The sequence below is a fragment of the Oncorhynchus kisutch genome, linkage group LG17 (genome assembly GCF_002021735.2).
Source record: "Oncorhynchus kisutch isolate 150728-3 linkage group LG17, Okis_V2, whole genome shotgun sequence".
Taxonomy (NCBI): Eukaryota; Metazoa; Chordata; class Actinopteri; order Salmoniformes; family Salmonidae; genus Oncorhynchus; species Oncorhynchus kisutch.
In genome coordinates, this window is record NC_034190.2 from 70,474,023 (window position 1) to 70,586,541 (window position 112,519).

Consider the following 112,519-nt stretch of genomic DNA (forward strand, 5'->3'; position numbering starts at 1 on the left):
ACAGTACAGTGGAGTACAGTACAGTGGAGTACAGCACAGCACAGTACAGCACAGCACAGTGGAGTACAGTATAGTACAGCACAGTGGAGTACAGCACAGTGGAGTACAGTACAGTGGAGTACAGCACAGTGGAGTACAGTACAGTGGAGTACAGCACAGTACAGCACAGTGGAGTACAGTACAGTGGAGTACAGCACAGTACAGCACAGCACAGTGGAGTACAGTATAGTACAGCACAGTGGAGTACAGCACAGTGGAGTACAGTACAGTGGAGTACAGCACAGTGGAGTATAGTACAGTATATTACAGCACAGTATAGTACAGCACAGTATAGTACAGCACAGTATAGTACAGCACAGTGGAGTACAATACAGTGGAGTACAGTATAGTACAGTGGAGTACAGTACAGTACATCACAGTGAGTACAGTACCGTGGAGTACAGTACAGCATAGTACAGTATAGTACAGCACAGTGGAGTACAGTACAGTATAGTATAGTACAGTATAGTACAGCACAGTGGAGTACAGTACAGTATAGTATAGTACAGTATAGTACAGCACAGTGGAGTACAGCACAGTGGAGTACAGTACAGTGGAGTATAGTACAGTATAGTACAGCACAGTATAGTACCGCACAGTATAGTACAGCACAGTGGAGTACAGTACAGTGGAGTACAGTACAGTGGAGTACAGTACAGTGGAGTATAGTACAGCACAGTATAGTACAGCACAGTTGAGTATAGTACAGTGGAGTACAGTACAGTATAGTACAGCACAGTGGAGTACAGTATAGTACAGCACAGTGGAGTACAGCTCAGTGGAGTACAGCTCAGTGGAGTACAGTACAGTGGAGTACAGCACAGTACAGCACAGCACAGTGGAGTACAGTATAGTACAGCACAGTGGAGTACAGCACAGTGGAGTACAGTACAGTGGAGTACAGCACAGTGGAGTACAGTACAGTGGAGTACAGCAGAGCACAGTGGAGTACAGTATAGTACAGCACAGTGGAGTACAGCACAGTGGAGTACAGTACAGTGGAGTACAGCACAGTGGAGGACGGTACAGTATAGTACAGCACAGTGGAATACAATACAGTGGAGGACAGCACAGTGAAGTACAGCACAGTGGAATACAGTACAGTGGAGTACAGCACAGTACAGCACAGCACAGTGGAGTACAGTATAGTACAGCACAGTGGAGTACAGCACAGTGGAGTACAGTACAGTGGAGTACAGCACAGTGGAGTATAGTACAGTATATTACAGCACAGTATAGTACAGCACAGTATAGTACAGCACAGTATAGTACAGCACAGTGGAGTACAGTATAGTACAGCACAGTGGAGTACAGCTCAGTGGAGTACAGTACAGTGGAGTACAGTACAGTGGAGTACAGCACAGTACAGCACAGCACAGTGGAGTACAGTATAGTACAGCACAGTGGAGTACAGCACAGTGGAGTACAGTACAGTGGAGTACAGCACAGTGGAGTACAGTACAGTGGAGTACAGCAGAGCACAGTGGAGTACAGTATAGTACAGCACAGTGGAGTACAGCACAGTGGAGTACAGTACAGTGGAGTACAGTACAGTGGAGTACAGCACAGTGGAGTACAGCACAGTGGAGGACGGTACAGTATAGTACAGCACAGTGGAATACAGTACAGTGGAGGACAGCACAGTGGAGTACAGCACAGTGGAATACAGTATAGTACAGCACAGTGGAGTACAGTATAGTACAGCACAGCGGAGTACAGTATAGTACAGCACAGTGGAGTACAGCTCAGTGGAGTACAGTACAGTGGAGTACAGCACAGTACAGCACAGCACAGTGGAGTACAGTATAGTACAGCACAGTGGAGTACAGCACAGTGGAGTACAGTACAGTGGAGTACAGCACAGTGGAGTATAGTACAGTATATTACAGCACAGTATAGTACAGCACAGTATAGTACAGCACAGTATAGTACAGCACAGTGGAGTACAATACAGTGGAGTACAGTATAGTACAGTACAGTGGAGTACAGTACAGTACATCACAGTGAGTACAGTACCGTGGAGTACAGTACAGCATAGTACAGTATAGTACAGCACAGTGGAGTACAGTACAGTATAGTATAGTACAGTATAGTACAGCACAGTGGAGTACAGCACAGTGGAGTACAGTACAGTGGAGTATAGTACAGTATAGTACAGCACAGTATAGTACCGCACAGTATAGTACAGCACAGTGGAGTACAGTACAGTGGAGTACAGTACAGTGGAGTATAGTACAGCACAGTATAGTACAGCACAGTTGAGTACAGTACAGTGGAGTACAGTACAGTATAGTACAGCACAGTGGAGTACAGTATAGTACAGCACAGTGGAGTACAGCTCAGTGGAGTACAGTACAGTGGAGTACAGTACAGTGGAGTACAGCACAGTACAGCACAGCACAGTGGAGTACAGTATAGTACAGCACAGTGGAGTACAGCACAGTGGAGTACAGTACAGTGGAGTACAGTACAGTGGAGTACAGCACAGTGGAGTACAGTACAGTGGAGTACAGCAGAGCACAGTGGAGTACAGTATAGTACAGCACAGTGGAGTACAGCACAGTGGAGTACAGTACAGTGGAGTACAGTACAGTGGAGTACAGCACAGTGGAGTACAGCACAGTGGAGGACGGTACAGTATAGTACAGCACAGTGGAATACAGTACAGTATAGTACAGCACAGTGGAGTACAGCACAGTGGGGGAGTGCACAGTGGAGGACAGTACAGTATAGTACAGTACAGTATATTACAGCACAGTGGAGTACAGTACAGTGGAGTACAGTACATTGGAGTACAGCACAGTGAAGTACAGTACAGTATAGTACAGCACAGTGGAGTACAGTACAGTGGAGGACAGCACAGTATAGTACAGTACAGTATAGTACAGTACAGTATAGTCCACTGTGCTGTTCTCCACTGTGCTGTCCTATACTGTACTCCACTGTGCTGTCCTCCACTGTGCTGTCCTCCACTGTGCTATACTGAACGATAGTACAGTATAGTATTGTACAGTATAGTACAGCACAGTGGAGTACAGTACAGTATAGTACAGCACAGTGGAGTACAGTATAGTATAGTACAATATAGTGCAGTGGAGTACAGTACAGTACAGTATAGCACAGTGGAGGACAGCACAGTGGAGTACAGTATAGTACAGTAGAGTGGAGTACAGTACAGTATAGTACAGTACCGTTTAGTATAGCACAGTGGAGGACAGCACAGTGGAGGACAGTACAGTGGAGGACAGCACAGTGGAGTACAGTATAGGACAGCACAGTGGAGAACAGCACAGTGGAGGATGGTACAGTATAGTACAGCACAGTGGAATACAGTACAGTATAGTACAGCACAGTGGAGTACAGCACAGTGGAGGACGGTACAGTATAGGACATTACAGTGGAATACAGTACAGTATAGTACAGCACAGTGGAGTACAGCACAGTGGGGGAGGGCACAGTGGAGGACAGTACAGTATAGTACAGCACAGTATAGTACAGCACATTATAGTACAGTATAGTGTAGTACAGCACAGTATAGTACAACACAGTATAGTTCAGTATAGTATAGTACAGCACAGTATAGTACAACACAGTATAGTTCAGTATAGGACAGCACAGTGGAGTACAGTACAGTATAGGACAGCACAGTATAGTACAGCACAGTATAGTACAGTATAGGACAGCACAGTATAGTACAGCACAGTACAGTATAGTACAGCACAGTATAGTACAGTATAGGACAGCACAGTATAGTACAGCACAGTACAGTATAGGACAGCACAGTATAGTACAGCACAGTATAGTACAGTATAGGACAGCACAGTATAGTACAGCACAGTATAGTACAGCACAGTATAGGGCAGCACGGTATAGTACAGTATAGTACAGCACAGTATAGTACAGTATAGTACAGCACAGTATAGTGCAGTATAGGACAGCACAGTATACTACAGTATAGTACAGCACAGTATAGTACAGTATAGGACAGCACAGTATAGTGCAGCACAGTATAGGACAGCACAGTATAGTACAGCACAGTATAGTACAGCACAGTATAGGGCAGCACGGTATAGTACAGTATAGTACAGCACAGTATAGTACAGCACAGTATAGTACAGTATAGTACAGCACAGTATAGTGCAGTATAGGACAGCACAGTATACTACAGTATAGTACAGCACAGTATAGTACAGTATAGGACAGCACAGTATAGTACAGCACAGTATAGTACAGCACAGTATAGTACAGTATAGGACAGTACAGTATAGTACAGCACAGTATAGTACAGTATAGGATAGTACAGTATAGTACAGCACAGTATAGTACAGTATAGGACAGCACAGTATAGTACAGTATAGGACAGTTCTTACAGTAAATGTGTTTTTGTAAAAGTGTAAATTGTTAAAATGTGTCCTTGTGCATAGAGTTTTGTATTTGTTGAACTTTGAAATTAAAGGTTTTTGTTTGGCATATATTTTAAGTCTGAGCACAATTCTGTTACCGTAGAATTGCCCACATACAATTCTATATCCTTGTTTTATTACCGCTCATACAAACTGTTTTGGTCCTGGATACACTTGCATTATATTAAGTATTATATATGTACTAGTAAAATGTGACTAATATGTAGAAAATGAGGCTCAACTTTCCAGGAAAGCATTGTGGTATATAATATGTGCTTGTTGATAGTGAGTGTCGCTCCCTGTATGTGCCTCCAGGTACTATGCCGACATTAACCGTCTGCCAGCCATCAGTGACCAGGACATGAATGCCTACCTGGCAGAACAGGCCAGGCTCCACTCCACAGAGTTTAACATGCTCAGTGCTCTCAACGAGATCTACTCCTATGTCTCCAAATACAGTGAGGAGGTGAGTCCTGACACACACATATAGACACACACACACACACACACACACACACACACACACACACACACACACACACACACACACACACACACACACACACACACACACACACACACACACACACACACACACACACACACACACACACACACACACACACACACACACACACTGCAAGGATGGACATTCTAATAGGCTAGGCTACAATCCTATTAACCCACCTATTCACTCAAGGCTAGTTAAAGGTCATTCTTAACTCATTTAGAGTGTTTCTAGAACTTTCAGAAAGGCCACGTTTCTCTGATGTGATGTTATTCTTAAAAATAACCATACTCCCCACTCTACCACATCACATAACCCATCCTAAGTGCCATATGTCCCGGGCCAGTGAGCGCTGTAGCAGACCTGGCTGTGGGTGTATGATATGTGGAGGAGCGACAGGAACAGCAACTGTACAAGCAGCTCAGCATGCCGCCCCATCCCCTGAGTGGTGTGAAGGAACACAGCCATGTTCTCTCCCTCTCTCTGTGGCTCTCTGGAGCAGAATCAAGATGTGGCAGACCATTTGTCTCAGATCACAGGGAGAGTGAAGAGGGTGGTTGAGGGAAAGAGAGGGGAGAGTTAGAGAGACAGACAGAGAATGAGGGAGGGCAACGTGAGAAAGAAAGGGAGGAGAGAGAGAAAGATTTAGGAGGAGAGAGAGAATGATTAGGGGAGGAGGAGAGAGAGAGAGAGAGAGAGAGAGAGAGAGAGAGAATGATTAGGGGAGGAGGAGAGAGAGGGAGAGAGAGAGAGAGAGAAAGATTTAGGAGGAGAGAGAGAATGATTAGGGGAGGAGGAGAGAGAGAGAGAGAAGGATGGAATAGTGTGACAAAGAAGAGACGGAGAGAGGCGAAACAATGTGGAGAAAGAGAAGGAGAGAAGACAGAAAGAGAGAGGGGAGAGAGAGAAGGAGAGAAGACAGAAAGAGAGAGGGGAGAGAGAGAAGGAGAGAAGACAGAAAGAGAGAGGGGAGAGAGAGAAGGAGAGAGGGGAGAGAGAGGAGAGAGAAAGGTTTCTGTAATGGAGACGTTCCGGCTTTAATGTCAGCAGCTCCTCTGGGAGCCATTAGTCTGACCTTTATATTAGACCACATTCACAAGAATTAGGAGCCCACTCTCTCTTCTCTCTCACTTTCTTTTATTTTTTATCTTTCTCATTTCCACTCTCTCTTCTATCTCCTCTTTCCTCCCTGCCCTAAGAGCTTGAAGCTGCTGTAGCTAGAACTAGGGCTCACTTTAACTCTCTCTCTTTAAACCTCTCATAGACCACCTCTTTAAATCTCTCTCTTTAAACCTCTCATAGACCACCTCTTTAACTCTCTCTCTGTAAACCTCTCATAGACCACCTCTTTAACTCTCTCTCTTTAAACCTCTCATAGACCACCTCTTTAACTCTCTCTCTTTAAACCTCTCATAGACCACCTCTTTAACTCTCTCTCTTTAAACCTCTCATAGACCACCTCTTTAACTCTCTCTCTTTTAACCTCTCATAGACCACCTCTTTAACTCTCTCTCTTTAAACCTCTCATAGACCACCTCTTTAACTCTCTCTCTTTAAACCTCTCATAGACCACCTCTTTAACTCTCTCTCTGTAAACCTCTCATAGACCACCTCTTTAACTCTCTCTCTTTAAACCTCTCATAGACCACCTCTTTAACTCTCTCTCTTTAAACCTCTCATAGACCACCTCTTTAACTCTCTCTCTTTAAACCTCTCATAGACCACCTCTTTAACTCTCTCTCTTTAAACCTCTCATAGACCACCTCTTTAACTCTCTCTCTTTAAACATCTCATAGACCACCTCTTTAACTCTCTCTCTCTGTAAACCTCTCATAGACCACCTCTTTAACTCTCTCTCTTTAAACATCTCATAGAGGTTCCACCTCTTTTATTGCCACTCTCTATCCTGCACTTTCTTCTCTCTTTGTCTCTTCTTTTACCTCATGCTCCTTCCCCACTCTAACTTTCTTTCTTTCTCTCTCTCTCTCTCACTCACACACACACACACACACACACACACACACACACACACACACACACACACACACACACACACACACACACACACACACACACACACACACACTCACACACACACACACACACACACACACACACACACACACACACACACACACACACACACACACACACACACACTCACACACACACACACACACACACACACACACACACACACACACACACACACACACACACACACACACACACACACACACACACACACACACACACACACACCCTCTCTCTGTGTCTCCTCTCCCTGTCTCCTGAGTGCTTATGCCCTTATCTGTAGCTGTCGGGGTTGTTTGTTCCTTGCCTGACTCCTTGTACGGCCCCTCTATGAACGGGCTAGAGCAATACTAAATGGATTAGGGAGATGGTAGACAGAGGGCTGGAGCTGCACCTGCATACAGCACAGCAGATTAATAACAGAGTGGTATGAGGAGGAGAGGCTCCGCTGGGCTCTGCTCTGCCAGCCTCGAAGAGCACTTAGGCAGCTGAGAGCGAGACAACAGGCAGGGAATCTACTATGGAACAGATTGCTGGAGCTAGACTGCCAACAGACCCTAAGAGAAACTAGTCTTCATTAATGTCTCCACAGTGTGTTTAGCACAATGCCTACAATGCTTAGTTATGGCAACACGGTTTATTCCTGGGAGGCATATCAAGCTTTATCAGCCCTTATTCTTGTTCAATGAACCACTGTTCACATAGAATACATTTCTGTCATATAGAAAAAGGAGAGATTTGCTGCATTAGCATTGATCCATACCTTGGATCGATGTCACTGTGTGGCATGTGGCCCATACCTGTGATCTTATTGGGTAGTATTTTTCCTGTTTGAAACAAGCACATGAAAAAGCCTCGCCAGCCACCGCGATGTCACGTTGATGTACATACAGCATGTCATGACTGTGTGACACTGCAGACAGCAGAGAGGAGACCCTGTCGGATTCCCCTTTGAACAAGACTTGAGAAATGCCACATTTATGGAGAGAGAAAAGCATAAGATGAAACCGAGAAAGGGCATTACACAAGTTGGATTCATCGGTTTTGTGTTACCATCTCCAACAGAGACAATGTTATATTCATTAAATAAAAAGCACACATGATCCCACCCATCCAACAGACAGTGAAGTCTGGACCTTTTGCGTGCTGACTGGCACAGACCAGAGTCATAAACTCAGCGAAAAAAGAAACGTCCCTTTCAAAGATAATTCGTAAAAATCACAGACTCTAGGCAGGTCAGAATTATGAAAACTCAGTAAAGAGGCCTTTCTACTGACTCTGAAAAACACCAAAAGAAATATGCCCAGGTCCCTGCTCATCTGCGTGAACATGCCTTAAGCATGCTGCAAGGAGGCATGAGGACTGCAGATGTGGCCAGGGCAATAAATTGCAATGTCCGTACTGTGAGACGCCTAAGACAGCGCTACAAGGGGACAGGACGAACAGCTGATCGTCCTCACAGTGGCAGACCACGTGTAACAACATCTGCACAGGATCGGTACATCCGAACATCACACCTGTGGGACAGGAACAGGATGGCAACAACAACTGCCCGAGTTACACCAGGAACGCACAATCCCTCCATCAGTGCTCAGACTGTCCACAATAGCCTGAGAGAGGCTGGACTGAGGGCTTGTAGGCCTGTTGTAAGGCAGGTCCTCACCAGACATCACCGGCAACAACGTCGCCTATGGGCACAAACCCACCGTCACTGGACCAGACAGGACTGGCAAAAGTGCTCCTCACTGACGAGTCACGGTTTTGTCTCACCAGGTGTGATGGTTGGATTCACATTTATCATTGAAGGAACTTTTATGATTTTATGGTTAGTTACACCGAGGCCTGTACTCTGGAGTAGGATCGATTTGGAGGTGGAGGGTCCGTCTTGGTCTGGGGCGGTGTGTCACAGCATCATCGGATTGAGCTTGTTGTCATTGCAGGCTATCTCAACGCTGTGGATTACAGGGAAGACAACCTCCTCCCTCATGTGGTACCCTTCCTGCAGGCTCATCCTGACATGACCCTCCAGCATGACAATGCCACCAGCCATACTGCTCGATCTGTGCGTGATTTCCTGCAAAACAGGAATGTCAGTGTTCTGTCGTGGCCAACGATTGGAGAGTGGAGGGTGAGGGCTAGGGCTAGGGCCATTCCCCCCAGAAATGTCCGGGAACTTGTAGGTGCCTTGGTGGAAGAGTGGGGTAACATCTCACAACAAGAACTGGCAAATCTGGTGCAGTCCATGAGGGGGAGATGCACTGCAGTTTTTCATGCAGCTGGTGGCCACACCAGATACTGACTGTTAGATCAAATCAAATCAAATCAAATTTATTTATATAGCCCTTCGTACATCAGCTGATATCTCAAAGTGCTGTACAGAAACCCAGCCTAAAACCCCAAACAGCAAGCAATGCAGGTGGAGAAGCACGGTGGCTAGGAAAAACTCCCTAGAAAGGCCAATACCTAGGAAGAAACCTAGAGAGGAACCAGGCTATGTGGGGTGGCCAGTCCTCTTCTGGCTGTGCCGGGTGGAGATTATAACAGAACATGGTCAAGATGTTCAATGTTCATAAATGACCAGCATGGTCGAATAATAATAAGGCAGAACAGTTGAAACTAGAGCAGCAGCACAGTCAGGTGGAAGTTGAAACTGGAGCAGCAGCATGGCCAGGTAGACTGGGGACAGCGAGGAGTCATCATGTCAGGTAGTCCTGGGGCATGGTCCTAGGGCTCAGGTCAGTTGAAACTGGAACAGCAGCATGGCCAGGTGGACTGGGGACAGCAAGGAGTCATCATGTCAGGTAGTCCTGGGGCATGGTCCTAGGGCTCAGGTCCTCCGAGAGAAAGAAAGAAAGAGAGAAGGAGAGAATTAGAGAACGCACACTTAGATTCACACAGGACACCGAATAGGACAGGAGAAGTACTCCAGATATAACAAACTGACCCCAGCCCCCCGACACATAAACTACTGCAGCATAAATACTGGAGGCTGAGACAGGAGGGGTCAGGAGACACTGTGGCCCCATCCGAGGACACCCCCGGACAGGGCCAAACAGGAAGGATATAACCCCACCCACTTTGCCAAAGCACAGCCCCCACACCACTAGATACTGACTGTTACTTTTGATTTTGATTCCCCCCCCCCCCCCCCCTTTGTTCAGCGACACATTATTCCATTTCTGTTAGTCACATGTCTGTGGAACTTGTTCAGTTTTTGTCTCAGTTGTTTAATCTTGTTGTGTTCGTTCATACAAATATTTACACACGTTAAGTTTGCTGAAAATAAACACAGTTGACAGTGAGAGGACATTTATTGTTTTGCTGAGTGAATACTTTATTAATGTCATTCCTTACCATTCAGTCAACATTGGTTATGTTATACAGGTGTAATACCCACCAGCAATTGTCTATATGTTCTATTTGAAATTTTCTTGCAGACTATTTGCATATGAAGGGTCTTTGCAATTGAAGGAGTCCCTGCATGTGGCTTCCGGGTTAGAGTGACACTAAATCATGTTGTTGTCCTGTCTCTAACCCCTCCCAGATCACCATGGCCCTGGAGCAGGACGAGCAGGCTAAGAAACAACGTCTGGCCCACAAGGTGGAGCAGCTCATCTCAGCCATGTCCCTGGAGAGCTGAGACAGACCACGGGATTAGACGACTGAACCGACCCGGGATGTCCATCAGCCACCCAACAAACAGTCCCGATACTCACCGTGTGATGGACACCGAACCACCACGGACCTGGGACATTTTTACATCCACAAACAAAGAGTTTTGTTTTTGTCTTATTTTCTTCTCGTGCCATATTGCCACCACCTGGCCACCACCTCGGGAAACATGAATGGTCATGATGATGATGTAAGGTGGGACGACCACACCACACACCTCCATAAAGGCTACATGGCATATTTCTTTCCAAAGGATATTATTTTTGTGTTGTGTGTGTATAGCCCTGAAGGAGAGGTTTGTTGAGAGACAGAACAAACAGAGGGGAGATCTTATAGTCAGATACACTCTCTGTCTGCTCAACTCACAACAGAGACACTGAAAGAAGAAGGAGAAGAGAGATGGAGGATAAAGACTTCTCATGTTTGATTCCAGAGATATTGTTCCTGAGTTTTGCTTCCAAATGTTTATTTTTGTATGTGTACATTTTGATTTTATTGGTTGCGGTTGAGCCATCTTCCTCTTGATACATACATGGACATTGTTGTACTGTACAAAGTCAAAGGTTGTGTTATAACACATGTTATAGGGTGGTGTAGCCATCAGAAAGACATGGTGCTATGTCATGTCTTGTCCTGCTCTCTGTTCTCCTCAGACAGTATTACCATTCCTTATCAACATGATACTCGAGACCTAGTGGACAGAACCCAGCTCTGACTGTAACCCATCAGCCCTGTACAGAAACCAACCAAATGCATCCTCATCGTACGAGAGCGAACGGAACTCAGAACAGACGACCTCTGGAGGGGTCAAAGTTCAACCAGCATGCTTATCAACCCCAAACCCCTTTACCCTGTGTGATAAGAGAAAATAGACAAGTCCACAGAGTATGTTGGGTATAAGGACAAAACAACAACCAGCACCATACTGGTTTGTATAAGACCCTCCTCAGCAGTAACGTCATCTGTATGTACTGTAGGTTCTGTTTCATACATGTCAATGTATGTGAATGTACAAAAGCAGATGTGGGTTTTTCTTTTTCCTTTGGGTTTGTTTTCTAAACAAAATGGAGTTAGTTGAACAGAACTCTATAATGTCTAAATAGATGGCTAACTGAACATGTACTGAAAATTCATCCGTCCTAGTCCTTTGCCCCATTCACAATGTTTCACCTGTTACCAAATCTCTTATCCCGATCATAGGAGGGTGTGTACTATGCGGTCTGTATTGTAGGCGTCTTTGCCGTGCCCTTAACGTACAAATACCATAATATACTGGAGACTAGATTCTAGAGGCCTGCCAAGATGGGGACTGAGGCCGTCCGGCCGGGGGCAGCAATAGTGAAAATACTCCGTAATATAACCATTTTTTGTACCGCTTTTGGGAATCAGATCAAGTGTGTGTGTAAAACTTGCATGCATTGTATCACATGTCAGAAGAAGTGTTTTCAAGGTCTATCTTTGTTTTTTAAGTGCCAATGGATCAGGATAGCTGGAGATGGCCAGCAGCTAAATGTTAGCAGACGTTAGTTTTCTACCCAACCAGTACACCAACAACAATGTCTTTCTAAAAGATAGTAAGAAGAAGCCTGTGTGGGTCTAGTTTGAGTAAGTGCCAAAAGATCCTGTCGTTTACAAATGATTCACTGATGTGTCCAAATCGATGAATGCCTTACAGAGGGAGCCAGCCGCGCCTCAACTGAAGTCTGTAGAGAGGTGCTCATGTAACTGGAAGCTTGTGAACAGGCAGCAGGTACGAAGGAAGGTACTGTAGTAGGCTCAGGAGAGACACAACTCCGTATAATAGTTACTAGTAATAATTAAGAAGAAATATCTCAACCGCAAGCATGGACAAAAGAGGATATAAACGTCAGACATAATGCATGTTACATTACCAGGTAGATCTTTGGTAAGATTGGATTGTCCTGTACCAAACTTAACCCATTCATGAAAGGATATATAGACTGACTTCCAGTGAGGAATAAAAGAGAACCTTACATGTACCTGTCATAGCTGGATGACCACATACTGTAGATTCACTCTGCTGGATTAGTGACCACCACCATTCTGTTTTCTCCAGACTTTGATGTTTGCTCATTGTTTACATCAAGTACTTGAAACTAGGTAGTATTAAAGGTGTACAGTATAATTACATTATTTATGGATGGAGAAAATATAACATGGAAAGGTGCTTATTATTTTCTCTGCTGCCTTAGAACTCCAAATGAACCAACCATAAAACCATAAAAGTTCTCCTGATTCTTCTTCACCACTTCAACACTAATCTACAGCCTCTGGTGGCTCCATTTTGTTGAATTTGACACTGTCCTTTTGATAAGGTACCTGGGCTGCCACGGTGTGTGAAGAAGTGAAAAGGTGAAGAGGTTATGACCTGGTTCTGTACAGGAAGGTGGGCGGTGATTCAGTCATCTCGCCAGAGCTGTTTGAAGAGTAGAGCTCAGTCAGAAATGAGGGAGAGAAACACCTTCATTTTTGTTCTACTTTTTCTCCCCAATTGGTAGTTACAGTCTTGTCCCATCGCCTCCCGTACGGACTTGGGAGAGTCACCGGTCGAGAGCCATGCATCCTCCGAAACACAATCCGGCCAAGCCGGACTGCTTCTTGACACACTGCTCGGATAACCTGGAAGCCAATCACACCAATGTGTCGAAGGAAACACCGTACAACCGGCGACCGTGTCAGCATGCACTGCGCCCGGGCCGCCACAGGAGTTGCTAGTGCGCGATGGGACAAGGACATCCTGGCCAGCCAAACCCTCCCCTAACCCGGACGACGCATGAGGGTGCCATTTGTGTGCACCCTCATGGGTGTCCCGGACGTGGCCCGGCTGCGAGACAGCCCGGGATCGAACCCGGATCTGTAGTGATGCCTCAAGCACTACCGATGCAGTGCCTTAGACCGCTGCGCCACTCGGGAGGCCCTGAGAAACTCCTTTAGCTCTGGTTTCCTGCTTTGAAGCGCTTTGATCGGAGTGTAGTTGTGTGATCAGGAGAAAACACATCAAAACTGGTAAAGAGAAATGCAGTGAGACCACATGATTGGCATGGTATTAATATCTCCAGCCAAGGGGGGTGGATGGGTATAGGGAGAGGGGGGGGGGGTCTGTTGGCCCTCTGGTAAGCAGTAACTACTCCTGCTCAACACAAATACTGTGTCTATAGGTGCACTCTAAATATAGACACAGACACTCATGCTCAAATGTACCTTGTATATTGTTATGCTATATTCTCCATAGTAGTAACAGATTAAAGGCCCAAGGCAGACATTTTTATCTCAACATCAAATCATTCCTGGATAACAATTAAGCACCTTACTGTGATTGTTTTCAATCAAAATGGTCAAAAACAAAACAAAATAGCTTCTCATCAAGAGAAATTTCTCAAGCAAAACTCCATCCCACCAAAACAGGCTGAAATTACAGGCGGTCTTTTCAAACAGCTCTTACACTTAAAGGGTATTATCATATTTTTCACGATTTAACAGTATTATTCCACCTCATGTTTTTGACTGCACTGGGCCTTTAAAGGAAAAAGTGGGATTTGACTTGAACAAAGTTTGCTTTTCTCTTAAGGGATCTTTATTTAATGTTCTGTTTTTGATTTGTCTTTATTTTCATGAACTACCATTGCTTCACTGTTCTTAAAATTATAAATCTAACCTTGTCTTTTGGTCAGCATGCCATAACACCAATAGAAAATAAATTTCACACATCATATTATTCCTTATCAAGTCTTAACTCACATCTGTCTGCGTCTGACGTTTTGTGTAAGAGATTTTAATTGATTTTTTCATACTATACACTTTTGTATTTCTTGGGAGATGATGAGATTCAATAAGAATTTCAAAGGTGAATTTTTTATAATTACGTTTGTTTGACATTCTGCAGTGCAGAATTGAATTTCACAGCCAGTTAATGGTCTCTGAGACGTGTTGCAGTTGATACACTTTGGCGATAGAGTATTATTAAACAGCGACTTCATTCCCACTACAGAAGACATGAGACCTAGTTGAAGACGATTGTGCACCTTTCTGCTCTTGGCGCTGTAGGTGATGTAGTGATGGGTTTACTGGTATGTTTCATTACTCTCAGAAAAACAATAATTATTAACCTTTTTTATTTTCTCATGTCAGTCGGAGGAATTGAACATCAGATTAGTAATATTCTCTTCATGTCAAAAATATCACGGAAAATGAAATGAATATCCTTCTTCCATTCTAAACACAACACAATGTAGACAACCCTTTGTAGACACTGGAGTTCTGTAATATAATCAATACAAATGATGACAATGATCATAATAATGGCTGTCCTTGTTGTTTTATAAAAGTGTTGTGAAAATTGTAAGAAGGTTAAAAGTATTTAAAGAAATTGTTCTTGTGTTTTTTTTATTTGCTTTGGTTTTGTTATGATAATATATTATTGTGTACCTATTGTAAATATGAAGCACACCTATTTTGCAAGCCAAGGATTCACTTTGTACTGTTGTTATATATAAATAAACTTTGCTGGTTAAAAAACACATAGAGCTGAAATACACTGCCTTGTCTGATTGACACGAGAAGAAACAAACTGCCTCTGAGAATCAGACCAGGAGAATCCTGGGCAAGCAAATTGCATGTATTAGCTACAGTACGACAGATACAGGCAGTCAGAAGTGGGAGATATTAGGTCTGGGAATTGCCAGGGACCTCACAATACGATATTATCATGATATATAGGTGGCGATACGATATTGTGATTCTCATGATTCTATATGTGTTGGCCCAGTACATCACTGGGACAAGCTTCCTGCCATTCAGGACCTATATACTAGGCGGTGTCAGAGGAAGGCCCCAAAAAATGTCAAAGACTCCAGTCACCCAAGTCATAGACTGTTCTCTCTGCTACCGCACAGCAAGCGGTACCGGAACACCAAGTCTAGGTCCAAAAGGTTCTATACCAGCTTCTCCACCCAAGCCATAAGACTGCTGAACAATTAATAAAATGGCCACCCGGACTATTTACATTGCCGTTGTCCGTCCTGTCTCCCTGTAGCGCTGTCTTAGGTGTCTCACAGTACAGACATTGCAATTTATTGTCCTGGCAACATCTGCAGTTATCATGCCTCCTTGCAGCATGCTTAAGGCACGTTCACGCAGATGAGCAGGGACCCTGGTCATCTTTCTTTTGGTGTTTTTCAGAGTCAGTAGAAAGGCCTCTTTAGTGTCCTAAATTCCATAACTCTGACCTCAACTGTTACCATCTGTAAGCTGTTAGTGTCTTAATGACCGTTCCACAGGTGCATTTTCATTTATTGTTTATGGTTCATTGAACAAGCATGGGAAACAGTGTTTAAACCCTTTACAATGAATATCTGTTATTTGGAGTTTTATGAATTATCTTTGAAAGACAGGGTCCTGAAAAAGGGACGTTTCTTTTTTTGCTGAGTTTTTATATATACATATCTGTTTGGATTTAGGAGACACGCAAAAAACGCTTAGGTGGCCAGCCCAGGGATTTAAACAGCAGATATAACCATGATAATGATGCCAAACATTGGTGAAATTCTTGGCTGGGCAGTTGAAGTAGCTACTGTGGTATATTTCCAGAGTAACCACTCCACTATGAGCCCTTGCCCCAAGCTAGCTGACCCTGAATCAGCCATTAGTCATCAGTCACAGGGACCAAAGGGCTGCTATCTCATTCATCCCTTTTAGCTCAGGTTAATCCTTGGATGCAATCTAAACCCTGGCCACAATGGACACTCACACTGTGGCTAGCCGCTTAGCCGCTAACAAGATAACCCATCAATGAACACTCACATTGTGGTTAGACTCTAACGAGATAACCCATGCCTCTACTATGTGGAAGTGCAACCATTTGTCTTCTTCAGGCAGCAACATTAGCTCAGTCTGCACAATCCTCCACACCATCGAGGCGGGAAGAATCACATTAGAATGGTAATAGATTCCCCACCGGGGACACCCGTTGAGGGCTAGTCTAAGGCTGAGGTTGACTACGCTGCTCCAGTTTAACCCATCACCAATACTAGTGCCTGAAAGGGCGTAGGTGGGCTGTAGCATCAAACATTTCAGAATCTTGTAATGAATCTAACTGGGGAACCAGGACTTAAACCGGCACATCTCTTAAATGCAACCTTCGAGCAGGATATGAACCAGCTCTTGATTGCTAAATAACACAGATTGTACCTCTAAACCTCCATGAATAAGCCCCTCCAACCCACATGGTTGGAGGTCAGTGTGTCTAATGTATGATTAGCAGGCAAGGCCGATGTTCATAATAACCCAGTACTTGTCCACAAGATCCTTATGATCCTTCATCAATATTGAGCCAGATTGGACAGACAGGCTAATCAGCTGGTGATGGCTGGATATTCATATTTAAAAGCAAGATTTCTTACACTTTGCATAGGTATTTCACTCATTCTGCACATTTCATTTTCTGATTGCAAAAGATTAGAAACAATGCATCCGAATCTGTCTCAATCACATTAGATGAAATCCTCCCCCAGAGGCAATCCTGTGGTTTGGTCCCTAACAGTTAGAGATATGGTCCCAGGTCATAGGCTCTGATCTGGCTCTGTGCGACTGAGAGCTTTGGCTGAAGGTGAGGTGTCAGTGTCGGAAGCTCTTGGCTGATGCTCAGACACACTTTATCCCCCATACCCCATCACAATATCCACCAGATCCAAGCCACCCAGCCCTAAATGTATCCCCATTCCCCAGAGCATGGGCTGTTCCTGTATTTTCTTCAGGGGAGGGACCCATACTGTATCCCCCATACCCCAGCCAAAACTCCAACCTCTGTCCCCCATCCCCACGGCGCCCACCCTTGCCCCAGTCTTATTCCCCATCGCCAGTTCCCTATCCCACCCCTATTCCTGCCTCCAGTATTTACTTCAAGGGAGGGATAATCCCTGCAGTGCTGTAATCCTGTACTGCTGAGACCAATTCAAACCCATATGGGACTTAATGCCCTGTAATGCCTTTACAAGGATGATGCATAAAGCTGACATTCCATTCGTTCTGGGTGGGATTCCCTGCTAGGCAAATTCTGAAATAATTATTGTAAATTGGTAGAAGAGGTAGGTTAGGTTATTTCAACCCGATTTTTGATGTATGGGTTATTAACTTCAATATGAAACAAAACCAGACCCTTTTTTAGCTATTGTCATACAACTTTGGGTTGTTATTGTTCCTTTGTTGGGGTTGCATTGCCTTGACATCCTAATTCAGGGTTGCCTTGGAGCATTGTGGCATGGTGTACCTGTCACCTGCCTGCCACCTATCCTTTCAAAACCCGAGGGCACAGTGCCTGGATCACCATGTGTTGTTGATAATTGTATATTCCACTGACACTCAGAGTTACTGCTGAAAGTTTGGTGCATGACAGCAAACCGAACAGCTAAGACAAAGTTTCCTGTGTGTATTCCATGGCTCTCAGTTAAAAGCATTCAGATTGTTGAGGGCTTTTTGGAAGTGGATCTGGCCTGTTTCACTTTGCATAAGATTCCTCCCGTTGCAATGTCCATGGCTATCAACTCTCACTATCAGTCAGAATGGAGGATAGGTCCCTGGGACCTTTGGGAAGGATTTGTTAGAGAAGATAAGAAGGCTCTTCCTCATGAAGCTTCTCTTTCACCTGTCACAGGGATGGAGGAGGAGAGAATGAGAAAAGTGGAGTGACAGACTTGGAGAGAAAAGGACAAATTGAGAGGAGAGGAAAAGGGGAGGCAAAGGAGGATGGAGTGAGTGGAGTGAAAGGAAAAAAATGGTCAGGGAGATGAAGAGATAATGATTTGGAAAGTCAGAGGAAGTGCCGGAAGAGAGAAAAAAGGCAGCAAGGAGGAAGAGAGAGTGAGGGAGAGAGATAATCCAGGTGTCATTAGTTGTTGGCACAGGGTCTATTTATAGTATTGTGTCCAGCTGATGTCTACCACTCTCAGTGTGCTCTCCAGCCCTCTCGCCTCCCTCTCATAATTTCTACGGTTACTCTCCTGGCTGGTAATAAAGATAATCACCTTAGATTTCCTTCATGCCTCATTTCGCCCGCTGACCGGTCGCTACAATATAGAACGGTTCTAGTCTAGCCTGTCTCTCTCTGATTGATTCTCCACAGCCAGGCCTTATCAGTAGACTGCATGGCAGGCCAGGTGAGGGCCACGCCATATACAAACACCAGAAGAGACCGTTTAGTCAGAGTCTCAGAGAGACGGTACGCGATTGGCCTCGGATTAGCCTGGATTGTTTGATGTGGTCATGATGATATTATGTGGGTGAGACACAGGCCAGATGAGATCTGGTACTATGATGGGCTAGCAGCTGGTGTGTAGTTAGTCCCCAGGCTGGGGCAATATAGGGACACTGGAGGAGGTTTGAGGTTATTTAAAATTTAAATGGCTGCCAGTTGGAACACTAAACCTCTCCTAAAAAAGAAAGCAACATGGCCTCGTGAAGGCTCTCCAACAGTTCTGTCAAAGGAGGTTTGACTCATTTGATATTTTGAGTTACATGCTCTCTCTTTTAAGTATTTTAAGTGTCACTAAAAGCCCTTGTTTTGCCCAGAAACCCTTTGTGTTGTCTTCTTGCCTATTCATGGTCCCGGTGTCTCCGTGGTCAACCCCAGGTTATACAACAATGCAGATAAGTGTTCTAGAGCTATGGACAAGTTTTCTATCTTGTCCACACACACAATTCCTCTCCTTCCCTATATGAGACCAACATGTCCTATGCCCATAGATGTAGCTCTTTTTTTACTCCTTCCTTCACCATTGGCTTTCAATCCTTTATTTCAACCGTTATCACTATTTGCTAAACACAGCCTGTTGCCCCCCCCTCCCCTATATACTGTTCAAAGCAAGCCATCTGTTACATAAAATGTGAGGAATACATCTAAACCCACCCCTCCTTTTCTCTTTCTATTTATCTCCCTCTGTCTCTCTTCCTCTTCCCTCACTCTTTATTTCCCTTGTTCCCACTATCCTTTCTCACTGTGCTCCCTTGGATCCATTGTCCAGAGAGAGTGAACGTGCCTGGGGTAGCAAGGGCTCGCTTTCGGCATACTTCTTTGAGAATTATTAAAGGCTGAGGAGTTTCTGTGAAATTAATATTTTATGTAGAGGAACGGAGCGGAGCGCTCTTCCTTTCCCCCAAGCCCAGAACAACTCTTCAGAGGGGTTGAGGTGAGACGTCACACCCCCTTGCCTCCACCCTCACCACCACTACAAAACTACAAATACCCCATCCATACCTTTTTAGTCAAGGGTAGAATTACATTCTCCACACATAGGAAGAGATGTGCTTCTATGAATGTTTACTGTACATTACACATTGATACATACATGTACTGGTCCAGTTCTTCTAGTTCAACTGCTGTGAGAGCAGGTTTAGGTTGTATCTGTTTTTTCTCTCACACACACACACTTTCTCTTCTTCCCTCTCCAGTTCTTTGTTCACTACCACCATGAGTACCTGTTATCTGTACATGTTATCTGTGTCAAGAATATTGATGCTCTGATTCTAGGATATAATACTTATATATATATATATAAATATATATATATATAAATATATAAGCTAAAACTGCCTGTTATTGTATGTTTGTGTTGAGTGACTGTTTGGCGAGAGCATAGAAGAGCTTTGGACTGGACTTTTGATTCATAGAATGGCCACAAGAGTACAGTATTGAGCAGGCCAAAAATGTCTCTGCTTTCTATCAACTGCAGTTTAGTTTCAGAAACCTAGTCTTACAGTGTCATCTTGTGGCTAACTCAATAATAGCCCCTATTTGTAGTCAAATTCACTAATGTATCACACAATATGTTCTGGGTGGCAAAGCCTGAATGCAATGAAACCAAACCACACAGTAAAACAAAGTATGCTCATGTCACGGTTGTATTGAATGGTTGTCACCGGTCAACCTCAGCCTCATGTCATAGTGTTATAGCTCATTAGAACATAGCACATAAGGAGTCTGCAGTGCAGATCATCTAAAGTTAATCTAACATTGGACTGCTTAGACGGCTGAATGACTATACAGTATGACTTACTTAATTGTAGAGAAAGGGCTCCAAAGATGTATCCATCCAGCAGTATGATATAATCAGAGCCATCTGGGTTCTGCTTAATGAATTAATCCCACAAGCCTGATCTGAGCCAAGAACTTGAGAGGAACCAACATGGTCCTTAACGAGGACTTCTCTGAAGCTGTGTGCCAGAGGCGGAAGAAACGTATCCCAGCTATGACAGCTGCCAGAGAGCATGGGAACATTGCTTACATCAGCTAAGACAGGGTGATTGTCCACCCTCCCTCCCAAACAAAAGCCTGGGAGGAATGAGAGAGCCAAGCCTAAAGGTCAGTAGCTACAGTCCAATGTCACTCACACACACAAAATGTTTTACACACACATTTATTAATCTCCGATAAAATAAGGAAAGGCCTAAGAGTAGCCCATATTAATGTGTAGCCTTAGAAATAAGGTTCATGAAATCAATAACTTGCTAACATCGGATAAAATTCATATACTGGCCATCTCTGAAACACACATAGATAATTCCTTTGATGCAGCAGTAGCAATGCAGGGATATAACATCTACAGAAAAGACAAGAATGCCTATGGGGGAGGTGTTGCTGTATATGTTCAGAGCCATATTCCTGTAAAACTAAGAGAGGAGCTCATGTCAAAATCATCTAAATCCTCTTCTTTTGGGGTGGTGCTATAGACCACCAAGTGCTATTGACAATATGTGTGCAATGCTTGATAATGTGCGTGACATTAACAGAGGTCTATTTTCTGGGTGACCTGAACATTGACTAGTCAGCAACTACTGTAGCTGTCCTCTCAAGGGGGAGCTTCTAACTGTAATATGACCCAGCTCAACCAACTATAGTGCATACCAATAGTGTTGGATCTGTGACATTCACTTGTATTGATCATATCATAATGCTGCAGAGCTTTGCTCCAAAGCAATATCAGTTTCCATTGGCTGTAGTGACCTTAACATTGTGTCCATAACAAGGAAAACCAAAGTGCCAAAGTTTGGGCCTAGTGTAATTTCTAAGAGATCATATCAAATATTTTCTCAGAACTTTTGTTGAAGATGTAAAAAATGTACAGTATGTTGGTCTGATGTGTACGAGGAAGGGAATCTCGATGCAGAACTGGAAGTATTTATAAAACTATTAATGCCAATTGTTGACAAGCATGCACCAGTTTAAGAAAATACCTGTGAGAACTGTTAGAGCCCTCTGGATTAATGCTGTTTTACATCACGTGCCCTTGCATGGTTGGAGAGGTATGTATCCAATAGAATAGAAAGTGTTCTTCAATTGAAACTTCTCTAACATCAGAAATATACAGCGGAGTGTTCCTCAGGGCATTCTGGTACTGACTGCAACTCCTTATGTAGAGTGTGGAATCATCCACATACATAGTCATTCTAGCTTTGTGTAAGACCAGTGGTCTTCTTATTGCTTCCACTAGATATCAACAGTCCACATACATAGTCATTCTAGCTTTGTGTAAGACCAGTGGTCTTCTTATTGCTTCCACTAGATATCAACAGACCACATACATAGTCATTCTAGCTTTGTGTAAGACCAGTGGTCTTCTTATTGCTTCCACTACATATCAACAGTCCGCATACAGACCAGTGGTCTTACACAAAGCTAGAATGACTATGTATGTGGATGATTCCACACTCTACATAAGGAGTTGCAGTCAGTACCAGAATGGGTGATTAATAATAAACTGATCGTAAATACTGGACTGGGATATGTTTCGTATTGCGTCAGATAACAATATTGACGAATACGCTGATTCGGTGTGCGAGTTCATTAGAACGTGCGTTGAAGATGTCGTTCCCATAGCAACGATTAAAACATTCCCTAACCAGAAACCGTGGATTGATGGCAGCATTCGCGTGAAACTGAAAGTGCGAACTACTGCTTTTAATCAGGGCAAGGTGACTGGTAACATGACCGAATACAAACAGTGCAGCTATTCCCTCCGCAAGGCTATCAAACAAGCTAAGCGTCAGTACAGAGACAAAGTAGAATCTCAATTCAACGGCTCAGACACAAGAGGCATGTGGCAGGGTCTACAGTCAATCACGGACTACAAGAAGAAATCCAGCCCAGTCACGGACCAGGATGTCTTGCTCCCAGGCAGACTAAATAACTTTTTTGCCCGCTTTGAGGACAATACAGTGCCACTGACACGGCCTGCAACTAAAACATGCGGACTCACTGCAGCCGAGGTGAGTAAGACATTTAAACGTGTTAACCCTCGCAAGGCTGCAGGCCCAGATGGCATCCCCAGCCGCCCCCTCAGAGCATGCGCAGACCAGCTGGCTGGTGTGTTTACGGACATATTCAATCAATCCCTATACCAGTCTGCTGTTCCCACATGCTTCAAGAGGGCCACCATTGTTCCTGTTCCCAAGAAAGCTAAGGAAACTGAGCTAAACGACTACCGCCCAGTAGCACTCACTTCCGTCACCATGAAGTGCTTTGAGAGACTAGTCAAGGACCATATCACCTCCACCCTACCTGACACCCTAGACCCACTCCAATTTGCTTACCGCCCAAATAGGTCAACAGACGATGCAATCTCAACCACACTGCCCTAACCCATCTGGACAAGAGGAATACCTATGTGAGAATGCTGTTCATCGACTACAGCTCGGCATTCAACACCATAGTACCCTCCAAGCTCGTCATCAAGCTCGAGACCCTGGGTCTCGACCCCGCCCTGTGCAACTGGGTACTGGACTTCCTGACGGGCCGCCCCCAGGTGGTGAGGGTAGGCAACAACATCTCCACCCCGCTGATCCTCAACACTGGGGCCCCACAAGGGTGCGTTCTGAGCCCTCTCCTGTACTCCCTGTTCACCCACGACTGCGTGGCCACGCACGCCTCCAACTCAATCATCAAGTTTGCGGACGACACAACAGTGGTAGGCTTGATTACCAACAACGACGAGACGGCCTACAGGGAGGAGGTGAGGGCCCTCGGAGTGTGGTGTCAGGAAAATAACCTTACACTCAACGTCAACAAAACTAAGGAGATGATTGTGGACTTCAGGAAACAGCAGAGGGAACACCCCCCCTATCCACATCGATGGAACAGTAGTGGAGAGGGTAGCAAGTTTTAAGTTCCTCGGCATACACATCACAGACAAACTGAATTGGTCCACTCACACAGACAGCATCATGAAGAAGGCGCAGCAGCGCCTCTTCAACCTCAGGAGGCTGAAGAAATTCGGCTTGTCACCAAAAGCACTCACAAACTTCTACAGATGCACAATCGAGAGCATCCTGGCGGGCTGTATCACCGCCTGGTACGGCAACTGCTCCGCCCACAACCGTAAGGCTCTCCAGAGGGTAGTGAGGTCTGCACAACGCATCACCGGGGGCAAACTACCTGCCCTCCAGGACACCTACACCACCCGATGTTACAGGAAGGCCATAAAGATCATCAAGGACATCAACCACCCGAGCCACTGCCTGTTCACCCCGCTATCATCCAGAAGGCGAGGTCAGTACAGGTGCATCAAAGCTGGGACCGAGAGACTGAAAAACAGCTTCTATCTCAAGGCCATCAGACTGTTAAACAGCCACCACTAACATTGAGTGGCTGCTGCCAACACACTGACACTGACACTGACTCAACTCCAGCCACTTTAATAATGGGAATTGATGGGAAATGATGTAAATTTATCACTAGCCACTTTAAACAATGCTACCTTATATAATGTTACTTACCCTACATTATTCATCTCATATGCATACGTATATACTGTACTCTATATCATCGACTGCATCCTTATGTAATACATGTATCACTAGCCACTTTAACTATGCCACTTTGTTTACATACTCATCTCATATGTATATACTGTACTCGATACCATCTACTGTATCTTGCCTATGCTGCTCTGTACCATCACTCATTCATATATCCTTATGTACATATTCTTTATCCCCTTAAACTGTGTATAAGACAGTAGTTTTGGAATTGTTAGTTAGATTACTTGTTGGTTATTACTGCATTGTCGGAACTAGAAGCACAAGCATTTCGCTACACTCGCATTAACATCTGCTAACCATGTGTATGTGACAAATAAAATGTGATTTGATTTGAATACATTTTAAACTAAAAGCATTGTATTTGGTTCAAAACATTCTCTATGGCCTAAACCTTACTGGCTCTCCAGAGGGTGGTGTGGTCAGCCCAGTGCATCACTAGGGGCACACTGTGTTACGCCCTGGTCTTAGTATTTTGTGTTTATATATTTATTTGGTCAGGCCAGGGTGTGACATGGGGTTATTTTGTGTTGTGTTGTGGTATTGGGGGTTTTAGTAGGTATTGGGATTGTGGCTGAGTATGGGTGTCTAGCATAGTCTATGGCTGCCTGAGGTTCTCAATCAGAGTCAGGTGATTCTCGTTGTCTCTGATTGGGAACCATATTTAGGTAGCCTGGGTTTCACTGTGTGTTGGTGGGTGATTGTTCCTGTCTCTGTGTTAGTTTGCACCAGTTTAGGCTGTATAGGTTTTCACGTTCCGTTTATTGTTTTTGTATTGATCGTGTTTTGTCTTCATTAAACATGTATCGAACTAACCACGCTGCATTTTGGTCCGACTCTCCTTCGACGGAAGAAAGCCGTAACACACTGCCTGCCCTCCATGACATCTACAGCACCCAGTGTCACAGGAAGGCCAAGAAGATCATCAAGGACCTTATCCACCCGAGCCAAGACTGTTCACTGCTACCATCTAGAAGCCGGAGACAGTACACGTGCATCAAAGCTGGGATCGAGAACTGAAAAACATATCTCTCCAGGCCATCAGACTGTTAAATAGTTACCACTAGCCGGCCTCCGCCCAGTACCCTGCCCTGCACACTGAACAAAAATATAAACGCAACATTCGTTATATATTTTTGTTCAATATATATTTAGCTATTTGATTTAGAATTTTAAGACCCCTTGAAGTCTCCTCCCAAAATATATAAAAAGTTATTTGATGGAGAAAAAAAAATTTGGGCCTTGCCGCCATTAGCTCGTACAAATGATTTGAATATCAGATCCACTACATGGAACAGATAGTCCCAAAAAATTATCTAAAGGAAGTTTGTTGTGTCTGTATTATATCCGAGAGATATAAGAAAGATCAGGAAACATTTTACAAATATTTTTATTGTATTTCTTTTTTTTACATGTATTTAAACTTAATTTTGGCACTTAACAGTCTCCATATATACTTCAATACACTTTTTCAACTGATACCGGGGGACCTTCGGACAAGTGTTGAGGCCTGTAGGCCTGATGTCCTAGAGCAAAACAACAGATGTACTTGTTCATGAGAGTCTCACCATTCCACAGAGGGTTCATATAAGTGTGTACCCAAACTGTTTCGATGCTACAGACAGAAACTGGCAGAAATCAGCTGTACCGAGTCCCAAGACACTTGTGGGGGTCGTAGAGCAAAAAGGAGAAGGGTCATAATCGTTTGTATGCCAAGCTGTTTGGACGCTACAGACGATTTTGTTAGGAGACCGACTTTCGGGATGTCTCATGGTCTGACAAACATCACTCTGTCATATCAAATCAAATTTATTTATATAGCCCTTCGTACATCAGCTGATATCTCAAAGTGCTGTACAGAAACCCAGCCTAAAACCCCAAACAGCAAGCAATGCAGGTGTAGAAGCACGGTGGCTAGGAAAAACTCCCTAGAAAGGCCAAAACCTAGGAAGAAACCTAGAGAGGAACCAGGCTATGTGGGGTGGCCAGTCCTCTTCTGGCTGTGCCAGGTGGAGATTATAACAGAACATGGCCAAGATGTTCAAATGTTCATAAATGACCAGCATGGTCGAATAATAATAATAATAATAATAAGGCAGAACAGTTGAAACTGGAGCAGCAGCACAGTCAGGTGGAAGTTGAAACTGGAGCAGCAGCATGGCCAGGTGGACTGGGGACAGCAAGGAGTCATCATGTCAGGTAGTCCTGGGGCATGGTCCTAGGGCTCAGGTCAGTTGAAACTGGAACAGCAGCATGGCCAGGTGGACTGGGGACAGCAAGGAGTCATCATGTCAGGTAGTCCTGGGGCATGGTCCTAGGGCTCAGGTCAGTTGAAACTGGAACAGCAGCATGACCAGGTGGACTGGGGACAGCAAGGAGTCATCATGTCAGGTAGTCCTGGGGCATGAGGGTTCATATAAGTGTGTACCCAAACTGTTTCGATGCTACAGACAGAAACTGGCAGAAATCAGCTGTACCGAGTCCCAAGACACTTGTGGGGGTCGTAGAGCAAAAAGGAGAAGGGTCATAATCGTTTGTATGCCAAGCTGTTTGGACGCTACAGACGATTTTGTTAGGAGACCGACTTTCGGGATGTCTCATGGTCTGACAAACATCACTCTGTCATATCAAATCAAATTTATTTATATAGCCCTTCGTACATCAGCTGATATCTCAAAGTGCTGTACAGAAACCCAGCCTAAAACCCCAAACAGCAAGCAATGCAGGTGTAGAAGCACGGTGGCTAGGAAAAACTCCCTAGAAAGGCCAAAACCTAGGAAGAAACCTAGAGAGGAACCAGGCTATGTGGGGTGGCCAGTCCTCTTCTGGCTGTGCCAGGTGGAGATTATAACAGAACATGGCCAAGATGTTCAAATGTTCATAAATGACCAGCATGGTCGAATAATAATAATAATAAGGCAGAACAGTTGAAACTGGAGCAGCAGCACAGTCAGGTGGAAGTTGAAACTGGAGCAGCAGCATGGCCAGGTGGACTGGGGACAGCAAGGAGTCATCATGTCAGGTAGTCCTGGGGCATGGTCCTAGGGCTCAGGTCAGTTGAAACTGGAACAGCAGCATGGCCAGGTGGACTGGGGACAGCAAGGAGTCATCATGTCAGGTAGTCCTGGGGCATGGTCCTAGGGCTCAGGTCAGTTGAAACTGGAACAGCAGCATGACCAGGTGGACTGGGGACAGCAAGGAGTCATCATGTCAGGTAGTCCTGGGGCATGGTCCTAGGGCTCAGGTCCTCCGAGAGAGAGAAAGAAAGAGAGAAGGAGAGAATTAGAGAACGAACACTTAGATTCACACAGGACACCGAATAGGACAGGAGAAGTACTCCAGATATAACAAACTGACCCCAGCCCCCCGACACATAAACTACTGCAGCATAAATACTGGAGGCTGAGACAGGAGGGGTCAGGAGACACTGTGGCCCCATCCGAGGACACCCCCGGACAGGGCCAAACAGGAAGGATATAACTGTCACCTTTCACCGCAGATGAGGATGTGCGTCATTGACGGATGTGGTGGATTGAGACACATCCAATGTAAAAAAAAACATGGCTTAAACAAACATATTTTTATGGGGATGTTATTATGCTAATGAACTTTCCACGGGGGTTTGATCATCGACATGCATCATGTTGCAACAAGACACTAAAGTAATACTGCAAAACATTTGGCAAAGAAATTAACTTTTTGTCCTGAACATAAAGTGTTACGTTTGGGGAAAATCCAACACAACATTACTGAATACCACTTTCCACATTTTCAAGCATAGTGGTGGCTGCATCATATTATGGATATGCTTGTAATTGTTAATGGGATTGATTTGACAACACCCAGTGAAATAACAGCGCGCCAGATTCAAAAACAGAAATACTCATAATAATAATTCATAAATCATACAAGTGTTATACATCGGTTTAAAGATGAACTTCTTGTTAATCCAGCCACAGTGTCAGATTTCAAAAAGGCTTTACGGCGAAAGCAAACCATGCTATTATCTCAGGACAGCACTCCAGCAAACATACACATGAAAATCATAATTCAACCCGCCAGGCGCGACACAAAAGTCAGAAATAACGATATAATTCATGCCTTACCTTTGCAGATCTTCTTCTGTTGGCACTCCAATATGTCCATTAAATGTCACAAATGGTTCTTTTGTTCGATAAATGTCTTCTTTATATCCCTAAAACGTCCATTTATTTGGTGTTTTTGAGTCAGAAAATACACCGGTTCCAACTCGCACATCATGACTACAAAGTATCTAATTGATCCAAACATTTTAATCAACTTTCCTAATCCAACTTTAGGTATTTTTAAACGTAAATAATCAAAAAAAATTCTGATGAAATAAACTGTGTTCAATACCGGACGAAAACAAAGTGGAGCGAGCTTTCAGGTCGCGCGCCCCAATCACAACAGTCCACTTGGCTATCCACCCAGATAGGAAATGGCTACTTCTTCATTTCTCAAAGGAAAAACATCAACCAATTTTTAAAGACTGTTGACATCTAGTGGAAGCAATAAGAACTGCAAGCAAGTGCCTTAGAGAGTGACCTAAAAAAAAAAACATTTCTGGATTTGTCCTCTGGGTTTCGCCTGCCAAATAAGTTCTGTTATACTCACAGACATAATTTTAACAGTTTTAGAAACTTTAGAGCGCTTTCTATCCAAATCTACTTGAAAAGTGATGGCAGAACCTGAAAATGTTGTTTTGCAAGGATCAACAACCAATTTGACAAAGCTTGAAGAATTCTGAAGATATTAATGGGCAAATGTTGCACAAATGTTTTCACTTTGTCATTATAGGGTATTGTGTGTAGATGGGTCATGGATAAAAAAAAACATTGAATTAATTTAGATGTAAAACAACAAAATGTGGAATAAGTCAAGAGGTATGACTACACACAATATCCCATAATGACAAAGCAAAAACAGTTTTTAAAAACAATTTTGCAAAAGTAAAATAAATAAAATACATTATATCTTATTTACATAAGTATTCAGACCATTGTCTATGAGACTAGATATTGAGCTCAGGTGCATCATGTTTCCATTGATCATCCTTGAAATGTTTCTACAACTTGATATTAGTCCACCTGTGGTAAATTCAATTGATTGGACATGATTTGGAAAGGCACACACCTGTCTATATAAGGTCCCACAGTTGACAGTGCATATCACAGAAAAAAACCAAGCCTTGAAGTCACCTCATGTTTCAGCATCATAAGCACTACCTCATGTTGCAAGGATCTGTACACAATTCCTGGAAGCTGAAAATGTCCCAGTTCTTCCATGGCCTGCATACTCACCAGACATGTCACTCACTCATTGAGCATGTTTGGGAGGCTCTGGATTGATGTGTACGACAGCGTGTCCCAGTTTCCGCCAATATCCTGCAACTCTGCACAGCCATTGAAAAGGAGTGGGACAATATTCCACAGGCCACAATCAACAGCCTAATAAACTCTACGCAAAGAAGATGTGTTGTGCTGCATGAGGCAAATGGTGGTCACTCCAGATACTGACTGGTTTTCTGATCCACACCCCTACCTTAAGGTATCTGTGACCTGTGAACAGATTTATATCTGAATTCCCAGTCATGCGAGCCTAATGAATTTATTTAGATTGACTGATTTTCTTATATGAACTGTAACTCAGAAAGAAAAAAAAAAATCGCTGAAATTGTTGCATGTTGCGTTTTATTTTTGTTCAGTATAGTCACCAGTCCTAAGCTTCATCTCTTCTACAGCCTGGGTCTGGCCACAATACTTCATCCACATCACAAGATACGTTTTCTCTTGCCAAACATCGAGGGAAGTATCTCCTAGCATGGCGTATCCAACCTTGGACAGAGGCAACCTCTATGTCCCCACATGCATCCTCCATTGCCTGGAGAAGTTGCATGCGGGCATAGGGTTGGCGATCATACACTTTCCAGCGCCAGGCTGAGAAGAAATCCTCTGTGGGATTTAGAAAAGGTGAATATGGGGGTAGGTACAAAACTACAAATTGTAGATGGGTGGCAAACCAGTTTTGGACCAGAACAGCCCGGTGAAAACTAATATTGTCCTATAAAACCACAAATATAGCAGGCTCCTCATCTGGATCAGGGACAAACATTGTGTAAATTGCATCCAGAAAAGTGAGCATATGGCCGGTGTTGTACGGACCCAGTGTGGCATTGTGATGGAGGACCCCGTTTTGAGTGATGGCAGCACACATAGTTATATTACCCCCACGCTGTCCAGGGACATTGGTAATTGCCCTCTGTCCTATTACATTTCTTCCGCGGCGCCTGGTTTTAGTGAGGTTGAAGCCAACCTCATCCACATAAATAAATTTATGGCGAATTACATGGGCATCCAGCTCCAATACTCTCTGTAACAGACAAAAGGATATACAGATGAGTAAATATGGTATGTCTGAAGTACTGGAAGTAGTGTTGCATACATACCTCTACAAAGTCATGTCGCATATTCTTGACTGTGTCAGAGTTTCTCTCAAATGGCACCTTGTAAAGTTGTTTCATCGTCACTCGGTGCCGTTGGAGGATGCGTTGTATGGTCGACAGTCTTACAGCATTAATGTTGTTAAATATGGTGTCGTTATTCAAGATATCCTCTCTTATCTCTCGAATCCTAATTGCATTGTTGGCCAAAACCATATTTATAATTGCAGTCTCTTGTACATCTGTAAACAAGTGTCCTCGTCCTCCATGATGTCTTTGCCTTTCCACTCTGTAAAGAATTCAAACACAGTATGTGTTCAGCATAGGAACTGTAAACAATGTACAAAAAAATTTAGTACAGCATGATAACCAACCTCATTCATTCAATGCAGTGCAGTAAATGGACGGCTTAGAGTTACAAACGTTTATGCAATACTATGCAGTGATATGTATTTTACAGTACATTACTGTAATGCTAAAATAGTCATTAGATAGTTGCATACCTGTTCTCATTTCTGAAGGTTCGAATTGGACTCTCAGTCCAGCCTCTCTCATGGTCAAACCGTGGTTGATCACATGATCAACAAGTGTTGCCCTAATCTCATCAGAGATGGCTCTCCTTCCTTCTCTTCTTTGCCTTTGCCTTTGCCCTCGTCCTCTTCTTCCTCTTCCTCTCCCTCCTACTCCTCCTCTTGCTCTCTGTCCATTGTTGGCATCCATTGTTCAAAACAGGTCATCTGACCTTTTACCTATTTATAGGCCTATACTACAGTAAAGCAGTGATTGGTTAGTGATCAGTTAAGCTATTAGTGTTTGCACATGTGAGGAGTGTGTGTGTGACCTGGTGAATAAGTGTAGCATTTTGATTGGTTGTGTTTGGAAAAGGAAAGCAAGTCACTTCCTGTTAGATTTTTGTGTTTTAGGTAGAGAATTGTGTGTAGTGTTTTGAAAAAAGTGTTTTATGCAATTGACAACTGAGTCAAAGACTGAGAAATAGCTTATGGTTTTGGATATTTGGTGTGTAGTTTTGAGAGGTTTCAAAAATCATGTGACATGAAAAGATTTTATGTGTAAGCAGTTGGAAAAAACTGTAATTTAAAAGGCCCAACCGCAGATGGCCCCGTTTAAAGGGTAGCTTGATTGTAGATTCATTTCTTCCCATGTTAAGTAATTGTTCAACTATATTTTCAGTGGCTTCCCCAACACTCAAATCAAATCAAATGTTATTTGTCACATACACATGGTTAGCAGATGTTAATGCGAGTGTAGCGAAATGCTTGTGCTTCTAGTTCCGACAATGCAGAAATAACCAACAAGTAATCTAGCTAACAATTCCAAAACTACTACCTTATAGACACAAGTGTAAAGGGATAAGAATATGTACATACAGATATATGAGTGAGTGATGGTACAGAGCGGCATAGGCAAGATACAGTAGATGGTATCGAGTACAGTATATACATATGAGATGAGTATGTAAACAAAGTTGCATAGTTAAAGTGGCTAGTGATACATGTATTACATAAAGATGCAGTAGATGATATAGAGTACAGTATATACATATACATATAAGATGAATAATGTAGGGTATGTAAACATTATATTAGATAGCATTGTTTAAAGTGGCTAGTGATATATTTTACATCATTTCCCATCAATTCCCATTATTAAAGTGGCTGGAGTTGAGTCAGTGTGTTGGCAGAAGCCACTCAATGTTAGTGGTGGCTGTTTAACAGTCTGATGGCCTTGAGATAGAAGCTGTTTTTCAGTCTCTCTGTCCCAGCTTTGATGCACCTGTACTGACCTCGCCTTCTGGATGATAGCGGGGTGAACAGGCAGTGGCTCGGGTGGTTGTTGTCCTTGATGATCTTTATGGCCTTCCTGTGACATCGGGTGGTGTAGGTGTCCTGGAGGGCAGGTAGTTTGCCCCCGGTGATGAGTTGTGCAGACCTCACTACCCTCTGGAGAGCCTTACGGTTGTGGGCGGAGCAGTTGCCGTACCAGGCGGTGATACAGCCCGCCAGGATGCTCTCGATTGTGCATCTGTAGAAGTTTGTGAGTGCTTTTGGTGACAAGCCGAATTTCTTCAGCCTTCTGAGGTTGAAGAGGCGCTGCTGCGCCTTCTTCACGATGCTGTCTGTGTGAGTGGACCAATTCAGTTTGTCTGTGATGTGAACGCCGAGGAACTTAAAACTTACTACCCTCTCCACTACTGTCCCATCAATGTGGATAGGGGGGTGTTCCCTCTGCTGTTTCCTGAAGTCCACAATCATCTCCTTAGTTTTGTTGACGTTGAGTGTGAGGTTATTTTCCTGACACCACACTCCGAGGGCCCTCACCTCCTCCCTGTAGACCGTCTCGTCGTTGTTGGTAATCAAGCCTACCACTGTTGTGTCGTCCGCAAACTTGATGATTGAGTTGGAGGCGTGCGTGGCCACGCAGTCATGGGTGAACAGGGAGTACAGGAGAGGGCTCAGAACGCACCCTTGTGGGGCCCCAGTGTTGAGGATCAGCGGGGTGGAAATGTTGTTGCCTACCCTCACCACCTGGGGGCGGCCCGTCAGGAATTTCAGTACCCAGTTGCACAGGGCGGGGTCCCAGGGTCTCGAGCTTGATGACGAGCTTGGAGGCCACTATGGTGTTAAATGTCGAGCTGTAGTCGATGAACAGCATTCTCACATAGGTATTCCTCTTGTCCAGATGGGTTAGGGCAGTGTGCAGTGTGGTTGAGATTGCATTGTCTGTGGACCTATTTGGGCGGTAAGCAAATTGGAGTGGGTCTAGGGTGTCAGGTAGGGTTGAGGTGATATGGTCCTTGACTAGTCTCTCAAAGCACTTCATGATGACGAAAGTAAGTGCTACGGGGCGGTAGTCGTTTAGCTCAGTTACCTTAGCTTCTTGGGAACAGGAACAATGGTGGCCCTCTTGAAGCATGTGGGAACAACAGACTGGGATAGGGATTGATTGAATATGTCCGTAAACACACCAGCCAGCTGGTCTGCGCATGCTCTGAGGGCGCGGCTGGGGATGCCGTCTGGGCCTGCAGCCTTGCGAGGGTTGACACGTTTAAATGTTTTCCTCACGTCGGCTGCAGTGAAGGAGAGTCTGCATGTTTTAGTTGCGGGCTGTGTCAGTGGCACTGTATTGTCCTCAAAGCGGGCAAAAAAGTTATTTAGTCTGCCTGGGAGCACATGTGAGAACATACTGTATACATGTTCAGATCAAATACGTATCTGTTCATGTCTCAGTCTTTCTCTTGTTCTCTGCTTTCCTGTTCTCCTTAGTCTATAGAGTTTAGCAGCATAGTTCAGGTCCACTGTGAAACCCAGAGCCTCTCTAACCCTACACATAAATCACTGCCAATTAGTGGTTGTTACGGACCCCTCCCTTCCTCTTTCTCTCTCCCCTGGCTCTGGACCTGGACTACCGGGGGAGAGCCAGGGGAGAGAGACTACCGGACTACCGGGGGAGAGGGAAATCAAATCGAATACACTTTTTGGTTACTATATGATTCCATATGTGTTATTTCATTGTTTTGATGTCTTCACTATTCTTCACTATTATTTTTATTATATGAGGAGGTATGCCCAAACGTTTGACTGGTACAATATATATATATATATATATATATATATATATATATACAGTTGAAATCGGAAGTTTACATACACTTAGGTTGGAGTCATTAAAAAGCATTTTTCAACCACTCCACAAATTTCTTGTTTTGGCCAGTTGGTTAGGACATCTACTTTGTGCATGACACAAGTCATTTTTACAACAATTATTTACTGACAGATTATTTCACTTATAATTCACTGTATCACAATTCCAGTCGGTCAGAAGTTTCCATACACTAAGTTGACTGTGGGTACCACAGCCTGTATGCAAGTATAAACACCATGGGACCATGCAGCTGTCATATCACTCAGGAGGGAAATGCTCTGTCTCCTAGAGATCAACGTACTATGGTGAAATTGCTAATCAATCCCAGAACAACAGCAAAGGACCATGTGAAGACGCTGGAGGAAACAGTATCTATATCCAAAGTATATCCAAAGTATCTATATCCACAGTAAAACAAGTCCTATATCGACATAACCTGAAAGGCCGCTCAGCAAGGAAGAAGCCACTGCTCTAAACCACCATAAAAAAGCCAGACTACTGTTTGCAACTGCACATGGGGACAAAGATGGTACTTTTTGGAGAAATGTCCTCTGGTCTGAGGAAACAAAAATAGAACTGTTTGGCCATAATGACCATTGTTATGTTTGGAGGAAAAAGGGGGAGCCTTGCAAGCCGAAGAACACCATCCCAACCGTGAAGCACGGGGGTGGCAACATCATGTTGTGGGGGCGCTTTGCTGCAGGTGCACTTCACACAATAGATGGCTTCATGAGGAAGGAATATTATGTGGATATATTGAAGCAACATCTCAAGACATCTGTCAGGAAGTTAAAGCTTGGTCGCAAATGGGTCTTCCAAATGATCAATGACCCCAAGCACACTTCCAAAATTGTTGGCATTTTTGGGCAGAACTGAAAACACGTGTGCGAGCAAGGAGGCCTACCCACCTGACTCAGTTACATCAGCTCTGTCAGGAGGAATGGGCCAAAATTCACCCAACTTATTGTGGGAAGCTTGTGGAAGGCTATCTGAAACGTTCTGACCCAAGTTAAACTATTTAAAGGCAACGCTACCACATACTAACTGAGTGAATGTAAACTTCTGACCCACTGAGAATGTGATGAAATAAATAAAGCTGAAATAAATCATTCTCTCTACTAATATTCTGACATTTCACATTCTTAAAATAAAGTGGTGATCCTAACTGACCTAAAACAGGGATTCTGTACTAGGATTAAATGTCAGGAATTGTGAAAAACTGTATGTATTTGGCTAAGGTGTATGTAAACTTCCGACTTCAACTGTATATAACTTCGCAAAAAAATAAATGTCCTCTCACTGTCAACTGCATTTATTTTCAGCAAACTGAACATGTATAAATATTTGTATGACCATAACAAGATTCAACAACTGAGACATAAACTGAACAAGTTCCACAGACAAGTGACTAACATAAATGTAATAATTTGTCCCTGAACAAAGGGGGGGGGTCAAAATCAAAAGTAAGTCAGTATCTGGTGTGGCCACCAGCTGCATGAAAAACTGCAGTGCATCTCCTCCTCATGGACTGCACCAGATTTGCCAGTTCTTGCTGTGAGATGTTCTTGCTGTCCACTCTTCCACCAAGGCACCTGCAAGTTCCCGGACATTTCTGGGAGGACTGGTCCTAGCCCTCACCCTCCGATCCAACAGGTCCCAAACGTGCTCAATGGGATTGAGATCCGGGCTCTTCGCTGGCCATGGCAGAACACTGATATTCCTGTCTTGCAGGAAATCATGCACAGAACGAGCAGTATGGCTGGTGGCAATTACATATACACAGAATGAATCACACCTTGATTACAAATGGTGTCATAAAGGAAAACGTCCCTAGCAGATGGAACAGATATGACAGCTGGTTACATAGTGAAAGAGCGGGAAGACTTGAAGAACAAGGGGAGAATCGATGTCTCTATCGGGCCATAGGCAGCTACTCTATCGTAAATAGGTTGGTGGTAGATGGAAGGCCGTGTTGCCCAACAGAGTCCTTTGTCCTATGAAGAGTGTCTCTGATGGTGAGCGGGATACGTTGTAGTGTCGTCATTGTGTGGTAGACGGGATACTCTGTCCTTCCTTTCCTAGCCCACGTTTACAGCGGCCGCTCCAACTCAACGGCTAGGAGGAATCACTTCTGTACTGAATAAGAGTTCAAAGTTCATACCATTCGCAACCAAAGCTCACGCTGAGGTTGGCTTCGTTCTGTAGTTATTATCTGAATCCTTCTGACATCGGATCGTCATCCTAATGTACCCAGAACAGGAGGTTACATTTTCGTCAAGGGCTTATATAGTGGAGAGAGAAGGGTGTGTTTCATAGTTTATAGCCCATGTCTCTTCACAGGGCTGGGCCACTGATTGAGCAGAGCCCTAACCTCATGAAAACCCAAATCTCTCATTTAGAAGCTAAAATTAAATTTAATCTTTTCAGCAAATAATTTTATATTTAACATTTGAATTGCACAACAATTCCATGTGAATCTGATAACTATAATGTGTAGACTTTCCCGGATACAGTTTAGGTCGTCCTGTCATCAGTCATAATGTCTCAGATGACAATCGAACTGACATCATATTCATTAAGTACCAACGCATATTTTCAACTGGTTCTATTACCGAAATATGGTTCCTTTCCCTCCACTTGTTTGATGTTCCCAGACTCTCTGTTTAACAAAGGCTATTCAAGAGTCCCTCTGTAGAGTCAAGAGAGAGGGAAGGGAGAAAGGTATTTATGGGGGGGTCATAAACCTTACCCACAGGCCAACGTCATGACAAAGGTGAACCTACGCCCCAGTCTGAGGTCTTGAGGTTTTCGTCAAGGATCTCTCTGTACTTTGCCACTCTAGCATAAAGGCCTTATCTGTAGAGTGCTGCAGAGATGGATGTCCTTCTGGAAGGTTTTCCCATCTCCGTAGAGGAACTCTGGAGCTCTGTCAGAGTAACCATTGGGTTCTTGTTCGCCTCCCTGACCAAGGCACTTCTCCCCTGATTGCTCAGTTTAGCCAGATGGTCAGCACTAGAGCCTTCGGGATTCCAGATTTCTTCCATTTAAGAATGATGGATGCCACTTTGTTCTTGGGAACCTTTAATGCTGCAGAAATGTTTCGGTACCCTTTCAGATCTGTGCCTCTACAAAATCCTGTCTCGGAGCTCAACGGACAATTCCTTCGACCTCATGGCTTGGTTTTTGCTGTGACATGCACTGTCAACTGTGGGACCTTATATAGACAGAGGTGTGCCTTTCCTAATCATGTCCAATCAATTGGATTTACCACAGGTGGACTCCAATCAAGTTGTAGAAACATCTCAAGGATGATCAAAGAAAACAGGATGCACCTGAGCTCAATTACGAGTCTCATAGCAGAAGGTCTGAATACTTATGTAAATAAGGTATCTGTTTTTATTTTTAATACATTTGCAAAAATGACTAAAAACCTGTTTTCGCTTTGTGATTATGGGTATTGTGTGTAGATTAATGCGGGGGAAAAAACGATTTAATCCATTTTAGAATATAGCTGTAATGTAACAAAATGTGGAAAAAGGGAAAGGGTTTGAATGCTTTCCGAATGCACTATATACATATTGATATATAATTAGTGAAGGTGAGGGCGAGGTCAAAAACAATGATGCAGTCAAACTCACAGTGAGGCTAAGATCTGTCAACTTTCTACTGTAGAAGCAATTGAGCACACTCAAGAGTTCCTAGTGGTGCTTGCTTTTCCTATTTTAAGATGGCTTGGTTTTTGTGTGTTGTGCTTCATCAAATGAAGCTGGTTTCTTATTTTGGGGGGGACTGCGTGTGTGTGTGCAGGTTAGGGGTTTCACACTGTGTGTGCGTGTGTGTGTGTGTGTGTGTGTGTGTGTGTGTGTGTGTGTGTGTGTGTGTGTGCAGGTTAGGGGTTTCACACTGTGTGTGCGTGTGTGTGTGTGTGTGCGTGCGTGCGTGTGTGCAGGTTATGGGTGTAACGTTGTGTGTGTGTGTGTGTGTGTGTGTGTGTGTGTGTGTGTGTGTATGTGTGTGTGTGTGTGTGTGTGTGTGTGTGTGTGTGTGTGTGTGTGTGTGTGTGTGCGTGTGTGTGTGTGTGTGTGTGTGTGTGTGTGTGTATGTGTGTGTGTGTGTGTGTGTGTGTGTGTGTGTGTGTGTGTGTGTGTGTGTGTGTGTGTGTGTGTGTGTGTGTGTGTGTGTGTGTGTGTGTGTATGTGTGTGTGTGTGCGTGACTGCGTGTGTGTGTGTGCAGGTTATGGGTGTAACGTGGTGTGTGTGTTTGGTGTTGGCGGGGCTCTCTGGGTTGGTTTTATGAACAATAGGAGGATTCTCTCTCCTGAGACAGTTTTTTATAGAGGAACAGCTGTAAGGAGTGAAGTGGATAGTGCTTAGAGAGGGAGAGAGAATCTGACCTCTTGTAATCAAAAATGTTATCTACGTAATCCCCCAAAGTAATTATTTATCACGAGGGCCATAAACAATAACTAGTCATGCTGCATACTCAAAGGAAGGTTAAAATCTCACTTTTCTGGAAAAACAGTTACAAATATCTGAGTTGTAGTCACTCTTGAGGACACAAGCCAAGTACACAGTACAAATATGATAAAACTAAGAAAATGTGAAACATTTTATGATGAATTTCCTATTCAACAAAGATGCATGATTAAGGCTTGAAATGACTAACAAAAATGTCACCTTAATTGTAAAATACATATTTGTATGTTTAGTGTGAGAGTAAATGTGCATATTTTCTAAAGGTCTCTCTTGATCAAAACATCTACACCCATCGCTGTGAACATCTCACAGAGCTCTAGCTTGGCTTCCAGAACTTGTTATGAACTCTCCTTTCATCTCATATTAATCTTGTCCGCCTACGACAAACATGTTTTTTGTTTAAAATCTATACATTATTTTAGATTACTGGTTATAAATCGATCTCTGAATGAAACCACTCTCTCCTGCTGCTCTCCTGCTGTGTTATGGTGTAAGGATGCTAGGCATTGTTAGTGGATGTGACATAGGGTTCAGCCAGGAGTTAATGGACAGCCGGAAGAGCGAATTAAATGGTAGGAGGGACATCCCAGCTTCAAGTGGTGTCAGATTTAACATCCTGCTTCACACAGGCAGAAGAGACAAAATCCTGTGTCCGTGAAGAATCAGGTCTACTGCTCAATGCATGCCATTTAAATCTGTGGTGTACAGATATCGATTTATTAGCAAAATTGTTGGTCGGTACCGGTACAAGAACCATGTTTCCCATCTAAGAGGTGGAGGGAGGAGGATAAAGAACTTGTGAACTTGGCTCTAGTCCTCCATGTTTTGGAAAGTCCATTACAGACGACTCTAAATAAAGAGTCATGCAGGGCATGCATGTCAGGACGGAATGGATGCAGATTGAGAGAACAAATAACCTGGACTATATTACAACTTATTGACGGGCTCCATGTCAAGTGGCCAACACTGTATGTTTAGACTACCATAATAATACCATAATCTTTCTCTCTTTCTTTCTCTCTCTCATAGGACCTGAGCCCTAGGACCATGCCCCAGGACTACCTGGCATGATGACATCTTGGCCATGTTCTGTTATAATCTCCACCCGGCACAGCCAGAACAGGACTGGCCACCCCTCACAGCCTGGTTCCTCTCTAGGTTTCTTCCTAGGTTTTGGCCTTTCTAGGGAGTTTTTCCTAGCCACCGTGCTTCTACACCTGCATTGCTTGCTGTTTGGGGTTGTAGGCTGGGTTTCTGTACAGCACTTTGAGATATCAGCTGATGTATGAAAGGCTATATAAATACATTTGATTTGATTTGATTAATAATAAAGGTAACCTATGTGTTAAGAATACATTTAGATGTTTACATTCAAAGGCAGTGCTGCCTTCCAAGAACATGATGCAATACCATGGTTGTTGCGTTGGTGAGGGCTACATTGTGTTTCCTTCCTTCCTGTTTGCCTCCGTCTTGCCTGACAGTCTGTTTCCCTCTGGTGTTGTCCGTAGTCTTCCCTCTGTGCCAGGAGTAGCATCAGGCCTTGGCAGGACCAGGGTTCCCTCATGCCTCCTCACCAGCCTCAATAGGGACAGGGCTGATTCAGGACTCTCCATTGGCCATCTGGATAGACTGGAGCCTCTCCATTGGCCATCTGGATAGACTGGAGCCTCTCCACTGGCCAGTTTTTTTGCATGGGTCGTCTCAACCTACCGCATCCTCCTATGTCGGCCTTCCGCATCTGTGGTCTTCTCACAAAAACTTCTGTACTGTCCAAATGGTTTGACATACTAAGAAAGGGGAGACTCTCTTTCGAACTCAATGATGTTCTCCGTTTTTCTCTACGACCCCTACAAGCCCCAATCTGTAAATATGTTTTTGGGATACCTACAGAGGTCCTAAGAATAGCAGGAAACAGGAGGGATGGGAGGTCAGCAGGATGATTGCGGGAGAGATCAACACGAGAGAGGGAGAGAGAGGAGGACCGGGGGTTTATCTGGAGGTCTTAGTCTCTCTAGTGTTTCCTCCTCTGGCAGCATGCCTGAGTACTCGCTGATGATCCTGCCTTGGAAAACAGTCCCCTCGCTCTCTGTCACATCCTGCTACTCTCTCAAGCTGCTCGTCTCTCAGGCCAGGTCACACCCTGACTCTATTCCCGGTCTCTCCTCACCATTTCCCACTTCCAGGAATTCTGAGTTAGAATTCCATTCTAACAATCCTGGAAGCAGGAAAGTTGCCTCCTTTGTGGTCATAATCACTGTAATGACCGCTCTATGGTCAAGTTGACATTCCTTTTTGGAGGTCTCCTGATTTCTCAAGGGGAAATTAATTACACATTAGTGTTGCTGTTGAATTCCACTTAATATCGAGATGTGTGATACCTTATTTTTTCATCTTCACAATCCGTAATTTAGACAAATCTGGAAATAAAATGTTCTTATTTTCCTCAGCCACAGCAGCAATATACAGTATTTAGAGGAAGAACAAGGAAACCCCATTGGCTTTTCATTATGACTTGGGACTGCAGTACAACAGTGCAATGTGGTGGTCATTGGTCAGTGAACGAGAAACCCAGCCACAGTAGTCTGCCAGAGACAGTCCCACTGCAGTTCAACCTGGCTGCCTGCTCCTTCAGACAGGAGGTTAACACTGTCCAACCACAGGAAAAAAACCACCAAATGGTAAATACGGCCTTAACCAGGACTATTACACGGACCAGCAGGACTATTACACAGACCAGCAGGCCTACTACACGGACCAGCAGGACTATTACACAGACCAGCAGGCCTACTACACGGACCAGCAGGACTATTACACAGACCAGCAGGCCTACTACATGGACCAGCAGGACTATTACACAGACCAGCAGGACTATTACACAGACCAGCAGGACTATTACACAGACCAGCAGGGCTACTACACGGACCAGCAGGACTATTACACAGACCAGCAGGCCTACTACACGGACCAGCAGGACTATTACACAGACCAGCAGGCCTACTACACGGACCAGCAGGACTATTACACAGACCAGCAGGCCTATTACACGGACCAGCAGGACTATTACACAGACCAGCAGGCCTACTACACGGACCAGCAGGACTATTACACAGACCAGCAGGACTATTACACGGACCAGCAGGACTATTACACAGACCAGCAGGCCTACTACACGGAACAGCAGGACTATTACACAGACCAGCAGGCCTACTACACGGAACAGCAGGACTATTACACAGACCAGCAGGCCTACTACACGGATCAGCAGGACTATTACACAGACCAGCAGGCCTACTACACGGATCAGCAGGACTATTACACAGACCAGCAGGCCTACTACACGGATCAGCAGGACTATTACACAGACCAGCAGGCCTACTACACAGATCAGCAGGACTATTACACACACCAACAGGCCTACTACACGGATCAGCAGGACTATTACAGGGACCAGCTGGACCATTACAGGGACCAGCAGGACTGATACAGGGACCAGCAGGACTATTACAGGGACCAGCAGGACTATTACGGGGACCAGCAAGACTATTACAGGGACCAGCAGGACAATTACAGGGACCAGCAGGACTATTACAGGGACCAGCAGGACTATTACAGGGACCAGCAGGACAATTACAGGGACTCAAATCAAATCAATCAAATCAAAGTTTATTTGTCACGTGCGCCGAATACAACAGGTGTAGACCTCACAGTGAAATGCTTACTTACAGGCTCTAGCCAATAGTGCGAAAAAGGTATTAGGTGAACGATAGGTAGGTACAACAGTAAAGAGACAGGCTATATACAGTAGCGAGGCTATAAAAGTAGCGAGGCTACATACAGACACTGGTTAGTCGGGCTGATTGAGGTAGTATGTACATGTAGATATGTTTAAAGTGACTATGCATATATGATGAACAGAGAGTAGCAGTAGCGTAAAATAGGGGTTGGCGGGTAGTGGGTGGGACACAATGCAGACAGCCCGGTTAGCCAATGTGCGGGAGCACTGATTGGTTGGCCCAATTGAGGTAGTATGTACATGAATGTATAATTAAAGGGACCATGCATATATGATAAACAGAGAGTAACAGCAGCGGGACTATTACAGGGACTAGGATCTGGAGCTTAAATAAGAAATGCTCTACAAATGGCCAGTTTAGTACATGGACATAGTCTTAATATAACCCTATTATTCCTCCTGTGCTCTGCTCTGGTCCAGCCAATCAAGAAAGGACTCCAAGTCTCCTCTTAAACAGATTCGGTGAGTGAGTTTATAAGGATGTGCATAGGAGTGGTTGTTGTCCTTGATTATCTTTTTGGCCTTCCTGTGACATTGGGTGCTGTAGGTGTCCTGGACGGCAGGTAGTTTGCCCCCGGTGATGTGTTGTGCAGACCGTACTACACTGGAGAGCCTGGCGGTGCAGTTGCCGTATCGACAGGATGCTCTCAAATGTGCATCTGTAAAAGTTTGTGAGGGTTTAAGGTGACAAGCCAAATTTCTTCAGAGGTTGAAGAGGCGCTGTTGAGCCTTCTTCACTACACTGTCTGTGTGGGTGGACCATTTCAGTTTGTCTGTGATGTGTGCGCCGAGTAACTTAAAACTATCCAACTTCTACACTGCGGTCCCGTTGATGTAGATAGGGGGATGCTCTCTGCTGTTTCCTGAAGTCCACGATCATCACCTTTGTTCTGTTGACGTTGAGTGAGAGGTTCCTGACACCACACTCCGAGTGTCCTCACCTCCTCCCTTTAGGCTGTCTCGTCGTTGTTGGTAATCAAGCCTACTACTGTTGAGTCGTCTGCAAACTTGATTGAGTTGGAGGCGTGCATGACCACACAGTCATGGGTGAACAGGGAGTACAGGAGAGGTTCAAGGACACACCTTTGTGTTGAGGATCAGCGAAGTGGAGATGTTATTTCCTATCTTCACCACCTGGGGACGGCCTGTCAGAAAGTCCAGGACCCAGTTGCACAGGGCGGGGTTGAGACCCAGGGTCTCAAGCTTAATGATGAGCTTGGAGGGTACTATGGTGTTAAATGCTGATCTGTAATGGATGAACTGCATTCTTACATAGGTATTCCTCTTTTCCAGATGGGATAGGGCAGTGTGCAGTGTGGTGGCAATTGCATCGTTTGTGGACCTATTGGGCCAGCTGCAATTTGCAATTTTAAGTGGATTTAGGGTGACAGGTAAGGTGGAGGTGATATGATCCTTGACTAGTCTCTCAAAGCACTTCATGATGACAGAAGTGAGTGCTATGGGGCAATGGTCATTTAGTTCAGTTAAATTTGCCTTCTTGGGTACAGGAACAATTGTGACCATCTTGAAGCATGGGGGGACAGCAGACTGGAATAGAGAGAGATTGAATATGTCCGTAAACACACTAGCCGTGTGGTCTGCGCATACTCTGAGGACGCAGCTAGGGATGCCGCCTGGGCCGACAGCCTTGCAAGGGTTAACACGTTTAAATGTCTTACTCACGTCGGCCACGGAGAGGGAGGGCCCACAGTCCTTGGTAGTGGGCCTCGTAGGTGGCACTGTATTAACCTCAAAAAGGGCAAAGAAGGTATTAGTTTGTCTGGAAGCAAGACGTCGGTGTCCGTGACGTGGCTGGTTTTCCTTTTGTTGTCTATGATTGTCTGTAGACCCTGCCACATACATCTTGTGTCTAAGCCATTGAATTGTGACTCCACTTTGTCTCTATACTGACATTTTGCTTGTTTCATTGTGTAACGATTGTCCTCCTCCTCTTCTGACGAAGAGGAGTAGTAGGAAGGATCGGAGGACCAATGCGCAGCGTGCGTAAGTGTCCATATTGTTTAATAAGAATAATGAACACTGAATAAAACAATAAACGCCAACGTGAAAAACAGTTCCGTGTGGAATAAACACTGCCTTTTCACCCCGTTACCATCCAGAGGGCGAGGTCAGTACAGATGCATCAAAGCTGGGACCGAGAGACTGAAACACAACTTCTATCTCAAGGCCATCAGACTGTTAAACAGCCGTCACTAACACAGACAGGCTGCTGCCTACAGACTTGAAATCATTGGCCACTTTAATAAATTGATCACTAGTCACTTTAATAATGCAACTTTAATAATGTTTACATATCTTGCATTACTATTCTCATATGTATATACTGTATTTCATACCATCTATATCAAGATAAAACTCTGTGTCTCCTTTTAAACAGGGTAGTTCAGTGTTTGGAAATTGGAAACCATAACAGAACATACTTACAAAGCCACATATAGACAAGTCACCCTGCCAAGAGAGGAACACAGATGTCATTATCTAATCTACACAGCAATTGGAAGCAGTTGTCTGGAAATCTGGTGGGATAATGAGTGTAGAAGATCTGATAAACAGATTGTCCATTGAAAACTCTGATCAAGTCTAGTATCCAAGGTAGGATGTCTAGTATCCAGTCCTATCAGTAGTCCTCCACCTCACTAGGTCAGTAGCCTAGTAAAGATAAATCCCCATAACCCTTTGCCCCTCTCAGCAGCCACACCAAAACTAGCCACAAGTTCAGTGTTGAGTGCTCCTGGCTGGGGGAAGGGTTGTGTGTGTGTATTATGTGTGTGTGTTTTTTTAAACCTTTATTTAACTAGGCAAGTCAGTTAAGAACACATTCTTATTTTCAATAACGGCCTAGGAACAGTGGGTTAACTGCCTGTTCAGGGCCAGAACGACAGATTTGTACCTTGTCAGCTCGGGGGTTTGAACTCGCAACCTTCCGGTTACTAGTCCAATGCTCTAAACACTAGGCTACGCTGCCGCCCCTAAAGTGTGTGTGCCTGCTCGGGTGTGTGTGTGCTCGGGAGTGTGTGCGTTTACAGGTGTGGGATGTTAATTTGATCAGCATTGTCGGAACAAAATAATCCTGCAGCAACAGGATTTGAACATTTTAGTCCATAATGTTGCTTGATCGGTGGTTAGGCTATTAGCTGGACAAAAGTAGGCTACATGAAATGTGCAATACTGTTAAGATAACCGTGTGTTAGTGCAGGTTTTCACTTGAATTTATCTCAATCATGAAGCTCATTGGCATTTCTTGCAGCGTAGGAATATTCTCGGCAGCAAAAAGGTGATTAAATGAAGATCCTACATCTGTATGTGTGCTCGGGAGTGTGCTTGTGTGCGACCCGGTCTGGTCAGTATTAGAAAGTTAAGGATGCACAACCCCCCCACCCCTACCATGCATTGCTATTTCCAGATAATGAGAGAGTGTCCGTGGAGGGGTGGGGTGGGGGTCAGGGGGACTTGAAGAGGGGGTTCGTAAAGGGATCAGATTACCAAATCCCAGTCAGTCTCAAAAGAAAGGGAACATGCACAGGGACTTGATTCAGCCCCATCTGGTCCGATTGTTTGGCAAGCAATTTTGCAGGCAATCCCCAAGAAAACACCAGTGTGGCTGCACTGCTTCCAGATGCGTCCTGCCTTTCTCTCTGCTAGGCTGGTGCACATCTATGTGTGAACACCCAGCAACAACAGCACATTCACAAAGAGAGAGAGAGAGAAAACACAACTGCTGGATCCCAATATACATATACAGTGGGGCAAAAAAGTATTTAGTCAGCCACCAATTGTGCAAGTTCTCCCACTTAAAAAGATGAGAGAGGCCTGTAATTTTCATCACAGGTACACTTCAACTATAACAGACAAAATGAGAAAAAACAAGAAAATCACATTGTAGGATTTTTTAATGAATTTATTTGCAGATTATGGTGGAAAATAAGTATTTGGTCAATAACAAAAGTTTATCTCAATACTTTGTTATATACCCTTTGTTGGTTATGACAGAGGTCAAACATTTTCTGTAAGTCTTCACAAGGTTTTCACACACTGTTGCTGGTATTTTGGCCCATTCCTCCATGCAGATCTCCTCTAGAGCAGTGACGTTTTGGGGCTGTTGCTGGGCAACACGGACTTTCAACTCCCTCCAAAGATGGGGTTGAGATCTGGAGACTGGCTAGGCCACTCCAGGACCTTGAAATGCTTCTTACGAAGCCACTCCTTCGTTGCCCGGGAGGTGTGTTTGAGATCATTGTCATGCTGAAAGACCCAGCCACGTTTCATCTTCAATGCCCTTGCTGATGGTAGGCTTTGTTACTTTGGTCCCAGCTCTCTGCATGTCATTCACTAGGTCCCCCCGTGTGGTTCTGGGATTTCTGCTCACCGTTCTTATGATCCTTTTGACCCCACGGGGTGAGATCTTGCGTGGAGCCCCAGATCGAGGGAGATTATCAGTGGTCTTGTATGTCTTCCATTTCCTAATAATTGCTACCACAGTTGATTTCTTCAAACCAAGCTGCTTACCTATTGCAGATTCAGTCTTCCCAGCCTGGTGCAGGTCTACAATTTTGTTTCTGGTGTCCTTTGACAGCTCTTTGCTCTTGGCCATAGTGGAGTTTGGAGTGTGACTGTTTGAGGTTGTGGACAGGTGTCTTTTATACTGATAACAAGTTCAAACAGGTGCCACTAATACAGGTAACGAGTGGAGGACAGAGGAGCCTCTTAAAGAAGAAGTTACAGGTCTGTGAGAGCCAGAAATCTTGCTTGTTTGTAGGTGACCAAATCCTTATTTTCCACCATAATTTGCAAATAAATTCATAAAAAATCCTACAATGTGATTTTCTGGATTTCTTTTCTAATTTTGTCTGTCATAGTTGAAGTGTACCTATGATGAAAATTACAGGCCTCTCACATCTTTTTAAATGGGAGAACTTGCACAATTGGTGGCTGACTAAATACATTTTTGTATATATATATATATATATACATATATACATATAAAAATTATAATTTTTCAAAAAATGAAAATAAATATATATCTAAAAACTTGCAGCAGCACGACCAAGGTTCTTATTAGCTATTTCCAGCCTTAGCTGAGACGACAAGCAAGTCATTCGTTTTTAGTTTTTACAGCACCTTTCATGTTGTGTATCTGCTCATTTCCCTAATCACCCCATTCACTCTGTCCACTTTGAAATATAGCTGAGTAGTGAAGACCAGAGTCTATCAAACTGTCTCTTGCGGAGGTCATAAGTGAGCTTTTCAAGAGGGAGAAAGTCAAAAATCTGGTCAATCCACATTTTAAACTTAGAAGAAATATTAGAACCCATAATAGAAGAATACATTTCTTAGCAAAGTTTGTGATAGTAAAAACAATTTTTCTCTGTCGGGATCAAGAACAAAGTCCTGTTGGGCATTAAGAAGATCGAGACACGGGGTCATATCAAACTGTACATCTAGTATTTTCTGTGCAGCAGTATGTATAGATTGCCAAAATCTGCCAATCTCTCTACAACTCCAAAATATATGCATATAGGTTCCACTTTCAGAGGTACATATTTTACAGTTAGGAGAAATGTCTGTTTTCATTCTATGGAGTCTCATTGGAGTGTAATAAAATTTGTACAAAAATGTGTAATTAGATTCTTTCATTTTTACATAAGTAGAGGAGCAGTATACCCTTTCGCAAACCTCCTCCCATAACTCATCACTCATAGTCAGACCAAGGTCCTTTTCCCAGATTATTTTCAAAGGAGTAAAGGAGGAGCCTCCTTTCTCAGAAAGGAGTCTATAGATATAAGATATTTAGCCTTTAATGGATTGTGCTGTGACAAGAAGGGTTTCAACTTCATTCAACTGAGTTCTAAACCTCCTCTTGGAAGTAAATGAGGAAATTACATGTCTATTTTGAAGATATAAAAAAAGGGGGATCTTGGGACATTGAATTCACTGCAGAGCTCTTGAAAGGATTTCAGTGTAGTGGGTTTCTAATGAAATAGTCCTGAAAAGGTCCTGATTCCTAGAGCATGCCAAAGATTAAAGTTGGCATCCCTCAGGGCTTTTGGCAAGTCTGGGTTGCCTACTGTAGGCGAGTGAGAACATATTTGGGAGGAAATGCCCAGGTATTTCTTACAGTCCCCCTCCACTCTAGTAGGGTGCTGTAAATCACAAAGGTTTTGGCTATGTTGCCCACTTCACTAAAGTTATTAATGAATATAATTGAGCTTAGGGGCAATGAAGCACAGTATTGGGCTTCTATCTGAATCCACGTTGACTCATGTCTGTTTGTGTTCCATGTTAGCATGTTGCGGATTTGGGCAGACCAGTAGTACAATTGAAGGGAGGGAAGGGCAAGACCACCCTTAGATTCAGGTTTTGATAGAGTGTAGAACTTGATCCTAGGTTTTTTATTGCCCCATATAAATTTGGTGATGCTTTGGTTAGTTGTTTTGAAGAAGGAAACTGGGAGATAGCATGGGAGCATCTGAAATAAGTAGTTCAGTCTAGGGAGGATGTTCATAGGGATGACATTAGTTCTTCCTACTAAGCTAATTGGGAGGGAGATCCAGGTTTGCAGATTGTTCTTGATTTGATCCAGGAGTGGAAGATAATTTTCCTTGAAAAGGCTATTCAGATCTGGTGATGAAAGTGTTTTCTTTCAAATTGTACCAATTATATGCATATCCTGGCTTCAGGGCCTACAGGCAGTTTACTACAGGCAGTTTACTTTGGGCACGTCATTCAGACAGGAAGTGGAGAAAAAACGGGCCTAGCACTAAGAAGTTAATAAAGAAATGTTTTGATTATCCTGACCTGGTCACCATGTACAGTACAATAACAGCCCATTATGGACTATTAGCAGGACAATATACGCTTACCAACACCTCTTTGTATTTTGATACTTTGTGCAAGACAATTGATCAGCATTAAAAACTTTGTGGATGGGACCTCCTGAGTGGCGCAGCAGTCTAAGACACTGCATCGCAGTGCAAACTGCGTTGCTACAGATGCTGGTTTGATACCTTTGCTGGCCGCCACCGGCAGACACTTGAGGCGGCTTTTGGTTTATCTCCCTCTAAAAACAGAAATAAATCATTCTTAATAACAAACTGGCTTTATTTACAAATTAGTGAGAATGTCTCACCCCATGTTCAAGAATGGCCTTTTTCCTCGCTCATGCCTTTTGGCAAACACCAAATGTGTTTGCTTATTTTTTTCTTCAAGCAATGACTTTTTTCTTGCCACTCATTGGAGTTTACGGCTTAAAGTGGCCCTGTGGACAGAGCTTTGCAGCTCCTTCAGGGTTATCTTTGGTCTCTTTGTTGCCTCTCTGACTAATGCCCTCCTTGCCTGGTCCGTGAGTTTTGGTGGGCGGCCCTCTCTTGGCAGGTTTATTGTGGTGCCATATTCTTTCAATTTTTTCTTAATGGATTTAAATGGTGCTTTGTGGGATGTTCAAAGTTTTAGATATTGTTTTATAACCCAACCCTGATCTGTACTTCTACACAACTTTGTCCCTAACCTGTTTGGAGAGCTCCTTGGTCTTCATGGTGCCGCTTGCTTGGTGGTGCCCTTTGCTTAGTGGTGTTGCAGACTCTGGGGCCTTTCAGAACAAGTGTATATATACTGAGATCATGTGACACATCATGTGGCAGTTATATTGCACACAGGTGGACTTTATTCAACTAAATATGTGACTTCTGAAGGGACCAGATCTTATTTAGGGGCCTCATAGCAAAGGGGGTGAATACATATGCATTTTACATGTTTTATAATTTTTTTAAACACGTTATTATTTTTATAATAACTTGTATTAATTCATTTAGAATGATATAAAATCCCATTAGATATTCTCACAGATCAGATTTGCCCTAACGAAGAATCCTCTGTTACTACTGATGGAGTCATGTCATTGAAAAAACATATTTCGATATACTGTAGGCGACATGAGTCTCACTAGTGTTGAGTAATGTGCTGTTAAAAGTGGTGTAGGTCTTATTTATTTAAAAAGCATATTGAAGTTAGAATGTTATGCTCTTAGTACTGTAGCCTACTCCCGACCGTCACATTGTACAGCTCCATTTTTTCTGTTCCATCCTAACTGAAACCCTGAGGGTTTCGTTTTTCATTTTTCTTGGACTAGACACACCATAATATTAATCTAATTAATTAATCCAAATCAATCTCATATACTATGTTCTTACAAAAAAGGTTTTAAATTCTCTAGTACAGCTACTGTTGAAGGCTATCAAATGCTTCTCAAAGAATCCCTCTGGTGGTCAAACTAACACCGGCTAGCATTAATGGTAACAATGGCTGACAATTAAATAAGGTGCCATAGAATTCTGCAGCAGCCCGCAAGGTGTGCTGCAGTATGGAGCACCGTTTAAAGGAGGAACCACTGTACATTCTGCTGTGAATCAAAAATACACTTGCAGATTTTGAATCTGCACGCTCTCTGAGTTCTGTCACTGTTGTCTCATTTTAGAAAGTTTTGTCAATTTGTAGAAAGAGATTTGCAAGTAAATATTTGATTTTCACTCTGCGGGCAGGACCTTTTACTCCTGACCAATCAGTTCCCTTTACCAAAACCACAGCCACCTAACCATTGGCTGGATTGTTCCATCAATCAAATATTAGGAAGTAGCAACAGGCAGTGGAATGAAGAAGTTTGACAAAAAGTGTTCGAAAGTCAGTAGCAAGTCTTTAAACTATAGCTAGCAAATATAGCTATAGTTAATAGTTTTTATTTTCTAGAAACATTAGCTACACTGCAGCGATGAGGGAGTTAGCTAGCTACCTTTCCACCAACAGTTTCAATTTAGTTAGCCATCTAGCTAGCCAATGGCATTTATTTCAACTTTATCAATCAGATGGTTAATTAGCAAATATATATGTTCTCCCCTCACATCTAAAACTGCCTGATAAAGCTAGCCAGTTTATAGCCTCTGACATTCATCCTAGCTTTACTATCTAATGCAATAGCGGCTGTCAATGCAATGACTGGTCTAGAGTTCGTCTGAAATGAACCATTATATTTCACATGATAAAAAAAACGAATGTCACGCCTTTTCACTCCCCCCACAAATCAATATACACTGATAAAAGAGACAATTACCTTCAATTAGATAATTTTGGTTAAATTTATTCCTCCTTTCTTGATCATGTGGTTGGCTACTTTCTGATATTTAATTGAGGGAACAATCCAGAAATGTTAGGTAGCTGTTGTTTTGGCAGAGGGATCTCATTGGTCAGGAGTATTTGATTTATTTAACTAGGCAAGTCAGTTAAGAACAAATTCTTATTTACAATGACGGCCTACGAACAGTGGGTTAACTGCCTTGTTCAGGGGCAGAGCAACAGATTTTTACCTTGTCAGCTCGGGGATTTGATCTTCCAACTTTCCGGTTACTAGTCCAATGCTATAACCACTAGGCTACCTGCCGCCCCGTAAAAGGTGGCCCCAGAGCACAAGTCAAAATTTGACTTTCGAATCTCTTTCTACAAATGCACAAAACTTTCTACAATGAGACAACAGTGACAGAACTCCAAGAGCAGAACTCCAAGTGTATTTTAATTCACAGCAAAATATTCATAGTCGTAAATGGACTTGCAACAATTATGAAAATAAATTATGCTTGCAAATCTAATTCAATGTATTGAAATGTCATGTTACAAGTTTGCAACTGTTGTTCCATCTTATACACATCATGATACAAGCTTGCAAAATGTAATTACACATTTGCGAATTGTACTTCCGAACCCCAAATACAAATACAAACTCACGTAGTTCTGTCATCATTATAATCCCATAGATATCAGTGAGTGTGTGCGTATGGCATGTGTGTGTGAATATGGTTTTATGATTTCCGTGAGTGTCAAATAACATTTTATTTGTCACATGCTTCGTAGACAATGGGTATAGACTAACAGTGAAACTATAGACTAACAGTGAAACTCTTACAACAATGCAGAGTTAAAGACTAGATTTAAAAAAAAATAATAATAGTGACACAGTGTATAATGAATAAAAATAAAGAGTAAAAATAACGTGGTTATATACAGGGAGTACCAGTACCGATGTGCAGGTGTACGAGGTAACTGAGGTAGCTATATACTGTACATACTGTATAGGTATGGGTAAAGTGACTAGCACCAGCGTGTGTGTTTGTTTAGAAGTTTTATGGGTTTGGGGTTAGAAGCTATTCAGGGACCTGTTGGTTCCTGTCTAGCTGTGCGGTAGCAGAGAGAACAGTCTGCAACTTGGGTGGCATCCTCTGACATCACCTGTTATAGAGGTCGTGGATGGCAGGGAGCTCATAGGCTCTATGCTCTGTAGCGCCTTGCGGTCAGATGCCAAGCAGTTGCCATACCAGTCAGGATGCTCTCGATGGTGCAGCAGTATAACTTTTTGAGGATCTGAGGGCCCATGCCAAATATTTTCAGCCTCCTAAGGGTGAAGAGGTGTGGTCGTGCCCTCTTCACGACTGTGTTGATGTGTTTGGACCATGATAGATCCTTAATGATGTGTCCATTTTCCTGTAGTCCACGATCAAGTCCTTTGTCACACTGACGTTGAGGGAGAGGTTGTTGTCACTGCAAGGTCTCTGACCTCCTCCCTATAGGCTGTCTCATCCCTATCTTTTCCTCTTCAGAGGGCCTGGTCTATTGTAGGGTGTCGGCGATTAGGGCCTGGTCTGGGGTGAGCAGTGTCCTGCGCCGCCGAGTCATTGAAGTAAAATTCTTCATCCAAATCGAGGTTAGTGATCAATGTTCTGATGTCCAACAGATATTTTCAGTCATAGGAAACGATGGCAGAAACATTATGTACAAAAACAGTTAAGATCAGTGCAAAAAAACACACACAGAATAGCATAATTGGTCAGTAGTCTGTAAAATGGCAGCTATATATCCCAGTGACATCAGGTGTGAGCAGCTGTGTGTGGTGTGAGCAGATGTACCTGGTGTGTGTGTGTGTGTGTGTGTGTGTGTGTGTGTGTGTGTGTGTGTGTGTGTGTGTGTGTGTGTGTGTGTGTGTGTGTGTGGGTGTGTGTGTGTGTGTGTGTGTGTGTGTGTGTGTGTGTGTGTGTGTGTGTGTGTGGGAGGGGGGGTTCAGTGGATGACTAATCCTAGTATAGCACAGCAATGTGCGTGACGCCATGCACTTTTACAGGCCTCTCAGCTATGCAGCACAATATGAAGCAGGTAGGCAGATGAGACCGGGGGCAGCGCTTCTTGTTGACCAGCTGCATCTTCAAAGCAGAACCTCTCTCAGCCTATCAGACGAGCCAGAGCCAGCAGGCTGCCTGGGACTGGTATGTCTCAATCAGGTACTCAGGGGGACAGCGAGTCATGGTTGGGGTCAACTCCAAATATACAGCTGTGGTGCTAGTTCACTTGTGGTATCGTAAAGCCTGATGTGAATTTACTTCGTTTTCAGCAAATGTGTACTAATAATGTATGCCTCAGAGAGACAGATGGCTCGATACGCAAGTCACACCAGCATTATATTACCATTGCACTCACACAAACCTACTACAGTATGCCCTGCTCACTCACTGACTCGGGTTCTTACACACGCTCTTTCTTACGTACTCAAACGAGGAGGACCAGCTGCCTTAAGAGGGGTTAAACCCAACCAGTAAGAAAAGGGGTGTGGAGAAAGAAGGAGGGAGCGGGAGAGAGAGGGTGAGAGAGAGGGGAAGAGAGAGGGAGAGAAGGGGAGAGAGAGGGAGGGCAAAGGAGAGGGGCCATATAAAACCAGCGGAACACAAGCCACCCTTTATCCTGACAGTCTGTCACGCTCTGCGAGCATTCACAGGAATCACACACAGGCTCCCCCAGCGCTCAAACACTCACTTACTTAGCTCTCTCTTTCTCTCTCACACACTCCTACAGGGAATCACACACAGGCTCCCCCAGCGCTCAAACACTCACTTACTTAGCTCTCTCTTTCTCTCTCACACACTCCTACAGGTAAACACACACATACACCGGCTGCACTCACAAAGGACTGGAGGATGGCTGTGTCCATGAGAAGAATGAATGGGTCCTGGCGAGGGTTGACTCTAGCCCTGGTTCTCTGTGCTCTGTTCCTACACAGTGAGTAGTACATCTCTTTACACCTTTCTACCTCATGGCTCAAAAGTTATCTGTGTCTTACATGCTCAATCTTGAACTATGGATAACTCTAGTAAACTAACTCTAAGCATGGTACCTCAATTAACCTAAGCCTGACTGACGCAGGTATAGATGACCCAGGTATAACAAGCCATGGGAGTGTTTATGAGCATGTGTAATATGCTGTGCAACATGAATTCCGAACTTAAACTTTCCCCCGAGAGATGAACATGCTAATAAAATGTTCCATAATGTAGCTTAAATTATCTTAAATTACATATGGCTTTTTCACAAGTGAGTTCTGTAATAATTTTGTTATTATGGTGTGACATGAGGCAGCTATGAGGTTTTAGGAGTTTAAGGCTGGTAAAAAGTTGCGGGTGTAGCTAGCCGACACAATGGGGAAAGTTGCCATTAAAAATAATGATGAACTACATCCTGAGAACAGTGTGTGTGTGTGTGTGTGTGTGTGTGTGTGTGTGTGTGTGTGTGTGTGTGTGTGTGTGTGTGTGTGTGTGTGTGTGTGTGTGTGTGTGTGTGTGTGTGTGTGTGTGTGTGTGTGTGTGTGTGTGTGTCCCTTTGAAGGGATGGAACGCTCACTCCTTCTAAAACATTTTCTGCTCATTTCAGATGTAGGTCCATCAGGCAGCTTTTACTCAGATTAAATATTTTTAAATTGGGGAAATATACTTCTGGAAGTTCAATTTGATCTTCGCAGTGTGTTTGGGGGCTTTTCATCTGTGTTTCCAGAAGTTTAATTGGAGAAGGAAGTTCATCCTGTGTTTGTTTCCTGCTTCTCCTGTGGAGATGCATCCTGTTTATACTATTAGCCAGCAGGATGGGTGGGAAGAATGAATGGATGTAAGTGAAAGAGAGATGTGGGACTGTGACTCAGCAGGGAGTAAAATTACATCCACAAGATGACGCCCCTTAGGTGGTGGAAACTGTCATACTGTGTGTGTGGTGGGTATTTCTGTTTATACGGGTACCTCTCTTTTCCTCATGTTGGGAAGGTGTGAGTGGAAGCTAGAGCTATCAGATCCAAACCACACTCTTAAGTCTGTTAATATAGATGATAATTGCCTGGTGATGTTATGGTTTGAAGATGAGACTGGTGGGACTGGTGTTGGTTCGGTCTGCGTGATGACTTCTCCAGAACTCCATAGTGGCTCATCTGGGCACTGAGACGGTAAAACATAAGCTCTTTGGCACAGTGTAAACTGGGGGAACACTATGCCAGACTAACCAGTAGGATGGAAAGGAACATGCGCACAGCACACTAGAAAGGCACATTAAGATTCATCTTAATCTGAAACAGAGACACATGTATTGTGCTTTTACTATGCCTTTAATTGTAGGCTATTTAGTTACTTTATTTGGAGTCTCCTTACAAATGGTTATTAGATGTTCAACTAACTGTCAACTATTTAGATCAATATTGTCAAATTGTTTGAAATAAAACCCTTTACATGAGTAGAGCGTTTCCCATTCCTGCCCAGGTTAACAGCTCTTGGGTTTCACTTTGAGAATAGCACAGGGATGTTGCCACAAGTCCTCCCTATATCCTCCTCCATTCCAGACCACACTCCACCAATCACACTAACCTGCTACATAGTTGACACTTGTGTGCCACCGGCACTGCTATGTGAATTTGCCAAGGAATGGTGAGCATAAGGTATTGGAACACAACATTGGAACATTTCTGCCAAACTCGGGAACATAATCAGCTGTAGATGGTTGCCATGGTGATTCAGTTGTGTGTGTAAGGGCCTAGGTGACTGGTGTTTTGTAGGAGCTGGTGGTAATGATTTTAAAATAATGTGTCCCATATCTGCCCCCATGATCCCTGTCCCATATCTGCCTCCATGATCCCTGTCCCATATCTGCCTCCTGATCCCTGTCCCATATCTGCCCCCATGAACCCTGTCCCATATCTGCCCCCATGATCCCTGTCCCATATCTGCCTCCATGATCCCTGTCCCATATCTGCCTCCTGATCCCTGTCCCATATCTGCCCCCATGAACCCTGTCCCATATCTGCCCCCATGATCCCTGTCCCATATCTGCCCCCATGATCCCTGTCCCATATCTGCCTCCATGATCCCTGTCCCATATCTGCCCCCATGATCTCTATCCCATATCTGCCCCCATGATCCCTGTCCCATATCTGCCCCCATGATCCCTGTCCCATATCTGCCCCCATGATCCCTGTCCCATATCTGCCCCTATGATCCCTGTCCCATATCTGCCTCCATGATCCCTGTCCCATATCTGCCCCTATGATCCCTGTCCCATATCTGCCTCCATGATCCCTGTCCCATATCTGCCCCCATGATCTCTATCCCATATCTGCCCCCATGATCCCTGTCCCATATCTGCCCCCATGATCCCTGTCCCATATCTGCCCCCATGACCCCTGTCCCATATCTGCCCCTATGATCCCTGTCCCATATCTGCCTCCATGATCCCTGTCCCATATCTGCCCCCATGATCTCTGTCCCATATCTGCCCCCATGATCCCTGTCTCATATCTGCCCCCGTGATCCCTGTCCCATATCTGCCCCCATGATCCCTGTCCCATATCTGCCCCCATGAGCCCTGTCCCATATCTGCCCCCATGAGCCCTGTCCCATATCTGCCTCCATGATCCCTGTCCCATATCTGCCCCCATGATCTCTGTCCCATATCTGCCCCCATGATCCCTGTCTCATATCTGCCCCCGTGATCCCTGTCCCATATCTGCCCCCATGATCCCTGTCCCATATCTGCCCCCATGAGCCCTGTCCCATATCTGCCTCCATGATCCCTGTCCCATATCTGCCCCCATGATCCCTGTCTCATATCTGCCCCCGTGATCCCTGTCCCATATCTGCCCCCATGATCCCTGTCCCATATCTGCCCCCATGAGCCCTGTCCCATATCTGCCTCCATGATCCCTGTCCTATATCTGCCCCCATGATCTCTGTCCCATATCTGCCCCCATGATCCCTGTCCCATATCTGCCCTCATGATCCCTGTCCCATATCTGCCTCCATGATCCCTGTTCATTATCTGCCTCCATGATCCCTGTCCCATATCTGCCCCCATGATCCCTGTCCCATATCTGCCCCATGACCCCTGTCCCATATCTGCCTCCATGATCCCTGTCCCATATCTGCCCCCATGATCCCCCCTTTTCAACCACTTTTCTAAACTACAGCTCTCTGGCTGTACAGACATAAAGAGGTTGGAAGTCAAGTTCCATGATGTCAGTATTCTCCAGAAGAATACTACTTTAATGTTTCACGGTCAGTTAACATTGTCTCTATATTGAGGAGTTTAAATTATTATTCAATAAAAAAAAATGTGTTACTTTTACCCCCAATTTTGTGGTATCCAATTGGTAGTTACAGTCTTGACTCATCACTGCAACTCCTGTAGAGACTCAGGAGAGACGAAGGTCAAGACCCGAGAGAACATTGAGACCAACCACATGACCCCCAAGCACTGGAGAAACACAACCCAACCAAGCCGCACTGCTTCTTGACACAATACCCACTTAACCCAGAAGCCAGCCGCACCAGTGTGTCGAAGGAAACACTGTGCACCTGGTGACCCTGTCAGCATGCACTGCGCCCAGCCTGCCACAGGATTTGCTAGTGCGCGATGGCATAAGGACATCCCGGCCGGCCAAACTCTCCCCTAACCCAGACAACTCTAGGGAAATTGTTCGCCGCCCCATGGGTCTCCCGGTCAGCTGCGACAGAGCCTGGACTCGAACCCGGAATCTCTAGTGGCGCAGCTAGCACTGTGATGCAGTGCCTTAGACCACTGCACCACTCACTCATTTTGTTTTAATAATGTCTTGGTGTTTTGATGAATCCAGCATCAGTTCAGAGAACAGTTGTGGTCTTGTTCATGGAGGGTATTTGCTGTGGATAAGGTTTAATCAATGGCACAGTGGATTTAGGGTTAGTGATGTCATTAGCCCAGAGAGGGAATGAGAGGAGAACAGCTGATTCCAGGGTTCTACTAAAGAACCTTCTTTGTGCTTCTACTCAGAAGAGCCGGACATGACCCATACAGTACATGTCTCTGGATATATCTGGAAACCAATAAACTAATTTCCCAGGGGCCACTGGGCTTATCTTTCATACAAATATGCGTGTTTGTGGATAGTCTGATAGCAGCATAGCATGCAAAGCCTGCATCTGGGGAGAGAACATTGAGACCAACCACATGACCCCCAGACACTGGAGATCCACTGTGGTGAATTACAGTTGGAGGCTACAGTTACAGTTGAGCTGTATCTACAGCAGTTGCAGCATGGCTATGGTGACTAAAAGTTGACAGTGGGTAACTGAGATGGGAGCCTCTGTGTAGCCATTAGGGCTCCTAAGCACCTGACAACGGAAGGCCATGCATTCCAATGGTACGTGTAGGGCTGAGATGTTGCAGCAGGAATGCCAATGCAAACCTTTTTTTCAGAGGTGTAGGCCACTGACTGAGACAGATGGGGAGAGATCGAAAGAGTAAGAGAGAGACGAAGAGAAAAGAGAGAAGAAGACAGAGGGGGGGGGATTTCTATGACTCAACTCAATGGTGAAAGTGTTAAGCTGAACTAACATTCTACTCTTATCCAAGCCAGATGTTCAAACTACACACTTTCATCACAAACACTGATTGAGTTTATGTTCCCGTTTCCCGTGGCTTTGATTCAGCAGTTATGTAGACTCTCAAATATGTAGCAGTGAAATGGGCTGGGTTAGAAATGCTGCATGATGTCATACCAATGCCTCATGGAATACATTTCATGTTAGGAGCCCTAGTTTTCTGTGGAGAGAGGGGAAAACAAGCTAGCTTTAGAGCCATATGGAGAGAGAGAAAAACACGTGAATGTGTTTAATTTCACGGCTGGGCTGGTACTCCAGGAGCTGCATCATTTGTGCCTCTAATTCAGTGCCTGTGGCACAGTAAAGTGAGCCATTGTGACGTCCGTATTCCAAAGTATCCACCACCATTCCAACTTGGGTGAAAGAGGGATAGACACAATGTGCATTCCTTTGATTTGGGGGAATACAATCCTTGTCTCTCCTCACACCACATCCTTTATGGGGGTGGTAGCGTAGCCTAGTGGTTAGAGTGTTGGACTAGTAACTAGCAAGTTCAAATCCCGAGCTGACAAGGTACAAGTCTGTCGTGAAATAACAGGTACAACAACAAAAAAGCACAGCTCGACACAACACAGTCATTCAGGGTGGTGTGAACCATAAACTCTCAATGAATATGGACACACAAATCTGAACAGTGAAGGCCAACACAAAGAGGAAAGATAGCTCCATCATGTGTTAGTTGATTGGACATCTGAATACCAGTATCGGGAGTGAGATGGGTTCTGTGCGAATGGACATCAGACTGCGTTCAGTTCAGACAACATTTCCGACCAACATAAACAAGTGCAGAATATTGACCCTCTTTTTTTCTCATGGTCCTCAGTTATTGACCAGCATTCCATCAGTCCCAAGTCAGGATGGTTAACGTGGACTCACCTCATCCAGAGGAGGGTGTGGGGCTTTTTACGTAACAGTCTGGCAGATGACTGTGTTATGTCAGAGGGAGCAGGCTGTTGGGTGCATGTTCCATCCTCGTGGGCCTATAGTCACGATCCAAAGACCATGAGACCACATCATTAGAGCTGGATTACAGTTAAATGGCAGTTGCCTCAGTGGTTTTGTAAAAGGTAATAGGTACCAGTCAAAATAAAGTTGAAATAATTGTTTGTCAGTGTCAATCTGGCTAGAGGGTTTGACAGGAAAACTTCTCACTCCCCTTTGTCCATTCTATGGCCTCGCACTCTGAACTACATCAACACACTCCACAAGTAACTGTTCTGTTCAACAGAACATCTTCATTTGGGCTTTGGCTTCTATCAAACCTATTCCAAAGAAAACGTATTAAAAAAGGCAACAAAACCAAGGATAAGAACAATCACAATTGCCCAGAATGCAATTGCCCAGAACCCTTCTAGGGCAATGAACCAGACAAATACAAAAGACTGCAGACTCTAGCAACCATATTTACCCAACTAAACAGTCTTAATGAATTACAGACGGTGTGTTACCATTCAAATCACCCTCTCCTCATTATGCTGTTTCTAGCAATCTTTATGTTCCATGATCCCCTGGCACCCTGGTGCAGTTTTATAGCGGTTGGGGCTTTAACAATGGCTGCATCCCAAATGACACCCTATTCCCTATATAGTGCACTACTTTTGACCATGGCCAATATGGAGTTAGTCAAAAGTAGTGCGCTATATAGGGAATAGGGTGCCTCTCCCCTCCTCCTAGTTCTCTTTGATTTCAACACACCACAGCAACCTTGGACAGGGAGCAGAATCACTTGGGAGCTTGTAGACAACAGTCTTCCACACTCAAGTCATACAGAGTTAAACTAATGAACAACCCTGAAATTAGGGGAAATTTCAAAAGATCGACATGGAGTGTGTGCGTCATCACCAATGCTTGAGCTCAGGCAGCGATGAAAGCTTATCACAAACTTACTTAGCTCATGTTTGGAAGATCCCAGGTCATGGTAATGTCACAGACTGTCAGCATATAAGACCACAGCAGGTTTACAATAACAGTAAGTATATGACAAGTATGTAATCTAAGGCAAGGCATGCTTGTCAGGAGAAGGCAGAGGGAGGCATGCCTCTTTATGGTGGTGTGTACAATTTAGCCTGAGGAATAAAGGGTCTTTTAATGAGGCTTGGCTGAGGCCCTTTCACTGCTAGAGTAATTGCTCCTTGTAATTAATGTTCAGCTAGAAATCGTTGGGGTCGTTGGGGCCCTTCTTTATGCTGCTGGCTAATTGAAAACATAAGATTACATCCTGTTCCTGCTTTGGATGGCACTGGGACTTTCTGTTCTCATGGTAGTTTGAGGGAGAGAGAGTGAGAGAGTGTGAGGCACCAGCAATGATCCTGGTGTCTGGGAAGGTCTCCTCTATGAGTTTAACCAGGCAGTGTGTCTTTTACTCTTCCTACCATCTTTCTGCTTTTCCTTTTTGGAGGGGAACCCAACATTTACATATCCTCTAACACAACCTCTCCCCTTTCACTTCCTACTCTGATGTCAAAAAGCTGTTGGAAGCCACCCAGCAACATCTGCACTCAGCAACAGTAACAGCCCAGGCAGCTTTGGTTCTGACAGTGGGAGCTGTGAGGCAAAGAACAAGCCTGTCAGAGCAGCTGGTATTTGGCCTGTGTCCCAAATGGCACCCTATTCCCAATATAGTGTTCTAGGCTACTTTGACCGGAGTCCTTGTGTAAAAAGCAGTGCACTATGTAGGGAATAGGATGTCATATTGGATCACAACCTTGGTATAGAGGAACGAGGCCTGGCCTATCCTTCAGTACTGAGATGGACGGTCTATTTAGGAAACTGAGGTTTTATGTTACGGAGGGGCTGCCTGTCCAAATTTAGATGACAGTGTTGTTAGCGTTGAAGAAATACCAGAGCCATGTTTCAGACCATTTTTCAAACCCAAAACAAAGCCTCATCCACGTTTCTTCTCTTTGCTCTCGAGTGGATTCCAATAGCCGTGTAGAGTGTAGAGATGTATAGCCAGCAGAGGTGGAAATCTAGTGGCAGTATACTTAATGTAATATGCCTGTGGCATTATGAACCATTAGCTTTGACTGGTGGCTCTCTCTCTCTTTCATGTCATTGTGTGGTTATTGGAGAACCTGCTGTGTGTGTCTCTTTGGGAGGCCTGCTGGATGTTCTGGGTATTATTGATGGGCCCGGTCTCCTCAGCTCTGAGGCTTAGTGAGGTCACAGTGTGCCAAGTGACGTAAGAGCCATTTCCTGTCCAAGGATGTGCATGGACAATGTTCCAATGTCTGTCGCTAATTCACAACAAAAAGTCACCCTGTTCATCCTGACCATCCTGGTTTCAGAAGCATAAATAGTTATCAAGTTATTTTCATGTAGACAGAGCATGGGACCCGGTGACTGTTCCAATGCAGGTTTTTGGTTTGATTGTGGTTTGGTGTTTTGACTGGCCGTCTGGTCACAGGAGAGGAAAAACTGTAAGCGGTATTTGGTTACCAGGGAAACAGTTTTTCTGGCCAGTGCTTCATGCATGGCAGGCTGGTGTGGCTGTCTAGTAGCTACAGGCTGGCAGAACAGAACAGGGGTGTCCACATTGTTCTAATATAGGCTACATGGACACCTAAAGGAAGGTATCCCAGTACAGAGGGGCTCAGTTGACTTGCTGACTAGTAGGAATGGGATCCCTGTCCAGCCTCCCTGTACATTCCTCTGGCCGCAGCCATTCTCTGGAGGCTCTGGAAGCCTGGAGAAAATCCACCCTGGCCTGGGTCTGAGGTGACAGTCTAGCCTCGGAGAATCAGGGAAGTCAGGGTTCTACTACTGACATCTGGAGGTGGGAGAATTAAAGACTGGGACTGGGAGGGGTGCAGCAGGCAGGTGGTAACAGCCAAGGTGCCGTCTCTGTGGCTTGGGTGGGGAGGCGAGCCCAGGCTGTAGGCTGAGCCTGAGGCCTGTCTGTCTCTGAGTGGCTGCATGACGTCAAAAGATCTCCTGATCATCTCCCTAAGACTAGGCAGGGCCAGGGAGAGAGACGGACCATGGTTCCCCAGGGAGACTGACATCAGCTGGGCTAGACCCCACCCTGTTGGAGGCCCCCAGGACCCAACCCTGCTACAGGCCAGACACGGGCACATCTCCAGCCCTCCCCAGAGAAGAACCAGACCCTAATTAGAGGTTAGAGAGGCCACACAACAGGACTTTCGTCTCTTGCTCTCTGTCTGCCCCTTTAATTCAGTGTAGAGATGTTTGTTTTGGTTCAGTCACTATCCTCCTTCCCCACCCTGCATCCCTTACACTGGGAATATAGGAAGGGTCAGAGATGGCTATCACAATAGTAAAAGCTTGTAGAAGGAAGTGCAGAAGGAAAAAGGAGGACACAGTGAGTAAGTGGGTAAAGACGTCTTCACAATAAATCATCAAAAACGTCACAATATTTACATTTTAGACTCTCTTATACCGAGAGCGAGCATCTAGAAAAGCCCAGTAAATCAGGGTTTAATGGTCTGTAATTAAGGCATTGTTGAAAGCAGAAAGATGTTGTGCGGAGTAAACATGATGCCACACAGCTTGTTGATCTTTCCACACAAAGCCAGATCGGTTACAGCAGCCAAATGGCAAAAGTCACATCCTCCTGGGGATATGGAGACACACACTGGTTAATTTTCTAGTGCTCCACTGGAGCATGAATTGCATGTTACACTGTTCTCCATGACCTCTACCATTAGGTGAGCTTTTCAAGATGTCTCTATGTTTCCGTTGGTCCTGCTGTGATCACACAGAGGTTTTACTCAGAGTTGAGCTGTCATTACCTGGCCTGGATCCTGTCACGTCTACTCTATATGTATGTGTGTGTGTGTGTGTGTGTGTGTGTGTGTGTGTGTGTGTGTGTGTGTGTGTGTGTGTGTGTGTGTGTGTGTGTGTGTGTGTGTGTGTGTGTGTGTGTGTGTGTGTGCGTGTGTGTGTGTGTGTGTGTGTTCCCTGTGGACTTAGGTAACTGGCTTCCCTGTTCCTGAGCCACAGCTAGCCACAGCCTCACTACACTACTCTGCCACGTGCTGCAGCAGTGCGAAGCAAACAAATGATCCTCTTGCCATTTTTCCCTTCTGCACCCATACAAAATCTGGCAACCACATTTTATGCGTTTCTTTATGGAGACCCGAGCTGCTCATGAGCACAATGAGACAATCTGTTCCATTGGTGCCATGATGACATCAGTGAGGGGCCAGGAAACGCTCTCCACAGGGCTGGATGGGGCTGTGGAGAGGACGGACCTGGACCCTGTCCTGAAAAGAGCTGGACACATGCACGCACACTCTGCACAAACACAGAACCACGCCCAAAGTCTTAAACTCAAAGTCTTAAACTTGCACTGTTAGAATCTGTCCTCAAGTTCATCAAGTAAAAAGAGAACGGCTTGCCTGTATTTACTGATTCTTTGGTTGAAGTTCCACTAATAGTTTACTTGTCTGTGTACCCAGCCTGGTCTCATAGACTAGGCTAATAATATAGTACACATAAATCCGGGATACAAATTAGTATGATATGTTACGTTACGTTTGGTATGGTGGGCGTATAACGTGAACGTGTAGCAACCCAAAGGTGCACGTTTAAATCTCATCATGGACAACATTAGCATTTTAGGTCATTGGTAACTTTTCAAATAGACATGACTTTTTAGCTACTTTGCAACTACTTAGCAGGTTAGATAACCCTTCCCCTAACCATTTTAGCTAACCCTTCCGTAACTCCTAACCTTAACCCTGACCCCTAACCCTAAATCCTAGCATAAGTTAGCTAGCTAGAAGACGCCATGTCAGCTCACACTGGGGAGTTTCAGCACCGTGTCAGCTCACACTGGGGAGTTCCAGCATTGTGTCAGTTAGAACAGGGGAGTTTCAGTGTTGTGTCAGCTCACACTGGGGAGTTTCAGCGCTGTGTCAGCTCACACTGGGGAGTTCCATCGTTGTATCAGCTCCAACAGGGGAGTTTCAGCGTTGTGTCAGCTCCAAAAGGGAGTTTCAGTGTCGTGTCAGCTCCAATAGAAGAGTTTCAGTGTCGTGTCAGCTCCAACAGGGGAGTTTCAGCATCGTGTCAGCTCCAACAGGGGAGTCTCAGCATTGTGTCAGCTCCAACAGGGGAGTTTCAGCATCGTGTCAGCTCCAACAGGGGAGTACCAGCGCCGTGTCAGCTCCAACAGGGGAGTTTCAGTGTCATGTCAGCTCCAAAAGGGGAGTTTCATTGTCTTGTCAGCTCAATCAGGGGAATTTCAGTGTCGTGTCAGCTCCTACAAGGGAGTTTCAGGGTCGTGTCAGTTCCAACAGAGGAGTTAAAGTATCGTGTCAGCTCCAACAGGAGAGTTTCAGGGCCGTGTCAGCTCCAACAGGGGAGTTTCAGCGCCGTGTAAACTCACACTGGGGAGTTTCAGCGCCATGTAAGGTCCAACAGGGGAGTTTCATTGTCATGTCAGCTCCAACAGGGGAGTTTCATCGTCGTGTCAACTCCAACAGGAGAGTTTCAGTGTCGTTTCAGCTCCAACAGAGGAGTTTCAGTGTTGTGTTAGTTCCAACAGGGGAGTTAAAATGTTCTGTCAGCTCCAACAGAGGAGTTCCAGCGCGTGTCTCCTCCAACAGGGTAGATTCAGCGCCATGTAAGTTCCAACAGGGGAGTTTCATTGTCATGTCAGCTCCAACAGGGGAGTTTCATCGTCGTGTCAGCTCTAACAGGGGAGTTTCATCGTCGTGTCAGCTCAAACAGGAGAGTTTCATCGTCGTGTCAGCTCACACAGGGTAGTTCCAGCGCGTGTCTCCTCCAACAGGGTAGATTCAGCGCCATGTAAGTTCCAACAGGGGAGTTTCATTGTCATGTCAGCTCCAACAGGGGAGTTTCATCGTCGTGTCAGCTCACACAGGGTAGTTTCAGCGCAGTGTCAGCTCTCATTGGGGAGTTTCAGTGTCATGTTAGCTCTAACAGGGAAGTTTCAGCATTGTGTCAGCTCCAACAGGGGAGTTTCAGTGCCGTGTCAGTTCTAACAGGGGAGTTTCAGCGTCATGTCAGCTCCAACAGGAGAGTTTCAGTGTCGTGTCAGCTCAAACAGGGAAGTTTCAGTGTCGTGTCAGCTCAAACAAGGAAGTTTCAGTGTCGTGTCAGCTCAAACAGGGAAGTTTCAGTGTCGTGTCAGCTCTAACAGGGGAGTTTCAGCATTGTGTCAGCTCCAACAAGGGAGTTTCAGCGCTGTGTCAGCTCCAACAGGGGTGATTCAGCGTCATGTCAGCTCCAACAGGCGAGTTTCAGGATTGTGTCAGCTCAAACAGGGGAGATTCAGTGTCGTGTTTGCTCAAACGGGGGAGTTAGAGTCTCGTGTCAGCTCCAACAGGGGAGTATCAGTGTCATGTCAGCTCCAACAGAGGAGTTACAGTCTCGTGTCAGCTCCAACAGGGGAGTATCAGTGTCATGTCAGCTCCAACAGAAGAGTTACAGTCTCGTGTCAGCTCCAACAGAGGAGTTACAGTCTCATGTCAGCTCCAACAGAGGAGTTACAGTCTCGTGTCAGCTCCAACAGAGGAGTTACAGTCTCGTGTCAGCTCCAACAGAGGAGTTACAGTCTCGTGTCAGCTCCAACAGAGGAGTTACAGTCTCGTGTCAGCTCCAACAGAGGAGTTACAGTCTCGTGTCAGCTCCAACAGAGGAATTAGAGTCTCGTGTCAGCTCCAACAGAGGAGTTACAGTCTCGTGTCAGCTCCAACAGAGGAGTTACAGTCTCGTGTCAGCTCCAACAGAGGAGTTACAGTCTCGTGTCAGCTCCAACAGGGGAGTTTCATTGTCGTGTCAGCTCCAACAGGCGAGTTTCAGGATTGTGTCAGCTCAAACAGGAGAGATTCAGTGTCGTGTCAGCTCCAACAGAGGAGTTACAGTCTCGTGTCAGCTCCAACAGAGGAGTTACAGTCTCGTGTCAGCTCCAACAGAAGAGTTACAGTCTCGTGTCAGATCCAACAAAGGAGTTACAGTCTCGTGTCAGCTCCAACAGAGGAGTTAGAGTCTCGTGTCAGCTCCAACAGAGGAGTTACAGTCTCGTGTCAGCTCCAACAGAAGAGTTACAGTCTCGTGTCAGCTCCAACAGAGGAGTTAGAGTCTCGTGTCAGCTCCAACAGGGGAGTATCAGTGTCATGTCAGCTCCAACAGAGGAGTTACAGTCTCGTGTCAGCTCCAACAGGGGAGTTTCAGCGCCGTGTAAACTCACACTGGGGAGTTTCAGCGCCATGTAAGGTCCAACAGGGGAGTTTCATTGTCATGTCAGCTCCAACAGGGGAGTTTCATCGTCGTGTCAACTCCAACAGGAGAGTTTCAGTGTCGTTTCAGCTCCAACAGAGGAGTTTCAGTGTTGTGTTAGTTCCAACAGGGGAGTTAAAATGTTCTGTCAGCTCCAACAGAGGAGTTCCAGCGCGTGTCTCCTCCAACAGGGTAGATTCAGCGCCATGTAAGTTCCAACAGGGGAGTTTCATTGTCATGTCAGCTCCAACAGGGGAGTTTCATCGTCGTGTCAGCTCTAACAGGGGAGTTTCATCGTCGTGTCAGCTCAAACAGGAGAGTTTCATCGTCGTGTCAGCTCACACAGGGTAGTTCCAGCGCGTGTCTCCTCCAACAGGGTAGATTCAGCGCCATGTAAGTTCCAACAGGGGAGTTTCATTGTCATGTCAGCTCCAACAGGGGAGTTTCATCGTCGTGTCAGCTCTAACAGGGGAGTTTCATCGTCGTGTCAGCTCACACAGGGTAGTTTCAGCGCAGTGTCAGCTCTCATTGGGGAGTTTCAGTGTCATGTTAGCTCTAACAGGGAAGTTTCAGCATTGTGTCAGCTCCAACAGGGGAGTTTCAGTGCCGTGTCAGCTCCAACAGGAGAGTTTCAGTGTCGTGTCAGCTCAAACAGGGAAGTTTCAGTGTCGTGTCAGCTCAAACAGGGGAGTTTCAGCGTCATGTCAGCTCCAACAGGAGAGTTTCAGTGTCGTGTCAGCTCAAACAGGGAAGTTTCAGTGTCGTGTCAGCTCAAACAAGGAAGTTTCTGTGTCGTGTCAGCTCAAACAGGGAAGTTTCAGTGTCGTGTCAGCTCTAACAGGGGAGTTTCAGCATTGTGTCAGCTCCAACAAGGGAGTTTCAGCGCTGTGTCAGCTCCAACAGGGGTGATTCAGCGTCATGTCAGCTCCAACAGGCGAGTTTCAGGATTGTGTCAGCTCAAACAGGGGAGATTCAGTGTCGTGTTTGCTCAAACGGGGGAGTTAGAGTCTCGTGTCAGCTCCAACAGGGGAGTATCAGTGTCATGTCAGCTCCAACAGAGGAGTTACAGTCTCGTGTCAGCTCCAACAGGGGAGTATCAGTGTCATGTCAGCTCCAACAGAAGAGTTACAGTCTCGTGTCAGCTCCAACAGAGGAGTTACAGTCTCATGTCAGCTCCAACAGAGGAGTTACAGTCTCGTGTCAGCTCCAACAGAGGAGTTACAGTCTCGTGTCAGCTCCAACAGAGGAGTTACAGTCTCGTGTCAGCTCCAACAGAGGAGTTACAGTCTCGTGTCAGCTCCAACAGAGGAGTTACAGTCTCGTGTCAGCTCCAACAGAGGAATTAGAGTCTCGTGTCAGCTCCAACAGAGGAGTTACAGTCTCGTGTCAGCTCCAACAGAGGAGTTACAGTCTCGTGTCAGCTCCAACAGAGGAGTTACAGTCTCGTGTCAGCTCCAACAGGGGAGTTTCATTGTCGTGTCAGCTCCAACAGGCGAGTTTCAGGATTGTGTCAGCTCAAACAGGAGAGATTCAGTGTCGTGTCAGCTCCAACAGAGGAGTTACAGTCTCGTGTCAGCTCCAACAGAGGAGTTACAGTCTCGTGTCAGCTCCAACAGAAGAGTTACAGTCTCGTGTCAGATCCAACAAAGGAGTTACAGTCTCGTGTCAGCTCCAACAGAGGAGTTAGAGTCTCGTGTCAGCTCCAACAGAGGAGTTACAGTCTCGTGTCAGCTCCAACAGAAGAGTTACAGTCTCGTGTCAGCTCCAACAGAGGAGTTAGAGTCTCGTGTCAGCTCCAACAGGGGAGTATCAGTGTCATGTCAGCTCCAACAGAGGAGTTACAGTCTCGTGTCAGCTCCAACAGAGGAGTTTCAGTCTCATGTCAGCTCCAACAGAGGAGTTACAGTCTCGTGTCAGCTCCAACAGAGGAGTTACAGTCTCGTGTCAGCTCCAACAGAGGAGTTACAGTCTCGTGTCAGCTCCAACAGGGGAGTTTCAGTGTCGTGTCAGCTCCAACAGGGGAGTTTCAGTGTCGTGTCAGCTCCAACAGGGGAGTTTCAGTGTCGTGTCAGCTCCAACAGGGGAGTTTCAGTGTCGTGTCAGCTCCAACAGAGGAGTTACAGTCTCGTGTCAGCTCCAACAGGGGAGTTTCAGTGTCGTGTCAGCTCCAACAGGGGAGTATCAGTGTCATGTCAGCTCCAACAGAGGAGTTACAGTCTCGTGTCAGCTCCAACAGGGGAGTATCAGTGTCATGTCAGCTCCAACAGAGGAGTTACAGTCTCGTGTCAGCTCCAACAGAGGAGTTTCAGTCTCATGTCAGCTCCAACAGAGGAGTTTCAGTCTCGTGTCAGCTCCAACAGAGGAGTTACAGTCTCGTGTCAGCTCCAACAGAGGAGTTTCAGTGTCGTGTCAGCTCCAACAGGGGAGTTTCAGTGTCGTGTCAGCTCCAACAGGGGAGTTACAGTCTCGTGTCAGCTCCAACAGGGGAGTTTCAGTGTCGTGTCAGCTCCAACAGGGGAGTTTCAGTGTCGTGTCAGCTCCAACAGGGGAGTTACAGTCTCGTGTCAGCTCCAACAGAGGAATAAGAGTCTCGTGTCAGCTCCAACAGGGGAGTATCAGTGTCATGTCAGCTCCAACAGAGGAGTTAGAGTCTCGTGTCAGCTCCAACAGGGGAGTATCAGTGTCATGTCAGCTCCAACAGAGGAGTTACAGTCTCATATCAGCTCCAACAGGGGAGTTTCAGCGTCATGTCAGCTCCAACAGGAGAGTTTCAGTGTCGTGTCAGCTCAAACAGGGAAGTTTCAGTGTCGTGTCAGCTCAAACAGGGAAGTTTCAGTGTCGTGTCAGCTCAAACAGGGAAGTTTCAGTGTCGTGTCAGCTCTAACAGGGGAGTTTAGCATTGTGTCAGCTCCAACAAGGGAGTTTCAGCGCTGTGTCAGCTCCAACAGGGGTGATTCAGCGTCATGTCAGCTCCAACAGGCGAGTTTCAGGATTGTGTCAGCTCAAACAGGGGAGATTCAGTGTCGTGTTTGCTCAAACGGGGGAGTTAGAGTCTCGTGTCAGCTCCAACAGGGGAGTATCAGTGTCATGTCAGCTCCAACAGAGGAGTTAGCGTCTCGTGTCAGCTCCAACAGGGGAGTATCAGTGTCATGTCAGCTCCAACAGAAGAGTTACAGTCTCGTGTCAGCTCCAACAGAGGAGTTACAGTCTCATGTCAGCTCCAACAGAGGAGTTACAGTCTCGTGTCAGCTCCAACAGAGGAGTTACAGTCTCATGTCAGCTCCAACAGAGGAGTTACAGTCTTGTGTCAGCTCCAACAGAGGAGTTAGAGTCTCGTGTCAGCTCCAACAGGGGAGTTACAGTCTCGTGTCAGCTCCAACAGGGGAGTATCAGTGTCATGTCAGCTCCAACAGAGGAGTTACAGTCTCGTGTCAGCTCCAACAGAGGAGTTACAGTCTCGTGTCAGCTCCAACAGAGGAGTTACAGTCTCGTGTCAGCTCCAACAGAGGAGTTACAGTCTCGTGTCAGCTCCAAAAGGGGAGTTTCAGTGTCGTGTCAGCTCCAACAGGGGAGTTTCATTGTCGTGTCAGCTCCAACAGGCGAGTTTCAGGATTGTGTCAGCTCAAACAGGAGAGATTCAGTGTCGTGTCAGCTCCAACAGAGGAGTTACAGTCTCGTGTCAGCTCCAACAGAGGAGTTACAGTCTCGTGTCAGCTCCAACAGAAGAGTTACAGTCTCGTGTCAGCTCCAACAGAGGAGTTAGCGTCTCGTGTCAGCTCCAACAGGGGAGTATCAGTGTCATGTCAGCTACAACAGAGGAGTTACAGTCTCATGTCAGCTCCAACAGGGGAGTATCAGTGTCATGTCAGCTCCAACAGAGGAGTTACAGTCTCGTGTCAGCTCCAACAGAGGAATTAGAGTCTCGTGTCAGCTCCAACAGGGGAGTTACAGTCTCATGTCAACTCCAACAGAGGAGTTACAGTCTCGTGTCAGCTCCAACAGAGGAGTTACAGTCTCGTGTCAGCTCCAACAGAGGAGTTACAGTCTCGTGTCAGCTCCAACAGGGGAGTTTCAGTGTCGTGTCAGCTCCAACAGGCGAGTTTCAGGATTGTGTCAGCTCAAACAGGAGAGATTCAGTGTCGTATTTGCTCAAACAGGGGAGTTACAGTCTTGTGTCAGCTCCAACATGGGAGTATCAGTGTAATGTCAGCCCCAACAGAGGAGTTACAGTCTCGTGTCAGCTCCAACAGAGGAGTTACAGTCTCGTGTCAGCTCCAACAGAGGAGTTAGAGTCTCGTGTCAGCTCCAACAGAAGAGTTACAGTCTCGTGTCAGCTCCAACAGAGGAGTTAGAGTCTCGTGTCAGCTCCAACAGGGGAGTATCAGTGTCATGTCAGCTCCAACAGAGGAGTTACAGTCTCGTGTCAGCTCCAACAGAGGAGTTTCAGTCTCATGTCAGCTCCAACAGAGGAGTTACAGTCTCGTGTCAGCTCCAACAGAGGAGTTAGAGTCTCGTGTCAGCTCCAACAGAGGAGTTACAGTCTCGTGTCAGCTCCAACAGAGGAGTTACAGTCTCGTGTCAGCTCCAACAGAGGAGTTACAGTCTCGTGTCAGCTCCAACAGAGGAGTTACAGTCTCGTGTCAGCTCCAACAGAGGAGTTACAGTCTCGTGTCAGCTCCAACAGGGGAGTTTCAGTGTAGTGTCAGCTCCAACAGGGGAGTTTCAGTGTCGTGTCAGCTCCAACAGGGGAGTTTCAGTGTCTTGTCAGCTCCAACAGGGGAGTTTCAGTGTCGTGTCAGCTCCAACAGGGGAGTATCAGTGTCATGTCAGCTCCAACAGAGGAGTTACAGTCTCGTGTCAGCTCCAACAGAGGAGTTACAGTCTCGTGTCAGCTCCAACAGGGGAGTTTCAGTGTCGTGTCAGCTCCAACAGGGGAGTTTCAGTGTCGTGTCAGCTCCAACAGGGGAGTTACAGTCTCGTGTCAGCTCCAACAGGGGAGTTTCAGTGTCGTGTCAGCTCCAACAGGGGAGTATCAGTGTCATGTCAGCTCCAACAGAGGAGTTAGAGTCTCGTGTCAGCTCCAACAGGGGAGTATCAGTGTCATGTCAGCTCCAACAGAGGAGTTACAGTCTCGTGTCAGCTCCAACAGAGGAATTAGAGTCTCGTGTCAGCTCCAACAGGGGAGTTACAGTCTCATGTCAGCTCCAACAGAGGAGTTACAGTCTCGTGTCAGCTCCAACAGAGGAGTTACAGTCTCGTGTCAGCTCCAACAGAGGAGTTACAGTCTCGTGTCAGCTCCAACAGGCGAGTTTCAGGATTGTGTCAGCTCAAACAGGAGAGATTCAGTGTCGTATTTGCTCAAACAGGGGAGTTACAGTCTTGTGTCAGCTCCAACATGGGAGTATCAGTGTAATGTCAGCTCCAACAGAGGAGTTACATTCTCGTGTCAGCCCCAACAGAGGAGTTACAGTCTCGTGTCAGCTCCAACAGAGGAGTTAGAGTCTCGTGTCAGCTCCAACAGAAGAGTTACAGTGTTGTCAGCTCCATCAGGGGAGTATCAGCGCTGTGTCAGCTCCAACAGGCGAGTTTCAGGATTGTGTCAGCTCAAACAGGAGAGATTCAGTGTCGTATTTGCTCAAACAGGGGAGTTACAGTCTTGTGTCAGCTCCAACATGGGAGTATCAGTGTAATGTCAGCTCCAACAGAGGAGTTACATTCTCGTGTCAGCCCCAACAGAGGAGTTACAGTCTCGTGTCAGCTCCAACAGAGGAGTTACAGTCTCTGTGTCAGCTCCAACAGAGGAGTTAGAGTCTCGTGTCAGCTCCAACAGAAGAGTTACAGTCTCGTGTCAGCTCCAACAGAGGAGTTAGAGTCTCGTGTCAGCTCCAACAGGGGAGTATCAGTGTCATGTCAGCTCCAACAGAGGAGTTAAAGTCTCGTGTCAGCTCCAACGGAGGAGTTTCAGTCTCATGTCAGCTCCAACAGAGGAGTTACAGTCTCGTGTCAGCTCCAACAGAGGAGTTACAGTCTCGTGTCAGCTCCAACAGAGGAGTTACAGTCTCGTGTCAGCTCCAACAGGGGAGTTTCAGTGTCGTGTCAGCTTCAACAGGGGAGTTTCAGTGTCGTGTCAGCTCCAACAGGGGAGTTACAGTCTCGTGTCAGCTCCAACAGGGGAGTTTCAGTGTCGTGTCAGCTCCAACAGGGGAGTTTCAGTGTCGTGTCAGCTCCAACAGAGGATTTACAGTCTCGTGTCAGCTCCAACAGGGGAGTTTCAGTGTCGTGTCAGCTCCAACAGAGGAGTTACAGTCTCGTGTCAGCTCCAACAGGGGAGTTTCAGTGTCGTGTCAGCTCCAACAGGGGAGATTCAGTGTCGTGTCAGCTCCAACATGGAAGTTTCAGTGTAGTGTCAGCTCCAACAGGGGAGTTTCAGTGTCGTGTCAACTCCAACACGGGAGTTTCAGCGCTGTGTCAGCTCACACTGGGTAGTTTCAGCGCAGTGTCAGCTATCATTGGGGAGTTTCATTGTCGTGTCAGCTCTAACAGGGGAGTTACAGTCTTGTGTCAGCTCCAACAGAGGAGTTAGAGTCTCGTGTCAGCTCCAACAGGGGAGTTACAGTCTCGTGTCAGCTCCAACAGGGGAGTATCAGTGTCATGTCAGCTCCAACAGAGGAGTTACAGTCTCGTGTCAGCTCCAACAGAGGAGTTACAGTCTCGTGTCAGCTCCAACAGAGGAGTTACAGTCTCGTGTCAGCTCCAAAAGGGGAGTTTCAGTGTCGTGTCAGCTCCAACAGGGGAGTTTCATTGTCGTGTCAGCTCCAACAGGCGAGTTTCAGGATTGTGTCAGCTCAAACAGGAGAGATTCAGTGTCGTGTCAGCTCCAACAGAGGAGTTACAGTCTCGTGTCAGCTCCAACAGAGGAGTTACAGTCTCGTGTCAGCTCCAACAGAAGAGTTACAGTCTCGTGTCAGCTCCAACAGAGGAGTTAGCGTCTCGTGTCAGCTCCAACAGGGGAGTATCAGTGTCATGTCAGCTACAACAGAGGAGTTACAGTCTCATGTCAGCTCCAACAGGGGAGTATCAGTGTCATGTCAGCTCCAACAGAGGAGTTACAGTCTCGTGTCAGCTCCAACAGAGGAATTAGAGTCTCGTGTCAGCTCCAACAGGGGAGTTACAGTCTCATGTCAACTCCAACAGAGGAGTTACAGTCTCGTGTCAGCTCCAACAGAGGAGTTACAGTCTCGTGTCAGCTCCAACAGAGGAGTTACAGTCTCGTGTCAGCTCCAACAGGGGAGTATCAGTGTCATGTCAGCTCCAACAGAGGAGTTACAGTCTCGTGTCAGCTCCAACAGAGGAGTTTCAGTCTCATGTCAGCTCCAACAGAGGAGTTACAGTCTCGTGTCAGCTCCAACAGAGGAGTTAGAGTCTCGTGTCAGCTCCAACAGAGGAGTTACAGTCTCGTGTCAGCTCCAACAGAGGAGTTACAGTCTCGTGTCAGCTCCAACAGAGGAGTTACAGTCTCGTGTCAGCTCCAACAGAGGAGTTACAGTCTCGTGTCAGCTCCAACAGAGGAGTTACAGTCTCGTGTCAGCTCCAACAGGGGAGTTCAGTGTAGTGTCAGCTCCAACAGGGGAGTTTCAGTGTCGTGTCAGCTCCAACAGGGGAGTTTCAGTGTCTTGTCAGCTCCAACAGGGGAGTTTCAGTGTCGTGTCAGCTCCAACAGGGGAGTTATCAGTGTCATGTCAGCTCCAACAGAGGAGTTACAGTCTCGTGTCAGCTCCAACAGAGGAGTTTACAGTCTCGTGTCAGCTCCAACAGGGGAGTTCAGTGTCGTGTCAGCTCCAACAGGGGAGTTTCAGTGTCGTGTCAGCTCCAACAGGGGAGTTCAGTGTCGTGTCAGCTCCAACAGGGGAGTATCCAACAGAGAGTTAGAGTCTCGTGTCAGCTCCAACAGGGAAGGAGTTACAGTCTCAGTCAGGAGAGTTAGTGTCAGTCTCAGTGTCAGCTCCAACAGGGAGTTTCATGTCAGCTCCAACAGGGAGTTACAGTCTCGTGTCAGCTCCAACTTCAGTGTCGTGTCAGCTCCAACAGGGGAGTATCAGTGTCATGTCAGCTCCAACAGAGGAGTTACAGTCTCGTGTCAGCTCCAACAGAGGAGTTCAGTCTCGTGTCAGCTCCAACAGGGGAGAGTGTCGTGTCAACAGGGGAGTTTCAGTGTCGTGTCAGCTCCAACAGGGGAGTTACAGTCTCGTGTCAGCTCCAACAGGGGAGTTTCAGTGTCGTGTCAGCTCCAACAGGGAGTACAGTGTCATGTCAGCTCCAACAGAGGAGTTAGAGTCTCGTGTCAGCTCCAACAGGGAGTTAGTGTCATGTCAGCTCCAACAGAGGAGTTACAGTCTCGTGTCAGCTCCAACAGAGGAATTAGAGTCTCGTGTCAGCTCCAACAGGGGAGTTACAGTCTCATGTCAGCTCCAACAGAGGAGTTACAGTCTCGTGTCAGCTCCAACAGAGGAGTTACAGTCTCGTGTCAGCTCCAACAGAGGAGTTACAGTCTCGTGTCAGCTCCAACAGGCGAGTTTCAGGATTGTGTCAGCTCAAACAGGAGAGATTCAGTGTCGTATTTGCTCAAACAGGGGAGTTACAGTCTTGTGTCAGCTCCAACATGGGAGTATCAGTGTAATGTCAGCTCCAACAGAGGAGTTACATTCTCGTGTCAGCCCCAACAGAGGAGTTACAGTCTCGTGTCAGCTCCAACAGAGGAGTTAGAGTCTCGTGTCAGCTCCAACAGAAGAGTTACAGTGTTGTCAGCTCCATCAGGGGAGTATCAGCGCTGTGTCAGCTCCAACAGGCGAGTTTCAGGATTGTGTCAGCTCAAACAGGAGAGATTCAGTGTCGTATTTGCTCAAACAGGGGAGTTACAGTCTTGTGTCAGCTCCAACATGGGAGTATCAGTGTAATGTCAGCTCCAACAGAGGAGTTACATTCTCGTGTCAGCCCCAACAGAGGAGTTACAGTCTCGTGTCAGCTCCAACAGAGGAGTTACAGTCTCTGTGTCAGCTCCAACAGAGGAGTTAGAGTCTCGTGTCAGCTCCAACAGAAGAGTTACAGTCTCGTGTCAGCTCCAACAGAGGAGTTAGAGTCTCGTGTCAGCTCCAACAGGGGAGTATCAGTGTCATGTCAGCTCCAACAGAGGAGTTAAAGTCTCGTGTCAGCTCCAACGGAGGAGTTTCAGTCTCATGTCAGCTCCAACAGAGGAGTTACAGTCTCGTGTCAGCTCCAACAGAGGAGTTACAGTCTCGTGTCAGCTCCAACAGAGGAGTTACAGTCTCGTGTCAGCTCCAACAGGGGAGTTTCAGTGTCGTGTCAGCTTCAACAGGGGAGTTTCAGTGTCGTGTCAGCTCCAACAGGGGAGTTACAGTCTCGTGTCAGCTCCAACAGGGGAGTTTCAGTGTCGTGTCAGCTCCAACAGGGGAGTTTCAGTGTCGTGTCAGCTCCAACAGAGGATTTACAGTCTCGTGTCAGCTCCAACAGGGGAGTTTCAGTGTCGTGTCAGCTCCAACAGAGGAGTTACAGTCTCGTGTCAGCTCCAACAGGGGAGTTTCAGTGTCGTGTCAGCTCCAACAGGGGAGATTCAGTGTCGTGTCAGCTCCAACATGGAAGTTTCAGTGTAGTGTCAGCTCCAACAGGGGAGTTTCAGTGTCGTGTCAACTCCAACACGGGAGTTTCAGCGCTGTGTCAGCTCACACTGGGTAGTTTCAGCGCAGTGTCAGCTATCATTGGGGAGTTTCATTGTCGTGTCAGCTCTAACAGGGGAGTTACAGTCTTGTGTCAGCTCCAACAGAGGAGTTAGAGTCTCGTGTCAGCTCCAACAGGGGAGTTACAGTCTCGTGTCAGCTCCAACAGGGGAGTATCAGTGTCATGTCAGCTCCAACAGAGGAGTTACAGTCTCGTGTCAGCTCCAACAGAGGAGTTACAGTCTCGTGTCAGCTCCAACAGAGGAGTTACAGTCTCGTGTCAGCTCCAACAGAGGAGTTACAGTCTCGTGTCAGCTCCAAAAGGGGAGTTTCAGTGTCGTGTCAGCTCCAACAGGGGAGTTTCATTGTCGTGTCAGCTCCAACAGGCGAGTTTCAGGATTGTGTCAGCTCAAACAGGAGAGATTCAGTGTCGTGTCAGCTCCAACAGAGGAGTTACAGTCTCGTGTCAGCTCCAACAGAGGAGTTACAGTCTCGTGTCAGCTCCAACAGAAGAGTTACAGTCTCGTGTCAGCTCCAACAGAGGAGTTAGCGTCTCGTGTCAGCTCCAACAGGGGAGTATCAGTGTCATGTCAGCTACAACAGAGGAGTTACAGTCTCATGTCAGCTCCAACAGGGGAGTATCAGTGTCATGTCAGCTCCAACAGAGGAGTTACAGTCTCGTGTCAGCTCCAACAGAGGAATTAGAGTCTCGTGTCAGCTCCAACAGGGGAGTTACAGTCTCATGTCAACTCCAACAGAGGAGTTACAGTCTCGTGTCAGCTCCAACAGAGGAGTTACAGTCTCGTGTCAGCTCCAACAGAGGAGTTACAGTCTCGTGTCAGCTCCAACAGGGGAGTTTCAGTGTCGTGTCAGCTCCAACAGGCGAGTTTCAGGATTGTGTCAGCTCAAACAGGAGAGATTCAGTGTCGTATTTGCTCAAACAGGGGAGTTACAGTCTTGTGTCAGCTCCAACATGGGAGTATCAGTGTAATGTCAGCCCCAACAGAGGAGTTACAGTCTCGTGTCAGCTCCAACAGAGGAGTTACAGTCTCGTGTCAGCTCCAACAGAGGAGTTAGAGTCTCGTGTCAGCTCCAACAGAAGAGTTACAGTCTCGTGTCAGCTCCAACAGAGGAGTTAGAGTCTCGTGTCAGCTCCAACAGGGGAGTATCAGTGTCATGTCAGCTCCAACAGAGGAGTTACAGTCTCGTGTCAGCTCCAACAGAGGAGTTTCAGTCTCATGTCAGCTCCAACAGAGGAGTTACAGTCTCGTGTCAGCTCCAACAGAGGAGTTAGAGTCTCGTGTCAGCTCCAACAGAGGAGTTACAGTCTCGTGTCAGCTCCAACAGAGGAGTTACAGTCTCGTGTCAGCTCCAACAGAGGAGTTACAGTCTCGTGTCAGCTCCAACAGAGGAGTTACAGTCTCGTGTCAGCTCCAACAGAGGAGTTACAGTCTCGTGTCAGCTCCAACAGGGGAGTTTCAGTGTAGTGTCAGCTCCAACAGGGGAGTTTCAGTGTCGTGTCAGCTCCAACAGGGGAGTTTCAGTGTCTTGTCAGCTCCAACAGGGGAGTTTCAGTGTCGTGTCAGCTCCAACAGGGGAGTATCAGTGTCATGTCAGCTCCAACAGAGGAGTTACAGTCTCGTGTCAGCTCCAACAGAGGAGTTACAGTCTCGTGTCAGCTCCAACAGGGGAGTTTCAGTGTCGTGTCAGCTCCAACAGGGGAGTTTCAGTGTCGTGTCAGCTCCAACAGGGGAGTTACAGTCTCGTGTCAGCTCCAACAGGGGAGTTTCAGTGTCGTGTCAGCTCCAACAGGGGAGTATCAGTGTCATGTCAGCTCCAACAGAGGAGTTAGAGTCTCGTGTCAGCTCCAACAGGGGAGTATCAGTGTCATGTCAGCTCCAACAGAGGAGTTACAGTCTCGTGTCAGCTCCAACAGAGGAATTAGAGTCTCGTGTCAGCTCCAACAGGGGAGTTACAGTCTCATGTCAGCTCCAACAGAGGAGTTACAGTCTCGTGTCAGCTCCAACAGAGGAGTTACAGTCTCGTGTCAGCTCCAACAGAGGAGTTACAGTCTCGTGTCAGCTCCAACAGGCGAGTTTCAGGATTGTGTCAGCTCAAACAGGAGAGATTCAGTGTCGTATTTGCTCAAACAGGGGAGTTACAGTCTTGTGTCAGCTCCAACATGGGAGTATCAGTGTAATGTCAGCTCCAACAGAGGAGTTACATTCTCGTGTCAGCCCCAACAGAGGAGTTACAGTCTCGTGTCAGCTCCAACAGAGGAGTTAGAGTCTCGTGTCAGCTCCAACAGAAGAGTTACAGTGTTGTCAGCTCCATCAGGGGAGTATCAGCGCTGTGTCAGCTCCAACAGGCGAGTTTCAGGATTGTGTCAGCTCAAACAGGAGAGATTCAGTGTCGTATTTGCTCAAACAGGGGAGTTACAGTCTTGTGTCAGCTCCAACATGGGAGTATCAGTGTAATGTCAGCTCCAACAGAGGAGTTACATTCTCGTGTCAGCCCCAACAGAGGAGTTACAGTCTCGTGTCAGCTCCAACAGAGGAGTTACAGTCTCTGTGTCAGCTCCAACAGAGGAGTTAGAGTCTCGTGTCAGCTCCAACAGAAGAGTTACAGTCTCGTGTCAGCTCCAACAGAGGAGTTAGAGTCTCGTGTCAGCTCCAACAGGGGAGTATCAGTGTCATGTCAGCTCCAACAGAGGAGTTAAAGTCTCGTGTCAGCTCCAACGGAGGAGTTTCAGTCTCATGTCAGCTCCAACAGAGGAGTTACAGTCTCGTGTCAGCTCCAACAGAGGAGTTACAGTCTCGTGTCAGCTCCAACAGAGGAGTTACAGTCTCGTGTCAGCTCCAACAGGGGAGTTTCAGTGTCGTGTCAGCTTCAACAGGGGAGTTTCAGTGTCGTGTCAGCTCCAACAGGGGAGTTACAGTCTCGTGTCAGCTCCAACAGGGGAGTTTCAGTGTCGTGTCAGCTCCAACAGGGGAGTTTCAGTGTCGTGTCAGCTCCAACAGAGGATTTACAGTCTCGTGTCAGCTCCAACAGGGGAGTTTCAGTGTCGTGTCAGCTCCAACAGAGGAGTTACAGTCTCGTGTCAGCTCCAACAGGGGAGTTTCAGTGTCGTGTCAGCTCCAACAGGGGAGATTCAGTGTCGTGTCAGCTCCAACATGGAAGTTTCAGTGTAGTGTCAGCTCCAACAGAGGAGTTTCAGTGTCGTGTCAGCTCCAACAGAGGAGTTACAGTCTCGTGTCAGCTCACACTGGGGCGTTTCAGCGCCGTGTCAGCTCCAACAGGGGCGTTTCAGCGTCGTGTCAGCTCACACTGGGGAGTTTCAGCTTCGTGTAGGTTCACACTGGGGAGTTTCAGCTCCGTGTAGGTTCACACTGGGGAGTTTCAGCTCCGTGTAGGTTCACACTGGGGAGTTTCAGCTCCGTGTAGGTTCACACTGGGGAGTTTCAGCTCCGTGTAGGTTCACACTGGGGAGTTTCAGCTCTGTGTAGGTTCACACTGGGGAGTTTCAGCTCCGTGTAAGCTCACACTGGGGAGTTTCAGCTCCGTGTAGGTTCACACTGGGGAGTTTCAGCTCCGTGTAGGTTCACAATGGGGAGTTTCAGCGCCGTGTCAGCTCACACTGGGGAGTTCCAGCACCGTGTCAGCTCCAAACATGGGAGTTTCATCGTCATTTCAACTCCAACGGGGGAGTTTCAGTGTTGTCAGCTACAACAGGGGAGTTTCATTTGTTTGTGTCAGCTCCAACAGGGGATTTTCAGTTTTGTCAGCTCCAACAGGGGATTTTCAGTTTTGTCAGCTCCAACAGGGGAGTTTTAGTGTCGTGTCAGCTCCAACAGGGGAGTTTAACTGTTGTCATCTCCAACAGGGGAGTTTCAGTGTTGTCAGCTCCATCAGGGGAGTTTTAGGGTCGTGTCAGCTCCAACAGGGGAGTTTCACTGTTGTCAGCTCCAACAGGGGAGTTTCAGTGTTGTCAGCTCCATCATGGGAGTTTCAGTGTTGTGTCAGCTACAACATGTGATTTTCAGTTTTGTCAGCTCCAACAGGTGTGTTTCAGTGTTGAAAGCTCCATCAGGGGTTTCAGTATCGTATCAGCTCCAATAGGGGAGTTTTAGTGTTGTCAGCTCCAACAGGGGAGTTTCAGTGTTGTCAGCTCCAACAGGGGATTTTCAGTGTTGTCAGCTCCAACAGGGGTGTTTTAGAGGAGAATAGCCTATGTACCTACATTGAGTGGTAGCTCATCGTTAGGATGACCTGAGATTTACAAATAATATTTACTCCTTGTGACTTTCCTGGAACTCTCGATTTAAAAATGACTGCGTACAGTCGTGAAATACATAACATACTTCCAGGAATAGCACTTATTTATGGATGTGTAGATACTTGATATATGTACAGTGTGACTTTCTATAGTATGTCAAGTCAGTGACCTCACCCAGGGATTATAACCAGCACCCCTCAGAAAATATAACCATGAAGTCAACCATCTCCTCTCCATTCATCAACCCAACAGAATTACCCACATCTCTGTAGCGTGTCAGTTAGGTCTGTGGCTGTCCCACAGAGATCCTATTAAATCACGATTCTATATAGATTCTATATGTAATTCTATGGGTTGTCTTCTCATTTGGTCATAGAACGTTACTACTTACTATGGTATCATGTGCTGTTGATGGGTCCAACCACAGCCAGGCTATAGAAGCAGCATTTCAGCTGTCACACACTACCAGGCCCGTCACATCCCATCCACACTGCAGCCCATGATTTAGTGGCCTATGGCGGTCGTGCCTCCCCACCACAATGTGATACAGGCTAAAACACCCAGAGTAGCATTGGCTGGGGAAGACTTAGGGTACTGAGGCCTCATACAGGGTAGGAGCTGTATTTGACTGGTGCCCAGCCTCCATGCTCCAAAGCACCCAAAACACTCCTGGAGGAAAGAAGCCACTGTGTGGAGCATGGGCGTGTGTTTGGGCTGAAAGCAGGCTCGTGTGGTGGCCTGACACGGTAGTGTAGTGAGGGATAACAGAGGGGATTGGCTTTGCTGGGGGGGTGGTTGAGATTTCTCACTCAGCTCAGCTCTCTGTGTGTGTGTGTGTGTGTGTGTGTGTGTGTGTGTGTGTGTGTGTGTGTGTGTGTGTGTGTGTGTGTGTGTGTGTGTGTGTGTGTGTGTGTGTGTGTGTGTGTGTGTGTGTGTGTGTGTGTGTGTAAAGCATCACATAAAGTGTAAACCACCGTCATGCTGCCCAGGCTAGGGGTGATGCTATGCAGAGGTAGGCCAGGTTGGATTTGTGTGTAGACAGGGGAGCACATTAATAGCATGATTAATACCATCAGAGTTAAAAAGTGTCACGCCATAAACAGCTTTTGCCCTCCTATTATCACTGCCCAAGGAAGCACTTGACTGTATAACCTGCTGGAGTAGAGAGAGAGGTCCAACAATCAGAACAGAGACATTCTGTAAGCATCTCATTGCAAGACCATACATTTGTATTTCGTTAGTGCATTCAAGGACATGTGTACAGTACAGTATGTTTGCAGCCATGAAAATACGTGTTTACATCTTGAACATGTGAGTGAGAAGAACATGTGAGTAAGAAGGTGTCAACATGAGAAGGCCTACATATGAGGTGAGCGATGGGGTAGGGGGGTTTGATTGCTAGATCTTGGAAGTTTAGCTGTGCATTCTTATTCACAATTACTGTATCAATAAACGTGTCATCTCAGGGCCAAAGTGAGTTAGCTAGGGTCTTTTAATAACACGTAAACATTGAGGAATTATGCCCAGCTAAGCCAATTAAAATATATGACGTGCTCTGCATGATGTCGAATGCCTTGGTTGGCGCTGCCACTTGCTGTCAAGATAAAGTGCACTGCAGGAGGGAAGTGTAGCACATTTTACAGGACTTAGTGTGCAGCTCTGGAGACACACTATCATGGTGGCCACTTGGCAGCTATTAATCATTGGAAATATTGAGGTAACGCTTCAAACTTGTTAATATTGCTTGCTAGCTAACATCCATACAAAGACGTTGGCTGTGCGTTCATCCTTAAAAAGAGGTTGGCTAACATCCTCTCATCTGTGGTTTGCAGTATGTTAAAATTTAAAATGCATCATCACAATAGAAGAAAAAGGAAGCTAACATCCACTAGAATGGGTGGATGGTTTGTGGTGATTTGATAAATAATGTGTTGTGGTGTGCTCATGAGCGTCGTGATTATGCCGTAGCGTTGGGGAGATAATTGTTCCAGTTATAGGGCTTTGCAAACCACATTTGTTTCCACATCAGGCAGTGTTTAAACCATAGAAATAGAATAAATAGAAAGGGCGTCTCCATTCAAGTCAATGATGGCATAATGGGTGGGCTGGCAGCCATTTTGAGTAAGAGTGGAAGTAAAAGCAGTGTACCCTTCAATCTGTGCTGTGATTTGTTGAGTCAACTGACATTACAAAAGAATACTTACAGTTAACATAATATGAATGAACAATTCTACATTACAATGGCAATCCAGCATAGTCCCAGTTGGTTTTAGATATTACAAACTGGGTGGTTTGAGCCCTGAATGCTGATTGGCTGACAGCCATGGTATATCAGACCTTATACCATGGGTATGACAGAATATTTATTTTTACTGCTCTAATTACGCTGGTAACCAGTTTATAATAGCAATAAGGCACCTTGAGTGTTTGTGGTACATGGCCAATATACTACAGCTAAGGGTTGTGTCCAAGCACTCTGCAATACGTTTTGCATAAGAACAGCCCTTAGTCGTGGTATATTGGCCATACACCACACCCCCTATTGCCTTATTGCTTAATTATACCATGGCATTGTTGAATACTCATTTCGGATTGGCTTGAAGGGCATTCTAGAGCATGCAATATTTCCCTAATTGCGTGGTATAATTCAATGGCTATGAAGTTCATTCTTACATGTTCTATTTTTAATCTGCTTTTGAAAGTAAAAGTCGAATTGAAAACATTATTGGCATTGTTGAATTCAATTTTCATAATAGCAAGCTAGCATAATACTTTGGCAAGCATGTCTGTTTGGAGAGGTCGCTAAACTGAACACATTCCCACTGATAGGAGGCTGGGAGCTGGAGCTGTGAAAACTCGAGCAGACAACTAACACATCAAATCCAGGTGCTGAAAATTAGGGACTTGCAGATTCACAGAGTGGATTACATCTCTAGAGAGCAAAGAATTTGACATGGCAGTGCATTCTAAAATCCAACCCCATGTTACAGAGGTCATAGCGTAGAAGACAAATGATGATCTCTTGTCTGTGTAGATTGGGGAAAATCTCCTTTAGGCACATCTTCTCCCAATGCCTGCATGTCTCACAGTAATGACTGTTTGCATACTTGGAGTATCATAGATATATTGTAATAGAGTATGCTTACGTTCATGTTCACTGGTTTCACAGTGGGATTTTGTTTGTTTCTACTGACTGAACATGACACAAAAGTCATAAAACTAGTTTTTCATGACTGCATCATGAGGTAAACAGCAACCTGTCTCTTTTCCATGGTCACAAACTACAGTATTTACCACTCATCTGTTGCAACCAGGCTTAACATTTTTTGGGATAGGGGGCTGTATTTTGACGTCCGGATGAAAAGAGTGCCCAAAGTAAGCTGCCTGCTACTCAGGCCCAGAAGCTAGGATATAAATATAATTGGTAGATTTGGATAGAAAACACTCTAAAGTTTCTAAAAACTGTTACAATAATGTCTGTGAGTATAACAGAACTGAAATGGCAGGCAAAACCCAGAGGACAAACCATACCCCCCCCCAAAAAAAATCATCCTACCACTGATTTCAATCCTACCACTGATTTCCTACCACTGATTTCAAAAAGCAGTTTCTAGGGCTTCCTCTAGATGTCAACAATCTTTAGAAAGAGTTTCAGGCTGGTTTTTGGAAATATGAGCCAGAAATTGTAGTTTTTCTAGGTGGCTCCCATTTTGGCTGTAGTGTTTCCAAGCACGTGAATGAGAGCGCTTGAATGAGAGCGCTTGAATGAGAGCGTGTTCTTTGGTATTTTTCTCAGGTAAAGACAATAACGATTCTCCTTCTTAAATTGTATTGTTTATTTGTGTATTATGGTACCTAAGGTTTGATTATAAATGTTGATTGACTTATTTGGATAAGTTTATTGGTAATGTTTGGGATTCATTTTGAATGCATTTTGAAGGAGGGAAACCGAGTGGATTATTGACTGAAGCGCGCCAGCTAAACTGAGTTTTTATGGCTATAACGAAGGACTTTATCGAACAAAAGGTCCATTTGTAATGTAACTAGGACCTTTTGGAGTGCCAACAGAAGAAGATCTTCAAAGGCAAGGCATATATTATATCGCTATTTCTGACTTTCGTGTCGCAACTCCCTGGTTGAAAATGATTTGTTATGCATTTGTGTGCTGGGAGCTGTCCTCAGATAATCCAATGGTTTGCTTTCGCCGTAAAGCCTTTTTGAAATCTGGCACGGCGGCTGGATTAACAACAAGTTAAGCTTTATTGTTATGTATTGCACTTGTGATTTCATGAAAGTTTAATATTTATAGTAATTTAATTTAAATTTGGCGCTCTGCAATTTCACCGGAAGTTGTCGAAATGGGACGTTTTAAGACGTTTTAAGTTTTAAGAACCAAATAAACTTTGATCTGGGGGGGGAAAAAAGCATGTCTGTTTGGTTACCAAGGCAACTGCTGTAGATATCTAGATCGTGAACTTGCTAGCCACTTCAGTGAATGTCGTCTCATTTCTATCTGCAATAATTAATTTTAAAGCTGTGGTATAAAAAAGTATAATCAACGAGGGGCAGTGCATTCTCTGGAAAATAATGCACGACGTGGAAGGTGTGGAGTGGAACTAACCTCTCACGGAACGCATTTGCGGCGAAAACAACCTGTTCACGGTTCACAGCAAAAACGTTATCTTTTTCAAACGCAATTCTCACCTGCGTATTTTAGTCAACTACATTGTAAGAAAAGTCCAACATGTCTAAAGATGACGTTTCAACATTGCCTTCTCCCAATCGTTTTCACTACTTAGAAAAAAGTTATATTGTAGGGCTTCCCTCATGTCCCTTTCCATGACGGTGCTATCAGCCACATGAATGAGTGCTAGGCTAGCTACCTACTGGAACATTATAAGCTAGCCAAAACCAGCAACACAAACCAACGTTAAATACAGCCACAACAAGTTAGTGGATTGAACATTACAGTGGTCGTTTAGACCCCTCGACTTTTTCCACATTTTGTTATGTTACAGCTTTATTCTAAAAGATTAGATCGTTTTTTTGTAATTAACACACAATACCCCATAATAACAAAGCAAAAACAGATTTTTGGAAATGTTTTATAAAATGAAAACGGAAACATCACATTTATATAGGTAGAACTTATAGTTAGTAAGTTTCATTGTTAAAGCAACTTTGGCAGTGATGACAGTACTGAGTCTTAGGTATAATGCTAAAAGCTTGGCACACCTGTATTTGGGGAGTTTCTCCCATTCTTATCTGCAAATTCTCTCAAGCTCTGTCCGGTTGGATGGGTGTTGCTGCAATTGAATATACCACAAGTGGACTCCAAACAAATTGTAGAAACATCTCAAGGATGATCAATAGAAACAGGATGCATCTGACCTCAATTTCAGGTCTCATAGCAAAGGGTCTGAATACTTATATAATACTTAAGGCATTTCTGCTTTTATTATTTTATACATTTTCAAAAGTTTCTAAACCTGTTTTTTCTTGGTCATGGGGTATTCTGTGTAGATTAATGAGGAAAATGTTCAATTTAATACATTTTAAAATAAGGCTGTAACGTAACAACATTTGGAAAAAGTCAAGGGCTCTGAATACTTTCACTGTATATCCTAACATGACCTTGTTGGGTAAAGACTGACTTAAAAAGATTGACAGTGACTCACTCCTCTGTTTCATCACGCTCACCACCAGGTCTGAGTCACACCAAACGTTGGGCATTACAAACACCAAGAAACTTCAATTGCTCCACCTTGACGCTACACCATAAATCACTCCTTTTACTGTGCCCTGTTCCTATGAGCAAAGCAAGAAACAGATCTTGACCCAAGTTGTGTGACACGGAGCGCCTGCTCCCTCTGGTCAGAAGAAACACAAACGAATATCACAGGTCCAGTACAGGTTACCTTCCCTGATTCAACTGCACCCAACTCCTTTCTCCCCCACCCTGAAACCACAAATGGATCTGCCAAAAGGCAAGGATCCATTTTCTCCAAAGATGTCACTCCTTCTGGATTAAACCTATCTTCATCATGACCATGCTCATCATGCTCATCAATGCAAGGTTCGTACAACGAGCTCCTCACGACAGCTTCTACCCCTTCCGTTTCACCTCCAGAACTCGAACTAGCGTCCAGTTCACTCTGTTTCAACTTGACACCAATCTTCCTGGACATATCCTCTCCCTTGTTATTGCTAGCTTCAACATATTCAAACCTTCACCTCCCTCAGTCTTTTCAACCTTCCCTCTCTTTCCCTCCAATCTTCCTCCCTTAACCAATTACCAGACTCCTACAAATATTCAACTTTCCAAGCCAAAATTTCTTTTTAGCCTCCTTGAGAGACATGTTAAGCCCTGTGCTCCACGTTCAAATTATCAACATTTTCAGGGCTCTTCTCACAGGTTCTATTTCCCTATGTGGGAGCATTAGGAAGCGTAGGTCAGGATTTTTATGTGGGAGCATGTACATTGAACAACACAGCAGCTTATCGGCATGTTTTGTGATTTCTGTATAACAAAAAACAATGCTGGGTCTTTACTGGGGGTTAATTGGAAATAATGTTTGTTTTCCCCAATTTCTGGGCGTGGTCGAGGGGAATTCCTTATTATTACGTGAATATCAACTCTTGAGTATCAGTTGATAGAACATTCCAAAATACCACTCAAATGATTGCATAACAATACCAAGCAGCCTTTCCGAGTGTACCCATGAGTTTACCAGTCAAATTGCCAGGGTTAGAGTTTCCAAGTACATTCTATTCATACTATTTCTATGGTTGAAACTTGACTTGCACTGTAAAGTCAGTGACAGTTAGCCATACAAAGATTATTTTTAAATGCATTTTGCCAAACATTGTTTTGGCACCTTTTAGGGTTATGACCATAGATAAGTATCTGAATACTACATGACATAGGAGTTTACATCGTTCAGCCAGTGCACAGAAAACAGTGGTTATGTTCATGTACTGCACCATATCTCAGTAAACCTGCTTTGACAACTTATACACCCTGAGATAAACACAGTAGTGAGACAATAGGTCGTTGAAGCTGTGTTAGAGAAAAGGATCACGTCAGTCTTTGTGTCAGTGTAACCCAGATGAGGGGTATTAACGCTTGTGTAGCAGGGCCAGTCCTAGCCTGCATTCTGGAACCTTGGTGATAATGAGTTTGGACTCCGGGAATACTGGGCTCTAGAATCCCAGCTCAAACACTGTAGCACATCTGCCCAACCAGTTATCTTTGAAAATGTCCACTCTGGCCCCAATAGCAAGTGAACATCCAATATAGCAAGTGAACATCCAATATAGCAAGTGTAGAGTCCAATAACAACATCAAAACATAATAAATATATATCATTGACCCCATTAACTCACATGGATAAAACATTTCTTACAGTTTCACTTGACTTTATCAACATCTAGTCTTCCGTTGCACTACCTGTAGGGCAACCTGATCTGACTTCAGTAATGTGATCTTTCCCAGAGGATTGGTGTAGATTCAGGGGTCGTGATTTTGGAGAGCGGGTTTATTTGTGCAGGCCGTAGAGTGGGCAGTAACACACACTTCATTAATTATCTAGGGTGAATGAAAAAAACAGGCCGAATTGGTTCATCGTCAGGGGGCTTGGGGGGGGGGGGGAGGGGGGGGCTGGGGCACAGGGTGTCGGTCATAGGGGCCCTCCACCCCCGAACCACAGTCACACAAACACACCACTCATGCGCGAAAACTCATCCCACAGATTAGCCTTCTAGATACCTACAGCCGGGCTACAACAGTAATTTACCATAGGCGTGTTTTAGAATATTGTTTATAGAGAGTGCAGAGCTACTGTCTGAAAGGACAGGAACACTAAATAAAGTTTGAGCGCTCCCTACAGTGGAAGGGTTAGTACAATTCTGACTCTAGCCTATGTGAAGCAAAACCAGTCTTGCATTGTCCATTTCATTGATTGTTTGACATGCTTTACAATCATTACAGGATATAAAGGCCTTGCACTAACATTGCAGGGTAAGGTTGAATTAAGGATGCGAGGTAAGGTTGCATTAAGCTCTGAACAGTGTGGCAGTATCAGGTCTACTGTATTGATTATTTTTCATTTCTCTCTCTCAGATGGCGTTCAAGCAGTTGACCCCACTGATTCCACTGCTGCACCTGATACGTTTATCACAGATGCCCCCAGCTCTGTTGAAGATAATACATCAGTACTCGAAGATGCACCCTCCAACCCTACAGTCAGAAGTAAGACATTAATAACATCCCTGTCCAAAGTCCAGATCAAAGCTGAAGTCAGTAGTTATGATATGGAGGATCAGGAGATGACAACAGGTCGTCATGATTTGAGATTGGCCCTAATTACACAATGACAATTAGTAACTTACATGGCAACTGAATGTAAGGTACAGTATAACAGTAGTACCTTTTCATTAGCCATCGGTCACTCATCTATAAGTGAATTACATCACACCCATTCATAACATTTATAACACCAGCAGAGCTATAGTGTTCAGTTCAAACTATCACCCTGCTCTGATGGTTTAGGAGTCCCAGCCCTCACTGACGACACCCAAAGTACTGATCGTCCTTTTCATTTCTATTCTTCCTTTTCTCTCTAGTTTTTTAAATGTTATTCTGAACTATATACTAATTATGTTGATAAACTGTTGATAAAACCAAACACGACCCACCCCCAACAACAATCTTCCTCCCAAATTACATAAGTATTCAGACCCTTTACTTAGTACCTTGTTGAAGCACAGCGTTGACAGGCTTCTTAGGCAGGATGCTAAAAGCTTGCCACACCTTTGGGGAGTTTCCCATTCTTCTCTGCATCTCTCAAGCTCTGTCAGGTTGGATGGGGAGGTTCCCATTCTTCTCTGCATCTCTCAAGCTCTGTCAGGTTGGATGGGGAGGTTCCCATTCTTCTCTGCATCTCTCAAGCTCTGTCAGGTTGGATGGGGAGGTTCCCATTCTTCTCTGCATCTCTCAAGCTCTGTCAGGTTGGATGGGGAGGTTCCCATTCTTCTCTGCATCTCTCAAGCTCTGTCAGGTTGGATGGGGAGGTTCCCATTCTTCTCTGCATCTCTCAAGCTCTGTCAGGTTGGATGGGGAGGTTCCCATTCTTCTCTGCATCTCTCAAGCTCTGTCAGGTTGGATGGGGAGTTTCCCATTCTTCTCTGCATCTCTCAAGCTCTGTCAGGTTGGATGGGGAGGTTCCCATTCTTATCTGTATATCCTCTCAAGCTCTGTCAGGTTGGATGGGGAGTGTTGCTGTAATTTATTTACCACAGGTGGACTCCAATCAAGTTTTTACTTAATACATTTTACAATAAGGCTGTAACGTAACAACATTTGGAAAAAGTCAAGGGCTCTGAATACTTTCCGAATGCACTGTATATCCTAACATGACCTTGTCGGGTAAAGACTGACTCAAAAGGACTGACAGGGACTCCTCTGTTTCACCACACTCACCATCGGGTTTGCATCGCACCAAACGTTGGGCATTACAAACACCAAGAAACTTCAATTGCTCCACCTTGACGCTACACCATAAATCACTCCTTTCCCTGATTCAACTGCACCCAACTCCTTTCTCCCCCACCCTGAAACAACAATTGGATCCGCCAAAAGGCAAGGATCCACTTTCTCCAAAAATGTCACTCTTTCTGGATCAAATGTATCTTTATCATAACAATATGCATCAATGTAAAGCTTGTTCTCCGAGCTACTCACAACACCTTCTACCCCTTCCATTTCACTTCCAGAACTCGAACTGGCATCCATCTCAGTCTGTTTATACCCCAACCAGAAGCCATGGATTACAGGCAACATTTACACAGCGGGACTCTAACCTGGAAGCTTATAAGAAATACCGCTATGCCCTCCGATGAACCATCAAACAGGCAAAGTGTCATTACAAGACTAAGATCGAATCGTACTACACCGGCTCTGACATTCGTCTTATGTGGCAGGGCTTGCTAATTATTACAGACTATAAAGGGAAGCACAGCCGCGAGCTGCCCAGTGAAACGAGCCTACCAAACGAGCTGAATTACTTATATGCTCATTTTTAGGTAAGCAACACTGAGGCATGCATGAGAGCATCAGCTGTTCGGGACGACTGGGTGATCATGCTCTCCGTAGCCGATGTGAGTAAGACCTTTATGCAGGTCAACATTCACAAGGCTGCAGGGCCAGATGGATTACCAGGACGTGTGCTCTGGGCATGTGCTGACCAACTGGCAGATGTCTTCACTAACATTTCAACATGTTCCTGATTGAGTCTGTAATACCAACATGTTTCAAGCAGACCACCATAGTCCCTGTGCCCAAGAACATGAAGGCAACCTGCCTAAATGACTACAGACGCCGTAGCCATGAAGTGCTTTGAAAAGCTGGTAATGGCTCACATCAACACCATTATCCCAGAAACCCTAGACCCACTCCAATTTGCATACCGCCCAAACAGATCCACAGATGATGCAATCTATATTGCACTCCACACTGCCCTTTCCCACCTGGACAAAAGGAACACCTATGCGAGATTGTTATTCATTGACTACAGCTCAGCATTCAACACCATAGTACCCTCAAAGCTTATCGCTAAGCTAAGGATCCTGGTACTTAAACACCTCCCTCTGCAACTGGATCCTGGACTTCCTGACGGGCCGCCCCCAGGTGGTGAGGGTAAGTAGCAACACATCTGCCACGATGATCCTCAACACTGGAGCCTCCCAGGGCGGCGTGCTCAGTCCCCTCCTGTACTCCCTGTTCACCCACGACTGCATGGGCAGGCACGACTCCAACACCATCATTAAGTTTGCAGACGACACAACAGTGGTAGGCCTGATCACCAACAACGACGAGACAGCCTACAGGGAGGAGGTCAGAGACCTGGCCGGGTGGTGCCAGAATAACAACCTATCCCTCAACGTAACCAAGTCTAAGGAGATGATTGTGGACTACAGGAAAAGGAGGACCGAGCACGCCAACCATTCTTATCGACGGGGCTGTAGTGGAGCAGGTTGAGAGCTTCAAGTTCCTTGGTGTCCACATCACCAACAAACTAGAATCGTACAAACACACCAAGACAGTTGTGAAGAGGGCACGACAAAGCATATTCCCCCTCAGGAAACTAAAAAGATTTTGCATGGGTCCTCAGATCCTCAAAAGGTTCTACAGCTGCAACCTCAAGAGCATCCTGACCGGTTGCATCACTGCCTGGTACGGCAACTGCTCAGTCTCCGACCGCAAGGCACTACAAAGGGTAGTGCGTATGGCCAAGTACATCACTGGGGAAAAGCTGCCTGCCATCCAGGACGTCTGTACCAGGCGGTGTCAGAGGAAGGCCCTAAAAATTGTCAAAGACCCCAACCACCCCAGTCATAGACTGTTCTCACTACTACCGCATGGCAAGCGGTACCGGAGAGCCAAGTCTAGGACAAAAAGGCTTCTCAACAGTTTTTACCCCCAAGCCATAAGACTCCTGAACAGGTAATCAAATGGCTACCTGGACTATTTGCATTGTGTGCCCCCCCCACCCACCCCACCCCTCTTTTACGCTGCTGCTACTCTCTGTTTATCATATATGCATAGTCACTTTAACAATACATTCATGTACATACCACCTCAATTGGCCTGACCAACCAATGCCCCCGCACATTGGCTTACCGGGCTATGTGCATTGTGTCCCGCCACCCTCCAACCCCTCTTTTACGCTGCTGCTACTCTCTGTTTATCATATATGCATAGTCATTTTAACCATATCTACATGTACATACTACCTCAATCAGCCCAACTAACCGGTGCCTGTATGTAGCCTCGCTACTTTTATAGCCTCGCTACTGTTTTTCACTGTCTTTTTACTGTTGTTTCAATTTCTTTACTTAGCTTTTGTTCACCTAATACCTTTTTTGCACTGTTGGTTAGAGCCTGTAAGTAAGCATTTCACTGTATGGTCTACACCTGCTGTATTCAGCGCACGTGACAAATAAACATTCATTTGATTTGAAATTGACACCAATCTTCCTGGACATACCCTCTCCCCTGTTATTGCTGGCTTCAACATATTCAAACCTCCGCCTCTCTCAGTCTTTTCAACCTTCCCTCTCTTTCCCTCCAATCTTCCTCTCTTAACCAATTACCCGACTCCAAGCCAAAATCTCTTTTTAGCCTCCTTGAGAGACATGTTAAGCCCTGTGCTCCACGTTCAAATTATCAACATTTTCAGGGCTCTTCTCGCAGGTTCTATTGCCCTATGTGGGAGCATTAGGAACCGTAGGTCAGGATTTTAAACCTGGTTACATGTACATTGAACAACACAGCAGCTTATCGGCATGTTTTGTGATTTCTGTATAACAAAAAAACTATTTTGGTTCTTTTCCACTGGGGATCAATGGGAAAGAATGTTTGTTTCCCCCAATTTCTGGGCGTGGTCGAGGGGAATTCCTTATTATTATGTGAATATCGAATCTTGAGTATCAGTTGATAGAACATTCCAAAATACCATGGAAAGTATTGCATAACAATACCAGGCAGCCATTCCGCGTGTACCCATGAGTTACCCCAGTCAAATTGCCAGGGTTAGAGTTTCCAAGTACATTGGGGAACAGGGTGTCATAGGGGCCAGGCAGTGTCAACCTGCCCTCCACCCCCGAACCACAGTCACATAAACACACCACCCATGCGCCAAAACTCATCCCACAGATTAGCCTTCTAGATACCTACAGCCGGGCTACAACAGTAATTTACCATAGGCGTGTTTTAGAATATTGTTTATAGAGAGTGCTGAGCTACTGTCTGAAAGGATAGGAACACTAAATAAAGTTTGAGCGCTCCCTACAGTGGAAGGGTTAGTACAATTCTGGCTCTAGCCTATGTGAAGCAAAACCAGTCTTGCATTATTTGTTTCATTGATTGTTTGACATGCTTTACAATCATTACAGGATATAAAGGCCTTGCACTAACATTGCAGGGTAAGGTTGAATTAAGCTCTGAACAGTGTGGCAGTATCAGGTCTACTGTATTGATTCATTTTAATTTCTCTCTCTCAGATGGAGCTCAAACAGTTGACCCCACTGATCCCTCTGCTGCACCTGATACGGTTATCACAGATGCCCCCAGCTCTGTTGAAGATAATACATCAGTACTCGAAGATGCACCCTCCAACCCTACAGTCAGAAGTAAGACATTAATAACATCCCTGTCCAAAGTCCAGATCAATGCTGAAGTCAGTAGTTATGATATGGAGGATCAGGAGATGACAACAGGTCGTCATGATTTGAGATTGGCCCTAATTACACAATGACAATTAGTACCTTACATGGCAACTGAATGTAAGGTACAGTATAACAGTAGTACCTTTTCATTAGCCATCGGTCACTCATCTATAAGTGAATTACATCACACCCATTCATAACATTTATAACACCAGCAGAGCTATAGTGTTCAGTTCAAACTATCACCCTGCTCTGATGGTTTAGGAGTCCCAGCCCTCACTGACGACACCCAAAGAACTGATCGTCCTTTTCATTTCTATTCTTCCTTTTCTCTCTAGTTTTTTAAATGTTATTCTGAACTATATACTAATTATGTTGATAAACTGTTGATAAAACCAAACACGACCCACCCCCAACAACAATCTTCCTCCCAAATAAACTTTAATACACTTGACCATATATGGTCACTTTCCTTTCACAACTGTCCAGTCTGTATTATTAAGTTGTTCTGTCTGCCTGTCTAGTCTGTTATTATTATACTGTCCTGTCTGCCTGTCCAGTCTGTTATTATTATACTGTCCTGTCTGCCTGTCCAGTCTGTTATTATTATACTGTCCTGTCTGCCTGTCTAGTCTGTTATTATTATACTTTCCTGTCTGCCTGTCTAGTCTGTTATTATTATACTGTCCTGTCTGCCTGTCCAGTCTGTTATTATGTTGTCCTGTCTGCCTGTCCAGTCTGTTATTATTATGTTGTCCTGTCTGCCTGTCCAGTCTGTTATTATTATACTGTCCTGTCTGCCTGTCTAGTCTGTTATTATTATACTTTCCTGTCTGCCTGTCTAGTCTGTTATTATTATACTGTCCTGTCTGCCTGTCCAGTCTGTTATTATGTTGTCCTGTCTGCCTGTCCAGTCTGTTATTATTATGTTGTCCTGTCTGCCTGTCCAGTCTGTTATTATTATACTGTCCTGTCTGCCTGTCTAGTCTGTTATTATTATACTGTCCTGTCTGCCTGTCCAGTCTGTTATTATTATACTGTCCTGTCTGCCTGTCCAGTCTGTTATTATTATACTGTCCTGTCTGCCTGTCTAGTCTGTTATTATTATACTTTCCTGTCTGCCTGTCTAGTCTGTTATTATTATACTGTCCTGTCTGCCTGTCCAGTCTGTTATTATGTTGTCCTGTCTGCCTGTCCAGTCTGTTATTATTAGGTTGTCCTGTCTGCCTGTCCAGTCTGTTATTATTATTATACTGTCCTGTCTGCCTGTCTAGTCTGTTATTATTATACTGTCCTGTCTGCCTGTCCAGTCTGTTATTATGTTGTCCTGTCTGCCTGTCTAGTCTGTTATTATTATACTGTCCTGTCTGCCTGTCCAGTCTGTTATTATTATACTGTCCTGTCTACCTGTCTAGTCTGTTATTATTATACTGTCCTGTCTGCCTGTCTAGTCTGTTATTATGTTGTCCTGTGTGCCTGTCTAGTCTGTTATTATTATACTGTCCTGCCTGCCTGTCCAGTCTGTTATTATGTTGTCCTGTCTGCCTGTCCAGTCTGTTATTATTATACTGTCCTGTCTGCCTGTCCAGTCTGTTATTATGTTGTCCTGTCTGCCTGTCCAGTCTGTTATTATTATACTGTCCTTCTGCCTGTCCTGTCTGTTATTATGTTGTCCTGTCTGCCTGTCCAGTCTGTTATTATTATACTGTCCTGTCTGCCTGTCCAGTCTGTTATTATTATGTTGTGCTGTCTGCCTGTTAAGTCTGTTATTATGTTGTCCTGTCTGCCTGTCCAGTCTGTTATTATTATGTTGTGTTGTCTGCCTGTCCAGTCTGTTATTATGTTGTCCTGTCTGCCTGTCCAGTCTGTTATTATTATACTGTCCTGTCTGCCTGTCCAGTCTGTTATTATGTTGTCCTGTCTGCCTGTCCAGTCTGTTATTATTATACTGTCCTGTCTGCCTGTCCAGTCTGTTATTATATTGTCCTGTCTGCCTGTCCAGTCTGTTATTATGTTGTCCTGTCTGCCTGTCCAGTCTGTTATTATGTTGTCCTGTCTGCCTGTCCAGTCTGTTATTATTATACTGTCCTGTCTGCCTGTCCAGTCTGCTATTATTATGTTGTCCTGTCTGCCTGTCCAGTCTGTTATTATTATGTTGTGCTGTCTGCCTGTCCAGTATGTTATTATTATGTTGTGCTGTCTGTCTGTCCAGTCTGTTTTTATTATGTTGTCCTGTCTGCCTGTCCAGTCTGTTATTATTATGTTGTCCTGTCTGCCTGTCCAGTCTGTTATTATTCTGTTGTCCTGTCTGCCTGTCCAGTCTTTTATTATTATGTTGTCCTGTCTGCCTGTTCAGTCTCTTATTATTATGTTGTCCTGTCTGCCTGTCCAGTCTGTTATTATTATGTTGTGCTGTCTGCCTGTCCAGTCTGTTTTTATTATGTTGTCCTGTCTGCCTGTCCAGTCTGTTATTATTATGTTGTGCTGTCTGCCTGTCCAGTCTGTTTTTATTATGTTGTCCTGTCTGCCTGTCCAGTCTGTTATTATTATGTTGTGCTGTCTGCCTGTCCAGTCTGTTATTATTATGTTGTCCTGTCTGCCTGTCCAGTCTGTTATTATTATGTTGTCCTGTCTGCCTGTCCAGTCTGTTATTATTATGTTGTGCTGTCTGCCTGTCCAGTCTGTTATTATTATGTTGTCCTGTCTGCCTGTCCAGTCTGTTATTATTATGTTGTGCTGTCTGCCTGTCCAGTCTGTTATTATTATGTTGTCCTGTCTGCCTGTCCAGTCTGTTATTATTATGTTGTCCTGTCTGCCTGTCCAGTCTGTTATTATTATGTTGTCCTGTCTGCCTGTCCAGTCTGTTATTATTATGTTGTCCTGTCTGCCTGTCCAGTCTGTTATTATTATGTTGTGCTGTCTGCCTGTCCAGTCTGTTTTTATTATGTTGTCCTGTCTGCCTGTCCAGTCTGTTATTATTATGTTTTCCTGTCTGCCTGTCCAGTCTGTTATTATTATGTTGTCCTGTCTGCCTGTCCAGTCTGTTATTATTATGTTGTGCTGTCTGCCTGTCCAGTCTGTTTTTATTATGTTGTCCTGTCTGCCTGTCCAGTCTGTTATTATTATGTTTTCCTGCCTGCCTGTCCAGTCTGTTATTATGTTGTCCTGTCTGCCTGTCCAGTCTGTTATTATTATACTGTCCTGTCTGCCTGTCCAGTCTGTTATTATGTTGTCCTGTCTGCCTGTCCAGTCTGTTATTATTATACTGTCCTTCTGCCTGTCCTGTCTGTTATTATGTTGTCCTGTCTGCCTGTCCAGTCTGTTATTATTATACTGTCCTGTCTGCCTGTCCAGTCTGTTATTATTATGTTGTGCTGTCTGCCTGTTAAGTCTGTTATTATGTTGTCCTGTCTGCCTGTCCAGTCTGTTATTATTATGTTGTGTTGTCTGCCTGTCCAGTCTGTTATTATGTTGTCCTGTCTGCCTGTCCAGTCTGTTATTATTATACTGTCCTGTCTGCCTGTCCAGTCTGTTATTATGTTGTCCTGTCTGCCTGTCCAGTCTGTTATTATTATACTGTCCTGTCTGCCTGTCCAGTCTGTTATTATATTGTCCTGTCTGCCTGTCCAGTCTGTTATTATGTTGTCCTGTCTGCCTGTCCAGTCTGTTATTATGTTGTCCTGTCTGCCTGTCCAGTCTGTTATTATTATACTGTCCTGTCTGCCTGTCCAGTCTGCTATTATTATGTTGTCCTGTCTGCCTGTCCAGTCTGTTATTATTATGTTGTGCTGTCTGCCTGTCCAGTATGTTATTATTATGTTGTGCTGTCTGTCTGTCCAGTCTGTTTTTATTATGTTGTCCTGTCTGCCTGTCCAGTCTGTTATTATTATGTTGTCCTGTCTGCCTGTCCAGTCTGTTATTATTCTGTTGTCCTGTCTGCCTGTCCAGTCTTTTATTATTATGTTGTCCTGTCTGCCTGTTCAGTCTCTTATTATTATGTTGTCCTGTCTGCCTGTCCAGTCTGTTATTATTATGTTGTGCTGTCTGCCTGTCCAGTCTGTTTTTATTATGTTGTCCTGTCTGCCTGTCCAGTCTGTTATTATTATGTTGTGCTGTCTGCCTGTCCAGTCTGTTTTTATTATGTTGTCCTGTCTGCCTGTCCAGTCTGTTATTATTATGTTGTGCTGTCTGCCTGTCCAGTCTGTTATTATTATGTTGTCCTGTCTGCCTGTCCAGTCTGTTATTATTATGTTGTCCTGTCTGCCTGTCCAGTCTGTTATTATTATGTTGTGCTGTCTGCCTGTCCAGTCTGTTATTATTATGTTGTCCTGTCTGCCTGTCCAGTCTGTTATTATTATGTTGTGCTGTCTGCCTGTCCAGTCTGTTATTATTATGTTGTCCTGTCTGCCTGTCCAGTCTGTTATTATTATGTTGTCCTGTCTGCCTGTCCAGTCTGTTATTATTATGTTGTCCTGTCTGCCTGTCCAGTCTGTTATTATTATGTTGTCCTGTCTGCCTGTCCAGTCTGTTATTATTATGTTGTGCTGTCTGCCTGTCCAGTCTGTTTTTATTATGTTGTCCTGTCTGCCTGTCCAGTCTGTTATTATTATGTTTTCCTGTCTGCCTGTCCAGTCTGTTATTATTATGTTGTCCTGTCTGCCTGTCCAGTCTGTTATTATTATGTTGTCCTGTCTGCCTGTACGTCTCTACCAGTATCTGTTGCATGTTTGTCTTGTTTGTTTGTTTTCTTCTTCACTTCTAGTGACATACATCAGGTTAAGATAGGGGGTGGTGGGATTGGGAGGATTCATGAAGGGGACTGGGTAGCCTATTCGGAGGAGCTTCACTTGTGTATAAAATATGTTTTCAATGTAAAAAAATAATAATGGTATTTATGCCACCGCAACCACTCAATCCCCCGTAGACGACACAGCCACTACCGTCGCCGACGCCACAGCCTACGACACTACTGGGGCCAGTGCTCCTGGATCAGACCAGGACACTGCCTTCTCCTCCATGGTGCCAACCAGTGACCTCTTAGCAGGAGTTGAAACTTCTGGAACCACGGCTGGACCTGGTGTAGACACACAGGGCACTGAAGCAACTGATGCACTGGTTGTACCCAAGACACAGGTTCTTGTGAATGTGAGTAATACCTAACTAATGGGGAATGTCTACAATATATTTAGATGCTGTATCATTCTGAAATTCTGAAAGACAGTTCAGGACAATGATGTATATGTATATTTATCTCACATAATATAATTTAAAAGTATGCATTAAGGTGTCTGTAATATAATAAACGTGTCAAAAACAAATGTATTCATTTCTATAGCTTCCAAAATATTTTTTTACAATGGTGGGGGAGTGCCATAATGGAGGTGCGGTGGCTTCAAAACAGTGCACCATGTCAGTCATCTAGTGTATACACTGAGTGTACAAAACATTAGGAACACCTGCTCTTTCCATGACATTCCATGACTATCTAGGTGAAAACTATTATCCCTTATTGATGTCACTAGTTAACTTCAATCAGTGTAGATGAAGGGGTTAAAGAAGGATTTTCAAGCCTTGAGAAGGATTGTCTATGTGCGCCATTGAGGGTGAATGGGCAAGACAAATGATTTAAGTGCCTTTGAACAGGGTATGGTAGTAGGTTCTAGACGCACCGGTTTGAGTGTGTCAAGAACTGCAACACTGCTGTTTTTTTTAACGCTCAACAGTTTCCTGTGTGTGTCAAGAATGGTCCACCACCCAAAGGACATCCAGCCAACTTGACACAACTGTAGGACTGCAAATTAACTTCAAATTCCCCATATCGTAACTCATTGTAGAGGGAATGTAACAGATTGTGATTGAATGGAGAGACGAACTTACAGAATCTGATGATGTCAACACTTGAGTTGAAAGCTTTATGCCGTCTCTGTCTCTGCAGCCCAATGTTGAGTGTGTGGACAAGGAGGCGGTGAAGGACAAGGATGCAGTCAAGGTGGAGCTTTCTTCAGAAACCAGCTGTGTGAGTAGCAACATGTTTTACTGTCATTATGAAATGTCTCCTTATGGACGTTTCCCATGCCATATTAGCTTTTGTGCTCTACCACCCCACCTAGCTCTCGTCTATCATAAAACAGAACAATACAGTCTAAGCCGCATACAAGGGTATCTCTGGTACAGTTGCCCTCCCCCAGCCTCTACCACGGTGTGTATTGTACTACATTCTGTTTCCAACCACAGCCCTTACAGAGATATCAGCCTGTACCAGCCAACTGCCTGGGAGACGAACAGAGACAGACAGGAAGCCCCTTACCCTTCAGCCCTGGTGCCACGTTTTATATACCCTGGCCCTTATCTGGCTCCCAGCGCCTTGGCCTGGGAGGAAGTCTCTGTCTCATTCCACTTAATATGTTTAAGATGAATATGTTCCAAATAGCTTGTTGGAAATATGGGGCCTGATGAAGGCAGATCTGTTTTCAGACATTCTTTAGCCGTTCTAAATCCTCCGTCCGTCTGTCGTCACAGAAGACAAACGGGGAGGAGGACAATGTTTCCTCCCTGGGCGTCTCTGTGTGCTCCAGGGGCCACGGTCAATGGAAGAATAGCAGGGTGTGTAGAGTGGAACTGGTGTAGTGGAACCCTCAGTGTGAGATGGAATGAAACACCATGGTAGTGTTGACTGATGACATGATAATTCCATGAAGACATGTACCCATGTACAAAAACAAACACCTTATCAGAACAAAAGGGATTGACGTGTGGGTCTAGCCTGCTAATCCTAGCATGAATTCAACCAGAGAAATTGGCTTGGGGACCAGGTCTGAAACAAGTGAAAAAAGACAAGCATTCACAGAGAGTGGGTGAGCTGCTGGGAAGCCTTGATAAGACAAGAGTAATGTCTATCTATCACCTTCTATCCATGGAGCCGTTCCCATGAACCGAGATCCACTCCAAAGTCGTGGAAAATCTCTCAATGAGAAAAGTCCTGGAATGTTCTCTAAAAAACATCCCTGCAAATTCCCATGAGAAACATTGTCCCCTTTTCTGAGGTTTCAGTCAACACTATAAATGGCAGCAGCTAATAATAACATAATTACTATAAAGAACACACACACCAGTCTCACTCAAGGCCTTAGATGTCAATCACAAACGGCAATCTCGTAGAGCCATTTCTATCAAAATGAAAATAAATAGAAAAGCAGACATGGTGTTGTGGTTGCTAATAGTGAAACTGAGGTCCTCCCTGAGAGAGGCCCACTGTGACGAAAATTACAGGTCCTGAGCGTAGCTTAAATGAGTCACTGGTGGAGCAGGGAGAGAGAGAGTGGCGGGGGGAACAGGAGGCAGAGAGAGGAAGACGAGAAGGAGACTGGATACTAAACACGAATTAGCTTTGTACTGTAGGGTAGAGTAGTAGGGATGGGGAGCTGATGTGGGCTGTGCAGGGTTCCTTCCTTCCTACCCATAGGATAGCTCAGTGTTATGGGGAGACCAGGCTATAGCTGTAGATGTGGAACTCCTGACTGAGGATGCTGTGTTTGCACATAGCGGCCTATGGGGAAGAGAAGCGCTGTCTGGATCGCATTACACAGAGTGGGGAGTGAGAGTTCCCATCCCAAAGCCCTTGTGCAATGTGATGATATCATAGTTCAAAACCAAGGTGGTAGAGAGAGAGAGATGAGGTGTGGTCGCTGATTTCGTCGTTTTCCATCCGACGCTATGCATCTACCATTACGCAAACACAATGGCATATGGCGTGGTGAACACACTGACTCACACACTCAGCTGGACAGATTCACATGCACACCCACATAACATTTAACACTGCAAGTCTACTGTGAAGCATCTGAGAGGCATTAGCTCTACAGAGGAAGGGAGAGAACGCTGAGAAAGAGAGCAGAGTGTATGTTTGTGGCCGGCTCAAACCATGACCGTCATTGTGTGTTTGGTGTGGTGAAGTTAAGATGAGGATAGACATGCTCCCTGCGTAGGAGAACCACAACAGTCGGCGCAGCCTAGTCCCATTGGGTCACTGGAACAGGGCGTGCCAAAATACTCTGGGGACCTCTGGCTTTCTGTGAGAATAAACAGATCAGTGTCATCATCAAGGTGATGTGGTTTTCACACATAAATCATTGTGTTTCGTGTTGAGAATTGAGCATAACAATATATGATTGTTAAACTGACATGCTTTCCCATAGTTGGAGACCAAGAGAATCTTGGAGGATTCAGCCTGGTGCGCAGGGGACTGCAACCTTCAAGTGTTCCAGGAAGAGAACTCTAACACATATCTTTTGACACGCGCTGATGGTAGGTTTCCCTGTATTGTCTCATAATAATGATAATCATAACAATACGTTACAGTAATGCGTTTCTTTGAACACTATAGTATTCTAATCTAGACAATCTGAATATTGTATACGATATTTTTCTCACTCCCATTGGTCCCTCCTTACAGGTGGTGTCAAAGAATTGTCAGAGAGCCTGGTCAGTGAAGGCATCAAGGACCAGGTATGTCCACTTCAACACACTCATACTTATGGGAGCAGAAAACTAGGCCTTTTTTCTTCTTATTCCCGGTCACTTTTAACAACTATAGCTACTCATCCCCATAGCGATAGATGGAAGGGAAAATGTATTGACGCACATGCTATCTTGTATGTACACAACTCTAAATGGACTGCGACACAGGTACCATGATAGTTTTATAAGAGGGAGATATGGACAATGTAGGGAACCAACCAGGCAGTGGAATGCTATGCAGGGCCCCACTTACAAATCACAATCTGGTTTAATAGAAATAACAAACTGGCTTGGCATAAAGCCAGGTAGTGAACTAACCATGACTTGAACAGTCCCCAGGCATCAGAGTGAGGAATCCATAGCGATCCTATTATATTACTAGAGGGGCTATGTCATAAACCCTCAAAGTTCCATAATGGGGACAAAATGGCAGCCATCTTGGTCAGGGAGAAATCCAAAACCAGTCTAATTGGAATAAATGGCAGTACAGGCATAGGTGATGCATTTCCTGCTTTAACATATGCAGGAAAATAAAAGTAGGCACGTGATGCATTGGCAATTGTAATGGAATTATAGTCAACCTAAAATATTTATTTATTTATTTATAAATACAGGTTATATGGGTTTTATAAACATTTTATGTATAAATAGCCTCTACAATGTATGTAAAAGACCAGAAATGTCTCAGATCTTCTTTTCTTTTAAAGCTGAGTGCTATTATGTGATACAATATCAGTACTTGATGCATTTACAACTTGTATAAGTCCTATCATCAACTGATTTCAGCCAGTGTGTGGCTGTGGCTTGACTGCATTGTTTTAATGGAATGTTTTCATATTGTTCATTTGAAAAATGTACGGAATCATTCCTCTAAAACTGTCTGGCTAGCTGGCTAACACGCATAAAGTGCAGATTCATTCTTCACATTCATTGTTTTACATAAAATCTTATCACAGCACTGGCAAACCATGATTGACCAACTCCCTGACCAAAATGGCTGATCTTTGGACCATCATAAGAAGGTTCATTCTCATTCTAGTATTCTAATTCCTAATTCTATAGAGGAATCTCCCATAGCTTCCCAGAGTCCTCTCCATAGATACAGCCAGTGTGGCATGGCTTAACCCCTAGTAAAGAAATCCTACACGATTCCAATTTTAAATATCCAATAGAAAATCCAATCAGATTTTGGAACCAGTCCCATTGGACTCCTACAGGATTCTATCCTAGAGAATAAATAAAGATTTTTAAAATTGTAATCCTATATCAAGCATTCTCTCAACCAGCTTCATGAGGAACGATGTGTGTGTGTGTGTGTGTGTGTGTGTCTATAGCTGGGTGTGGTGGAGGCAGCCCCTCAGTGGGGAACACACACTCCCATTGTGATGGTGCCCCTGATCATTACTGGCCTGCTGCTGGCAGCTGCCATCATCGGATGCTACTATATGAAGAACTACCGTGGACACAACACCAAGGGCATGAGGCTGGTCAGTTCACCTTCTATCTCTGACTACACTGGCTGACTACACTGGCAGTAATACATAGGTGTATGTATTACTGTAGAGCTATTAGCATGTTTTCTAGATCTCATTTGTGTATGACTTTAGCTTGTAATTCATTGGTTGTATACTACATTATCATACATTTTAGCCCCACTGGTTGACCTTAAGCATAGGCCAACTGAGCCGTGGAGCAATGTAATGAGATGAGGAGTGTGTGTTTGGTGTGTGTGTCTGTGTGCATGTGTGCAGACAACTGTTTCATCTCCTGGTCAAAAAGATACAGCTACTTTTCTCTAAGACCAGTCAGTAGCGATGATAAAGACCCTCCACCGGGTCTGTGCCTCAACAAAGACAGTGCTGCTAGTGGAGGAAAGACATCCATAATGTTTGTTTATAATTGACAAGCAGCCTGTTGATGTTGACTGTGTGTGTATGGTGTGTGTTTGTGTATGTGTGTGTGTGCAGGCTGAGGAGGCGTACCCAGTCGATGAGGAGAACCACGGAAACACCCTGGTGTCTGTTGCCCCTCTCAACCCCCCTGAGATCCTGGAGAAGCCTGCTAACGGGGACTCCCAAGAGGCCGCCAAGACCTATCCCCCTCCCACCAACGGCCACTCCACCACCAAGACGGCAGACACAGAGCTTTGAAGACCCCCTAGAACACCTGGAAAAGAATGGATCAGATCCCACACCCCTCCTCCCCAGAACATCCCCAGAGGCCCCATCCTACCACGGACATTAGGGACTAGAACTACCCCTCTTAACCCTCACATAAACACTCCTTCAGACTCTCTGTGTGCCCCACTTTGGCTACATGCCTCAAAAATTAAAATGGAGGGACAACCCCATGGTAAAGTAAGCATAAGACTACAATGAACAGGTGTTGATGATAATGTGAATGATGATGATGATGCCGAGGGCTGTGTCCCTGTCCCTGGGTTGCTGACGTCATACAGGGCTGGAGACTGGGCCAGGGTTAGTACTGGGTGGTGGGGAGGGAGCGTTTTGTGTTGTCAATCACCAGTGGCTCTAAGACTGCAGCTTGGGTCACATCAACCATGTAGTCATTTTCAATGCCCAGGAGGGGCCCTGCCTTCACATGTCATCAGGTTTAAAGCTTCCTGACATAAATCCTTTAACCATAAATTGAAGCACTGCATCACTACCACTCAAATTGGTCCTCAGTTGATCATAAAAAGGAGAAAATAACAGAACAAATTCTTGAATCTGTTTACAAACTTATCAGAGTGGAAGCTGAGCTAGTTTGGTTATGTTTGTGTTATTGTGTTCTGTGTGTGCGTGTGCGTGTAAGGAGTGTTGCTGTGCGTGTAAAAGCAGTGTGTGTTTGTGCTTGTTTTCTGTGTGTACAGGCAGATGTGTGTTGGCATGTGAGTGTGTGTGTCTGTACGAGAATGTACATGTGTGTCACCCAAAAAAATGTAGAATACCATTGATTAAAATAAGCAGACAAGGTGATTGCTTGGGGAGATAGGTCCCTAGTAGTGACCTGGAGAGGGGTCTTCTTTTGGTGCTTAATCTCACTGTATCAATCTGTAGGAGACGAAGCAGGAAGGAATTATCCCCTTCATTACTGCAAGTTAAACCCAGATAAGCCAATGGCCTGACAGAAGTTAGAAAAACTAGATCCACACAGTGTCACAATGGTGACTGCTGAAAACGATACCAGACTTATGTGTGTAAGGTCTGGGACACAGTGTTGTGTATATAAAGAGGTCAGGTGTGCCAATCCTTTTAAATAAGTCAGTATTATTCTCTTTTTAATACCTTTGTAACAGTATATAATTAGACACTGAATACATACAGTATTGTACGGAACAATGTTATATAATATGATGTTTCTGTTTTGTCTTGTGTTTTTGTGTTTTTCCACACTTGCTTTGTTCTAAGCCAAAGAAATCCTTTTCACCAGCTTGCCATGCGGAGATACTGTATACTGTAGGGGGAGGAGGAGTGAACATATGGAGAAACTACTTGCTGCTTTTTGTGACATCAAGGTAGTGTTTGGGTCTCTTTTAGTGTGTGTTATACGTCTTGTTAGCCTAGTTGCCCAAATATATGTTGTTCAAAGCTTGGCAATACTACATTTTTGCAGAACGGCATTTCTTAACAACCCAGCCCAATCTATTGTTAAAGTACACTGTATACACAGCAGGGTGACTTCTTGTTTACAAATATCTACAAGCTGAGAGTCGTTCCGCTGGGTATGATGAAGTCATATTGCTGACCTTTTAAATCAGGAACTAAGGGGAATGTCACAATTTCCATTATACATAACATTACAACACTATGTTATTTTTTATAAATTCAGCAAAACAGTGAGTACTGCTGGTTATCTAACTGGAAGAAATTGCCGTTTTAGAGAACATTTCAGCGCATAAGTGTTACCTTGCTTTCAGTTCTATTTTTAATTCATTTTCTGTATTTTTGTACATTCCCGAATGACTGTTTTAATTCTACTAGCATCCTAAAGTTCACGATAAGAATACATTTTGGAAAATAAAGTACTTAAAAAAAAAAAAACATGACATTTTCATCTAATTTCCTGTCACGTTCGTTGTCAAGGAAATGACCCGACCAAGGTGCAGCGTGGTAAGCGTACATTCTTTTATTTTAAATGTCGCCAACAAAACAATAAACAACCAAACGAAGCTCTGTAAGGCTATACATGCCACTAACAAAGACAACAATCCACAAATGAGAAAAGGAAAAAAGGCTGACTAAGTATGATTCCCAATCAGATACAACTATAGACAGCTGTCCCTGATTGAGTATCATACCCGGCCAAAAACAAAGAACCAGAAAGCATAGACTTTCCCACCCGAGTCACACCCTGACCAAACAAACATAGAGAATAAAAGGATCTTTACGGTCAGGGCGTGACATTTCCTGTGTAAAGAAAAGTTGTAGCCCTCTCAATAACTTAATTAGATACCTCTCTCTTTACTTCACTCAGTCCTATCTGCTGTGTTGGAGGGAATATATACAGGCAAGGTTTTGGCAGGGGGAAATGTGTTAAAGCTCAACTGCATACACGTACGCACACACACACCATGGTATCCCATGCAGCCCATAAGGTCACACAGCTGGTTTGCATAAGCAGTAGTTATTACATCACTTCACACAGTTTTGTCTTTCAGTGTTTGGGTGGGGCAAAGAAAACATCCCTCACACAGCTGTCTATCTGTGTTGATCAGTACTGATCATGTTTTGTGATATCCAGGTGTCAGGCAGGTTAAGATTTGATAGAGAAACGGACAAGGTTATAATTTGCACTCTCTTTATAGACAATTTGTTAGATGAGAGTGCAAGGTATTTCTCAGACAATCGTGAAATCTGCATGCCCAAGCTATATTCAGCCCTTATTTTTGGATCTTTTTCTGTCACTTCATCTAGATGACTGTTGGATAGCTGCCACCATCTCCGTATAATCACAAGACACCAATGTGACCCCACAGCCCCATAAGAAAATATTAATCCAAGGCCGTTAATTAAATCTGCAATATTAATGTGCCCTCAGACAAAGAGCCACAATGTGTCCCAGAGGCTAGACTAGAGCGACGTCATGCCTGGGGTCAGTCTACAACAATTCTTACTTTAAACAGATACAGTTGAAGTCGGAAGAGTACATACACCTTAGACAAATATATTTAAACTCAGTTTTTCACAATTCCTGACAATTAATCCTGTCTTAGGTCAGTTAGGATCACCACTTTATTTTAAGAACGTGAAATGTCAGAACAATAGTTGAGAGAATGATTTCTTTCAGCTTTTATTTCTTTCAGCGCATTCCCAGTGGTCAGAAGTTTACATACACTCAATTAGTATTTGGTAGCATTGCCTTTAAATTGTTTAACTTGGGCCAAACGTTTTGGGTAGCCTTCCACAAGCTTCTCACAATAAGTTGGGTGAATTTGACAGAGCTGGTGTAAATGAGTCAGGTTTGAAAGCCTACTTGCTTGCACACACTTTTTCAGTTGTCCATTAAAATAACATCAAATTGATCAGAAATACAGTGTAGACATTGTTAATGTTGTAAATGACTATTGTAGCTGGAAAGGGCAGATTTTTTTATGGAATATCTACGTAGGCGCACAGAGGCCCATTATCAGCAACCATCACTCCTGTGTTCCAATGGCACGTTTTGTTAGCTAATCCAAGTTTATCATTTTAAAAGGCTAATTGATCATTACAAAACCATTTTGCAATTATGTTAGCACAGCTAAAAAAAATTGTCCTGATTAAAGAAGCAATACATCTGGGCATCTTTAGACTAGTTGAATATCTGGAGCATCAGCATTTGTGGGTTCGATTACAAAATGGCCAGAAACAAATAACGTTCTTCTGAAATTTGTCAGTCTATTCTTGTTCTAAGAAATGAAGGCTATTCCATGCGAGAAATTGCCAAGAAACTGAAGATCTGGTACAACACTGTGTACTACTCCCTTCAAATAACAGCGCAAACTGGCTCTAACAAGAATAGAATTGAGTGGGAGGCCCCGGTGCACAACTGAGCAAGAGGACAAGTACATTAGAGTGTCTAGTTTGAGAAACAGACGCATCACAAGTCCTCAACAGCTTCGTTAAATAGTATTCTCAAAACACCAGTCTCAACGTCAACAGTGAAGAGACGACTCCGGGATACTGGCCTTCTAGGCAGGGTTGCAAAGAAAAAGCCATATCTCAGACTGGCCAATAAAAATACAATATTAAGATAGGCAAAAGAACACAGACACTGGACAGAGGAAGATTGGATAAAAGTGTTATGGACAGACAAATCTAAGTTTGAGATGTTTGGATCACAAAAAAGAACCTTCGTGAGATGCATAAAAAATTGAAAGATGCTGGAGGAGTGCTTGACACCATCTGTCAAGTATGGTGGAGGCAAGGTGATGGTCTGGGGGTGCTTTGGTGGTGGTAAAGTGGGAGATTTGTACAGGGTAAAAGGGATCTTGAAGAAGGAAGGCTATCCCTCCATTTTGCAACACCATGCCATACCCTGTGGACGGCGCTTAATTGGAGCCAATTTCCTCCTACAACAGGACAATGACCCAAAGCACAGCTCCAAACTATGCAATAACTATTTAGGGAAGAAGCAGTCAGCTGGTATTCTGTCTATAATGGAGTGGCCAGCACAGTCACCCTATTGAGCTGTTGTGGGAGCAGCTGACCATATGGTACGTAAGAAGTGCCCATCAAGCCAATCCAACTTGTGGGAGGTGCTTCAGGAAGCATGGGGTGAATTATTATTTCAATTAATAATCATTATTTGTAAACTTGTCAACGTCTTGACTCTATTTCCTATTCATTTTGCAACTCATTTCATGTATGTTTTCAATGAAAACAAGGACATTTCTAAGTGACACCAAACTTTCGAACGGTAGTGTATAATGCATGAAAATCAATGGACTATTATATTAAACCAATGGACTATTATATTAAACCAATGGACTATTATATTAAACCAATGGACTATTATATTAAACCAATGGACTATTATATTAAACCAATGGACTATTATATTAAACCAATGGACTATTATATTAAACCAATGGACTATTATATTAAACCTAAAACAAATATGCTATGAATGTCATAAAAATGGCCTTATTTGGAAATTGTGGAACATTATGCAACATTGTGGGAATGTTCTGTGCAATCTTCGTGAATATCACAAAATGTTCTTGCAATATTAAGGGAATGTCCTGTGCAATGTCGTCATATTTGGTGTTTTGGTAACCTATCTCTTGCAATGTATCCACACAGTTCCCAAAACCTAATTACATGTTCTTGGAACCGTTGAAAATTCAGAAAGGCTGTTCTGTCAACATTCTTGTAACATCAAAGGAACGTTTTTAGCACCCTGATAGAAACATTATCTGAATGTCAGCACAACTGGACAGCTTTAGTGTTTTGGGAACCTGTCTCTTTTCATATCCCCACAATGTTCCCACAACCTAAAAAAAAACATTCTGGGAACCTTTAAAGAACATACTAAATGTGTTCCAGGAATGTTCTTGCAACATCAGGTGAATGTTTTTTGCACCCTGAAAGAAACATTGTAGAATCCTCCGCACAACTGGACAGTTTTTGTGTTTTGGGAACATATCTTTTGTGATGTCCCCACAATGTTCCCACTAGACTGTTCCCACAACCTAATGAAACATTCTGGGAACCTTTCAACAAAAGACAAAATGTGTTCTGGTTACGTTCTTGTAACATCAGGTGAATGTTTTTTGCACCCTGAAAGAAACATTTTATAATCATCTGCACAACTGGACAGTTTTTGTGTGTTTTGGGAACATTTATTTTGTGACGTCCCCAAAATGTTCAAGCCAGGCTGTTCCCACAACCTAATGGAACATTCTGAGAACCTTTACAGAACATACAAAATGTGTTCAGGGAACATTCTTACAACATCAGACAAATGTTTAATACAAACATTGTACAATCATCAGCGTGACTGGACAGTTGTGTTCTGGGAACTTTCACAGAACCAATTTTGGTTTTCTGGATTAACATTACTTGTACATTGTGTTATTACATTACCTGGAAACCTAATGAGAACGTTTGGGGAATGTTCTGTGGTGGTTGTTACACATGTACTGCACTGAATTTTAATGAATGTTAGGAGAAGTTTCCAAGGATATTTCATCAAAAATATTTTTTAAATGTTTTTGGGATATTAACATCCTAACTTTAGATACAAACCTAACTAGAACTTAATGGGAATCTTAGCTAATGTTCCCAGGTTCCTTTATTAACAGTATATGACAGTAGAAAAGCAGTATTACAATCACAGTACACAGTAGAGCCATATCTTATTAGAATTAAAGTACTCTCAGGAACTGTAGTTTAAAGCATATAGAGACATTTTCAGTAAAAGGCATTAAATAAAAATGCAAAGAAACAGAAACCATCCTGTCTGTAAATCAGTCTCTGTACTGTTATCGTTTCTATCTTAAGTGAAAGAAATCTTGGCAGGAATATTGTCTTGTCTAGCTCCATATTGAGAAATCTCTGCATGATTTAACCGTTATTACACCAGGACTTCTTTCTCTAGAGGTGAAACAGCCTTCGGGGAGAAGCCATCTGTATTTTACAGGACAGATGTGTCTGGGTTGGGGTGGAGGTGGGGTGAGTATTTACTGTGAGGGAGGACCACTGGACCCCACCCATATTAGACAAATCCCAGGTGGGGTTGAGCCCCCAACAGTCCCTCCACCCTTCCATCCCTCCTTTCCATCCCTCCACCCCCCCCCCCCCCACCCCCCCCACACCCCTGGGTGGATGAAAATCTCAGCTGGTTGTTTTCATGGAGGGCGGGTCTCCCTTGGTATAATCATAGCTCTGCAACACGTCATGTTTTTCCTCTTCCTGCCAAGACGCGCCC

At 44.7% G+C, this 112,519-nt stretch overlaps 2 protein-coding genes across 3 annotated transcripts in view; both read left to right on the plus strand.

Moving 5' to 3' along the window:
* The window catches only part of LOC109907047 (plexin-A2-like), a 414,465-nt gene extending 399,267 nt beyond the window's left edge, over positions 1 to 15,198 (plus strand). Inside the window, 2 exon segments of the mRNA XM_031793327.1 lie at positions 4,758 to 4,908; positions 10,529 to 15,198. Coding sequence (XP_031649187.1) covers positions 4,758 to 4,908; positions 10,529 to 10,624 — 247 coding nt within the window. The 3' untranslated portion in view covers positions 10,625 to 15,198.
* A 39,452-nt stretch (positions 15,199 to 54,650) lies between these two features.
* Positions 54,651 to 107,649, plus strand: LOC109908219 (uncharacterized). 2 transcript variants are annotated; one of them, XM_031794484.1, is made up of 10 exons: positions 54,655 to 54,773; positions 54,852 to 54,977; positions 89,985 to 90,113; positions 94,925 to 95,053; positions 100,014 to 100,234; positions 101,025 to 101,105; positions 103,285 to 103,393; positions 103,542 to 103,594; positions 104,941 to 105,093; positions 105,574 to 107,649. In XM_031794484.1, exons 2-10 carry the CDS (start codon positions 54,896 to 54,898, stop codon positions 105,754 to 105,756), a joined length of 1,140 nt encoding a protein of 379 aa, XP_031650344.1. In that variant the 5' UTR covers positions 54,655 to 54,773; positions 54,852 to 54,895; the 3' UTR covers positions 105,757 to 107,649. The 2 variants fall into 2 exon arrangements, with proteins under 2 accessions (XP_020362369.1, XP_031650344.1); XM_020506780.2 differs by having other exon boundaries at positions 54,651 to 54,977.
* Positions 107,650 to 112,519: the final 4,870 nt, after the last annotated feature.

Coding starts and splice junctions, on each gene's coding strand:
- LOC109908219 (XM_020506780.2), top strand. CDS start 54,896: ATGGCTGTGTCCATGAGAAGAATGAATGGGTCCTGGCGAGGGTTGACT. Junction 95,054..100,013: donor CTCCAACCCTACAGTCAGAA/GTAAGACATTAA, acceptor AATCCCCCGTAG/ACGACACAGCCACTACCGTC. Junction 101,106..103,284: donor TTTCTTCAGAAACCAGCTGT/GTGAGTAGCAAC, acceptor GCTTTCCCATAG/TTGGAGACCAAGAGAATCTT.